The sequence below is a fragment of the Excalfactoria chinensis genome, chromosome 4 (assembly GCF_039878825.1).
Source record: "Excalfactoria chinensis isolate bCotChi1 chromosome 4, bCotChi1.hap2, whole genome shotgun sequence".
Taxonomy (NCBI): Eukaryota; Metazoa; Chordata; class Aves; order Galliformes; family Phasianidae; genus Excalfactoria; species Excalfactoria chinensis.
Genome location: NC_092828.1, coordinates 44,442,219 through 44,568,808, shown reverse-complemented (window position 1 = coordinate 44,568,808; position 126,590 = coordinate 44,442,219). Strand labels below are relative to the sequence as shown.

The 126,590-nt window shown below is 42.1% G+C and overlaps 2 protein-coding genes across 4 annotated transcripts; one reads left to right on the top strand and one right to left on the bottom strand.

Moving 5' to 3' along the window:
- The first annotated feature begins 34,573 nt into the window (after nt 1-34,573).
- Nucleotides 34,574-93,879, top strand: BMP2K (BMP2 inducible kinase). 3 transcript variants are annotated; one of them, XM_072334827.1, is made up of 17 exons: nt 34,574-35,000; nt 54,999-55,117; nt 56,473-56,578; nt 57,637-57,779; nt 58,068-58,189; nt 59,286-59,367; nt 60,011-60,143; nt 60,647-60,750; nt 63,360-63,439; nt 64,655-64,815; nt 65,599-65,777; nt 66,230-66,325; nt 67,427-67,614; nt 69,311-69,468; nt 74,050-74,163; nt 88,488-89,926; nt 90,598-93,879. In XM_072334827.1, exons 1-16 carry the CDS (start codon nt 34,847-34,849, stop codon nt 89,915-89,917), a joined length of 3,369 nt encoding a protein of 1,122 aa, XP_072190928.1. In that variant the 5' UTR covers nt 34,574-34,846; the 3' UTR covers nt 89,918-89,926; nt 90,598-93,879. The 3 variants fall into 3 exon arrangements, with proteins under 3 accessions (XP_072190928.1, XP_072190926.1, XP_072190929.1); XM_072334825.1 differs by having other exon boundaries at nt 88,488-93,879; XM_072334828.1 differs by lacking the exon at nt 74,050-74,163 and having other exon boundaries at nt 88,488-93,879.
- A 607-nt stretch (nt 93,880-94,486) lies between these two features.
- PAQR3 (progestin and adipoQ receptor family member 3) lies at nt 94,487-102,633 on the bottom strand. Its single transcript, XM_072334945.1, has 7 exons — nt 102,335-102,633; nt 102,104-102,266; nt 99,528-99,683; nt 98,702-98,899; nt 97,325-97,415; nt 96,836-96,984; nt 94,487-96,376 (listed from the first exon to the last, which is right to left on the bottom strand). The coding sequence occupies exons 1-6, from the start codon at nt 102,517-102,519 to the stop codon at nt 96,842-96,844; spliced, it is 936 nt and encodes a 311-aa protein (XP_072191046.1). The 5' UTR covers nt 102,520-102,633; the 3' UTR covers nt 94,487-96,376; nt 96,836-96,841.
- Nucleotides 102,634-126,590: the final 23,957 nt, after the last annotated feature.

Sequence of the window (126,590 nt, the reverse complement as noted above, 5' to 3'; positions counted from 1 at the left end):
CCTTGAAGGGGAGATTAATCAGGATGCTTTGGGGATGTTGCCAAGTTGGCAATATTACGGGAGAAAGCAGAGCCCGGGATGCTTTGTCTGGCATTTTCTGCTGGAATTTTAGTGGCAGACGGCCGTAGCGATGGGAAGAGAAGCAGCAGCTCTACAGGCTGGCAGCAGGTGGTGTCACCTCCCTAGGAAATGCAGCGTGAGGAAACCAGCGGGCTGCCACGAGCAGCTGTCTGGCAGAGCAATCGCTCCTAGTTCCAAATTCTAGTTGTCTTCTAAGAGAGCTGCTCCCAAGGACATGTGCCTGTCCTTCAGTTCAGGTAGGAAAACATATCAGCACTGTCATGATCTGCCAACTCAAAGAAAAAGCCAAAGCAATGACACTGGAGCCAGGGAGTGGATGCCCCACATCACAGTTTAAGAACATACTCTCAGCTGAAGGCTCGCTGACACAGGTTTCTGCTTTGAAATACTTCCATTGTGCTAGAAAACTGCATTAGAGAGAAGACATCTTTATGCCTATATATAAGGTATTAAGCCTACAGCACACCTTCCAGTTGTGCACCTTCCTTGCTTAGCCTGCTGTCCTCTAAATTCAGCTGAGGAAACACAAGAGATGATCCTAATGAAAGCTACATTAGCCATGCAGCAGCTCTGTAAGCCTGCGTGGAGGGCTGTTGGCAGTTCTCCCTCTGGGGCAGCATTTGTGGCTATCAGCACAGGCGGCCTCCAGCCTCAGAGCCAGAGAGGAGACTGTTAAGCTCAGCAAGGAGACAGGAAGGGGGGAGCTGTGCACTCGGCTGCAGGGAAAACAAGGGGTCAATTTAAAAATAGCTTCATAGCAAGTTTCAGACTACTACAGAAATCTCCCACTCCTGCAGAGATCCCAGCGCTCCTGCTGGCCTCTGGCACGTGACCGCTAGCAAATTTATGGCCTCTCATGGAGAATCACCCCAAGCTGCATCCTGCTGAGTGCATGCATGAGAATGCAGGAAAATTTCCTAGTGCAGAGTGAGTCCAAACTGCCCCTTTCCCACACCATGAATACTTGGCACAAGCAAAGCCTGATGTCACTGCTGGGTGGGTGTCAGCAGCTCTAAGGGAGCTGTTTGATAAGATATGGAACTTCCTGCAGAATCGCTACTGTTTGGGGTACTATGTTCCTTCCTTGCAAAATGGATCTGGGGAATTTAGCATCCAGAAGACCAGAGGGTTGTTCTGCCTAGTGAGAGCTTCTGCTCCTTGTAGGTCAGCATCTGGATGGACTTATCATGTAAACCAGACAGCTTTGCAGAGTCTGTCTAAGGAAACAGCAAGGAATGACCAGACAGATGTATTTTACAATCCCAGGCTACTGAGTGAACCTCAAAGCTGTGCAAATCATTCCTTGAACTGTTGAAGAATATCCTAGAGATCTTCAAAATAGGCAGCATCATACTTTTTATACACTGTTAAGGAAAATAGTGGCTATCAGTGAACAGAACAAGCCAGGACCACTCACTGACAGCACCAAGGGGTAAAGTCTGACAGTTCTGAAGTACTGCAGATATAGCAGGTCCAATGGCAGCAACCACACTCAGTCACAATCCAACCTTTGCCAGATGGCCCTACAACAGTGACATGATTATGACATCCACCTCAAAGCACCAGGATAGCTGGAGAACCAAGCACCATTCAAACCAATGGCATACCTTCCCTCATCCCTTCCCAGTGGGTAACAGTGATATGTTTAACACCTGCCAAGTTTCTACCATCTAACATACTTAGTATCTTGAGGTTTTCCAGAAAAAAAATAGGAAAAAAAAAACCCACAGGAAAATATAATGAGACCACTCAGAGAGTTGTCAGGCACTGGAAAGGCTGCCCAGGGAGGTTGTGGAGTCACCATCCCTGGCATCTGGATAGGGAGCTAGGAGATATGGTTTAGTGGTTTGCTGAAGGTATGGTAAAGGGAGGACAGCTGGACTAGATGATCTTGTAGGTCCTTTCCAACTTGTGATTCTATGATTCTATGATTCTAATAATGTGCCTTTGTACTTCACTAAGCTGCTGCATTTAGAGAGGAATTTCTCCTAAACACCTCAGAGGGCTGGGATGTTCCATTTCTGTTTGTTTAATTGAACAGTCAAATCCCAAGCGGCCTCTGGAAATTGTACCTTTGTTTCAGGCACGGGTGACTTTCAGCTCCAAAAAAGACAACGCTTTCTCAGTTTGTAAGTGTAAAACACAGTGCAAAACTTGCAGGCAGTCTGCTGGGGTGGAAGAGGAAGCACAGACGTGAATAAGAGAAGTGGAAATATCAAGGTAAAGACCAGCAGAAACCACAGATGTCATAGCACAGCGACAATAGATTTATATTTGAGATCTACAAGTGTAATGTGTTTCTGTGGCACTCAGGTCTCCTTCATGAGCACCCTGTTCTGGTGCACAGATTCTGTCACATAAATGGAGCAAAACCAGTTCCTGGGCTTCTCTGTTATCTTCTTGCTTTAAACATGCAGAGGGTTTTTATGAGAAAACCTTCAAAGTAGCTCAAGAGACTACCAAAGAAGTGTTGGGTGTTGTGCACCGGGGCACCTCTTTAGGGCTGAGCAGTTGCATGTTCCCAGGCAGCAGCCATAACGCTGCTGTGGAAAGTCACCTCCTTCAAACACAACCTGAGTGCCCCCAGGTAATCATGTTCCCTTGTGAAAATTGGTACTTACAGACCTCCTCAGGCCGTTTTTGAGATAGAGTCCCTCTAGAGAAGGGGATCACTACCCAAAGGCTGAATGCCCCGTACAGGAGCCAGGGGGCGGATGGACCACTATGCCAATTCTGTGCTGTCTGCTCTCACTGCCTCCCAGAAATTCCCCTTCAGCTCTGATTTTGCATAGGGGAACTTTTCTGTGACTCACGCAATGTTCTTTCACTTCCTTTCTTAAAAGAAAAACACTCGCTGTCAATATTTAAGCAGTCTGACAGGGCCTCAGCTCGAGCTGGCCGACTACTTTGCAGCACATCACATTTGTTGACTCCACACAGCCTGCCTAGGCCTCTCTCACTTATATTTCATGGCTAATTTCTCCTAGATGAGGTTCCTTCCAACACCAAATCATTGCCATCAAGCTTTGCAAAGCTCTGCATTCCAGGGAACATGAATTCTCTGGCCCTGGCAGATATTGGAACTTCTCCGCAGGCACCAGAGGTGCCAGCAATGTGGGACATGGGAAGATTTTTTGCTGCAGTGGATCCTGTTCTGCCTGTGCAGAGTCACTTGTCAAGGACAATGGCTGTTGGCAGAGCACTAATATGACAGAATTGGGCGCGCTGCCAAGGAAAGCAAACTCTTTTGTGGTTCATGCAATGTTTTGCTGGCCCGTCAGATTGAGATCACCACTGATGGCCATCTGAAAACTGCCTTTCACCAGCAGTGGAACAACCGTCCACTCAGCAAAAATGGATAATAGACTTCCCTGAAGCCCCACAGCAAACAAAAGCAGGTTGGCTGGATTGTGCATGTGTGTATGTGAGCTGTTTGTGTCCTACAACAACCACGCTCTGTGCTGGAGGAGCCCCACACGTTGGACAACGAAGGCTCACGCTCAGCAGTATAGAGGCTGCTGCAAGGTCTTCTCTGCATTGGCTGTAAGGAAACTCAGAGATGATGCTGATTGCATGAAACAAAGAGTCTTTCAGCTTCAGAGCTTTTGACTACAGGGCCATCTTTGTGCTTGGAAATATGGTCTCTTTGTTGTTGCAGGGATCATGGGATTATCCAAATTAGCTTTAGGGAGGCCATTTGCTTTTGCACTACAGATCCCCTGGCACTGAACAAACAAAATGGACACTTGCCACTGAGGCCCATGAAGCTACAGTTACTTCAGTTGTCTGAGTTAGAAAGTGCTTATTGATCCTCCCCTTGTCATTCATTCATAGTCAGTAGCCATGAATGCTCGAAGAAAGGCTGCAGTTAAATGTCTGTAAAGATTTTAATTCACAGAAGGAAGGAGTTATGTGCCTTTGATTACTCCAGGTTATCAATGCCTTGGGCATGAGGTGGAAGGAGGTGTGAGTGGAACATGTTTTCAGGAGTGCTTCAGTCCCTGCAGTGGCACAGAGCTGCTGCACACAGTGGCTGCTCACTGGGGAAAGATGCAAGAGCTCACGTGCTGCAGAACATGGGCTTATGTTGCTGACTCAGCAGAAAACTGCCTTTGTTTCACCTTTTTGAACTGACCAAACTTTCACAGAAAAAATAATTGTAAGATGGCGTTCCAGTATTTCCTCTTTGGTGGAGCTTCCTGTTCTGCCTACGTGGTCTGTCTCCGTGCTTTGCACTTCCCCCCTCCTTCCTTTCTCCAAGTGAAGCAGCTCTTGCTTTTTGCACCTCTTGTATCAATGTGCTCAGTGCAAGAAGGGAACTGCACCTTCCTCTCCATTACCCAAGAAATAAACCTCTCAACCACTGCATTCTCTTCCTGGCTGAATATGGAGGTTATTTCAAAGGATGATTTTGCTGTTTGTTTTCTAACCTGTAGCTTCTAGTCTCTGCCAAACCACTGGCAATGGGAGGTCATTGAGTCTCCTGGGTAGAGCTGTGTGGGGTGACTTGGAGCTCAGGAAGCACAAAACATCCTTCACCTTTGCTTCAGGCTGGCTTCTTACATGGGTGACTTGGCTTTTAGAATAATAAAGCTTGCACAACATGGGATGATACATACCATTCAACCTGCATGACCAGGAGATGCCACCAGCTCTGCCACCTGAAAGTTGGACAGATCACCTTATTTAATTAGCCATGGCCTGTTTAGAAAGCATATCAAGGCCAGAGAAGGGAAGAGTTGCTAATAGCTGCCAAATGACTCTGCTACTCAGGTTGAACCTCTGGCACAAAAAAATGGGGCTCAGTGATGTGATTCAGTCCAGATCTATTTTACATTATTAAAAAATGCCATTTGGTATAGATTGAGTCTGTGTGGCACAGACTATGAGAACGGAGATAGCACCATTTGGTTTGAGCTTTCAAAAGGGAATTGTGTGGGATTCCACTCTTTTTCACCTGGCGTGCCAGGGTAGATGTGGCACTGAGGGACATGGTTAGTGGTGTGGTGGGGAGGGTTGGCCTTGGTGATCTTAGTGGTCTTTTCAACCTTGATGATTCTATGATTCTATGAAGCCAGCAACCAGCGTTACAGAAACTGCAGTATAATGGTGTGAGCATCTCTCTAATGCCCATCTTCCTCTAGGGCAATGACCTATCACGATAGATGGGTTCTCACAGCAGGTGCATCCCATCTGACTGCAAACAGCATAAAAGGGCAAAGGACAGATAGGTGTACTTGGCCTCCAGTGATAGGAGACGGTGTGTTTTTGTGACCTCAGTTGTGCTGTTCTCCTTCAAGGTAATTGCATTATCTAATGTATTCTTTTATGTCGATGTGTACTTGTGTGCTGTTCCCAGGCTGTGTGTTATGCTTGCTGCTTTGTCCTTTGAATATGCTTGTAAAAAAAAAAAAAGATTACTTCTTTTGATCTTGAAGTAGCATAAGTGCTGGCAGCTCTGTGCCACAGTCCTCAAGTCCTGTATTTTCTTCAGGAGCAAATCCAGGTAGGAGATGTTTCTGTGACTGAAGGCAGCTGGTGCTCATTGTCCTTCCTGCTGAACTGATGTCTGAGTGCACTTTTGAGCAATGCGAGGTAAAGGAATAGGGAGGTTTGGCTTGCCCTACTTGCACTCAGCCCTTGAGAAATGCTGCCCTTCATCCTGCAACAGCTGATGTTTGTGTGCAGCATTTTGTTTTTATGAAGGGATGAGAAGTGTAGCCTTCAGCAGAGGTAATAAAATGCATGAATAAACAGAAAGCTCTGGGGCATGTGACCTATGGCAGATGTTTGCTTATGCTGTCACTGTGTTTGTTAGGGCACTGTACCTGTCTCATGGGGTGACTTGAACCTCAGAGAGGTGTAGCTGTTGGTGCTGCTAAGTCACTGTGGCATGTTCAAGCCCATGCTGGGGCTGTACCTTATCTCTGGCACAGGCACAGATAAAGGAATGTAACACAAGATGGAGATTTCCCTGAAGGACTCCTGTAAGTACCTATACTTAAAAGCAGCAGTGTTCCAGGGACAAGGCCGAAGGAGCATGGAGAGGCTGTCGGCAGTGAGTCACACCTTTGATGTACCCTTATCTTATCAGAATGTTTAACTGTGAAGTGCCTCATCAGGTAACAAGTGGCTGGTTGTGTGAAGTTGGTCAGTGAGTTCCTTAAGGTGGAGAGTCCCAGAGAACTTCAACCCTGTAGCACTGAGAAAGTAAAGTAAAACAATACTAACAAAAAATAAAGAGGCCAATCACAAGCTACAGCTCCCACCAAGCAAACAGCAGATGTAAGTGGATAAGGCAAAGGCCTGCTCTGGGACACACAAAGAGTATTGCCCTGTCCTTTGCTTTCTTTTTTTTTTCTTTTTTTTTTTCCTGCTCCCCTACCCCCATCTTTTGCTTAATGACTGAACCAAGGCTGTTCTGCCTGTCTTGACCCCTCAACACTTTGTAGGTGATATCTGTGCTGTGTCCACCAGTGTGCAGAGCTGAAGTCCCCTGTCTAGAGCCTAAAGTGTGCTTGTGAAGCCTGGGAACACAGAGCACAGGGCAGAGGAAAGTGATGAGGATCACTGGCTCCTGCCTTCTTTTGTGCTGGGATCACTTTGGGGGAGCAATATTTTGTCAGTTTCTGTTCTTCTTGCTTTAGGTTCTAGATATGCAGAAACTTTAGCACTGAAGTTCAGTGAGGACACTGTTTCCTACTGGAAACGATACTACTGTTCTCTTCAGGTAAGGTCTTCATATGTTTACTTAGCCTTATTGAGCCTAAGTCTTCTCCCAGAAGGAAATACTGCATCAGTTTGAAGCCAGCTCTGAGCAGGTAACTGAGCTTAGGGATAGCCTTTTGATGGCCTGATCAGACCAGTAGCTATTGGTTCTGCTAGGTGCTGTGTCCTTGACTGACTGCTGTGCCCAAACACAGTGCACAACTAAGGTTATGTTGGAAACCAAGGGCAGAGGGAAGGGCTCAATACCTGCCACACTGAGGTATAAAATGCCTTCTTCAGATTTTGGGGGCTTTTCTTTGCTGTCAGCTCAGGCCATCAGAGAGCTTTCATTGTTTTCTCCATTGAAAGGGAAGGCCTTTTTCCTTATCATTAAAATGACTGAGGTGGAGAACTTAGCACAGACAGCACTCAGAGGGTTAACAGCCTTGTTTTCTCATCTTCATGGGAAGAGAACTGTTCCACTAGAGCTGTTTCTCTGTGCAATAGGCTGCTGTCCTTCCTGACTCTGCATCCGGCAGTAACTTCCTCCCTTCAGATCAACTGAAGCTTATCTGCAGTGTTCTTGCTAAAGGGAGGAACAAGCAGGGAGGGCAGGCAGTGCCCTGCTGGTGTAAGCTAGCCTCACACATCTCCTGGTTGTGCTTGCCATCCCTGTTCAGCACTCACAGGGAAAAGGGGGGAGAAATGGATTTCTGGGTCACAAAACTTCTGCACACAAAATGCAAGGCGTTTTAAGCCTGTTTTCTCTGACTTGATTTGCAATGATGCAGGAGTGAAGACAGTAAATAAGAAACTCTAGGGCTTGTGTTGTGCTTGTTGGTTTGGATTCGATGATCTGCTTTGTAGTCCTGGAAATGTGCTTCCTTAGCAACATCTGTAAGCTCAATCTGTATGTATGTGAACTGTGCACTCAGCTTCCAGTCCTATTGTGTGACCAGGAACCAAAAGTCAAGGTTCAGGGTGACAGCATGAACTGAGTTTTAATCCACACTCTGCAAAGCTTGTGTGTTTCTCTGGCTCTCTGGAGACATTTTGGTAGGGGAGAAACCAACTTACAGACAAGGGATGAATGAAAAAAGTTGCAAAATGCTGTATGACAAAATGAAGATGATCTGGAAAATGCATTTCAGAGTGTGGTTCTGGTGGGGTGGGCTGCCTATGCTCTCAGGATTCTGGGTCTTCCTTTGGGGACAGATCCGACTGCTGGTTCTGTATGCATGGGTCTTTTTCCCCAGTGAAGCTCTCTGCACTTGCATATTATTATTTTTTTCCTCCAGTCCTTTTCATTTCACTACACTGAGAGGGCCTGAACCCCTGAAAGGCAATGGGAAGGTTTAGTTACTAATGAACTTTGGATCACAAGTGGCACTGACCTAGATGAATTCCGTTCTAGCTGTGGTCACCTTAACTAAGGCTACCAATAGGAACTGATGGTTGAGTTCGGCCCTTGAAGAAGGTGATGACAGCACTGTGGTTAGTGGGAGAGATTCTGAAGCTGCCACATTATCAGAACAGTGCAGCTAATGGGAAATTGTTGAGATGGAAGTTCTCTCCCAGTCATCTTCTGAGACAGGCATTGAGCGGTGAGTAGCTGAGCACTACTTGTTCCTCAGATGCTGTTAAAGGCAAAACAGGTGTTAGTTGGTAGCTCTGAGATTTGTGTAGCTGTGCTCCAGCAGTATCAAACTGCTGCATGAGCAGTGCAGCCTGAGAGCAGTTCGGGTGGGATTTTGAAAGGGCATTGCACTTTCCACTGCTCCTAATGTTACCGAGCAGAAGGCCCTTAATGGCTTTGAGTCAATCAATTCTGAGTTGACCTTTCAAGTTACACTTTATAAAGCATATCGGCTCTACTTGAAATAGAGGTTCAGACTTGTTAGCTCAGCATCAATGTGAAGTGGGGAAAGAAGTCAATGGGCAGCTTGTCATTGCTTTGTTTTTCCTGGATCCATAGGTTATTGAGGAGGGAGGGGGAAGAGGTAAGGAATGAAAACAGCTCTGACCAGCTGGAACTAGATCTTCCCTGGCTGGACAGTTACAGTTTGTCCAACAGAAACAATGCTGAAGTGTTTGCCCTGCAAGTAAACACAAGCAGAACAAAGCCTCGGCTGTGTGTCTCTGTGCTTGCGGACCTCCTTACGCTTCACTTTACTGCTGTCCATGTGCTGATTTCTCTGTAGCTTGGATCTTTCCTTAAAGGCAGAGGGAGAGGAACAGGTAAACATCCCCATCCATACACCAGGAGACCAGTTTATCTGTGCTGGACCCGTGCTGTGCTGCTTGTGTGTCTGGAAGATTTCTGTAGGTAGTTCTGCATCTTTCAGTTTCTGCTCTGACCATGAAAGGCTGTGCTGAATGGCAGTATAGACTGATCGCTGGTTCACAGTACTTGGTAAAGCAGCCCTGCAACTGATTAGCTTCTCTTACCTGCATAACAGCCCGGCTCTGAACTAAGACACTGGCACCAGTGCCTGCAGACTTGGGAAGGTCACACTGTATTGGCTGACACTGAGTCCATATCCAAGTTTCCCATACAGAAGTATAAAGAAAACACTTAAATACATTAGATTTCGGAGATGCAGGCACTGTGCTTATAGAGCAAGGAGGAGCTGTCACTCCATCTGATATGGTACTTCTGTTTATCTCCCCAACTTCCCCTTGGGTCACCTCTATCTTTAAAGCACTCCGAACTGTGCATGCAAGTTTGCACTGGTGTGGGTTTGGGGTTTTGCTCAGCAGCTTGATGTGGAAAAAGCAAAAGTCTTTTGAGAACTCTCAAATCAAAAGAAGTTATTGTGTCAGGAAGGAGAAGTGGGGCATTGCCAGGCTTCTGTCATTGAGGGAGCAGGAGGGAGACAGGGGAAGCACAATGGCAGTTAATGGCAAGCCCTAGTGTGGAGCACTGCTGTCTCCTGGCAACCTCCTGCAATTGGTGGATGGAGCAAAAGGAGACTGGATGAGGCACCAGGGTCCATTTGGAGTATTCCAGAGAAGTTTGGCTATGCACTCACTGCAGACCTGCCCAGGTTATTAATAATGCTTCTTTATGATGTCATTCTCACTCACAGAAAAGCACTGACAGAATTGTATGTAGGGCACGGGTCTGCCCGCAGAAAATTGGGCGATGCTTTTATCTGGCCCAGTTCTGGGTGCCTGTTCCTTGGCCATGGTAGTTGGTTGCCAAGCATTTGGTTGCCATACCAACTTTTCAGCATTAAATCATAATTTAAGCACAGTAGGAGGCCAAAAGCCTTACCAGATCCCTGCTGGTCCCATCACTGGTTATGTGCAAGGAAGTGGCTGAGTGCTTGATGCCTTGTCTGCAGCAGCCCAGATGAGCACTTACCAGCAGGGTAATGACAGTTCACTTTGGAAATACTCAGAAGTTAATTAGAGTCATTCCTGGAAGATTTGGGGTTTCTCGGCTCTGCCACCTGTCTGAAATTATGTGTTGTATCATGCAGCTTGTAGTGCTCCACTGATGAGCTGCTCTAGAGTGCCAAAGGAGCACTTTTGTTGACAGCCTGCTCTGATTCTGGGGTATGCATGCCCAGCATTTAGCTGCTGCCGAGATCCTCTTATGGTAAGCTTGCTTCTGCTCTGCTAGAAACATGCTTCAGATCCTCAAGATCCAGGTCTTAAAGCAGGCAATATGCAGAAGATAATGATACGAGTTAACATACTTCTACTTTTTAATGGATCTGATTCTATAGCTTATGTGTGTTTTCCTTCCACAATGAGTGAACGAAGAAAACTGATCTTTTCTGTAATGCTGAAATTGCTAAAAGTGAAGAATCTGCTCTGGAACAAAATAATTGAAAAGATGCTTTCTGGGAAGAAATGCTGTGTACTCTTAGCCAGGCAGGATTTCATGGGCCTGTTGTATGAGGACAACTGAGCATATGCCTTGCTGTTACTCTGCTCTTAAGAACAGACTGCTTAACAAATAACGTATAAATTTTTTAGGAGGGTTGAAAGGTGCACCAGAAAGGGTTGAAAGTGACCCAGAAAACTATTGATCAGCCTCACCTGAGTGCTGGGAAGATCATGAAACAGATCTTCCTGGAAGCTACGCTAAGGCACATGGAAGAGATGGAAGTGATATAAGACAACTAACATGGGTTTACCAAGGGCAAATGACAAACCCCTTGGCTTGTTATGATAGCATAACTGCATCAGTGGACAAGAGAAGAGCCACTGACATCAGTCATCTGCCTGGACTTCAGTAAGGCCTTTGTCACGGTCCCCGCACAACATCCTTCTCTCCAAATTGGAAAGATATGATTTTTTTTTTAGTTCAAAAAGTGAACAGAAGGCTTCCCTTTATCTCCTTCTGGTATCACAGCATTGGTGTGAAGAGCATCTCAACATGAAAACCATATTAGACATCTAATTTCCCTGTGGAAATTCCTGTTACTCAAATATGAGGTGGACTGTTCTTTACCTGCAGTATTGGGGGGAGGGAAGGGATAGAAAAAGCTCTTCTGGTTCCTCTGCTGCTTGCTATCAGGTAGTTAAATAATGAACAACACTTGATCTCCATGTCAATCTGCTCAGTGTTTGTCCTCATTCATAGGGCAGACGTGCACATTGCAGTGCAGTTGATGGCATTTCTATCCAGCTGTAGACTGTGCTGTATGCCAGAGCTTCCACTGTACCTCATGCTGTTACTTCAACCAAGACTACAATGCTGCGGGGCTGCTTTATGTTCCCCTTAGCTATATAATGAACAAAAACAGTAAAAAATAAGTACAGATAGCAATGTGAGCCTGGTGGTTAAGGTTACATGCAAAGCAATAACTTCTAGGCTTGGGCCAATTAATTTGTGATGTGTTTACAATGAATTCTGTAAGCACTTCCTCTCACTTGATTTCTGTTAAAGAATATGCAGCCAACTTCCACCCTGAAATACAAAACTGGCCCTGGGTGCAAGGAGCCTAATGCTGTGTCTTCTCTAAATGCCATCTTTTAAATACTGCTAGGCAAAGAGGCTTCATTTGTCCCTAAGAAAGGAATACTCACACGAAATATGCTATCAACTAAGGGATGCATTCCCAAACAAGTCATTAACAACAAAAGAGCTTGGTTTGTTTGAGGACAAATCCTGTGGCAGTTACAGGAGGGAGCTCTGGTTGTGTCCCAGAACCCCTTGAGCTGGCTGCTATACCAAAACAGAACAAAGGCATCTCTTTGTGTGGCCAAACTGTTTTTGAAGCTAAAAATACCTATTCAGAAGTTCCAAAGATGCTCCCACTTAAAAACATATGTCTTTAAAGAAAGGGCTAATTATGTGGTGGATGTTAACTGTAAGGTCTCATGTTGGGAAGCTTTGATTTCATGTTCTCCAGATAAGTATAGCTCAGTAGTTTGGACATGGCTTTTCCTTTTAAAACCTGTTAAGAGAAGCATAAAGAACAAGAGGATTTCTTATTTTTTTCAGCTGTTGTGCAACGTTATTTAGTGCTGAAAATACAGCGAGAAGTAAAAGGAAATGTCTGTGATGGGGCATGGAGCAACCAGTGTCTGCTCTGATGCGTGTACATTAGAAATGCAATGTTGCTCTTTACCTGCACTCTTTGCTTTCATGTAGTCCAGGAGATATGCAGAGGTAGTGATTGCAGCAGGAGTTTCATTAAATGCCACCAAGCAAAAATAATAATAATTAAAAAAAACAAAACAGTGCAGTCAGAAAGGAAGTGAGAAAGAGATTGCCCTTATGCAGCAGCTCTGCTCTGTTTTGCAGAGATGTTGGCATCCTTACAGAGGCTAAGGAGGATCAAAGAGGTAGTCTTGCAGATGACAAAGCTGTTGCCAAATCCCGGTTCTTTATAGCCATTGCTGTAGGGAGCTCTGACAGCAGTGGTGAAGCTCTCCACTTATCAGGCAGTGGGTTAAAGGAAAACCTGTCTTGCAGGCTTCATGCTTGCAGATCCACGTGCTTTATTTTTGTTCTTGTCTGGAGAGTGCATTGTCTGCCTTAAAGGTAATATATGCTTATGCACCTATTAGCTGGGCCAATTCATTTTTTTCCTGGAGGATTAGGATTCCCAGATCTGAAATTTCAAGGAGAAACAAGACCAGAAGCAACAGAATGATTTGGTGGGACTGGCAGATATGTATGTTTGGTCACCCGTAATCCATCAACAAAGCTAGCTTCAAACTTGTGGGGACAGAAAGTCTACAGCTGGGTAGAGGGTATTTCCTATACATTCTACTCCAGAAAGCAGCTGTTGAGAAAACGCACCCATTTTGTTCATGTGCTTCCTCCAGCTCCTGTAGCAGCTGTCTGTGAGGCTGTTATCAGCCACCAGACACAGCCCAACCACAGAGTGCTGAGGAAGGGCAACTTCCAGAGCAGGAACAGAAATACTTCATACCACCAACTGATCATAATGCAACTTGCTTAGCAAAGAGGAAGCTGCCTTTGGGCAAAGCTCTGCACTCCAGCTCTTGTCTCCCATGCAAAGAAACATCTGCTTCCCAATCCCTTTTATTTTTTTATTAAGAGAAAAAGCTGTGTGGCATTTGACCTGATTGTGGTGGGAGCGTCAGTGTGAGGACAGCAGGTAGCCCTGATGGTGTCAATGGGCTGATATCTGGCTGAGCAGCATGGTGCAGGATAGGTTGCATATTTATGTCAGCTAATTTCAGTGGACGGATATTTCATCAGCCACGTGCACAAGGTTTTCCTCCAATCTGAAATGGAAGCAATAAATGGCAAAGCCAAGCAAGCTGCCACTAGTTGAATGGGCTGTGTAACCTGCTGGCGTCTCATAAGTGAGTTGATGCACCTTAGCTGTTGGAGTAGCTGTGTTCCAAGGTAAGGAGAAACTGAGCAGTGGGAACAGTGACTATGTGCAGAATGTGGAAGGGCCTAAAACTGATGTCTGTGCTCTGGAGGTAGTGGAAAGGCAGAGGATGGATTAGACACGCAACAGCAGATATAGGGCTGGTGGAAAGAGCTATGTTCTAAAAACATAGTTGGACCCTTTTCTGTTGTAGAAGAAAGGCGGGATTGAAGCTGCTCACCTTCCTCAGTGCTACCTCCAGACTGCATGATAAGTCTCAGAGAGATCTTACAAGCTCAATCCTGTTTTTTCTCCTACCCCAGAGCAGAATTAGCTCCACCTGTAAGCCTAACCTGTTCTGAAAGCACAGACATCTCTCCGGGCAGTTCATTTGATACTTCATTATTCTTGCAGCTACAAAATCTGTCTGATGTTCAACCTAAATTTCACTTGCTGTGATTAAGGTGCACCTTTATCTGCCCTGATTAAAGAGAACATGAGTGCAGAGGCTGTCCCTGCCCTCTTGCTCTATGTAACTACAAAGCTAAGTCCTGCCTGTCTTCTCTGGGCTGAACTTACCTCTCCATTCCATCCATGCTCACATGCAGTGTGGTTTTGAGACTGACGTTATCGTGGACTTCCTCTGGAGTAGATCCTGTCTGTCCACAGCATGTTTTGAAGTGTGGTATGCCAACTAGACACAGCACTCCTGTGGATATGGAACGCAAGGGAAGGGTTACTTCACACCTCTGTGTCCTTCTCTCTTGCTAAATATATTCCTAATCAGTTCCCACTTGTCCCTGCCCTCCCTGTGGGGTTCCTAGGGCATGAATTAAATCAGCTACTACTCTCCAGGTGGCAATGAACTGATTGACCTTCAGGTGCCCATGGACTTTGGCCCCTCGAGGTTTTCCTGAGGTGCAAAAGGAGGAAGAGAGTTGTTTGAATTCTTTCTGGGCTGTGATGTAAGCATTACTCTTTGTCTAAGGCTCAGAACAAAAAAACACTGTGTGGCTGGCCCAATTAAATGACAACATCATTTTGCTTACAGCATTATTTCAGCAGCGGGATCTAAGACTGAGTTCTTTTCATGGCTGCTGAGTAGTAGGCTTAGCATCTTACAGAACCCAGGGCGTGTTTCTTCACCAGTGTCTCAAACTCCTCTGGAAGGGAATTCTTTTTTCTAGCAGTCTGTCAGTGAGAGAGAAGACCTTATGAGCACATCTAAAGCAAGAAGATAACAGAAGCCCAAAAACTGGTTTTGATCAATTTATGTGATAGAATCTGTTCACCTGGAGAGGTGGATCCCTGTGCCATTCCCCTTTGTCACTGCAGTGACTCTGGTTTCTTCATCGTGACGCCCACTGTCTTCTACTAATTGTGTCCAGAAAAGTTAGAAAGTGGATAATAGACAACTTCTCTATAAGTCTGTTTGTTTTTCTTTAGAAGAAAATTATCCCCAGCCTTTCAGTTTTACTAAGGGAAAATTTGTATGTGTTTTGTATCCAATTATTGCTCTGTTTCCTTTTGCTCATTTCTGATCCCAGTAAATATGGCTGCAGTTGTCCTTAGACCTCTTCAGAACTGGGGTTCTAGGTTGGAAACAACTTTATGCTCTTCTGAAGCACTGAACTCAGAACCCAAATGAAATATGTATTTCGACAGAAATGTCTCTTTCCATTCTGTAAGAAAAAGATTTGTTACACCTCTGTTCTGCATCTTTTTTGTGATGCTTCTGGATTTTATACCTGTAAGGTTTATCATAGTCTTGCTAGTTTTCTGCACGCACCAATGAGATGCTATTGACTTAGGAACTAGCATAGCCCTGGCTAAACAGCTACTTAAATATGTGGTCTGGATATTTATAAAAGAATGCTCACTTCACTGAAGTGAGGATGTGAGCATTCCAGAATGAGAGGAGGAGGGAAATGCGGTACTAAATGAAGACCTCTGATATGGATTGCTGTTTGCCCACGGATCAGTCCATCAGTGTGCAGTCTAGTTGAGAAACCACTCATTTCAGTTGATATTAAAAGTCTGTGCATGTCAGAGCTGTCAGACTTTGATGTTTTGCTGACAGTCACTGCTAGTGGGTACCACTGAGTATGTAGAACAGAGCATTTTTAAACAGAGAAGCCACACTAGTTCTTCAGTGGTTGGTGGCATCAAGGTTTTCATGTAGGGTAAACAATTTATTGCTATTGAAAGAAAAGAGGCATCTGTTGAGGTGCTCTCATAACCATGGCTGAAGAAGTCACTCAAATACAGTGAACTGATCCATCTGTCGGTTGTAATGTTTCTCCTTCTACCATAGAAAATGCTGCCCATCCATTAAGATCATTTGAAAATCCTAATTCATGCAGCTGTGGCTGGGCTCTGGGCTGTTACTGCTCTGTGGCAGTGCTCCCCTCTCCCACAGCTGCTTCCAGCTGTCCCTCAAGTAGAGTCATTCTCATGCCATCTCCAGTGGCAGCTGAGTGGCCAAGGAATGTCTCTGCCACAACAGTCCTAGGGCTCCCAACATGCTGGTGTTCTCATTCGCAGTAGGACTCTGGCACTCATGCTTTATGGAGCAGTTTCTCAAAAAGCCTATTTTTAGTCAGGCACTTGTTCCAAGTATTTTAAAATGCAGTTCTGGTCCTAAAAGACAGCTTAGAAAAAAAACAAGAAAAGTGAAATCAAAGCAATTCCCTTTGTGTCTCCCTGAAGCAAACCCCAGCAGCTGACAGGCAGGAAGTTTGCTTTTGTTTTTTCTGACTGCCAGTGTTGAGAAGTGGAGGCTGCCACCTGAGCCAAGTTTGTGTGCATCCCAAAGATGAAGCATCCTTCTGAAAATTAATGAGCATTTCTCCCAGGTGAGCTGACAGCAGAATGAAGCTCTGCATGCTGCAATTACCTACACTGCACACCTTGCCTCGATGGCATGAGATGAAGTCTCACTCCTCCTGTTAATGTATTTTCTCTCCCACTCCAAGAGGAGAAGAGAATCTGCTTTTGATCAGCCAGTGATTCCGTATGCTCACAAAAAAGAAAAAGAAATGTGGAAGGGAAAAAGTTTAGTTGCACAGACTTGCTTCTCAAGAGGAAGCTTTCACTTAGAACTGCTTAGGCAAAGTATGGAGTGATGCTGTGAATCTGCTTTTTCACATGGAAGCAGGCTTTAGGCTGAAGCTCAGGTCTGGGGCCAAAATCATCTTCTCAAGTTACACGCTTCCCAACATGACATGAACAGCTGATGTGTTTCTGGCTAGGACTGAATGCTTTTTGCCTCCCACGCTTTATAGTTTGAGAAAGTATTTCTGGTATATTCATTCTTCCAAACTAACTTTCTTTCAAGACTTTATTTCATGTCTATACTCTTTTAAGAAGTGAATTGTACTGCCCACGCTGGTATCAATGGAAAATAACATTTCCCCATGGAGATGTGTATTTGATTTGTGATGTTTTGACCAATATGTATGAAATGTTTATGGAGATGCTTCTCTGATGAATGAGTAGAAAAAGGCCCGAATGACTTTCTTGGGAGTAGTCATAAAACTGTGAATCCTTATGGAGGTTCAAACACTGCAACTGGACTGTTCTTTACAAGAGTTCCATTGCATGCCAACAGTGTCTTTGCAGCTCTTCTATAGCTGACTGCCACCAGATCTCCTGTGTAAATGTGATATGTTGATGTGTCTTGCTCGGCTGCCTACTGAAGTTTACACATTCTACAGCAATTAGCTGTGTCTTCTTTCTCCCTCCCTTACCCCCTCCTTTCCTTTCATTGCTTCAGTTTCTCAAGTCATCTCCTTCCTGTTTAAAAGCTGCAGAGTAAAATGTTGCAAAGCGTTAATAGAAAGAGGCATCCCAATGTGCTTTGGGGCTGCTACCTTCCCAATTGCTTACAGTTCTGAGCACAAAAAACCTTTTAAGTTAGCTGATTAGTTGCAGCGTTGCTATTTATCAAGTGTTTTTGCTGTGTGTCAGGTCTTGGTGCTGAGCCAGCCTGAACTGGCAGCAGATCTCTGCAGTAAGCCATGGGGAAAGCAGCAAACTGTGGCTATTTATCTCAGCAACAAAAGCAGTAAGGATGGAATTCCCGATTCTCGTCGCGTTCTGACTGATGTAAAACAGGCACAACTCCTCTGAAAGCAAGCCTAGAACAGTAGGGGAAAAGCTGTGCTCTTGCACTGCATCATGCTTCAGCCCAAGTGTAATGAATTACCTTTTTTGATAAAGGTCTACTTCCCCTCCACTGGGTGAGTGAGGGGAATGATGAGAAGCCAGCTTCCAGCTTTGGGAAAGTTTTGATTTATTTTGCTAAGGTGTACACTCCTTATACCGCTCATTCCAACGTCAGTGAGCTCAACATGTCTGATGGTGAAGCTGATGGCTAGTTGAAGGTTCTTCATTACCTTGGTAGAAAGATTTCTTGTCTAAAAATGTGGTGGATTAATCCTTTGTGGAACAGGTGACTTGGTGTTGGTATCTCATCCCTCCTATCCTATGGGAATCTACATTAACTGTTGTCTTCGTCTTTGGCTTGATGCTGATGAGAGGTCAGCATTGGTGCCTCAAACTTTGCTCTTTGCAGAAGGTTTCTACTTAGGAACCACCTGCTCAGGGCTGCCAAATGTTTGGTGCAAAAGAGAAAATGCTGAGGAAGTGAAATGAGCTGCTTTATGATACAGATCTCATGTAATCTTAAAGGGATGCTACAGGGTTTCTAAAGAGATGTTTTGAGCAACGGGTGAATCAAGGATACCTATGTATAAGATCACTTGTATATCGTATGACATATGGAAATGGATCCTTCACTCATTCAAGTTGTTATTGAGCAAAATCCCTACTGAAGTAAGCAGGACTCTAGGAATGTACATCTTTTTGATCCTACAAAGAGGGAAATGTCCCTTTCTTGCACAAAGAACTCCAGTGTCACCTAATGACCTGGCAGCAGAGACCAGCTCATCCTACAGCTGTGTCTGATGCAAGCACCATGTGTGCTGCACACAGGTGTGTTGCTGGAGTTTCAGCACACAGTATGTGGAACTGAGTATTTGTTTCAGATTCTCTGGTAAACTTATGTTACAAATCTAGCTTTTCTTCCAAGTGTATGTATGTAAACAGATTAGAGGGAAGGAAAAATGTTAAAGGCAATTAAAGGCAATTTTTTACTACAAAAATGCTATGTGTGTTGGAAGAAAAATCAAATTAATGAATAGTCTTCAAGCAACTCTTAAATGTTTTGGTCTTGAATGTAGTTTTTCTGTATATGGTGATGAGTTATGTGAGAACTAAACTCAGGACAGGAGCACAAAAGCCAACTACATGTTATGCTGTTTTTGCTTTTGCAATTCTTGTACTGCTCAACTTGAGGCTTAGCTCAGAAGCTCCGAGCACAGACAATACTGGGAAATGGGATCTTGGTACTGTGTTTGTACTCTGTGACTAGCAGGATGGAGATCTGACCATACAAATGGTGGGAATTAAAGCTGTAAGAAAGATCAAATTAAGCAGATATACCTATATATGAGACTAAACTTCAGTGGCTCTTGGCTATGGGGAAGGAAGAGATGGAGAATGCTCTTGTCTGTGGCTTTTTGCATTTTTAGTCTTGAGCAAACTTCTATTTACAATATAAAAACAACAGTCCCACACTTATCATTTTGACATGTGAAGGCAAAAATAATTGTACTTGGCAACAGCAGCCCAAGATGGTGACATGCTTCTGTTGTCTGGGTTCATTTTTAGTTCAGGCTGAAGCAATTCTTTTGCCCTGGGTCGGATGGATTGAAGAGCTGTATTACAGACTCACTGTTCCCATAACAGTGTCAGAAAAGGCCGAGATTAATTTTGGCTGTGTCTAGACAGTGGTGTAAGACCAAGTTGGCATGTGCCATGACAACCTGCTGTTGGAAACAAGGTCAGTGCATGCTTCTGACATCTGCAGATAGATAATTATCTTTAGCAGCTGACGGAGTAACAACAGACAAACATGGGAAGCGAGTGTTTGATGTGAAGATGTGATTTAACCAGATGTTTGTCTAACTTTGCATTCTATTCAGGAAAAAGCAGAAACTGTAATCTTCCTCTGCAGCAGACTAGAACATAATACAAGAACATAGAACATAAAGTACAAATACAAGAACTAGAACATAGTACAAGAATCAGATGAGAGAAAATGGAGTATGTGTTCTTTAAGGAATATTTGGCACACAGAACAAAAACCTCTGTCTGATATCTGGCAGCTCACCGTAAAACATGCAAGTGAGCACATCAGCAGCTTCCTGTAGCTGGCAGGGCTGCTGAAGTGTATGCTAACAGCATGGAGGCATAATGCACAGCCCATCTGGAAAGCATGCCACAGCCTCTTCAGAAAGCACTCTGCCCTGAAATGCATTACATCCTATTGCTCTCAAAAGCAGAGGGCTATGAAAGTGAAGTGTCCTCTGAAATGCTGCTCCTGTGGCAGGAGATGGGAGATCAGCTCCTACTAAAATACATGATTCCTCACTTTGCTGGCTGATTTTGTAATGCTTAGAAACAGTGCAAGCTAAAACACTCTCTTTCTTAAGAGTATGCAGAAGGATCACAGGTTCCATACTAGCACATCTCTGTGGGTTGCCTAAGGACAGGCACCTGGGTTTGCTCACGGGGAGCCACACGCACAGCTCAATACCTCTCATGTGCATCTCTACCTTACATTTCCTGCATTCTGCTAGGTGTATATAAGATGTCTGCAATCGAGTGATCTTAGGCATGGAAAAAACAGTCTGAAAAAGCACACATAACTTTTTAATGCAGTCCTGTCAGAGAACTTGTGATCAAGGGAAGAACAGAAAGAAACATTCCCTGAAGGGGCAGAGTAGCTGTGACATCTGAAAGTTAATTTCAGGAGAAGTTAATTGCCGATGTGCAGAGTAGCATTTCCTGGATGTGACAGCTGCTGTGCATCTACAGTCTCACCAAAAACTTGCTGTGTTTTCCCATAGGTTCATTATCAGAATAGAATCATAGAATGATGTGGGTTGAAAAGGAACATAATGATCATCTAGTTGCAGTCCCCCTGCTATGTGCAGGATCACCAACCACCAGACCAGGCTGCCCAGAGCCACATCCAGCCTGGCCTTGAATGCCTCCAAGGATGGGGCATCCACAACCTCCTTGGGCAACCTGTTCCAGTGCATCACCACCCTTTGGGTGAAAAACTTCCTACTAATATCTAACCTAAGCCTCCCCATCTCAGTTTACAACCATTCTCCCTTGTCCTACCACTATCAACCCATGTAAACAGTCATACCCCTCCTGTATATATTCTGCTTTCAAATATTGGAAGGCTGCAATGAGGTCTTCCTGGAGCCTTCTCCTTTCCAGGCTAAACAATCCCAGTTCCCTCAACATTTCTTCATAGAGAAGTGCTCAAGCCCTCTGATCTTCTTAGTGGCCCTCCAGGACCCGCTCTAATTGCTCCCTGTCCTTCCTGTACTGGGGGCCCCAGACCCGGGCGCAGTACTTCAGATGAGGCCTCACAAGAGCTGAGTAGAGGGGAACAGTCACCTCCCTCTCCCTGCTGGCCACCTCTTTTTTAATGCAGACCAGAACACAGTTGGCCTTCTGGCAGCAAATCTTGGCTCTGCATGTGACAGCTGACAAGCCTTGTCAGCTTGGTCCATCTGAACACCAAATTCAGATTTTTTATTTTTTTTTTAGGGGGGGGAAAAAGAAAAGCAGTGTACATTATAAAAGTGCTGAAAGGATGAAATTGATAAGGGCTGGAGTGGTGTGATATCACTCAAGGAGGTACAACTGGGGACAGTGGAGGATGAGGAAGAAGATATGTGATGCTTTTTTCCTCTCAGATTCCTTCTGTGATGAATTATTTGAACTCTTAAGGGAGACAGGAAGGGAAGAGCACTAAGTGTTTTACTTATGACAAAAGCTCACTTTGCTCTTGCCTCCATGCACTTCTGACTTCCCATTTTCTCCCCACTTCCTATTAGGAGAAGCATTTTAATTATTTTCTCAGATCAAACTGATTTTCATGCCCATCAAGATATTCCCCTCACCCCTTTCCTAGCGTTAAAAGGCATTTTATCCTTCTAGGCAAAACCATTCTGCCTGTGCTTGTAATGGTCTGGTACAGACAAGGGTCATTTTATTCTAAACCTCTGTGTGCTATTTTGGCCAAGCATGCTGAATGAATGCATTTATTGCATTCACTCTAATTCAGTTTCCTTCTACAGGGCACTCAATTTTTAAAAAGCTGAAATTAAATAGCCAAGGAAGTCTTGGACCAAAACATCATGGAAGAATGCTTATCATAGCACTAATATCCCACAACAGTATCCCATAGAGGATTTTGATACCTTGTGCCAGCATTGAGGTCGGTGTGGCTGAAGAGATGCACCTTCAAACATTCCACTTTAAAAATAAAGTAAATGAGTTTAAATGAGAGGGTGGCATGGAAAATATCCAGTTCTGGAAGGGACATGAGGGTGCAGAGAATGGTTTGGCTCGTCTTTTTCAGAACAACTTCTATGGATGCATTTCTTTTAGAGCCTTTGAAATGTGGTTATTTTGGGAACTATCTATTTAGAGGGAAAACTTTGCAGGCTAAGTAAACCCAGTCCTCATTAATACTATAATAGCTTCTCTGGGATTCCATCTTGTGATGCAAAGTATGTGTATCCCTCATGGTTCCATTTTAAAGAAACAAAGGCTGTGGAAATTAGTGGGGTAAGATAATTCAATGGAAGCTGCAGATCAGATTTAGAGAGCTGGTTTTCTATCGCCTCTTGATTCGCATTTCATGCAGCTTACAGGGGAAGAGATGCTCCTCAGCTCTGTCTTTTGATGTGTTATGCTGAATGCTAACTTAATTTCAGTACTACAGGGGCCTTGTGGAGCAATGCACCAGTATGGTGAGCTGTGCATCCAGTATGGTGGACATGGGCTCAAGGTGAGTTTGAAGCCTGCTAATTCTCTACTATCACCTTCTCCTGAGAAAAAGTTGCATGAAGATCAACATATTCCAAACATTCATCTGTGGGTGTGTTCTGTAACTTGGTTGCTCCCTCTCCACCCAACCCAGGGAATCATGTTTAGGCTTGTGTCAGTGTGCAGAGCATCTCAGGAGTGCAACCACAACCACAGCGCTGCTTTCCCAGCTGGGGTTCACTGACAAGTCAGGCAGAAGGGATGTGCCTTAGGAGGCAGAAGTGCAAGTAGAATACTTGTATGTTAATATCAGATTTGGAAATAACCAAAGTGGTGTGAAGCCCAATGGGAGCCTTAGCCTCTCTTTCAGGCAATGAACTGTGTGCACTCCTTCCCAACATTGTTTCTTTTTTTCTTTCATCCCACATTTTTAGTGCCAGCTGCTTGGACTGAACTCTTACAACAGGGATCAAGTTTTGGAAATATTAGTTCTGATAACCCCATGGTCTTTTTGACTTTCAGCTGTGTAAGTGCTGTTGTCATACATCCGTTTACAGAATGACTCAATGTGCTAAGTGCTTTCCCCATAGGAGGGCTTGTGTTCCTTATATAAAGGAGTTTATCAAACAAGGGTAAAGACTGTGAAATGGAAGTTAGGGGTGAGAGAAGAATAAACAGAAGGTGCTGGACAAGTTTCAGCAAGCTAGACTCAGTCTCTAAGGCAGATCTGAGTGTGGCCAGGGTAGAGTTCTTGCATGCACATCTACTGTATTTCATTCATCTTCAGTTGAAGGAACTCCTATTTGAATGTCATGTGCTTGGTGCTTGATAGAATTAATTCCTGCAAATTAGAAGCGTTAGCTTCTTAGCCGCCATGTTTACTTTTTATAAGGCAAATAAACACAAATCCTTTCCATTAAATTTTAAATGGGAAATAAGTGAAGAAATATTTGTCCTCTTTATCCAGGCCTGCCTGATGACTAGGCAGTAACAAAGGTTTAATTTTCTCTTTGGAATCTGGTGAGATGGTTGCTGAGGAATGAAAGTGAGAAAGTGAGTGAGCCATTTTAATTGCTTGCTGTAGTATTAGGCTGTTCTTTGTACTTTTGTTTTATTGTTTGGGCATTTTTTTTTCAGTAGCTGCCTGACATTGAGTGGTGTGTAAGGTTACAAAACAAATAGCTGGAATTACATCTGTGAACGTGGCTTAATTCTTCAACATGCAGTGGGGGAAGAGAGGAACTCAGTGATGTGCTGCCTGGTTAAATCATTGTGAGCAAGGCTGGGCAAAGACTGCTTGGCTTGTTACTAGGATAGCAATTACAGAAACAGAAAATAATAAGACAGAAGCTAGCTTGTGTGATGGTACTTGCTAGCAGAGACACCAGAACAATCAATCTGCATTCTTCCAAGTATGAATGGTTCACAGGAGTTCAAATAGTAATTTCTGTCTTAAAATCATGCTGCACATTTGCCTGCCTTATGCAGATCTGAAACTTTCTCCTAACTTTCCATAAATTAAACCAGCTATTGTTGAGGTAAATGAACAAAGGGCATGGAGCTACTGGGTAGGGATGGTTCAAGGTCATTATTTTCTAATAATAATGGTGTATTACTAATATTTACCCAATAAATCATGAAGTCAACATCAAAATTCCCATGGTGTTCTGCAGCAATAATACAGTTCTATTTGCCACTTTATGGTGGGGGGAAAATTGAATAAATGATAATGCTAAATTGCCTGTCCCTTTAAAAATCCCTTGTTGGGATTTTTTTGTGTGTGTGTGCATTAGTGTGTTAAGTTAATGACACTGTTTCTCATCTCCAATATATTGAGCAATTTATTCTATGCTCCTAGATATGCTGTGTGTTCTGTACTTCAAAGAACATCAAGCTATTCTTTATCCACTTCATCAATGACAGCAAACTTGCATCCTGCTCTCACGATGCCTCAAGTTTTTACAGCAGAGACAAAGCACATTCAGAAAGAACTGAAGAGCATAGTTAAGCAGAAGACTCATGCTCCTATCGGATTAGGGTGCTGACATGCTTAATTCTCTCTCTTCCCTTCCCTGGGACACAGGGAGGTGAGATGGCAGTGAGCTCAGGGATGGATGGGTATGTGTGTAGAATGTGCTCTGCCCTTAGTGTGGGGAAGGCTGACACGGTCGACTTAGTTTCTCAGTTACCATTGCAGTTCTGTCTCTTGGTGTCTTTCAGAGTGCTCAGGCTTAGCATTTTTGTATGGAAATATTTCAGTATTTGTAAATGTATACAATCAGCAGAGCTGATACGACCCTTCATAGGGTAAGCTGCAGCCTGGAAAGGGCATAGATTGCCTGTGTACACTTGCTCTTGTCTCTGTGCCTAAATGATGCCAATGCATACAAACACCAGTTTTGCTCTGTGACAAAAACCTTCAACGTGACTTGTGGGCAAACACTGTTCCTGTGCTTTTTCAAGGTGGGAGTGGAAGGGAAAGCAAACCGTAGTTGCTTTCTATTATAGTGATTAGCATTTGATTCTGAACAGCAAAACCATGTCATGGGTCTCCAAGTTAAGCAAGGTGACTCCCATCTCAGATGAGCAATGTTTGTATTTGATAATAGATTGTAACTCTGAGCCTCAGACATGGTTGTAGGGAAAAAAGAAACTTGAGCTGCAGCTGCTCTCACTGGCTCCCTGTCATGCAGGCTTTTAGTACATGCCAGTACTGACTTCTAACTGTCCTGAACATGTGCATATGTTCTCCATGGATGTGGGAATGCTCAGGTTGATGAACTGCTGTGCTGTGTCCACCCTTTTATTGAAAAGCTGAGTTCACATCATTGCACAAACTTTAAGTTAGCATCTCAGGTGGGGTTTACTATCATACATGTGCAAAGTAACACAAAAAGGAAGAAAAATAATCCCTAGAAAGAGGCAACAGTAACTGAAGTGTACAACGCACCACACTTTATTCACTTAAACACCAAAAATGAGGAGGCTTGAAAATGATTTTGGAAACTGCACTTAAAGAACCAACTTTGGTACAAATGCTTTTTCTCATTTCTCAAACATGCGTTATAACAAAGCTAGTAAAAAGATGTCACATTCCTCACTAGAAGACAAATCCCCTTTCCTCCCCCAACACATTTTACTTTAAAATAGGTCATTTTCTGAAAAAAAAATGTTTACATCTCATTACTTCCAGCACAGAGATGTGTTCTGAAGACACATGAGCTGTTTAGGTTAAGTATTCTAATATTGTTTATGAAAGAAAATGGGATAAGTGACAGCAATTTATCTAGACTTGCACAGTTAACCATACCAGATTTTAAGATGGGGGTAAAGATCAAAATATACATAAAGGTAACAAAGACACTTTTCCAATTATCTGGAATGGAGCATGAAAACTAGTAGTACTCATTAAGGATGGATTTATATGTCAAGCTGCTTGAGATAATTGTGATCTTTTTTCATGATCAGAATAGATACCTCCTTTAAATTCACTTCTTAATATCCATACCCTTGATGGCAGAGTTCTACAGGTTAGTCCAGTAGCATGTGCATACATAATATAATTTATATACATATATATAATATATATATATATATACATAGATACACACACACACACATATTTGCCTACAGGTTTTTCCATAATTTTAAGCTGTTTGCTTTTTGGTTTCATTGATTCTACCCTCATAATTTCAGAATTACTACAGAGCACTAGATCCAATATTCTCATGTTACTCACTGTTTTGCATAATACTAGCATCAGAGTCTTGCCAACATTGCCAAATCCAACCTTTATAACCTTAATTTGCATAGTGAGATTTCTGTGGTGTTTCTTACCATAATGCTGATACAGCAGCAAACGCAATTGATATGATTGTTTTAGACATGGGTGGAGCACTTCACCGTCCTGTTTTCCAGTTACCTGAATGTGATGCAGGGTGGCAGGATAGCTACAAATAAGCATGAATGCTCAGGTAGCCTGGGTATAACACTATGCACAGGGAACCCGGAGTATTCTCTTCAATCACAGATGAACTGCTTAAGCAAGAGTTTGAATAATGATTTCAGTTGCTTTTAATTAAATCAGTATAGGAACTGCTTAAGCAGCATGAATGCTGCAGTGATTTAATTAGGTTAAAGTCTAAGCCAGTGCTGCTACATGAGAGTGACTGAGCCCCTAGAATTCAGTCACTACAGGCAATGGCAAACGTTTCAACCATCAGCTGATTCAGAAAACCTGTATTAATTAAAAAATTATGGTCACACCTGGACTTTGCAAAATGCAGAGCTGAGCTATCCTGAAAAGCAAACTACAGACCAAACATGAGTAAAGAGCTTTCCGCTTGTTCCCATGGAATGAATCACCGTGCCAGACCTTGCTCCCTTTTCCCTTAACCACTTCATGCTTCTGATGCTTCAAAGATGGTACATGCATTCAGGAGCACAGTCAACACTGAATCTCTTCTGTTTTATCTGCTTTCCAGCATGCCTTTCCTGTTAATGATGAGGAGAGTTGCTGTCCAATGGTGCAGAGAATAGACAATTCCCTTTTCCTTGCTGAAGCATGCTGTTACAGATGACTGTGATGAATGTTCTCAGGTAGCTGGCATCTTTTTGTCTGATTCCATGTTTTCCTAAATGGTCAGAAGTGAACAGCTTTATAACTGTGGGTAAAATGAGCTGGAGATAACCTTGCGATGCAGGAAGTCTGAAGCAGTGGTGACACATACTGTCATCATGCTAAAGTAACTCTTGACAAATCTGCCCGTAAGGAGACAAACAAAACGAAACATAAAGGTAGAATTAAAGAGTTAAATGTGTGCTTGGCCTGTTTGAAGACCTAGAAATGAATAGGAATCAGCTCCAAATGATGAACCACACACTGCTGTAGGCTTCAGTAGCTGGTATCTAGAGTGCTTGTGTCTTTCCACTTTTGTCAGCAGTATCTAAGCTTACATGGGCAGTGCCCGGGTTTTGTTCATGGCTTGTCAGATTGCTTTTACTCATCTCTCCTCAAGGACACTGCAAGTCTTAATTCACTGCCCTTTGTGAAGATTAAAAGCATTGCTATTAGTCACTGACACTCCAACTAAACAATAATGACTAGGTAGGCATTTTCTAAAGAGTAGTAGAAGGCTGGAAGTAAGTGATGGGCCAAGGTCCTGCAGAAAAATTACTGCAATTTCAGGAAGGGTAAGAAATGGAGAAAAACATAGAATGGATTCTTTTTTCATGGATTACACACTTTTATTGGAATTGGAAAGCCAATGCTTGCCCTGAAAGGGATGTGTGTCCTGAAAGTGAGTCAGATTGTTTCAATCGTCTTTCAATTTGCTAGCCAGCTTAAAAACAAACAAATGAAAAAACCCCTTGGAGTATATTTTATACTTCTGCTCAGTTCAGCTCAGAGCATCCCCCTGAAGCACATTTGGATGTAAGTCTGTATTTATTGTTGGCCTGTAGTAGTTTGTGCCATACAATACTGCTAAAGCTGTTTTAGCTGCTTTTCATGGCTTTTGAAAGCCAGTCTGTACTGCTGAAGGCCAATAAAAATTTGGATACCTACCTTAGCTGATAAAGAAAAATCAAAATTATAGCTATCTTAAGCTCACTGTGAACAAGAATAAATAAAAGGAGTCAGTGCATTGCTGGCTGGAACCATATTCAGTTCTGTCATGTCTTTGATAGATACTACAGATCTGAGAAGAATCTACTTTGGTCTTCCACCGCCATACATTAAGGAGCATCTTGAGTTTAAACTGCTCTGAACTGATAGTTGTCTGTTTATACTGAAGAAATAGAACTTAAAGAAGCTTAAAGAACTTCAACTTTTGATTTTTCATCAAAAGGAAACCTTTTCCATTATCTATTTCATGTTTTATATGCTGTAAATGAGGAAAAAATCTACTTGTCTTCCTAGTACCTAGTAGTAGATACAGGGAAACATTGATCATCTTCAACATTTCCATCCTGGAAAATTCACTTTCTTCTCAAGAATGTCTTATTTAACTTCTCTACAGAGGACATCTTTTCCAAACTTCTCTTTTCTGCTGCGTGTCTTCAAAGTCTAATGTAAAATATGTCTTAATGTGTAGTGCCAAAATGGGATGTGATACCTCAAATGAAGCCTTAACAGGTGACTCACCTTGTCTTACAGATGTGATTTTTTTATATGCTGTACTGAATGTTGTCTTTGTTCCTCTGTTGCTGCTGCGTGTTCAGTCTGAGCTCCTGTAGCCCTCAGACCCTTTTTGCTGCAGTTAGATACTTCTGATTTTCTACTTAGAATTTCTTTTTTCTTCTGCGCGTAGTTAATGCCTTCAAATTTATTGAATTTAATCTGGGTACATTCAGACCATTTCTTTATTTCTGAAGCGCTCTCCAATTCAAAATTCTCCCTTCCAAACTACTTTCAGCTCATTTCAGGTATTGTGCAATCCAGACAGTCTGGAAGTGTACACTATTCTACTGTGCAGGCAATTAACAGTAATCTCAAATAAAATCCGCTCCAGGGAAGGCTGCTGCAGTGCCCCAGTTCAGTCAAAATGGCAGTGGTAGCCTTAACATGCATTTGTTTTGTACTTACATAAGCTCAAAAATGTTTCCATCTTAGACTTTTAAATAATTTCCTTATTAAGCTGCCCATTATCCCTCTACATCAGTACCTTGCTACTTAGCCTCTGGAATGATGATTCTCACACCTTGCAGAAGTCACCGGGACTCCTGTTCTCCTTTATTAATTAGGTTAATGCTCCAAGTTCCCTGTAAATATGAGCAAGGTTTTAAGAAGTCATTCTCCCCTCCTTTGCTGTTCTTATTCCTTTTTTCATGTACTGAACTTCACTGCTTTTTTACCTCTCATTCAAAGCACTTTTGGTTCTAGATTTACTACTTTCAGCATATAATTCAAATTCAGATCTAAGATAGTTCTTCCTCTAGTAATTCTTTTTCAGAACAGAAATATAGCCAGTTCTGTTGCCAAAGACTATTCCATTTAATATGGAGTATTAAGTAAGTAATTAAGATATGAGATAACACTGATTCCCTCTTTGTATGTAGTGGTAAAACTGACGACCAATTATGTTTTGAGAAATACTACTGAAAAATTAAGAGAAATAATGCAGTTTTTCTGTGCCTATCTAAATCTGACCTAAACAACCAGTTCTTTTCCTATTTTCCTCTCTCCTTTTCACTGTTTATACTGTGGTATGGGACTTCTACTACATAAGCAGTAAATCAAATTACTTCCTTTCTTAAGCTTGGATGCACATGATATTGGATAAACAACATGCCAGAAGCCTTGATTTATCTAACCAGAAATGGAATTAGAGTTCATAATCAATCCTACTTAATATGAACTTTCAGATAACTGTTTGCAGAAGGAAGTGATCTGTTGCAAAATCTTTCCAAATTATGAGCAACAATTCTGAATTTACTTGAGCTTTTACAGGTACAAGTCCATCAGATGTGATACAGTTCTTGTGCTTATTACATAATTTCCATGTTTGTGTGCATCAGCACAGACTGTTCACTTGCAACCAAAAAGATGATCTTCCTTTCTGGGCTATCAGTTCCATGGATTTCTCCTTCAAACTTATAAGCGAACATACAGAAATAATTGTAGCAAAAGAACTGACCAATGATAGATTTGCAGTTTTCTACTTTTTGAAACATACATCTGGAATAAAAGTACATTAAACTCATCACAAAACAAATATAAAATCAAAACTTAAGTTTGCATGTTGAGTAAAAACAGTAGGCAAAAAGAAGAACTTTTTGTACCTTAAGGGCCAGGGCTTTTCCATGATTTCTTACTGCTGCAGTGTTGTGCAGAATACACTTCCAAACTCAACTATACTCAACTATACTACAGGTGGCCAAATCTCACACTGCAATAAGGAACTGCTGACTTCAGTATCAATAGGAGTTGCACCAGATGTCACCAAAGCTGAACTTTCTTCTCTTCCCCCTGTATGTCTTCACCAGATCACTTGCGGGTTTGTTTCTGTTCTAATGTCAGGAATCAGTGGTTTCTTTCCCATGATTCCCATGATTTTGTTTACTTTCTGATTGGAACAAACTATAAAAACCCCAAAAACCTAATTACTGCAATAAATGCTGAACAGCTGAGCACCCATGTTACAAAGGCACAGATCTATGTTTTCAATGAAAGTGAAAGAATAAGTAAATGATATTTACGAGTTTTAATAAGAACAGATTTCTAGAAAACTAGATTTTTGCTTTACTTTCTAATACTAAGCATGAATAATCAGCATGTAAAGAGTTTGTTCTGAAACAGCAAGAGATCTGCAACTAATATTTACACCAAGAAAGCTTTCCACTCATCTTTCTCCTTAACTACTGTCAGGGACACCTAACATTTTTACAGGAAACTGTTTGATTATTAGGGGATTGATTTAAAACCAAATTATATACTGCATGGAGGAAAGAGTTAAAAGTGGGGAGAGATGTAAGAAGAGAAATGCACAAGAAATAGTAATCATAATAAAAGGCATTTGAACTGTTCAGCAGTTTGAAGAGGATTAAATTGTCACTCCTCAAGCACCAAGCTTGAGACGAGTGTGTATAGAGTATCTGATGTTTCTTTTTCAAGTTGTTCTCACTTAGTGCCTTTATCTATAAATCTTTAGTGTTTTACAGTGGAGTAAATAATTAATTTAATTATGTTCTGTAATGGGTCTACCATTTGCTATTTGCTATATCCTGTACTCAGCAATGGTGAGGCTGCACCTCGAGTACTGTGTCCAGTTTTGGGCCCCTCACTGCAAGAAAGACATTGAGGCCCTGGAACGTGTTCAGAGGAGGGCAACAAAGCTGGTGAGGGGTCTGGAGCACAGGCCTTATGAGGAGCAGATGAAGGAGCTGGGAATGTTCAGCCTGGAGAAGAGGAGGCTCAGGGGAGACCTCACTGCTCTCTATAACTTCCTGAAGGGAGGTTGTAGTGAGCTGGGGGTCAGCCTCTTCTCTCGTGTCATTAGTGACAGGACCAGAGGGAATGGTTTCAGGCTATGGCAGGGGAGATTCAGGCTGGACATTAAGAAGTATTACTTCTCAGAAAGGGTGGGAAGGCACTGGAATGGACTGCACAGGGAGGTGGTGGAGTCACTGACCCTGGGGGTATTTGAGGAACTACTGGATATTGTGTTGAGGGACATGGTTTAGTGGGAGCTATTGGCAATAGGTGAACTGTTGGACTGGATGATCTTTTAGGTCTTTTCCAACCTTGGTGATTCTATGATTCTGTGATTTAAAAGAGAAAGAAAAGGGAGAAAATACTGGGGGCATAACAGACCCCAAGCAAGACAAAGAAAAAAGAAAATCCAGCAAAATAGAGATGGAAACAAATGTACACAGCACACCACTGGGACTTTTCTGTTTTCATGTACTGAACGTTTATCATTGATTTCATAGTCATAAAAAGCAGAAAATGACCTTTATTCACTGTTGGTTGTTCTTTTTTCTTTTTCAGTAATGAAAACTGACTCTATGCTCTGATCATAGAGTTGACTGTTTAAAACATAACCATTATTTAGTATGGAAAAAAAAAAAGAGAGAGAGAAAAAAAGCAACAAACCCAAACCTTACAAACAAACTATGATAATTGATTTCACAGCTTTGACACAGCCTCTTTACTATCATCCTTCCCCTATTTCTCTCCCTCTGAAAGTCTCCTGACTTTCTGATCTTCTGTTAGTTGCCCCTTCAGACCATCCATTATTTCACATCTACCCAGAACTTAACTCTACTTGTGCACGTTTTCAATGACTTAAACATTTTCAGTTTCTCTACTTGTGGCAATTAGTGCAAAGTCCTTGTTGTACTGTCCCTGTGTTGAGCAGATGTTGCAGTATGTAGATTGGTTTTGCTGCATTACTTGCAGCTGTGGAAGACTGAACCATCTCTACTCTGCCTGAAACAAAATAGAGGTTTCATTTCACTAAGGGAGAATAGACTTTATTTTGTACTTCATGCTCTGAGTGAAAGAATCATTAAGGTTACAAAAGACCTCTAAGGTCACCAAGTCCAACCCCACCATGTCCACTAATCATGGTTCTTGATCACCTTCAGGGACAGTGACTCCACCACCTCCCTGTGTCATTGTGTTTCTTCACCCAGCTCTCCCTTTCTTGAAATCAAAATAGTTTGTAGAAATAACAAAATGCAGTTCTGCTCAGACAAAGAATTAAATCAAAGTCAATGGCCTAGTTCTGTGTTCAGATGATCACTTATTTAGTCATTTGGAGGATTGGGAGCTTTTTTTTTGTTTTGTTTATACACCCAGTCAAAGCAACTATATTTCTTGGCATAAAATCTCATCATAACAAGCTGGTTTCTCATAGAAATAGATCGTTTGGATGCCAAGTTTCCAATTAAACAGCTGTGGAGCTTTGCAACTCAGTTGTGATGCAGCTCTTTGGAGTTACTGGCAAGAGACTTGCCATGTCCATCACTGCAGCTCCGCAAGCAATGATGATGCACGTATCGGCTGGCTATGCTGACCTCTGTATCTTCTCATGTGCAAAGACAGGGATTAGCAATGTTAATCCCTGTATAACAAGAGAGCTCATTTGTCCAGCCTTTAAATAACTCTGGCAATAACTGAATCTCCTACCTTAAAAAGCACAGAAGTGTATGGGGGTGGGAGCCTCCAACATCAATAAAGTAATGAGCCAAACAAAAACTCAATCCAAGCCACTCAGAGCAATGGTTAGAAAACATTTCACTTTTGGTTGAGGATAAACAAAGTTGTACTCATCACTGTCACTAAACATACGTACTTTTAAGTCAGCTTTGCTTCTTATTTCAAAGACAATTAAAAGTTTATTTCTAAGGAGCACAGGCACACATCACTGTGAGGATGTGCCATTCTCCTCAGTACTCTGCTCCTTTCATCTGCAGTCAAAGTACCTTTATCTTCTAAGGAAACTGTGGATTAAATTCTCTGTGTGCTGCTGAAAAACTGATCTCCAATTACAAAGAGGGATGGGAACAAGTGAAGAAAGGAATTACAGTGGGAATAGTTGTGTCTGTGCTTTCAAGGCATGACGCTGTCACTTCAACAGAGAAATACTGTCATTTGGTATTAAATGGAGTACATCCGTGTGATTAAGCCAAAACTAATTTGATTCTTGAGATGGGAAGGCTTTAGGGCTACAAAGGAGATTGTGGTAAGGTGGGGGGGGTCGGACTCTTCTCCCAGGTAACAGTGATAGGATGAGAGGTGATGGCCTCAGGTTGTGGGGAAGTTAAGGTTGAATATTAGGAACAATTTCGTTCCTTTAGAAAGAGAGGTGCTGCAGTGGCACAGGCTGCCCGGGGAGGTGGTGGAATCACCATCCCTGGAGGTGTTCAGGAAGCGGGGAGATGTGGCACTGAGGGATGTGGTCAGTGGGCATGGTGGGGACGGGTTCCTGGTTGGTCTTTTGCAATCTATGACAAATGTTTCTTGTAACGACTCTTGTGTGACTATTTCGGGAGGAGCAGAGGCAGCGTTTCAGAACGAAAACCATGTCAGATTGACATCTGGTTTCAGGCTGAACTTGACATTTGAGACAAGCTATTGGGAAATAGGGCACTTCCCCAATGCTGTTTATAGGGAACTGTGACAAACCCTGCTGACGGTGCCCATGCTTCCTATGGGCCACAAGCCGTTTCTCTATAAAAACCTTCCTCAAAACTCCACTTGTGCCGGTGAAATCCCGCTTTTGGCTCCCTCAGTGTCTATGGAGATGTCCAGCAACACTATGTTTCACATTAAGAAACCCACAGCTGATTGTTTTCTTCTCCACGTCCGTATTTTTGCCACACCTTTTTATCCTGTTAACTACTACTTGCTGCTTCGGACACTCGTGGAGACCCATTGCTGGGAATTGACGCTCATCGCCCCTTTTTTTTACAGTTATTCCTCCTACATGAAGCGCTGGGAGGACAGACAGGCACTGAAGCCGCCACGCTCAACCCCTCCCACCCGCGCTCCACGTGCCTCCCGAGGCTGAAAACGTCACTTCCGGCGCCGTGCCCGCCTGCGAGAGGCGGGTGGGAGGTGGGCTCGAGCTTGCGCGCTGCGCTGTAGCGCCCTTCGCTCCCTCCCCTGAGGAGCTCCCTCCCCTTGCGGCGCGGTGCGGGGCAGTGCCGGGCAGCGCCTCCACGGCTCCCCCGGCTGGGGCGCGCCGCCCCCTTCCTCCCTTCCCGCCTCCTTCTCCTCCCCCTCCCCGAGTCGGGCAGAGGCAGCGGGGAGCGGTCGAGGAGCGGCGGCATGTGAAGCGGGCAGCTCCCCGTCTCTGGCCGTCTACGGGCCCCCGCTCGCCATGAAGAAGTTCTCCCGTATGCCCAAGGCCGAGGGGAGCGGCGGCGGCGGCGGAGCGGGCGGCGGAGCCGGAGGAGCGGGAGGCGCGGCTGCCCTGGGCCGGGTGTTCGCGGTCGGGCGGCACCAGGTCACCGCCGAGGAGCTGCTGGCCGAGGGTAACGCTGGGACCGAGGACGGGCCGGGCTGGGGGGCACCTGGGAACCCAGAAAGCTGCGGTGGGCCCCGCTGTAGGCCCTGCCGCCGCACGGTCCTGCTGCAGGGCGGTGGAAATGCCCTCTCGCTTTGCACAGGAGTCCAGCAGGCGCGGCTGAAGGGTTACACGCAGCTTTGTTAGGTTCAGCGTCTTATTGAAAGTTTTCTCGGTGCAGATCTTTCTGTAGCTTGCAGCGAAGGCACGTTGAAACAGTTGAGAGTTGTGCAAATGTGCTTCCTTCTTTTTGGGGCAGAAGTAGCGAGAGTTGAAAAGCTTTCGTGTCGCCCCTTAAAGGCGGGTTAAAAGAGCTGCTAAGAGTCAGGGCAGCGGCAATCTGTTGCACCTCGGGGAAGGTCTTCAAAGCCAGAGCTGTTCAGCCCGAAAGGGCTTCAGAACAGGAGAAGAGCGCAGGTGGCTGCTGTAACAGCGCTGGAAGGTCGTGGTGAAAAAGGCATAGAAGAGCTGTGCTCCTGTTGGCGAGCGGCTGGGACAGAAGCACACTTCTGTCTAATGGGACGCTCAGTGTGAGCTTTCTGTTCAGTCCGGCTCTTCCTGGCACATTGCAGCAGTTCATGAATGAAAAGTTTCCTTTTACCTGGGAGTTACTTCCTGACAGTCGTGTTTTCCTGCGGTGAGGTTACAATTAATAGTAATTGTTGGCAGGTGATGTATTGGTGATATTAAAGTCCAGTGTTAGTACTTAATATAAATCCTGCTTAATAATCCCCTCTTCTTTGGGGCAAGAACAACAGCATTTTTTTCTCTAATCCCTCTGCATGTTACTGGCTTTATTCTGTGGAAACCCAGTTGAACTGAGCTGCTTGGGCTTGTCAGGTAGGTCCAGTTATTCAGTGCTGGTGAAATACAATTTATGGGTGAATTGAAGAGGTTTATAGTAGAGCTTTAGATCGTGTGACAAGAAGCATTGTTAGTACATTAATGACTGTAACCAACTTAACAAGCCTGTTTCAATACAGATGCATAGCAACATTCTGTGGTATGGACAGGCTCTTTTACTAGCTGTTAGGATTAATGGCATGATATGTCTGTTGGATTCCAAGTGTTTACCCACACACCTTCCTTATTTTGCTTCTGAATTGACTTGGAAAGCTGAGACCTGACTTTCTAAGTGATAAAGGCTTCCTGTAACTAGAGCAAGTAGCAGAAGTGATGCCAGAGGGCTCAGGTGGTAACTGCATTCATTGTTTAACCTTTGGTATGTTTCCTTTGTTGGTACAGGTGTTGCTCACAAAGCACTTCTGTAGTCTTTGACAGCATTGTTTTATGGCATTGTTTTAAAGGCAAAGCCACGTTGCATTATAAGGTAGTTCTCTTGCATAAGTAATTTATATAGCGCTATCTAAAGCACTGCAAGCTTACATAGTGAAGTAGGTACAAAGGTTCAAGAGCTGTGTTTAGTAGCATCTTGTTTCTTGTGTTAAATTTGTCTCTTTTCTGAGTCCTTCAGTAACCCTGGGCTCAGTATGTCGTGAGATGGAGTTGTTTGTTTTCGAAGTATGTTATTCAGAGATAGGGAAGAACAGTCAATTTGGATTAAGCCTCGATGGAGGAAGTGAGTTGCTCATTGTTGCAAAGTATGAGGCAGAAGCAGAGAGGGATAGTGGGACTATGCAGAATGAGTGATGCAGGCAGAGTGAAGGCCTGCTGCTTGGATCTTTTTGTTGCACGAGAGTGCGTGCAATGAAGCAAAACTTTGGGAAATTAAATCTGATGCAAATATGAAGAAGTCTGTCTTTTCGAAGGCTTGGGTGATGTGCTGGCAACACTAAAGTTAGTTACGGGGTAGCTCCAGTACTGAAAAAGGCTTTCTAGCACAGCAGCTGCAGCAAACTGAATGTGGAAACTATGAAACGTCGTTTCAAATCAATCTCAAATGTCAAATGCAAAACAGTAAATATTGTGAGCAGTGAAAAGGAAAGTAAAACCCAGCAACTTGCCAAAATGCTTCTGATTTATATAAGAAGGAGGTAGAAGGTTGTGCCTTTACATTAGTGTGTGATCCTGCTTCAGTTTTTGCCTCGACTTACATTTCAGAAATAGATTTAAGGAAGACATTGAAGCTTGTCTTCCTGGGAACTGTAAGGATGGGCATTGAAAGGTGTTTTGAAATGAGAATTCAGTTCTGTTCTTTGCCCTGGTTATTTAGGAGGTCTTGGAATTGTGTGTTAAAGAGAGGAAATAAAGCTTTTTCCAGGTTTGAGCCTGCCTTTTTGCCTTTAGATTTAGCAGGCAGCGATAGGCAGAGTAAGCACTGTGTGCAAAGTAAGTTTGTTGGTGTGTTTTCACTGAGTGCAGATAAAGCAGGGAGAGGCACTTCAGGATGTTTAAGAAAAACTAAATAGAAATGAGTAGGAAGGAGGGAGGGAGGATGTGCAGCAGTCTCAAACAGGCTTAGTTTGAAAGTGCAGAAGGATGCTCACTATACTGCTTCCATTGTATTTCCTATTTAGAATTGATCAGTGCTGTCATGGGGCATATGTAATTATCTTTAAAAATTAAAACTGCTGCGTAGATATTCTTTTTCTCTTTTTGGCTTGGTTTTGGGTTTGCATCTTTGGTTTTTCTTCTTCTGTGGTACAGCTAATAATCTCTCATTCAGTATCTTGCATGCCTTGAACTGGTATTTCAAGTACCACTGTTTCAATGACTCCTGCGGGCTGGTTGTTCTGTTGCCAGGGACAGTAAGTGTTCTATCTGGCCACTTTGTGGTTTCTTAATTAATCTGTATTTGTGTAGTCCCAACAGCAAGATGGGTTAACTTCACGTCAGCTGGTAGCCATTTCTTCTAGGTTACGAAGTGTTTGTTCTTTTGGAGTTACCACACAAATGAGGCAGGAATCCTTGCCTGTCCTTTTTCTTTAAGCAGAAGCCCTTCAAGCCAGTGAGCTGAGACTTAGTCCCCTGCTGAAAGAAGGGAAAGGATTTGTCCAGCTTGTACCATCTGGACTTCATACTTTTTCAAAGCAGTTAAAGGGCTGGAACTTGCATCTGGAAAATACTCTTATTTTGTGAAAAAAGAATAGCACTGCTGCTAAGTGGTTGTAAGCTTCTATAGTGGGCTGGTACTGGAGGGCCTGGAGCAATCTTCAGCGAAGAACCTTACACTGTATGAAGTGGTGCTCTAGAAACAACAGTAAATTATTATGGTCATGAACTGGGAATGCTAATCTGGCTGTGGGTAAGCTGCTGTGAAGTGGATTTCTCAGGATCATCCAGTAGGTACTGTTTGCTTGTGACCCTGGTTAGGGATGAGGAATGTGCTTGTGTACTTTGAATAGGGCACAGGAAGGGGGTGACTGTTGATAAGAACTTTGGTTCTGGTGAAGGAGTCTGCTGATGGTTTTTGAGCTCTTTTTTCCCCTCTGACCAGCCCACCAGAAAGCTTACAGAGGTGGAAGATTTGTGACTTGCTTCAGAGAAACTGGTTAATATCTTGTTCTCTGAGTGCTGCTTTTCTGTGAATGACTTTAAATCTAGGACCAAAGAACCTGGGGGGAAAAAGCATCTGAAATCGTTATTGCTTTTCAGTAGGTGTTTGTGTTACACAGAATGTTGGCTTCGTTTTTTTAATACGATGGTTAAATCATTAGTTTCTATGAGCACAGAGGACAAATGAAAAATGCAGGCTTCCCTCTATAAACCTGGAAACTCGTCCTTTCTTGTACAATCCTTCTTATGCTCCAACTTCCTGGAGTCGGTGGTACTGGCAAACTGTTGAAGCAGTGAGAATGCAAGCTGGATTGTTCTGCTTAAACTGGGCATGCACGTACTCGATGACATGCATTTAATTGGTCTTTCATTTTTATACTGTTCAAACAGAGTCCTGAAGCTGCTTTAGTGAGGAGTACGCATCCTGCTCTTTGAGGCCGAGTGCTCGGCATTTGTTGGTCGTCATAACGTTGGTCTTGTTTCATTTTCCTTTTATTGAATGTCAGATGTATTGGAAGTGTTTTTATTTCCCCAACTATCTGTCTAAAAAGGAGGGGGAATCTTAAGATGTAGCTGTCATCACAACTGTGGTCAAGTCAGCATTGTGTCACGTCCAGGAAGGAGATGCACTAAGTTCATTACACTTCTTCTCAAAATTACAATCATCTCGAAAGTTTCTCTGTCTCAGGCATATTAGCAATAACACTTAAACTACTGGTTCAAATAGACCGACTTCCTGACATGCAGAAGTTCCTATTGCCCTTCTGTTTTCTCAAGTCCCATTTCACTGAAGCTTTCTTACCCCGATTTTTAGTTCTTTGTGTTTAAATATGTAGGGAATTTGCAATTGAGGAAGCTATTCCAGAGTCTTAAGTGTGCCGATGTACAGCATTCACCGCTTTCTCTCATGTAAACGTTTGACTTTGTTTGCTCTCCAGGGAGAAGTGCCCTTGTAATGGATCTGTTAACTTGAGTACTTGAAAGTGATTAAATGCGGTATGGGGTACCGACCAACTGAACTTAGAGATCCTGTTTCTGCAGTGTGTAAGATGCAGCTTGATCTTCAATGTGATGAATGTAGCTGGTGCAGTGTCACTTCTGTCGTGACTCTGTGGCATGGCGATCTTTTATGCAGCAAGCTGAAACTTTTAATTACTGGGTTTCTTCATTGGTTTAGCATTTATGTGGCATTGCTGCTTTTTGTAGTAACTACTATTTAGTTTTCAGCAGGAATCCAGGTCAGTTGCTGGGATAGATCAGAAGCTGGAAGGTTGATTGGAAATATTACTTGTGGACTTTGAGTTGGGATTGGTCCTGTCGAGTTTTCAGGGTATAACATTACTGAATCTGTGCTTACGCGTGATCTTAAAAGTTGTGCCTGCTTCTTTATTCTGTCTCAAACACAGCTTTGCTTTGCTAATATTTGGGTAGCAGATATTGCTCGTTTAACTTCAGAGGGTACGGGGAGAGAATAAAGCAGCATGAGGACTTTCTGACTTTGATTTTGACTGAATGTGTAGAAAAGCCATGTGCAGCTCTAACACAGATCACAAATCCTGTTCCCCAGGGGTCAGTACTGGGGCCTGTCCTGTTCAATATCTTTATTGATGAACTGGATGAAGGCATTGAGTGCGCCCTCCATAAGTTTGCAGATGACACCAAGTTGGCTGGAAGTGTTGATCTCCATGAGGGTAGGAAGGCCCTACAGAGGGATCTGGACAGGCTGGAGAGCTGGGCTGCGGACAGTGGGAAAAGGTTCAACAAGACCAAATGCCGGGTCCTGCACTTTGGCCCTAGGCAGTGCTGCAGGCTTGGGGCAAAGTAGTTGGAAGTTTGTGTAGAGGAAATGGACCTGAGAGTATTGGTTGATGCTCAGCTGAACGTGAGCCAGAAGTGTGCACAGGTGTAGATGTTGTACTGTGAGGCACGTGGTTTAGTGGGAAATATTGGTGGTAGGCAGATGGTTGGATTGGATTGTCTTAGAGGTCTCTTCCAACCTTGGTGATTCTATGACAGCCCCAGAAGTAAGCATGTCTGCCTTATTTCAAATGTGATTTCAGAATGGCAGAAGGTGAGAATGAAGTTTTGATCCCTAAGTAATGAAAATAGGGAGGCTATGCTGTAATGCTTGGGATTTATCTTCAGTGTTTTCAAGCCTAATGCAGTCGGATAAACCACAAGTAGAGTGTTGTTTTGCCTTTTACATGGCATAGCTGTGTTCTCTGCAATAAGGGAGCCCTAAACCAGGAGTGAGTTTGGATATTAGCACATGATCCTTGTCTTACATGAGTCTGCAAGTGAAAATACTGTTTGGTGTAATGTAGTGTGTGAAGTGCTGTTAACCTGATTTGTAGTGCTGTATACACAGGAAGTTTGCATGCTAAGTGCGCTACCTTGGTGTACTCAAGAAGTGCCATTCTCACAGTACCAAATAGCTGATGTACACCATTAGGACTTTGCTGTTGCTCACCTGCTCTCCACAGCTGTTTTATGTAGGTGGAGAAATTGGCACTACAGTTTAAGGATCATCTAATTTGACAGTGGCATCTATTGTACAGCCAGGAGCTGGTTTAGCTCTTAGGCACTTAGTTTAACACTCTTCTGATTGTCACATTGGTCTTTGTGTCCCCTAAGAACACTCATTCCTGCATTTTACTGTACATGGATACTTAGTGCTGTGCCTCTTTGTACTGCAAATAGTCGTTCCTTTTTCAAGGAAATTAGTGGTTTAACTTCTGGGGGCCCAGAAGTAGTTAAACACTGAGCAAATACTTTGGAATCTGATAGTTCTAAGTTGTTGGGAGAGTGGCCAAGAGTGCAATTGTCATACAGCAAAGCAATTTGATTGGAGCAGTATCGTGTTAGTACAGCTCAGTCCGAAGCCATCTTTGCCAGATGTTAGCAGGCAGATCAAACAAATGAGTGTGTCATCTACTTGGTTTTTTTTCCTAGTGTATGTGTTTTGGTAAAGCATTAATTATCATGTTACCCCTATGGAAGTACTTGTACAGCTTTCCTATGCATGGAGGAGAGAAGCAAATACCAGAGATTGTGTCCCTATCCAGATGCTTAATCAGTCTCCCTGACTTGTGTCTGAGAGCAACATGAGCGTGCTTTAACAAAGGCAAATGTTCATTGTGTGGACTTGGGTATGTTCCTAGCTGTAGGTGTGTGTTTATTTTAGCTGTAGATGTGTGCACCCAGTGTCAGGTAAGCATCTCACTTTTAGCTAAATAAATTGCAGTGTGGGTTGAGAGGGGAAATATTTTGTGTAATGGTCTGGGATGTATTTCTTGTCTGTGGTTTTACAGCATTGTTTTTAAGTCATCATTTTTGAAACTGTTAGTTTCTTAACCTTGGGCCATATTGATTTTACAGTAGCTATTTTCTGCCTCCGTAATACTTGAGATAAGTAGGTTACCGTAAGTCGAAGGAGTCGCAGCTGTCAGCAGTGCTGTGTTAACTGACACTATGAATGCTCTGTGCCTGCCAAAGTGTGCAGTTGTAAGTGTGTCAGATTACAAGTGGTTCTAGTAAACATTTTATTTTGCATTTGGGGCTAATTAGAGAGACAGACGCAGTTAGTCACCTCATTGATTGCTTAGGATGTTGTCTTTTTCCCAAGGAATTGCTGGGTTTGCTGACATCTGTTTTGGAAAGTTTCTCCTCGAGTGTTTTTATAGGTTTAGTTTAGAAGCTGTTAATATCCCAGATGAACAGCTGCTTCCTGAAATGTTTGAAGTACGCTTGCCTACTTCTAATACCTTAAGCTGAAAGAGTCTGAGTCTGGTTTCCAGATTGCGGTGATACCAAGCAGCAACACTTCACTGCCACAGCTGATGTCATCCCCGGTTGTCTTTCTGCTGCAGAAGAGATGTCTTTGTCCTTCATTTTCCTCTCCAGTATGGTGCAGGTTCTGTTTTTCTCCTTCTTGTTGTCTGGATACTTAAAAGAAGGGAAGATGAATTCCTCTTTTCTCTTTTTCCTGGTAGTCCTGAGAATGGATTTTTGGTTTCTTGAGTGTTTTTCTGTTAGTTATGAAGATGAGAACCTTTCTTCTCCCCTCATCTGATACGATTTTTACGCTTGTGGTTGTCCAAGTTGGTTAGTTTACACTAGTAGCAGTGGGACATCTTAGATGTGCTTGACAACCTAGCTCTCAAACTAGAAGCAAGTAGAAGGAGAATACACAGAAAAGTACAAGTTGCGAACAGGAATGAAAGCAAATAGACAGGATCCTAGGGATTTGATTTAATGGTGTGGGAAATATTTCTACTGTTTTGAATAGCAAATGACATTTTGCATTTACTGCTGCTTTGTTCCTGAGCAACATCAACACAGATGTTACAAAACACTGAGGCTATGTTGAGGAACTGAAAGCTGGTTAACTTTGTGTTCTCTATGTAAAGCCTTTTTTGGCCTTAATTCTTGTCATATTTGCCTTCCCGCTCCTGATGCAATTGGTAAAAATACTGAATAAATGCTCCTGTAGGATCACATGAGAGCAAGCAGTTCTGTCTGTCTTGTTCTTCATGAGGTGTCAGTGTTGGTACTGATCAGAACATTACGTCCCCTTAGGGAAAATCATTATCCTGGAGGTGGAGGAACAAAGAAAGGTGAGGGGATTTGCCCACAGTCACACAAGTCTGAACAAGAGATAAGGGTTGAGTTGGGAACTTCCTGTCTCTAAGATGATTTCTATATACTTATATACTAGTAATACACCTTTAGTACCACAAACAAAACCACGAGGGGAATTTTTATATGCTAGGACTTCAGGAGGTTTTATTCTAAATTATAGCCATGTTCATCTTCCTTATAAACTTGCACATTTCTTTAATAGATTTGTTCCTGTACTGTCTGGAAGCTTTCACGTACAAGTGTTGAAGAGATGTATGTTTATACAGGAATGAATTTGATGCTTGGATTAATTATTGTACCGACTTCTGCTCTCAGTTTTTTACTTGTTTAGGCTGTGGTTTCTATCTGTATATTTTGTCTAACGAATTGTTATTCTTGCAGCGTTTTGCTGCTTTTTTGTATAAAAGAATAGTTCTAAAAATCAGTGATTAATATGACACGTTCTTATATTTTTTCAGTTCCTGTAGGATGAAAAACTTCATGCGCTGTTACTTAAGTCTGTTGCTAAACCATGTTTTTAGGTTTTGGTTAATTGCTAAAGGACTTGAGTAATTAAAGCAGTGCTTCTTTGGAAAGACAAGCTGCGGACAAACAACTTGGGAGCTGATAGAGCTGCTAAATTCACGTAGGCTTGGCCTGAGCTGTTTAAGAAGTCGGAGCCAAGTACTTGTTTGGATTGGAGTGATGTAAACAGAGAAGATGATTTCTTTTAGTGTTTTGGATTTGAATTTGATTTCTAGGATAAAATAGATCCTTAAATATAAGGCACTTAGTTACCTTACGAAACTTGAAGGGTCTGACTTGAGTGTGGTGTGTGTTCTGTGTCATAAAAATAGGAAGTGTAAATGGAATTTGTCATGAGATTTGTGCTAGTGATTGGGTCAGTTCTGTGCGTTAAGTGTAGGGAAACAAACATTCTTTTTAAAGGAAGAGAATAATTCAAGTAGTTATCGCATCCCTCACAGTCCTGTAGTCTGCATCCAGCTCAGTAGGCTGGTTAGTAATGAAACCTTCATCTTTAGCTTAGGTCAGTTATTGCTTACATAGAGTTTCCTGGCTTCATGTAGTTCATGAAACATCAGGGAGATCATTTATTCTCTGAGTAAGAGGTCCCTTAAGACTCTGAAGACAGAATTTTTTTAGTATTATTAAGGCAGATGTAAAAACAATGTAACCATGCAAACACTCATCAAAACAAAACACTGTGTGCTGCTTTGCGTTTGATCAAGTTCTTCAAATCTTCATTTGAATTCAAAGTATTACCTTGCCAGCTTTGTGCTTTCTTGAGATATGCTGTTTAATTATCTTCATCAGGCAGACTGTTTTACTTCATTGTTTTGGCTTGCTGCGTTACTAAACTGACGCTGGATTACATAGCTGCATCTTTAAGATGAGGTTTGTGTTGAAAGGTATTTTTGGGTGTAGGCAGTAGATTGGTCACAGCATTCTCATTTGTAGGGACTAACCCAGAATCTTCACGCTTCCAGATTGCTCCATGAATAACCGCCTTGTTTGGAGTGAGGGCTGTTGACTGCCTTTCTCTTGAAACACAGTAGATAGATGAGGGACGTTAAATGCTTTTGATAGTTCTGATTCTGATAATTAGACTTCTGTTGCCATTGCTGCTTGATAGCTTGAAGCAGCTCCCAGCTGCTCGCAGTACTTGGAAGTTTCAGCCTTTCTTTCTAAATTATCATGTGTCACAGCTGGAGCTCTGAAAGTGTTGTTGGATAATGAATCCCAAGCATAAATTAAGAGCATTGAGGTAACAGTCTTAATAATAAAGATGTTTGGTGTTCCTGTGAGGGTGTTCTCAAGAATGCAGCATGTACCAGATAGAGCTCTAAGGTGCAAAGGAAGCCCGTTACTCTAAATACTTTAGAGTACCAATTACTGGTGTAAGCAGGGAGCAACTCAAATGTGTTGCTGTTTATTGGTCCCCTCTCCTCCGTGGTTCAGATATATTTGTATCTGCTGCTGAGGACTGAAATGCACACTGGTATTTATAGACACCTGTAGAAGAGAGAATGAGGAATCCTTATGCTGATAGCTTTAAATATTCATCTAAACATTAAACGGAATTTCATCAAGTTAGTGTAGTCTGATCATGCCTGTGTATGAAAAATGATCAATGCCCCACTGGTTCTGTTACAGTGAGATGTAAAAATGGTGCAAGACTCAATGTAGACTCATCCAGCAATGATGAGGTCTGAATTTCATTGTGCTGACTTGTTGTGCTTACGATGCCATTTAAAAAAGCACTGTAAACCAGAGAATCTTCATGTGATACCTGCCCTGGTCTGAAGTGCTTTTAGTGCTGTGAGTTGCTTACTTTCTGCATGGCCTGGTGACTCTTTGGTTTCTGATGCAGCAAAAGGTGGTGCTTCTACAAAATGCCATAAAATGACATTTTCCTGAAGCTGGGAACCTTATGCTGTGCCTTACTTCTGTATCATGGTAAATTTGTGGTATTCAGTGTGTGAATTATTCACCTGTATGGTAACGGATCCATTTGCTTATTTAGTCTGCTTTGGATTCTTCTGCTTACATGTTTAAATCATAGTTAAAATAGCGATTTCAAGGAAAATGGAAGATAAACTGCAGAACAAATGGGAGTTGTTGGAGAGGGGCTTTTCGTATGTTAACCATTCAGTATGAAAGTGGGATTTGGTTCCAGAGCAGTTGTGGTGGCTGTGCACTGTATGTTCAATGCATCTGTATCCACTGATTGAACCATTCATTATCAGTACTTTATTCATCTGCCTGTTTACTATTTTGGAATTCAGAACAAATTGAAAATAAAATCACTGAAGAAATTCACTGGTCAGGTGAGGAAAAAGCCTTTCCATCAGTGGGAGAGATGAGTGCTGTTCCAAGTCATGTTTCTCGTGCTACCAGATGTTGGCTATAGGTTTTCTTTTCTAATCAGTGTCTTGGAGATTTTCAGCAGCTTTGTTGTGAGAAGTTGAACAGGAAGCACATCCTGCCTGAAAGCATCACCTCACTTGCATCTTGAGTAACAGGATACATCTAGCCTAGTAAGCTTTGAGAGTCAGGAGGTTTAATGGTGCTGTGAAAGGGAACTGAATTAATTCTTCTGTCTTTGCTTATACAGTTGGCATAATCACATATAGAATTGTTTAATCAACCTTGAACAAATGAAACACAGCTCAGGCTGTTTAATAGGGTTCTGTTCTGTGAGTTTATATTTGTGCTTTAAGCTTACTGTTTGGAAAGGGAAGTACTGATGTGAGCTTTTCTGTTGCTTGGAAAGAAATCTTTTGCTCTTGCAAACAGTTGTCACTGGTGACAAGTATTTCTTGGCTTCAGAAGCGGTGGTGATGTTGCTTGAACTTGTGTAGTATTTACTCCAGAGCTGTTGTACATCAGTTAGGGAGGTTCTAAAAGTGAGCAGCTACTAAAGGAAGCAATTGTGAGTAATGCAATGCACTGTGGATGAGAAATTCAGCAACAGTGCTTGACAAAACATGCTAGTTTTGTGTATACTCGCTTTGAAAATGCTAACCTGCAATAAAAAGGGAAAACATGTTTATTTGATATCCTGGCATATACAAAAAGTCCATACATGAAGCAGGAAAGAGAAGACAGAGTGATTGGATTACTATACATCTTAGAAGTCAAAAAATGACCTGAAGATCTGTTCATCAATTGAAAATGGCATTGTTCCCTGGCTGGAAGGCAGTTCTGTGAACACTGAACCAACTGTTGCATGGTCTTTATGCACAAAACCACCTGAACTTCCTGTGTTGAAGATTTTCCCATTCCCCAGCAGTGCTGGAAGCAGGCTGGATCAGTCTCTTGAAGCATTAAAAACACGGATTGTTTCTGTGAAAGAAAAGCTCTTGATCTTTTGCAAAGAGACAGAGGGATGAGGAAGAACAAACCCCTACAGTACTCTGACCTTTGTTATATCTAGCTGGTGTTAGCTTTCGATTAAAAAATGATGTTTCAAGTGTCTGCATGATGGTGTAGCTCTAGAGCTTTAAGAGCTGATTTTTGCAATGAATGAAGCTCGATGGATTGTGACTTGATGCCAGTTCTTACCCTTTTATTTCCTGCTTTCGGTTTCTGTTACTATAGATAATGGACCCATTGAGCACTGTCTGTGTGATTTCAGAATCTGTAGCTGAAAATACGTTCAAAGTGTTCTGATCTTCACAATCAATTAACTGCACTGCCGGTGGTCTACTAGTCATGTTCTCATCCTTACTAAGAGAATAAGTGCTAGTTGACTTAAACACAAGGATCTGTTAAATGCAGTCTAAATGTATTAGATTTTCCTTTCAGTGAATAGGAAGAGGAGGTGATAAGATAGTATTACAATGCAACAAAGTGGCTATGACTAATTCTCAGACAGTATTGAGATGTGGAGAGGCTTTCCTTTTATCTTCTAGTGAAAGAGGTAGACAGGACAAGGTGTTTACCCTAAGACTGTTTTGTCTTGGGTGAACAAGGTGGTGTGTGAAATACCAAATGCTTACCTTATTTTAATGTTTTTTAATGCTTTTTATTGAGCATAAGTTTAGTGAGCTATTTCACGTAGTTTCATCTTCCTCAAGCTTGACAGCATATCACAGAAAACGTGAGTGCTTCTCTTCTGGGAGCTGTGTTCAATTCAAATAATTTACTAAATCATCTGCATGAGGAAATTGCTTTTTCTTCTTTTCTTTGTTTCTATGGAAAAGTAGCGGAGGCAGTCAGAAGTCAGCACAAAATCCTTGCCCTCATTAAAGGAAGCGGTGGTGGCTGGCAAGTCACCTGGATGCTCTGAGAAGCGTTGCGGTGGAGCAGCATGATCATCTTTAATGCAGAATGCTGAGCTTTGTTCCTTTGCTGTAGGCTAGATCAAAGCTGGGAGTATCTCAGTCAGCTGTCAGACGAAATGTGTTAAAATCTAGAACTTCGGCGTCACACTGAAATTTGGAAGTTGTCTGTAGCAGATGCAGGTTGACGAGCCAGCAGATTGCTGAGGGACTGCAACTAACTAGAGCAGGTTTGCTCCATGCAGAAAAAGAATGTTCTGAAGTCTGTATTGCCTCATTACACTGGAAGAGTTTTAATGCTGGGTTGGCAGAGTAAATATCTGGAGAAAGTCTTTTTGTGTATGGGAAGCTCTTGCAGAGCAGTCACGCTGCCAACTGTAGCAAGAAAAATGACATCCACTGAGCTCTGTGGAGGCTGCCTATTAGCAGGCCAATTAATAGCTGCTTGCTCACACACAAACACATGCTTGCCTCTGACTCATTTTGCTTAAAGGATTTTTCCTTGAGAGAAGGATGTTGCCTGATGGAAGAGGGAGAGGAGGTTTTGCAGAGGAGAGGGTTTTCAGAGTTTGACAAACAGCTGCAGTAGTCCATCTTGAGACTAACTCGGTCTTCCAAACCAGGAGTGAAGGCAGCATTAGCAGAGGTGGTGGCTGAACGCTCCTATCAGGGCTTTTTTGATGAAGCTGTAATTTTTCTCGTGGGAAGAAATTGTTCAGGCCCATTGTCCAGCTTTAGGAATACTTCTTTGGATTTAAAAGAAGAAAGATTCCAGTTTGGGACTGCTGTTTTTGATGTTCCTCTGCATTCCACCCCTCTACCTTCTTACCTGCTCCCTGTTGTGCTGCAGGGGGTTGGATCTGTTATTTCTGAGCTGTTTGCTTTTGTTGTGTAGCACTTAGGTTTGTTCAGAATCACTTTTATTTGCATGGTGGCAAGCCTTTGATACTTGCTCTAAAGAGAAAGTGGAAATGGCGCAGTGAAATTTGAGCGTGAGAACTTCACTGAGAATAAGGATTTGTTGTTGCTTGATGACTGGGGGGGAAAAGCACCTCTTCGAGTCACTGGATGTGTGGGCTTCGTGTTATGACTGCACGCTATCAGTTCAGCTCTTCGTTTTTGATGGGTAAAAAGTGAAGTTGTTTGCGCATGTAACGTATTGTTTTTGTTACATATCTGTTTCTCTTCTTCCAGGAAGAACACCAGATTCTTTTATTTTGGTTTAGCACCTGTATGTGTCTGGTGTGTTATTCTACTGCCGGACCGCAGCTGGTGCTGGGAGAAATGACATCCCACCTGCTCATAGGTAGAGATATCACCTGCCATTACTGGTTTGGGGTATGCTTGGCAGATCTGCTGTGAGTGGGGTATGGCAGTGGCCTGTGCGGTTCCCCCGTGTAGCTTTGTTTGTAATACATGCCTACAGTTTCTGTGCTGCTGCTTTAAGAACAGATGGTGGTTTGGAGAAAGGAGTGCTTCTGGTCGGAGCTACCCATGGCATTCAGAGGGTGTTACACAGTGGGAATTCGTGTGGGCAGGGCAGAAAGCAACTATAGTGGGTCCCTTTGAATGCGCTGTCTTCATGCACTGGAGAAATGCTGAACTCAAGATGTATGTGTAGAAGGAGACTGTTTTAATGGTGTGGAGCTACTTTTGCTCTTGGTTCTGGGAATGCTGAGCTCTTGGGCTTGCAGACAACCGCTGTCAGCTTCTCTTTCAGTGGGAGCTGTGTCTCAGAGCCTTGTGCTGAGACTTGTGGAATGTGTTTTACCAGGAATATATATATATATATATATATATTCCTGGTAAAACACACATATATATATATATATATATGCATACTTGTGTATGTATCTACATATTTAGACATTTAAATTTATACATAAAAATGTTGTCATCTAATGCTTCCTTATTTACCAGGAAGGGTACTTTACAGTGCTCCCCAGGAAATGAGCATGCATGGGTGCCATAGCTCCAGTTAGTGGACTTGCAGCCCCTGAGGTCAGTGCATGGCACCTTCCCAGCATCTGGGCAGCTGCTGCTGGGCTCAGGGTAAAGGTGGCTCAGCAGTGGAGTTAGTAAGATGGAGCAGGACAATGAAAGGTGGGTTATCTTTTGTCCACAAGTATCATGCTCAATGTGAGGTATATCCCAGCTGTTGCAGGATTGCTTCTGTTAGTGGAAAACAGAAAGCTTGTGTGATGTCTCATTATTCCCTCATGCAGAGGTAGCTGAGGAATTACAGTCAGTGGCTTCCTGGTCCTGTGGAGGTTGTAATAACAAGTGTGCTGTAGCAAAAATTCTTCATAAGGCCTGAAATCTTTGTGGTAGATTTCTGTTAGCGTGCAGGTTCTCAACAGCACACAGTGTTCGGAATCTGAAAGAAAAAAATCCAAAGTTTGAGTTCTGCACCCTTTTAAGGGTTTCAGCTGCAAGCAGGTGTTAATTTTATAATCTTGAAGAACTAAATAGTCTTCTCTACGTCAACATAAGTACTGTTTTGTTGGCTTTTAGTCTACTCCCCCAAGAGTGCCTGCACAACTACACCCGTACTGACTATCCAGTGGGAGTACTCCTGCAGAGAAAGGATTATCCTCACTGTAGGAACAAGGCAGTTCCTAATACTGACAGGATATTGATACTGTAGTTATCCTTAGGATACCAGTGATTGCACATTGCCACAGAGCACAGGGAAAGGTGAAATTCAGCAAGATGGAGAAGAGGCCTGTGTGTATCAGGATCACAGAAGTACTCTGAACTCCAAGAGTGCACTGTGCTCGTCAATAACACTGTGAGATGTGATCAAAAGTTAACAAGGAAAGACTCCTGATGTTAGTTCATTTGTGCAAGATAGGGTTTCTTCAGTTTCTGGTAAGAATAACATGTCTAGATGCTGCTTAATGCTTATGAAAATGGACCTTTTCCACTGCTCCTCATGGATGTGCGTGTAGGCAGTGAGAGCTGGCTTCTCATGATGTCATGGTTATTTTGTGGAGAAGCAATTATATTTTGTTCATGTTTCGTGTCCTGTTTTATTGGAGGCTGACTTTGATGTCTCTGTTGCAGCTCAGAAGGTTATAGAGGTCAGGGTTGATGTTGGTTTTAGTTGTAGTTTTCCCAGCAAAGTATGGTTTTCGCTAACACAGCATGCACTTGGTGCATTTAGTGAGCCCTTACTGCTGCTGTTTGTTATGGGCTTGCCAGAAGTTTCTTGTTTAGAGCCTACCTGCAGGGCATTCGTATTGCCCCCTGGGAGGAGCACTGCACTTATCCCATATTTTGTGTAGTTTCATAGCTCCTGAAACGATTCCTGTTTGTACATGTGACTTCCAAATTACAGTGCTCAGAAGGCTATGCAGTACTAGAAGGTGCATGACTTTAGGAAGAGGGCATCTCTGTCTGCTGGTCAGCCTGGTTTTGGTAGGTACTGGGGACATCTAGGTGCACAGGGACTCCAGAATCAGAGAGTGCATGTGTAGACAAAGTGATTGTGTGTCAGATGATTGAGTGAGAAGGTGAAAGTAGTGCTAAGACAGAAATTGTTAAGTTCACAACACAAATGAATACACCTAAAAAAAAATTATTTAATAACTTTTGTGTTGTATTTTAGATTATCTGAAATGCAGAAAAAAACCTGTGTGGGTATTTTTGAAGTGTATTGACCTGTGACTGGTTTGTTATTTTGCTACAGAGGGAGAAAAGAACTTACATGTGTTTGGGGATGGGTCATGGGGTAATCATTTGCACTTCAGTTTGTTAATCCAGCCTTGTAGATAGAAGGGCATGTGGCCATCTTGAAGGCCAGTGTCATGCAAGGCTGAGAGTAGAACTTGCTTTAAAATAGAAATGAACTATTCCTTAGGTCTTTCAGCTTCATTAGGAACAACTTTATATCCTAACTAGGAGGCTGTGTCTGGTTCTACTGTTCCTGGTTCAACGTTTGCAGGTGTGGGGCATGATTATTGCCTATTACAATGTATGTACTCTCCTTCTGCTGGTCACCTTTTGTTCTGATTGTCCGAGATTGAAGTATGTAGTCAGATAGTGAACCAGTTACAGGTACAGCACTTGGTGGTTGGGTATGTTTTAACTGAATAGTAAGAAAAAAAAATGCATCTTTTTTTCAGTCTTGTCTGTATATCTAAAATGAACAAAGACTTGTTTGGAATATTTTTCTTGGTATTCTTTTCGTTTGTCTTCTTGGAACTGTTAGCAATCTGAAAGGTTATAGTAAATGTGGAAGATTCTTCAACCTTAGTCTTTATCAAAGCAGGCAAAGAAGATGCTTTGAATTCTGACAGCTGCGGTTTCCTGGTTGGAGTATCAAGAATGTGATGTGGTGAAACATAAGCAGAAAATTGAGACCGATGAGACTTTAAATATGCATGGAAAAAAAAAAAAGCAATTCTCAACCAGAAAATGTAGCTGTTATTGAATTATTTTATTTTTTTTTTTAGTTGGTTTCAAACTTTGTTGGTAAGATTCTTAGTAAGATCCCCAGAAGTAGGTAATGTTATCTGAAATGATTTACTGACAAGTAAACCAAATGGCTCACCACAGTAAAATACTGTGAAGGCTAAGGGTGGTGATGTGTGTATAATTGTATTACCAAACCTGGAGACATGACTGTGTCCTACATTGGGTAAACAACTGAAATTAGAGAAAGGATCCAGAATGACAATGATGTTTTGTGATTTATTTTTTTATATGTTGTGTTACAAGAACCTGAGTTCATTTTCTGTCTTCAATGACATTATCTAATAACTTCCTTTTCCAGCTTCTGAAAATGCTGGTGTAATGCCAGCTGCTGTGCTGACCTACACATGGAAGCTCTGCTCAGCCTCCATTTGTAGGCCTTGGGGCAAAGCAGCTGCTCATCATTTCTGGTTGTTTCCATACAACTTTTTGACAGTGGTGGCTACCTGGCTTCCTCTCTCCCCTCCAAATAACGTGGTTTAATGAGTGTTTATTTGAGGTTTTTATAGAGCTGTTGTTTGCTTGTTTTGGTGCTTTCAGTGGCAAGTTTAACAAGAAACTATTGAAAAGATTGAAAGCTGAGTGCTTCAGGGTTGTGCTTGGTAAAGGTTGCTAGAATGGTGATGGCAAATATCCTATGAATATTTATCGATCTATTCAAGTTTTGTTCAGAGTTGATTTTGTTTATCAAAGAGCCCAGTGGCATTTTATAGTGGAGATAGCATTTACTAATGGAAAACCTTTCAAGGTCACGCATTAATCCTTTGCAGAATGGGCAATAGTTCTGCTTTCATGGCTGTTTCAGAATTTAAGTATTAGTTAATATTGCCACCTAATGGCAAGAAGAACCCTTGTATGAGACCTTTTCACTGCTCTTTTTACCCAGTTTTGACTGATCTGGTTGTGTGAAAACAGGTGCCAAAGAAATCTGAAATTCACTGTTTTGGACTTGTCCTGCTGCTAGACACAGAACATTAAGACTACAGAACTGATTTTAAAAGGCCATGAGGCTGGTTAAAAAGACAAGAAGTGTTTGTCTCCCAATAGTTAGAATGTTGTGCTTTACCTGGGTATTTTCTTTTTACGTTGTTGCTCAAGTATTTGTGCTTTATATAGGAGTCTTTGAGAGGATGCTGCTAAAATCTTCCAGTATCCATAGTATGCATGCTGCAGTATTTAATCCTCAAAGCTGATGGCATTCCCTGTGGGATTGCTTCAGCCCCATCAGGGTCTGGCCTTAGAACTGGAGTAACTGGAGCACACCTGTCAGTGTTCTGGGAGTAACCTGTATAAATCAGCTGTAGCTGAAGTGTAGCAAGCCTGTAGAATTTAGGTTGCTGTATCAAAATTGACACCAACTCTCTTTTGACAGCATAATCTCCCTGCTAGCTAAATGAGTGATTCGTTTTCAAGTATTTTTCCTAAAGAAAACATCCTGGCACAACTTCCTTCCTTCAACTAAATTCTAATGTGTGCATCAGTTCAAGCACATGAGACCTGTATCAGGTGTGGCACATTATGCTTGATGAATGCTGGTTGCAGATTATATCATGAAACTTGAAGTGCTTCGTGCATTCCAGTGGGCTGTCTGATTATCAGAGTAGTTAATCCCTTTTCTTCACAGATTTCTGTCCTGATTGTATAGCTTAGTTTTTGCACCAGTTAAGTTCTTATGGCAGTAGTTGGTTTACCATCAGACAGCAGCTAAATAAAGAAAGTATGGACTGCCCTGGGGCAGAGTTCTTTAAGCTTGGGAAAGCTGTTTGTGAATCTCTGAGCCAGGTGAATGCCGTCTTCTGGAGGCCTTGAGCAGTAGTTCAGATGAGCTGAAAACAGGTAAAGGAGGAGACTATGGGTTTTCTTGTTTGTTTGTTTTTTCCCCTTGGCTTGCTGCCGGAATGTTTAGAAGTGTTTTCTGTGTAAACTGCATCACTTGGCTTCAGTGAATAATTACTGTTTGAGTGTTTCCTCTTCTATCAGTAAAGAGGGAGAATGAAAATGAGAAGCTTGGAGGTGGGCTTAAGTGTATGCCTTGTGGTTTATGTGGTTGAACTGAGAAGATGGCTCCTGATTGTACTGGTTGGGGGAACGCACCTAATTCTTATCTGCACATTTAACAAGTATTTAGATTAAAAACAACAAAAAGAAAACCAACAAAAACCCACCCTTACTCCACTGTTTTATTCTTTGTACTTTAAAATGTAGATACAAGGAATGAATACTAAACTTCAGGTACTGGTAGGTACTGGAGGATTTACAAACTGAAGATAGGGGGGATATCTTTGCTTTATTCAGGTTTTTGGGTGACTGAAAATACCATGGGTTTGATACCTGAATACATAGAGTTCATACGAAGCTTTTACATTTGTTTGAATATGGAAGTGCTTTTCAAATAGTTTTATTTAATGCCACAGCATAATTCTAAGATCCTTATGCTTTTGTCAAGAATGTTTAATGTGGGAGAAATTGACTCAGATGTCAAATCTTAGTAATTTTGCCAGTGTTTTTAACTCCTCACTCCATGAGTAGCACACGCTTCCATTTTTGTTGTTTTAGGAAAAAAGAACTCAGCTTCATTGGTTCGTAATTGTTTGTTTGTTTTTTTCCAGGTGGCTTCTCAACTGTGTTCCTGGTACGTACCCATGGTGGGATACGCTGTGCGCTCAAACGAATGTATGTTAATAATGCCCAAGATCTCAACGTATGCAAGAGAGAAATTACTATTATGGTAAGAAGTGAATTGTAACTAGAGAATGTTGTCAAAGACATTTGATATATGCGTGCTATAAGGGCAATCCCTTCTAGACCATCTTCTCATTTTTTTTGTGCATTAGTGCTTTACATAAGCTAATACTGAGCATGGAGTTGGTGTGTGATTAATTTCTAAAGCAATTATAAGGAAAACATGATTCTGCAGTCAGTTTCATCAGTAATTTTGCTTCCCAATAAAAAAAGAAGTGGTCTTTCCCATTTCTGTAGTGATAACAAATTCTAGAGCCCTCTGCTGGCCACAGTTCTGGTAACTGAGTTACACTCCCTGTTCCTACTCAAGCAGCGTTACCTCTGCTAGACAGAAGCATGTTCTTGCAGTTGCTATCCAATGGGGATGTAACAGATATGGCTGTAGTTCAAAACTGCGAACTCATTGACATAATCACGGGTTCTATTGTTTCTGAGCTGCTGACTAGAAAATTGAGAAAGCAGAAGGCTTTATCAGATGTGCTTGGGTTTATGATGACAGGGCACGAGAATAGCAGTTATCTTGCCTTCTAGAGGATACTGTGAAGGTAATTTATCTCCGTTTCCATATGCTTCTAGTTTTAAACACCCTGTAATCATAGAAGCACCTATTTAATCATCTAACATAAGGAGTTCTTTTATGTTAACCATAAATAAGCAGAAGCAGAACTGCAGAAAACACCACCAGTATTGTCAGACATGAAATATATTCATATTTCATATAATTATTTCATATTGCTTAATTGCAACTTGCAAAATGGCTCTTAAGAGTTGGTGTGGTTTTTATGGTCTCTTTTTTTTCTTAGGGGCGTCTTTGGTTGCTTGTGTGTTTGATAGTAGCTGATAGTACTTGGTAGTAGTTCAGGTTATAGATGTTGTGACTTGCTTCCAGCTGTGTATGGTTGTGGGTTTTTTTTTTTGTTATTAATGAATCAGTATTCTTCAGTATAGGTATTTCTTCATTTTTAGTATTGTGATACGGAGTTTCACTTAAAATGGACATAAATAGCATGATTCTTCCCTCTTTCTCTCCCCTATGTGTCAAGTCTGTAGTTATTACTATATAATGTTTCTGAATGCAGCAGTGAGGATATTTGCACTGTTGAACAAATACTGTAAATAAATGTTCCTGATTGAACTGTAGATGCATCAAATTTGGTATATGGCAGTCTCTGACTTTGCTATTAGTAGAAAACTTACGTTCAGCTTTGAGTATTTTGTACAGTTTAGTGCATGTGGGACCAGGGCTTGCTTTGAAGTCATAAGTGGTTCTAATGAAAACCTCTTGTACTTACTTGTTAGAATCTTTCTATGTTAAAATATAATGTATATTTACTTTTTCAGAAAGAATTATCTGGGCACAAGAATATTGTGAGCTATTTGGATTGTGCTGTTAACTGTATAAGTGATAACGTCTGGGAGGTCCTCATTCTCATGGAGTATTGTCGAGGTAAGAGATGGCTCTTCTGGCTTAAGATTCAAACAATCTGTGAAACCATATTGGTACTGACTTTCCTTACTCCCCACCACACACACTTATTAGAAGGAACTTGTCTGTGTGTTGTCAGAGTGAGTTTTTCTGCCATTTGTGTGGGAGCTCTTGAGACTGTATTAGCAATACTCTTTTCTTATGTAAAATAGTAAATATTGGGGAAGTACCTCTACTCCTTTAATTCATGGGAGCCAATTCCTCAGCTTACACGACTAACTGGGTTGGATTTTTCTGAGCTTGGTATTATGGATGGCTTATTGGCATGTGGAGCTTTTGTTCAAACTCACTTCTACACTTTGCTTCTAGATTTGAGGTCTGCCAGTATTATTTTGAAGCCACAAGAATGTAATCTATCAGATGACTGGATGGTGTTTTCTTGTTGAAAACTTCCATATTTAGGAGAAGCACCCTCCATGACCCCATAGATCTGCTGGTGTTAAATGAACATTATGATAAGAAGTTACAACTATGACCATGTGAAATTACCTCAAGGAACAGGGAAATATTTCCTGATCTTAAAAAGGAAACTATGAAAGGGTTATGTAAGGTCTTTAAGAGTGGATTATGTCCTTTTTTTTTTTTTCCTTGGTCTCTCAGGAAGGAAAAGAAAGACTGCCTAGATTTTGAGTTACTTTGAACTCTGCTGGTTGACAGCATTTTGGCTGTGGATCTAAATGCAACATTTTGGCTGTGGATCTAAATGCAAGAGGCACTTCTGGGGGAGCATCTTTGTGTGATAAACGAGTCTGTCTGCAACAGTTTGATAGAAGAGTTTCAGTTGGTGATGTTTTTGTTTGAGATGGTAACCTTTCTGCCTAGGATCATAGCAGTGGGTTTGGAAACAGCTTGATTGGGTTGTTCTTGTGTGTTGTTGTGTTGTTGGTTTTTTTTTAAGTTGGTGACATGAGAAAGCTGAATTGCATGTTGTGGGCTAATTGTGTGTGAGAAAAAATTATACTTCTTTTCATAATGGGATTTATTAAAAGGTAAAATAAAATTATTTGCTGCTTCTTCAGCTGGACAAGTTGTGAATCAGATGAATCAGCGCCTGCAGACGGGCTTTACAGAGTCAGAAGTAATGAGAATATTTTGTGATACCTGTGAAGCTGTTGCTCGGCTGCATCAGTGCAAAACTCCAATAGTTCACCGGGATTTAAAGGTATGAACCTGATACCTAGAAGTGCCTGGGTAAAAGTCAATGCTGCACTCAAAAATGATGAGAAGTGCAGGAACTACTTCACTAAGGCTGACTTATAGTTAGGAAAGCACTTGTAAACAGTGAAGCTGAAAGATAAGATCACATAGTGCTAATGCTGTGTTTGATTGATCTTTTTTTCTGGTAACTTCCTAGTTTGCATGTGAGGGCAAGAATGCATAGTAACAGTTAACAGAAATCAGTGCAGTTATTTTAATCTAATGTTGCTGTTTGTGTTAACTTCCTTTCAAGGTGGAGAATATACTGCTAAATGACAGTGGAAATTATGTTCTCTGTGATTTTGGCAGTGCTACAAACAAATTCCTTAATCCTCAAAAAGATGGTGTTAATGTGGTTGAAGAAGAAATTAAAAAGTAAGTTCACATTTAAGTGGCCTTAATAAGCAATGGTTGTGCTGTGAGACAGCTCAGTGTCATGATGTATTAGGTGAAGACCTCTGAGTAGTGTATTCTTACCTCACTGATAAGAATTTTAATATAACTGTTCAAGATGAAGAAATCCAAGTTGATATGAATATAGTTCCATTGCTTTACTACCCACTAATATTGCTTTTTCTATTTATTTACATGCTATTTTTGCAAAACAGACTCACATAGAATAAAACTTGAAGAAAGCATGCGACTTTGAAATGAAATGGGTGATAAATGTATGCCTGGCTGCTGGCCATTTTAGGAGTTAAAATTTTAACTTCTTTGTTAATATGACGAACTGTACGAGTCTGAGGGAGAAAAGAATTGCTATAAATCAGCATTCATATGAACTTATGTACAGTCTTAGTTATAGAATGCTCTCTGTGTCCCTCCTCCTAAGACTGGTCAGAAAATTGTTTTCACTATATTGCAAGCACACTCCTGAGAATATGTATTAGTTTAGTTTGGTCCCTTCAGGCCATCTGCTGCACAGAAATAAACACAGATCACTTGTTCTCAAATGATGAAGTGATACCTGTGTGTTGTTTTGTCTCTACAGAGTGCTTCTCTGGTTTTGTAATGATTTTGCCAAGCTAGTTTTTTTTAAAGCATAGAACTGTATAATATCCCAAGTTGGATGGTACCCACAGTGATCATATTCCATACTGAATGTTTCAATGTAAGATGAGGATGACCCTTTTAGGGCTTAGAATCTTTGCAATGACTGCTTACTGCAGTATTACAGCAGAGTAACTGTTTGTTACTGAAGCACATGTACAGGGGAGCTAATGTAAAGAGCACATTGTATCTGACTTTAAATTATCTGACTTTAAATTGTCATCCATAATGGTAGATATAATGTTACTATTCCAAACCTTTTGTGATGTTGTAAGCAAGTAAATTACTTGCGTAAGACAATTTCTGGTGTGTATTAGACACCTGTGTCTGTGAATGGTATGTGTATGGCGGATGCAGGGAAAGGCCCTTTTGATTCTGAGGCATGCTTCTCATCTGTTCTCTTGCAATTATGTGCATTTAGGTATACAACGCTATCGTACAGAGCTCCTGAAATGATCAATCTTTATGGAGGGAAATCAATTACTACCAAGGCAGATATCTGGGTAAGCAAAAAATCAGGTACTGTGAAATACAGAACTAATTAAGAGAGGGAGAAACTAGCTAAAAGTAATGTAGACAAACTGGAAAACTAATTATTTAAAGTGGAAATATACAATGCAAGTGTATAATGCAGAGTGTAGTAATGGTATCTGTGGTAGTTAAGTCTCATGTAAATAAATTGAATACAATCTGTGATGTTATGGGAGAGATAAAGTAGACTCTTTTCATTTTGTTGGCTCAGAGTCAGCAATGGTTTCTCATAGAAGTTTGCTTACAGCTCAACAAGGAAATGTGTTTTTGTTAGACAGTGTGCTTAAGAGCCATTACAGTGAAGTAAATAAAGACTAAATTCAGCAAAAACACTAGTGGTATCCCTGAGTGATGCCAGAATGTGAATGTAGCCCTTGGGTAAGGCTCTGGTTTTGGTAGTTTGTTGTCTAGCACACAAGTCAGTGGGAAAGAAGGTCCTTTTAGAGCTGCATTGTATATCAGCTTGTCACATCAACCCTGGTTCATAATGCAGCTGCTACATAACACTGTAAGCATCAGCTGTAGCTAGGTTGCAATTAGTTTCTTGTTGGTGCTTCTTTATTGTGTAAATGGCTTGCTCTCATCCTTTTATGGGGCCTGTATTTGTTTTTACAGGCACTTGGCTGCTTGCTGTATAAGCTTTGTTTCTTTTCACTTCCCTTTGGAGAAAGTCAAGTTGCTATTTGCGATGGAAGTTTTACTATTCCGGACAATTCCCGATACACTCACAGTATACACTGTTTGATAAGTAAGTATTTGGGCAGCACAGCAATGCTTTGGTGTTGTAAATAAAATGAAACACAAACAGTGCTATTGATGTAGATGAGTGACTTGGGTAGATGGTGCATTCTTGCTTGGATCTCAAGTTAGCAATGGGAGTTGCTCATGGCTACCATCTGCCTTTCAGCTCCTGTACTTTCCCTTGAAAGGAGACTTGCTTACTCCCTAGAGTCATTAAATCATTAAGGTTTGAAAAGATCCTAAGATCATCTGGTCATCTATCCTTTCTGCAGCTGATATTCAAAATATCAAACAGCATGCATCCTCGTCAGTCGTATTTGACCCTGAGAACAATTTGACTTGACAAAAAGCATTAAAGAAAGAAAAAATAAATAAATAAAAAAATCATTCTTTTTGGAGTAAGCTTGGTTGGTAAAGTGAGCTGAATGAATGTGTTCTGGTTGCTAGCACACTGCATCAGTAGGCTTCTGCTGTCAAACAATGACAATTTGATCTTATCCATTTTTGCAGGATATATGCTTGAACCAGATCAAGAACAGAGACCTGATATTTTTCAGGTATCTTACTTTGCCTTTAAACTTGCCAAAAAGGATTGTCCAGTGTCCAATATTAATGTAAGTAGTCTTTCATTGTTTTTTTCCTTTGCATTCAGGGATTTTCATAGATAGCATTGAGAAAAATCAGTCAAATCAGCTGAGAAATTGTCAATTTCTTAAGCCTTTTTCCAAAATTTAGAATGTGGAGCAGAATACATTTCCCACTGATACTGTTTGCTGTCTAAATTATACACTTGCATTCTGAGGGCATAGCTTCATAAACTGAAATACAGTAATATGTCACCAGTCCATACCTGACTTGTGCTTCTAATCCATACGTGTCTCTTACATCTAATACAATTAACACCAAGTATGCTGTAGAACTTAACACGTTGATGGTAGAAAACTTTGTCTTAATAGTATGAAGTGTCAAGAGTGTTTTCCAGATAAGCTCTTTTTTTCTTTTTAATCATCTTTGTCAGTTATAGCAGTATGCTGGAAAGGACTGCAACGAGCTGAAAGTAAATTGAAATAGTGAGTTAGTTAGCTGACTTTTGTGCCTTTGCTTTGCATGAGAGGCTAAACTCTCTTTGAAGTTTTCAACCTTCCCTCAAAGATGACCTAATTCATTGACCAAACTGCTGTGTCAAAGAATTCCAGGATACATCAATAATGTTCAGTGTTCTAGAGGGATTCCCAAGATAAGCATTAAGGCATTAGAAAAAGTCAGTGGCAAAATTAATTTTGAAGCAGGTGTCATTTAAAGTAAGCTGCGCTTTCAGAGGTAGATGAGTGATTTTGCTGAGATCCCTTTGAAATGTGTTACTGTTGATCCTTGGTCCCATAGAAGATGGTGCTCATTAAAGAGTAAATGTTGTTTTTGGGGAACTTGACATAAGTTTGCCTGCTAAGGAAAAGAAGAAAAAAACTGGAGCCCTCTTCATAGGCGAAGGCTAAATTTCGAGTGTTTTGAAGGGTTTTGTATTTTTGCTATTTCAGTGTGGTTAAGTGGTACAACACTTATAACTTCTCTCTTTTATACTAAATACGTGCAAGATAAGTATCTTGCCATACCACTGAGAATTTACTAGGTTGCAGGCTGTAAGAGTATTACCAACTTGGTCAAGTGACTTGACTATGTCTGCTTGTTGGTTTCCTTTTCCTAAGGAAAAAGGAAGAAAAAATCAATGACCTTGAGTTATAAATGTTTATGACCAGGATTAGATTTGCTTTCTTTAGTGTGTGTGTAAAGATTATGCCTACATGAGATCTTTTTCCTTCTCTCCCTTCGCCATAATTGCTGTTTTCCTTGGTTAAATGCAGCTTAGGCGAAAAGCAATTAATTCAGAAATTAATTTGAGAGATCCTTGAAGCTTTGAAGAGGCAGATGAGAACTGCAAAAGGATAATCTGAAGAGTAGTTACTTTTGCAAAGGGCAAGAAGTATGTTGAAAGTGGCTCAGATATAGCATGAATTAGAGAGTGACTGTTCTGAGGAAAGCAGAGCCTGATCATACCTATTTCATCCCGTTAGCCAGTGGAACTCCTGGTGCTTGGTAAACTAATAGAGAACATGATGAGCATGTGGGTTTAGAAAATGAAAGTATTCGAGGCTTGCTGAGGCTAGGATTAGTGTTAGTAATTAATTTGGAACTAAGAGGAAGGTGATACTCTCCATATCTAATTTATGTGTTTGCTGTATTCAAAGCCTAGTGCTTAGAGAGGTGCACTTGTTGCTGGTTGTGAAGGTTTTATAAAAAGGAAATCGTCTGATCTTCCCCCTGCTCAGTGCTGCCAGTAGATCAGGATAAGGTTTGGCTTTACTAGAACGGAATGGATGAAAACTTGAAGCCTTGTAATGCAATGGTGGCAGCTGGTGCAAGCAAGGAAGGAGCTTCTGAATGTTTTATCTGCTGGTATTTTCATTAAGCACTGAGGGTGGAAAAGGCAAAGCTTGACCTTGCATGTGTTGGAAAGACTAGAGGAGAAGGTGAAACATTAAAGACAAGCTTACTGTTGTTGAGCCCTGCATCTTAGTGGGGTTATGTTTCCAGTTACACTGGAAGTCATCCATCCACAACAGTAATGCAAACACAGTGTGAGAGCTGAGACAGGTAAACTGGTTTCTAATGACTTCTAGTGACAGTGCCTCTGGCTAGAGAAATAAGGGCTAGTATGAGAAGATGAGTGTGCATTTTGACAGTGATACATGATTAGGTTGTGATTTGTGGTTAGAGATTAGTTAAAGGAGCATAAAAACTTAGATGCTGTGTTGTTTTGTGAATTTTGCATTGGATTAGAAGAGCTGAATAGACTAAAAAAACTACCACTATTTCATTCTGGTTTTCAGCTTTAATTCTTAAAGATAAAATGAATCTTTATTCTCTACAGTTAACAAAAAGTGTATGAAGAAAGTGTGTTACCTCATTGTTGGTAGTTCATGAATGAACTGAAGTAGCTGACATGGTAGTGAGTCAGGCCAGCAGTGCTTTCATTTTGTACTTCTTAATAAGTAACAGAAAATAGAAATAGTGTTCAGTAAAAACACTTTCAATCTACAGCCACGTGACCGGGTTCTGCGTGAAACCTTGTAGCATCAAGGATTTGAACTCAGTTATTTCTTTTTGGTTTGTAATGATTTCTTCAGGAGTTTGTGCTTTTAATTTCTTCACATCTGTTTTTCCCAAGAATTCTCCTATCCCTTCAACTCTTCCTGAGCCTATGACAGCTAGTGAGGCAGCTGCTAGAAAAAGCCAAATAAAAGCAAGGTGAGTAGATGATGTGACTTCACATTATTTTAATATTATTAAACTGCACTTTTGTCTGAAACTTCGTCATTAAAAAAATCACCCAAATAGTTCATTAGAATGGATAAATGACATTTCTAAGTGCTTCAAGTCCGAGTTGAATTTTTTTCAATTGTTTTGAGTCTCCACTGAGGAAAAACTGAGATTCTAATATTCCTCGGTACTGACAATTGTTCTAGTTCTGAATCTACCAATATGTGGCTTAATTACTGAAATTTTTAGCCCTAACGTTATTAGCTCAGCTGCAACTTTTGTAGCCTACTGCAAACGAGAAACATACCTCTGGGGCTCATCTCAGCCATGCTTGAACTGTATAGATATAGATATGCTGTTCTAAGGCAGTGATTGGTTTTGTTGGCTCTGCTGTCAGTTGGTGATGTACAATGAAGGGAAGGCGTAGAGTATTAATGGAATAATGTTTTCAGCTCCACCTGCTAGGCACTACTGGGAAAGAACTGAATTTTCCTACTTAAGTTTTTCTGACTAAATAAGATATATAGGCTAAGGCAGAAAACATTTATATATAATTTGCTAAGAACTAGTATGAGGTGTTAGGTACTGGAGCTTAGCTGGTGAATTTGTGTTTTTAAGCAGTTAGCCAATTTTTAAAGAAGCCAGTACTGTGACTGGGCAAAGTGGGATTAAAGCTCCAAAGGCCATTTTTTAATATCTTCCTTATCTGGGAAAACATGATGCAGTGCTAATGTACTACAGAAAGACACAAATATTAAGGGAGGTTTATGAGCGATAGAACTGCTAGATGTTAAATCTCTCGTGAAACCAGAGATTAATTAACAGATAAGATTAAGAAAAAAATCTTACTTTGTATGTGTGTACAAGAAGTAACTATCTCTAGTTGCAGGGTTGCTGCCTCAAGTTTTCCAGGTAATTTTTATTCGCTACTGTGAGCTAATGAAAGCTTGCACAGAAATCAAATCTAGTGCTTTATTCTCATGGAGAACAAGGCTGTTGCACTGCTCCTTCTGAAATCTTCAGCAGCAGTCGTATCTCTTATGACTGTGGTGAGAAGAATTGTAGGAACAAATATTAAGGTATTTAAATTGAGCTCAGAAGTAAACAGTGTACGTGTGAGGTGAGCTGTAAAGAGATGACTGTTAATTTGAATACACAACAGTTACTTTTAATGAAGTCTCGTCTATGGAAATATTGTTTCAGAATAACAGATCCTACTGGACCAACAGAAACCTCAATTGCACCACGACAAAGACCAAAGGCCAATTCAAGCACTGCTGCTTCAAGTGTTCTGACGATCCAGAGTTCAGCAACACCAGTCAAAGTACAAGTTCCTGGTGTATTTGGTAACCGTGGGCAAAAAGGTAATGTACCAATGTCTAAGGATTGAATGAAGCAAATGAAACAATCATTCCAAATTTCTTTTCCTCCTTAATCTTTGAAGGATAACCTTTGAAACTCAAAACTAAGTAGGTACTACTTTGTCGAAAAAGCCCCAGATCTTCATCCTTTCTGGATGTGCAAGAAGTATGAGTTCAAGTCACACTGATTTATGCTAGTAAGTGCTTAATTAAGAGGCTGCAAAAACAACCGAATGCAAAACTCAGCAATCTAAATGATTACATCCAGTACTTCTTATGAAGAATGCTTTCAGAGGCACTAATCAGTATTTAAACGTACTGCAAGAGACTTGTGTTTGGATATTTTATTTACTTGGCTTCCAAGTATGCAAAATCCAAAAGCACTTAACTGCATTCTTTCACTCAAGGATGAATTTGTCAGATTATTTTAATAAAGATGTAGACAAAAATGTAATGTCCCAGTTTTGAGTCAGAATAGATGAGTGTTGTTTGAGACACTGAAGATAAAAGTGAATTGCTAGTAAAGCAGAACTCCCGAAACCAGCTTCCTCAGTAATGAGAGCAAAGGAGACTTCTCATGTCTTTGAAGTAGGCACTGGAGATTGATAAGCCTGAAGTTGTCTTCACAGAAGGTGAAATACACAGTAAGCTTAGCACGCAAGATGTCACACTTGGAAGAGGACTATAAACTGTTTTGCCTTGAAGCGCTTAGTGCCAACTGCCAGGGCAAATGGACAGTTGAAGTTTAGAAATTTGCATGTGAGTAGTATTGTCTTAATATTACAGGAACCCCAAGACCTGGAAATGGTCAAGAAATGTTGCTGTCTCAAGGGACCAATCAGCACCATCCACAGCAGAACAGAGTTCTTCAGCAGCTGCAGCAGGGGGACTGGAGACTACAGCAACTACACCACTTACATCACCAGCAAAAACAACCTACAATTCAGGAGGCTTACATGCAGCAGGTACATTTAAATACATTTCTTAAAGAGCAGCATGTTGTATCTGTTAGCATTTTGAGTCATTTGCTAGTTTAACAATATGACCTAGTTTCTTAATGCTAGGAGAGAGGGAGAAGGATTGTAGCTCTTGCCCTTTCTTTTTAGCTTTGCACATTTGTCTCTTGCCTAGGCATTGCAGTACTTAACATGGGGAAGTTGTTTTCTTTGTGCTGTCCTGCCTTTGTTTCTTGACCCAGAATTTCTGCTTGCTTTGAATCAGCGCTTGCTGGCCCAAATAAAGGTTTTGTCTGTGTAAGCATGCTCCAGAGAAACATTTGGGATGATCTAGCTGACAATAGTATGCTTGTAGGAGCTGGTGTGGGGTAGACCCTTTGAGTCTAAATATTTGTGTATGCTAAATGGGGGAATCATGATTTCAAGACTTCATTTATTTTCTTTTTTCTTTTTGAATATAGTATCAACAAGCAGTGCACCAGCAGGTGATCCAGCAGCAACTGTTGATGCAAGCTGTGTACCAGCAGCAACCTTCCCAATCTCAGTATCCTGCTATGGTATGTCAACAATGGAATGTCGCTGACAGTCTTCAGATATGTCCTATGATTGTAAGATGCTGTGAAGTTGCAGAAGCACAAGTCTGTGAATAGTTATGAGCTGTGGACTTGATAAATATCTAAAGTGATACTGAGAGGAAAAAAAAAAAAGGCTCATCCAATCTTGGTTGAGAAAGCTTACCTGGCACTTCAGCATTAAATGTGATGTAGTCTAAGCTTTGATCAGTAAAGTACTAATTGGAAACATACTTAATGTTTAAAGTTTCCAATAATGACCACTGCAGCAAACGTGAGTTATTCTACGAAGTGATAAAACCACAGTGGCATCAAATTTGTACTTCAAGCCCAGGATGTCTAATTAGTTAAACCATCTATGTACAGGTAGCTAGTAGCTACTTTCACAGGCACTGTTGTGTATGTACAGAGCCATATTGTGCAGCATTTGCTGAGGAAAACACGCAGAATTTCTGAGTCTTCAAATAGAATTAAGCCAACAAAATACAGTTGGTATCCTTAGACCACTTCAGTACCTCAGAGAGAAAGAAAAAGTGAGAATCCAGGTTGATTGTCACAAAGGAAATCACGTTCTGGAATGATGAAATTCAACCAAGGTTATACATTATGTTTGCAATCCTAACTAGCCCAGGGAAATCCTTGCTATGTATAGTTGCACACTGGAATGTGCTATAGAAAATGAATTTTGTCAGCTGCCATTAAGCTCTGTTGTGCTAGTTAGTTTATTTTTGAGGTTTTAAAACTGCATTGAAGAGCATTTTGTCTGTTGTTGCTTAAAATGGAGAAGTCTTTCAGTGTTTACTTATGAGTGGAATATAAATGTTCTTGCATCCCCTTTGTGATGCTGCTGCTACAGCATAATAGAAATATACGCATATGTGATATTTACAGATAAAGCAGGAAGGCTGTGTGGCAAAAGGTGTTCAGAAGTTGGGAGAAAGTTCATGACTTTGGTTAAGCTGCCAATCTTTTCTGGTGTATGGTTGTTTTTAATGAATCTGTCTGTGAGGCCGGTGTTGTTACTTAGCATGAGAGCTTCACGTTGACCTGTCTGAATGATAATATTGTGCTGACTGTCTTATTTAGGTGCAGCAATATCAGCAGGCTCTTATACAGCAGCAGATGCTTGCTCAGCAACAGCAGCGGTCACAACAGGTGCAGTCTCCTGAATATGCTCCTTCTCTACAAGACTTCTCGCCAGCCTTAATTTCCTACTCTGCATCACTTCCAGTACATGCTGGAACAGTGGCAGATTCTCCCTATGCTCCAAGCAGGCAAGTATTCTGACACAAACATACCAAGGGTTGCTGTCTGCTTTCTGTTGTTAGCTGTAACAGGTGCCACCAAATCCTTTTGTTGGAAGTTAATTGCTTCAATCATCCAGTACTGCTAAAACTAATAAGTAGAAGCTAGTTAGTGGTAACGGATATTTTAAGTGGCATGAGGGTGGAGAGCAGGATGCAACTCATATGTAGATGAGCTGAATCAAACTTTAAAAATAACTTGTTTTTTTTCTTGTTCATGGACTTCTTCCAAGAAACAAACTGCTAACCACCTTGCTTTGGGTGGTCAGCAGCACATACTTAATGAAGCAGTTAATATGACACTCAATAGACACTAATTTTTACCACTTTTTGTTCTTTAGTCCAATTTGTAGGATATAGTTTCAAACTGGGCTTTATATTTCTGGTTAATTTGGTACGAGTTCTGACTCTTCCATCCACTTATTGGGGGGGTTGGAGCTACATGATCCTTGAGGTCCCTTCCAACCTGGGTGATTCTGTGATTCTGTCTGACTTGTATTCTGTAACAGAATGTATCTTAATTTCAATGATAAGGACCCTTTGCAGAGGCCCATGCATTTACCCCTTCTTAATAAAGTGTGGTGAAAAATGACTTTTTTGTGAATACTCACTGTGGAATGAGAGCGAAGCAACATTCAAAAAAAAAAAAGACAGGCAAAAAATTGCACACTTGCCTTGTTTCACTGATGTTCTGACCTAAGTCAGTGTTAGCTGCATAAGCACATAAATACTACTATTGCTACAGTTGAAAGAGAAGCCCTTTGTACTTCTTCAAACCCTGCAGTCTGTGGTGCAGCTTTTGTGGACAGGTGGTTTTTCAGACTTGTGCATTTCATGTGCTGCTGTCATTCATAGTCACTTTACAGTATGGTGAAAGAGTGAAAGGTAAAATATTTTCCCCCCACTGGCTTTATTGATACGGTATATCGTTGTGACAGTTTTAGCTTCATGGCATCAATTAGGTGGTGTAATGCATAGCACAGTGTTTTCCTGCATGTTTGTGTCCATATCTGAGATTTTACACCCGTTCTCTGATCTAGCCTATTACCAGAGTACTTCTGTTACAAATAATTCTTTAAAGAAATAATTACAGTCTGGAAGTAAATGATCATCTTGTGTATGTGTGGCTAAAGATCTGTACCCTGCTGCTTAGCTTTAAGTCAGTGACCAAAGAGTTAGCAACAATTGGCAGTGCTTAAGGATGATCACGTAAGGAGGAAAAAAATGGTAGAGCTAATTTGCCAAAACTTGCTTAAAAGGGAAAATTCACCCAATGAGGTTTCTAGCATCTTAGCAAAGAGGAGATTAAACTTGAATATACTTATTAGATTTTATTTTTCCTTAAAAAGAGACTGCTGTGTGAGTATAGAAATGAACTCTGAAATAATTTTTCATCTTGCATCTTGACAAAGTTTTCAGTGCTTTGGCTTTAATTAATAAATTGGCAACTATATTGTACAAGGGTTACATATGGAAATAATGTGATCAAACCATATGTTCTTAGTGATTCATTTTTATCTTTAGTTTTCAGATACATTCAGGCTGTTAATACATATGTTACCTGTATGCAACATTTTGACATAATAAAGTATGCCATCAGTTTTTATCCTGGTAGACAATCCTGTAACGTTCCTTTGTATTTTCTTTCTGTGGTCTGACTTTGCAGGTCAGGCATTGTTGATGCTGAGTCAATTACCAGTTACCCAAAGCAGAGCATCAATAACCCACCTGATATGTCAGGCTGGAACCCATTTGGAGAGGACAATTTTTCCAAATTGACAGAAGAGGAGCTGCTGGACAGAGAATTTGACCTGCTAAGATCAAGTAAGGGACACTTGAAGGCTTATTTTGCTTCACAGTAAATAAGGTCTCAGCAGTACCATCACCTATTTTACTGAAGGGCCGTACAGTCTGTGTACAGAATTCTTTCTGAGCATTTGAGGGCAGAGTTGGGCCGGTCTCCTTTTCTTTCCCTTTCTGGAAATGTGTGCAATAAGAGATGACTGTCTAAAACTGGTAGCTACTGGCTGAAGTGCTGCAGAAATGGCTCTATCTTGGCTTCTAAATCCTGCTTATGTCACCCTGATTGTTAAAAAGCTCTGACTAGCAGAGGTATTTGGCTGCTTGCTTCATTCCTCTTCAGCTTTTTTCTTGCACACCAGAACAGAAGATTTTGTGGGTCTGATACGTCCTTTGAAAATGCCTGAAAGAAAAATGATCTATTACATTATGTTAATGTTTTGTAATGTCCTTTTTGATGAGTGGCTACATGTAAGGGCTGCTTTATTGTTCTGATATGGCATTAGTTGAATAAACTTTTTTTCCTCTTGAAGTCAGTTATCTCAATGGTTTTTACTTGGAATTACCTTTTTTAATTGCTTAACACATGTTTGTGTTAGATGCTTTTTCTGAAAGCTAATTCTGTCATTTACAAGACTTAACAAGCTGTGGTGGTGTCAAAATATATATATTGTGTATACTCGACTCACTCTCAGTAAGTTTACTGCAATTAAAAACATGGTAAAGCTAAATTTCAAGTAACTGGGGGGAAAGAAATGATGCTTTCATATGTCTTTTTCTTCATGGGTTTCTGGGTGGTTAATTGTAGCTGATCAAGAACTGCATGTGACCTGTTCATCCTTGCGGGATGTCATTTGGTATTATTGTTGTCAGTGTCTGATGGTAGCTGATGGTTTTCACTTCTATCCTACGCTGATCTCACAAGACTTCTATTTTGTAGATGCAAATGTAGCCTTTACTCATTCCACAATAAAATGACTCTTCTTGCTAGCATCTGGGGAGATGGGTATTGTACTGGCTGAAAAGTGAACGTTCTTTGCAAATCTAAGTTTCAAAATGGGAATTTTTCCTGGTAGTAGAATTGAGTATCTTAGACTTGCTCTTTCCGGTGGAAGCCTTTCAAAACTTTAGAAATGACACAGTCTCTTCAATCTGGAGCAGATGAATCAAAAAGCATGATGTTACTCATTTCTAGAATCCTCATTTGACTGCTGTATTGCAGACTGTAGTTGTGTTGAATTTGGTTTTGCAAAGCCATGCATTATAAAGATTAGAGTAGAGAATAGTGTATTAACCAGGGATATATTTGAAGTGGCTTTATAAATAAGCTGGAAGATACCTCGCATAAAATGCTTTTGCTTGGGGTAGCTGAAAAGGCTAAGACTTCTGACATTGTGTTAAGATTGGACTAAGAAAACTTGACACAGAAGCAAGCAAACACCACTGAGATGGTAATGGTGTTGTATGGAAGCACTGGCTGCTGGGCTTGCCAAGCAGCCACAACTGGTCACTGCAGCGAGTGCATAACAACATGGCTCAATTTCTATGTGCCAAAACACTGAATTAGATACTGACCAGAATACAGTGAATATTATCAACCAGAGCAGTATTTCACTAGGTGGCAGGCTTGTTTATGCATCAGATGAGATGTGATTACAGCTTTTCTTAGGCTTGATTTCAGTTAAGAGATCCTGTCAATCTGTGTGTTTGTGTACACGTAGATACGTACACCAAAGGTTTCAAGGACCTTTCACTTTGATTGCTACTACAGGAAGATCTTACTAGTTGTGTTGCAATGTGACTGCCTCTTCTGCATCTAGAACAAATATATTTAATTTTGCTTACTTGTACTTGCTCAGATTTACATGGAGTAACGAGAAGCTGGGAGGTTTGATTACAATTAAAGATAATGGCTGTCTTTCCCTCTGTAATGCTTTCTGCAGTTTTCTCTGATATATTTCAAGGATCAATGCTTGGTTCTCTTTATATGTAGGCTCTCTCTTAAGAGAGAAAGTCGCTGCTTTACTGCCAAGTACTTTTACTTCAGTTCTTGAGTTTACCATGAATCATTTTGCCCTCTGGAAGAAGGAGAATTGAAGATTCGGGTTTGTTAAAGAAACTGTATTGTGACTGAACCCAGTGGCTGTCCTGTGCTGTAGAACTCATGTACAGTGTTACACAAGTCTGCCTCTTTGCTGTTTTACATAGTGCTGAGTATGGCATCCAACATGATCATCCTTTCCTTCCGCTTCCAAAAGCTTCTTTGTGTTGTTGAGCTGACACGTTACCTCTGAATTGAAAGTATTTTAAAACCTGTTGCTCGTGACACTATTGCATGAATAATTAAATGTGCATGGCCCTTGTTAGAGTATCAAGATGTGATGACTTTTTGTCAGGCTAACTTTGCTATATGATTTCATGTATGTAGTAATATAAGGTCTTAGTGTGCTTAGTGATGGGTATTGCGGTGTTGATTACCCTTTTCCATGGAAAAGAGAGCTAGCTCTTAGGACAGTATGCCTTTCTTAGACTTGAGGAAGATTTCCGAAGTAAAAAAGTGATCATTGTTGTAAAACGTTATGCACAGCTGTACCTCTTGTTCGTGGGCTTAAATGACTGACTTGGTATGAAAGGTAATCTGTGCCATTTAGTACCTGATAGGTCTCTGTTGTATCTGCAGTCACATCTGCATTTGAATTCACTGACAAATGAGTCTTGAGTCACTGCTTTGAGGATGCTGCATGTGAAGCACAGTAATGCCAAAATGGGCTGACCCCTTGTCTGCTTCTGCTTGGTTAAAATTGGAGAAAGCATGGCTGGCCGTTGTCTCCAAAATGCTGTTTGATAAAAGGAAGTGAATCTTAATACAAAATGGACAAAGCACACTTGTGCTTCAGGTGGACAAAATTACTTCTTTTCCAATAGCTGTAGCTTTGAATTGACACTTTTTTGAACTTTATTTCCCATAGAAACTTATTCAACAGTGTATAAGTCTAAGTTCTGTGGAGGTGATTAAACCCTATGCTATATTTTCCTATTTCTTCTTGCATGCTTAGCATTTCAATCCATTTTGTTTTCCCCTGTGTTGCTCAAGTGGGAAGATACTGTCATCTTCCAAGGGTTGAGATTTCGGTAGTCCTATGCACCAGTGTTAGGAGGGATGGTAGTTCAAGTTATTGCATGCTTAGAAGTCCTCAGTTTTCATTGCCTGCAGATTGGTGCAGCACTCAGCTCATTCTCCTCTAGAGGAGGAGAAACTAGGAATAATAGAAGCCTGCTTTTCTAAAGGTGCAAGCTGAAGACTGGGTACGTTCAGAAGCTATTCAAGCTACTCTTCTATGCGTCTTAACACATTTTTATTCTACGTGACTGCATCACTACTTTATCTCCCCACCAGAAGTTCCTCAGTTGGGTTTAAATTTAAAGTAGAGATTGCTTGTGTTGCAACAGTTCCTACTTCTTATTTCTTTGAGCGTGTAAGTGTAGATAAGAATAAAACAATTGAGACTATGGGTGCTTTTATGCAGAGAGAACACTTGTCTGTGGAAACTGGCATGTAATTTCAGAACTGATGTACTTTGTACACAGAGCTAATATGCATCTGCATGAGGTAGATAAGCTTGCTGTCCTAGCCCTGGTGATTATCTCAAGAAAGCCTCTTGTTTCCTGTATGGAAGGGCTAAAAAGTACATGTGCAGGGAACTTAGTGTGCTGCTTAAGCACAGTTCAGCTGCATCTCAGAAGCTGCAAGTTGTCACGAAGGCCCTGCTACAAATTGTTTGGAAGAACAGCTGTATGCTGTGAAAGGGGGTGACCAAGATATTGCATCTTGTGCTGAGACTACGGGATGGTAGCTGAGGATGGCCAACCTTGTCCCCGTGGTGTTGGGAGGTGATAATGAGTCTTCCTGGACCCTCCTGAGCTGCAGCGTGGTAGCTGGACTGGACAGTCTGGAGCTCAGTGTGACCTTGCTGTAAGACAAGAGCTTAGAGAGAAAAACCATTTCCATTCTCAGTGCTTCTAATTTTTGCATTGTTAAAAACCCTGGGCTGAAGCCTTTAGTAAAATGAAAGTGAGTACCCTGGAGTTGAAAACCGTATAACACAAATACTGCATTTCTCTGTACAGTGACACTCAATTTGTTTAAAATTATTACAATTGATATCTTTAATAGAAAGAAATCCCAGCAATTCTGCTGTGACTGTTATCCCTTTCTTTGTGTCAAAGACTACTCAAAACTTGGATTAAATGAATGATCTTGCTTTTTAGATCAGCTCAGTGGGTCTGGTTTAAAAACCTCAAGTACAGATGATTAGTTGCAATTTCTGTTACAGAGCACACAGGCTGCTTTTAAGACCTTCCTATAAAGCATTCCATCAGGAAATACATGTTGTTTTTGCTTAGACAGAGGTATTAAAAAGGGATCTGTGCAGATGAGTTTTCCAGAATGCTCACAAAGTACGAACTGAGGGTATCTTTAAAACTTAGAGAAAAACAATCAACACTGTAGCTGACTCACCCCAAAGAGTAGATATTAAATTGGAGTAAGACCTGCCATTTTTATTTTATTTTATTTTTTGTTCTGTTTCATTTTATTTTTTACAGACAGGCTGGTGGACAGGAGAACAACTTCAGATAAGAATGTGGAGCTACATTCTGCTCCACAGAAAAGTCCTCCCGAAGATCCCTTTGGTTCTGTTCCTTTCATTTCTCACCCAGGCAAGTGACATCTATAACATCGTTACTGTGTGTGTGTACATACATATATACATATATATTTGTGTATGTATATATGTTGAGTATGTGTGTCCAGCTAAATGACCAAAGATAAGTCCCGGCTGCCTCATAATGTCTATTTTTATGTCTTATTACCTCTAAATAAAAATATCTCTCCATCCAATTCCTGGCACTTGGACAGTGCGCAGACTGTAGTCTTGACAGCGCAAATATATTGGACCAGTGCAGTGTTGAATCACTTACATACAACCAGAAATGCTTTTGCTGAAAGCACAGATAAGTGACTAAGGACAGATTTCACATCCACCCTTCAGTCTACTTCTAACTTATGCAGTTTCTTTAGTTCAGTTTTTCAGCCAAGTTAAAACTGTGTATTCCTGGTGCATTGAATTGTATTGTTTTTTGGAGTAAATTGATTCAAAACAAATATCTTGTCATATCTAAATTTGGAGAGAGAAGAATTTGTTTTAGCATTGACTATTTTTTTTATTTTACCTTAGAAAGAAGTAAAAATAACATCTGTGACCACTGACTATGAATGTGAATCTGTTATTTTGCCACTTAATGTTTTAATATTTTCCTGATCAGCACTTTGTTTATAGCTTTGAGAAGATCAGGCAATGTAAAAACCTGTGGGAATCGATAGCAAAGATGTATCAGTTGCTTATGGATCTTACATGCATCCCTACAAGTGCTTGTTTGGGGAAAACGGTGCTATAATATGTCTTCTGTTAACTGTTCTTATCTCAGTTCAAAAGCGTGAAGTGCCTTAAAATAAATCGCTTTGGAGTCAACCGAAGTTAACATCTATGTTTACTTTTGCTTTCACCTTGAATTCTTAAAGATGGTTTGCTAGGTATTAATGCTCACAAGTGCTCTGGTGCTATACACAGTGAAGAGACAACAGGGGTAGCACTTTTTATATTCTAGAAGATAGTTAATGGTAAAACCATGTTTCTATATCTATCTCCTATGTTCTTGTCAGAAAGATTGGATTAATTCCCTAAGACCGGTCACTCTATTCTTTATCTTTTGATTCTGCTCACTTAGTTAAAGATAAGACTGTTTTCTGTCCTGTTCTTGTAATTTAGTAGTTCAATACAATGTGGAGGCAATTCCTAAGTGAATAAGTATTCACTATCCCAACAGTTGTCAGTTTGGAAGCATTCACCCTCTAGTTTTTGTGGAGAAGGTCTTACAGGGGAATTTAAGTTCCCATGCCAAATAAACAATAGTTACCTTTAATCTGCATTGTTCTGCATTTTGATGACTGTGTCTGTAAGGATCACTTTTATTTAGTTCCATACCTTGGCCTTTGAAATCTGTTTATTCATTTCTGTTTTTAAGATCATTATACTATAGGTTAGACTTCTGGATGGCCTTGTTATGTTATGTAAGTTTGCCATGGTTAATTTTTAATTCTTGACATAATAGGAAGCTGTACAAGGGTTTGGTCATGGATTGAAACGGACATTTCATTGCATTTATTATTAAAAAAAAAAAAAAAGACAAAGAAGCCCCCCAAAACTTGTTCAGCAGATTTTTTTTCTACCTACTTGCATTTGGAATTGAAACTAACGGGTGTATTTGCTTGATTTCAAGGAAGGCATTTGAATTCAGTGTTCACAGTGAATTACGCTTAACTAATGGATCTGATCTGATAAATGCTTACACCTGAAAATAACTTCAAGAATCTGAATTGGTTTTCCCCATGGAATTGTTCTTGAGAATGTCTTTAAAAGCACGTTTAAGCCAGCCAAGAAAGGGAGAATAAAGGCTTTTAGACATGTGCACCTTATTCGAGGAATAAGTGTGAAGGTGACTGAATAGAAAGCAGAACATGTTTAACGTTTCCAACAATTCTGGTATTTGGGTATATTGTGGCAGCAGCCAAGCTCTGCACAATTATTTGCTTTCCCCATTTCTGTGGGATGAGGGAGAGAAGTGGGGTGGGGGATGGAACAGAACCAAAAGAGAATCCCAACGAAGTAGAATGTTCGAGGTGAAAACTATTGACTAAGATATAATTGTTATCATCCTTTTCTTTATTTTCTGTTAAGAATATAACATGTATTTACAAAACAAGTGATGCACATTCAATTGCTCACCACCTGCTGACTGATGTCCAGCCAGTCTGAAGCAGAGGCAGGCCACCTTCATCCCCTCCAGCCAACTCTCCTCTGTTTTATAGTTTTTTTGTTACGGCATGCAGTATCCCTTTGGCCTATTTAGCTCAGAGCTGTCCTGGTTCTGTCCCCTCCCAGCTGCTTGCGTCCCCCCCAGCCCCTTGCTGACAGAACAGTATGAGAAGATGAGAAATTGAAATGTCCTTGGCTCTGTACCGCAATGTTCAGCAGCAACTAGAAACACTGGTGTGTCATCAATGTTTTTCTCCCAAAGTCAAAACATAGTGTCCTACAAGACACTGAAGAAAAAAAAATATCAACTCTGCTTGAGCTGAAACCAGGACAGGTGGTGTTTTCCTCCATCCCTTCAGTAGCAGAGGTAAGTACTGGGAGGAACCAGAAAACCCACCTGATCATCAACACATGGCATAAGAGACTGGTGCCATCAGAAGAATTTTGTTTTCTTTGATCCTGGAGTGGCTTATCCAGCACCATGCCTGCTGGTGACAGTTTTGGTACATCTGTCTCAACAAGGGAAAAGGATCCTAGCCCATATGTTGGCAGAGCTTGTTGAGAGGGCTTTAAACTTGAAGGGGAAAAGGGATAAAATTGGGCTTGTTAGAGATGAACCTCCAGACAGAATGCCAGGATTGCTGTAAGGGAATTCCAAAATGTCAGAAGTCAAGCAAGTGGGGTAGAAGGCTGGCTTGGCTGAAGAGCTTAGGTAAAAAAGAAAGCATATGGCCGCTAGAAGCAAGGTCCAGTGACATGGGAAGACTACAGGGTTGCTGCTCGCTTTTGTAGAGAGAATATTCATGGAGCCAGAGCTCAGTTAGAGTTGAAGCTGACCAATACTGTCAGGGACAATAAAAAGTTTTCTGAAGTGTGTTAATGACGAAAGGAGGACCAGAGAGAACGTGGTTTATGCGTTCTGTATGCGTCCTGCCCCTGTACTCGGCATTGGTGAGGCCTCACCTCGAGTACTGTGTCCAGTTTTGGGCACCTCAGCACAAGAAAGATATGGAGGTACTGGAGCAGGTCCAGAGAAGGGCAACGAGGCTCGTGAAGGGCTTGGAGAATCAGCCCTATGAGGTGAGGCTAAGGAAGCTGGGGCTGTTTAGCCTGAGGAAGAGGAGACTGAGGGGAGACCTTATTGCCGTCTTCCAGTACCTGAAAGGTTCTTACAGTGAGAGTGGGGCAGGTCTCTTCTCACTAGTGACAAGTGACAGGACGAGGGGAAATGGCCTCAAGTTGCGCCAGGGCAAGTTTAGGTTGGATATTAGGAAGAACTTCTTTACAGAAAGGGTGGTTAGGTACTGGAATGGGCTCCCCAGGGAGGTGGTTGAATCGCCATCCCTGGATGTGTTTAAGAGCCGTTTGGATGTGGTACTCAGGGATATGATTTAGCAGAGGTTGGTTTTTTTTTTTTTTTTTTTTTTTTTTTTTTTTTTTTTTTTCTTAGAGATGGGGTACTGGTTAGGCTGCGGTTGGACTTGATGATCTTCAAGGTCTTTTCCAACCTGGATAATTCTATGATTCTATGATTATAACTTGTTGAGAATGATTATTTTACAAATGTGGCCTCAAGTTGCGCCAGAGTAAGTTTAGGTTGGATATTTGGAAACACTTCTGTACAGAAAGGGTTGTTAAGCACTGGAATAAGCTCTCCAGGGAGGTGGTGAGTAATCATCCCTGGATGTGTTTAATAACCCCTTTGGATGTCTTTTCCAAGCCGAGTGATTCTTTGATTCTATGAAATATGGGCATAGATAAAGCAGAAACATTTAGTGCATTCTTTGCCTCTGTCTTCAACATAGATGATGAACTTTGGGGCTTCAGGTGCCTTGAGTTAGAGGACTGTAACTGCAGTAATGGTTAACTCCCAGACTAAGCCCTTAACTTGTGCAAGATCTGCTGCTCCACCTGAGTGCACAGAAGTCCGTGGGACCTGATAGGATTCACCTCAGGGTATTCAGAGAGTTGGTTGATGCCATTATGAGACTTTTCACCACTCTTGGGAATCTGAAGAGATCTCAGTTGACTGGGGGCTAACAAATGTTGTTCTGGTTTTCAGGAAGCGTAAGAAAGAAGATCCTGATAATTAGACCTGTCTGTCTTGGTTCAGTGCCTGGTAAACTTACGGAGAAAATTAGCTAGGAGTTACTGAAAAAGACCTGAAAGGCAACGTTGCCATTGGCCACAGCCAGTACGTGTTAATGAGCTGAAGGTTCTGTTTAGCTGATTTAATCTTCCTTTTTGACAAGGTCACCCATCTAGTTGATCAAGGGAAGCCAGTTGATGTTATCTTTACTGGAATCCAAAAAGCTTTGATACTGTTTCTCACTGTTTTCTTCTGGACAAAGTGTCTAGCATATGACTAGACAAAAACATAATTGATTGGTGAGCAATTGGCTGATTGCAGGCTCAAAGAGTTACAGTAAATAGGGTTACATCAAGCTTCCCGGGGCTCTGTTTTAGGGCCGGTTCTCTGTAATGTTTTCATAAATCATTTGGATGTAAACTAGAATTTTCGAGCAAGTTTGCTGATAATACTCACTGTGGCCTGTGGCTTCCTGGCAAGGAGGAAGCGGAGGGGCAGGTGCTGAGCTCTGCTCTCTGACAGCAACAGGACCTGTAGGAATGGCATGGGACTATATCAGGGGAGGGTTGGGTTGGATGTTAGGAAAAGGATCTTCACCAGAAGGTGGTGGGTGTGGAACAGGCTTTCCAGGACTGTGGTCATGACACAGAGCTTATCAGAGTTCAGGAAGCATCTGAACGATGCTCTTACCCATATGATCTGATTCTGTTTGATCCTGTGTGGAGGCAGAAGTTGAACACAGTGATCCTTATGGGTCCCTTCCAACTCAGGATATTCTGATTCTTTAATTCCTTATTCAACCAGCTGAAACTGGGGTGGAGTGTGAGACTGACTTTGTCTTAATTTCCATACAGTATGTGCCTACATTGCAAATAAGGTGTATATTATCACTGCTCAGCCAGGTCTGACTAATGATTTCACTTCTTGAACCATAATGAAATGAAATGTTGATGTTATCAATACAGATAACTTAAAATTAAGAGCAGAATGGAAATTTGATGTTATTAAATAGAGTTCCTCTTGAAGTGTTCTACTACATTAACAAGCTTTGGGCTGGAATTGTGGTCTGTTTCTGCTTATACTGCTGTTGTGTAACGTGAGTCTCGGGTTCATAACTGTTGATATGTGTGGGCTGCAGCTGGGTAGTCACCCAGAGAATTTTTTCTTGTTCTGGAGGTTTATATGTTATTTGAAAGCAAGACATGACTCAGTAATTCTATTATCTGATAGAAGATACCCACAAAGAAACTGACGATCCTGTATATTATCTTTTTTGACTTAACAGCTTAACATAAAATGCTAAAAAGCCCAGCAAAATAAGTGCACTCAGGTATGTATACACATGTTTGGGAAGGTGATGCAAGGTTGAGGGATATGCAGAGGCTGAAACTGGAAATTTGAAAACATTTAGCATCTGGAGGGAATCATGGGGTGCTGTGAGTGGGTGAATTCATGGAGGTTTTCATGGGGAGTTTAGAATTAATTTCAGGCTGCTGCTGCAGCAGAGGTTACAAGAATGGATAGCCTGGAACTGGATGGTGTAAGACTGCTTGTTTGTCGGCTCTGCTGCTTGCTCCTCTCGGGTGGGAACGAACATCAGCAAAACATGCATCACTTTGCACAAGCTAAAACACTATTGGGTTCCTTCTGCTATGGTTGATGCAAAGCGCTTAGTGTTATCCACACTTGGTTTGTATCCTATATGTGGTACTTCCAAGTACACTTTAAACTGCCAATTTTATTTCTCCATATTTGTGGAAAATAGAAATGACTTAGAATTTGAGGTGGATGGAGAAGAAAATCATGTTGAAAAGGAACTCTGCTATTCAATCTGATAGAGACAAAATAAGTATTGTTAAGTTTTTTAGTAAACAGGGGAGGGCAAGGAAAAAAAGAAAGCACAGTCAAATGTCTTAACTGCCCCATTACCAGTTAATTATTTAGCATGGGGAAAAGATATTTCAGTTCCTGTACACCTGAACATCAGGGTGTTTGTGGTGGGAAAATTGTCTCCTGTAGTCAGCATTTGGGAATAGAAACTTTTGGGTCATGTACGTATTAAACAGCTTTTGTTCACGTGTTCTTTGTCAGCTTATTGAGTGTTTCAGAGACTCAGAAGAGATGCAACTTGTCTGCTGTTTTCAAATTCTGAGAAGCAAATATATTCAGTATAGTGTAGTTTGCTGTGATAATTCTGGATTTAGACTATGCTAGATTGCCTTGTCTGTTGTTTGTGTTTGTTTTTTTTACCTTAAGTTTAATAATGAAATTCACAGAAGTAAGAAAATATTTGAGGCAACTCTCAAAATGATGCATTTAAATTGTATATGGAGTGGATATCTTGGAAAATTGGCTGAGATTTCATTACAAGTGCTGATATAAAGCTGTCTGCCAGGCAGTTTGCTCCCATGGAGGATCTTAGTGAGGTGACTTCTCTTACTGGAATAAAGCTCCAGTTCTGTTCATCTGTTTCTGTTCTACTGAATATTCACCGAGCTCATCTTTTGTCATCTTTTTTTGTAAACATGGGAGTTCTTGATCAACTGTGGGTTTTTTTGAACATAGAGAGGGCAACCATTTTCCAATCGTCTTGTCTTCTCTGTTTAGAGACCAGGAATAAAAGGAACCTCAGTTCTGTAGTGTCTGTTTTGACTTGCAGATTTCCTTCATTTTAGTGTCTAAGTGGTCATTCTATTTGTTTGCTTTGGAATAAGAGCAGGGTGGTGTGATATCTAGCTTGCTACTTAACAGATATATGGATTCTGCAGTAAAGCAGCTGGCTGCATGCCTGATAGCAATCAGGGTGTTGGAAACTGTTTAGAGTTTTGGAGCTGTTGGGCCATGGTGCAGTCTGGAGCTTTAAATGAAGTAAATGGAGGATGACACCACTTACTATTGCGTAGTCAGAAAGTCCAAACGTGAGAGCACAAGTAACAAATAACAGCTTCCTGTACACACTAAAGAGCTAATGACAGCAGCTTGTGTTTATTAGGCAATAGATACTCCTGAATTGTGTTTTGAAAGAAACCCAAACCTGAGCATTCAGTAGGGTTGTATCTGGTTAATCTGACAGTTAAAATCAGTTCATATCAGTTTTTGTCTTTAATGAAAATACTGATTTTACTGCATATACTTTCCTTGGCTGTGGCTTTCAGACACTGGTACTATTTGCTGACTGCAGGTTCAGGATGTTTCCATGTATCATCTTTAGACTTTTCTCAACAGGACTTGCAAAGTAACTTGAAATTATTAATGCTTCTCAAGTACAAATGCTGTGTGCAGCTGTGCCAGTGGTGTGCTTTAATGCTTTATAGCTTTATTTTTTTTTATCAGATCTTAGAGTAATCACGGTTGCCCTTTTTTCTTTCCATGCTTCAACATGCAGACTGCAAATACTGGAAGGAATTTCTAAGCAATAGATGCTAGGCAGAAGTGATTTGGGTTTTGTTGTTTGTTTTTCTTTTTTTTCTTCTTGAAAATAAAGGTGCTAAGCAGTGCAAATCCATGACAATATTCAGCAGCTGCTGCTCTGGCTGTTGTCAAAGAAATAGTGCAGATTTAGTTGCAGTGTGCTGGTAATCCTTGGGCCTGACATGTGGCAAATTGCTCTGAAATGATGGCGGCAGTATGTTACCAATTCCAAGAAAGCTGAAAGCCCTTATGCCCTACGTTTTGGTCACCCCCGCAGTACCCTCCAATGATGAGCTAGCAGAAGGCATGTAATTACTGACGTTGTTAGAGGGAATTCATCCTCTTATAATCGGATGTCTAGAAAAAGAACATCAGAACAGAAAATTTCCTTGAAGATTGGGATCTTCTTATATGATTAAAGATGTTCCACCTGGCTTGCATTTGAGTGAAGAACAATCGTCTCCTACAAGATGCAAACCTGATTAGAAGTGTGCTAATCTGAACAGTACATTACAAACAGATGTTACTCCACATTTTTCAGCTTTTTAATAAATGTTTATCTGAACAGTCTATGCAGCAGTTTAGTTTGAGAAGATTGCATGAAATCAACATGATGGAATGCTTCAATTTTGAAATCTATTTGATCAGAGCATTAAATTTGTCATTAACTGAGGAATTTCTCCTTTTTTGGGGCATTAAGTTTCTATTTGTAGTGCTTTTGGTGTTCAGTGTATTAACTTCTTTAGGAGTGAAAGATGTGAATTGTAGCTTGAAACACAAAACCTAAGATAGGAATGTCTTTTAAAGCCGACAGCTGCATGGAGATTTGCATTCCTTCTCTTTGGTTTTGACGCAGGTCTGCTGCAGTTTTCTCCATTACTCCATCATTGGGAGTAAACCAGAGATACTGCAGGTGAGGAAGTACACGCAGAACCAGTTTCTTCCATGAATTCCAGGCTATGTCAGCCTGCAATCTATTAGTAATATTAAACTCAAGTCTGCTTGGAGCAGATGGCTCTCTTTGTTTACAACACCTTGACACAGACCAAAGAATAAAGAAAGAAGTTTGCTGTTTCTGGAAAAACAAAAAATGAAGGGGAAAGAGGACAGTCAGGTCACCACTCTTGAAATACTTAATAGCATTTGCTCAAGAAGTACATAGGAGAAGGTGCAGCCAGGAGTGTCATTTGATGTGTGTTGCTTGCTTTCTTGTTGGGGTTCTGCATGTAGAAATTGTAATAATGTTGCTCTAGAGATTGCAGTTAGATTCCAGAAGGAAGTTCAGGATGCTGATCTGGATTCCGTAACAACTATATTGCTTGTAGACTTCAGGTGATAGGTATCCAAAGTCACTTGCGACATGTTTTCAACAAGAGTAACAGTTGGAGTTGTGCCTGTGACATATTAGAGTGGATTGTATGCTGATATCAGTGCATGGAAATATGGCTTGGGAGGCTGATGTCTGACTGTGTGTTGTCAGGTCCTGTTTGGTGTATGTCCTGTCTGAAGAGGTCTGCTGAGAGCTGAACACTGTGCGGCTTCATTTACTTGTGCAGTGTATGTGAGCTGTTGATAAGGTCCCCTTTTTCTTGCTGGTGTCCTTTGCGCTGTGTTTTCCACTGAGTATAACCGTGGTAGCAATTAACAAATCATATTTAAATCCTTTTGTTAAGATATATTCTAGTTTGCTTCTTGTTCAAAAAACCTTTCACGTCTTCAGAACATGGAGATTGTGTAAAAGTATAAACGCTGTCAATATCCATGTGAGTTTACACTCACACTAAAAAGGTTGTGGGTTATTTTGTTGTGTGTGTTGCCACAATCTAACCTAGAAATTTATTTATTTATTTTTTCTCTCTCCTCCTTTTAAATCTAATTACATTTATGTTAACATTAGTGTTTCAGTAAATACTGCGAACAGCAGGATTTGGAAGATATGGGGGTTTATAACGCAATGTGAAGACCGTACCTTAGGGAAATCTAAAGCAAGCAGCCAAATCCAGTTTCTAATTTAGTGGTAAAGCAAATATGTAGTATTTAAAATTACAGTGGATAAGAAGCAATCTGACACCAGAAGCAAACAAGAAACAGCTCAAAGCCCTAATCACCTGATGTTTTCAGTCATTTTGGTCATCTTGCTTTTAAATCCATGCATAAAATACATTACTACAGAACTCCTGTTGGAAGTTTGGGTATAAATACAAACTAGCAAAATGGCTGATGAATATAGAAGCCAGAGAGTAAAAAATGGAGAGGAAAGGAAAAAAAAAAAAAGGAAAGAAATTTGTCTAAAACTTAACATTCCAGTTGAAATCTAAGCATAGAAAGAGAAAATGGCTTGGCTGTCTGTTGGAAGTTGTATGCTTACTTCTTTGTGGAAGAAGATGCAACCTGAAATGAAATAGGAGATCCAGAAGAACTTGTTTGTTTGAGGAAGGAGGAATGCATGCATTCATCCCCCGCCTTTTTCAGTCCTTAGACCACATTGAGTTGAATATAACTTTGTTAAAAATAATTGCTGCAATTTAAATGGAAAGTGCAACTAGTGCAGTATTGTAAACAGAGCTTGTTAATAATTGCTTTAATGAGAAATATCCCCTGTTCCTAGGGCAGTCAGCTGCTAGAGAACTTACAAATTTTATACTGAGTATTTGTGGTGTCCTGTGTTCATGGTGCATGTATCTTACTAGTTTAGGGTGCTTAGTGGGGTATGCTAATGTTTACAATCATGTAGAAGTGAGGTGTATATGGCTGTTCAGCTGTCAACAAAGTTGTTATTGGCCCAACTGTGTAGTTTATGGTGAGTTCACTTCTTTTGATGTTGGAATTTGCTGCTGCAAGTACAGTAGTATGTATTTAGATCATCAGCCAAATAGTAATTCAAAAAAAGCTAAATGTGTTGATGGAGCAGAAGACTTCCCTGTCTTAGAGTGTTAAAAAGCTAAAAGTAACTCAGAGTCTATTTAAGATATAATTGGTATTTTGGACCAAACCTGGAAGTGCTGAGGAAACAGGGATCTAATGCATTATGGCAGCGAATTGGATGGACAAGAGATCCTTAACTTTATACCTGGCCTTTTTCTACCCTTAAAACATAAGAGATTTTCCCAAGTAAATATTATACTTATTCATTTCTGTTGCTTTTTTCTATAAATGAATTTACTTTAGTAATCTTTTGGATGCTTTTTGACAGCTGAGAAAGTATTTTTTGTAAGAGCTCAGAATCTTAATTTGGCTTTTCTCTCTACAAGCACTTCTTGAAAGGAGCAATGAGATTGTACTTAAGAGTTCCTACTGCTCTTCTTGTGGGAGCAAGACATAAAGGATCATCTCTTCTACTGGAGGATGTTAACTGCTGCTTGTGGCACAACTGTCAAGACTGAAAATATTCCAAAATAGAAATTTCTGGAGCTCCTTAGTATGGTTGCTCTGCTTTGATAACAACATATATAAAGAGGGGTTTGGGGTCTTTTTTGAGAAGTGTATATTGTTAAGATATGTAGTTCTTTACAATAGACAGTGACAGATGAGGTGGAGAGCTCTTAAGCAGAGGTGTGTAATCATAGCCCAGCTGAACATGGTGTTCCTTGTGTGCTGTTTCTGCCAACCCACACTCATTTGTCTGCTCGCTTTTCTTCCATCTATCTGCATTATGAAGCAGTTTAATCCATTCATAAGAATGTAGTAAGTGGTACACCTTATCCTTAGTTGATCTGGCAAGAGCAACCTCTCAAACGAGCATGCTGCCTCAAAGTTTAAAATGCTGTCAACATATGGGCACCATTTCTACACTTGACTAAGAGCTGAGGTCTTAAAGAATATAAGATCCTGCTGGAGCGTTCATAGGGCATTAATATTGAAAGCCCTGTTTTTAATCGTAGAATCATAAAGGCTGAAAAGAGTTACCAAGATCACCATCAAATCATCACCACCATGCCCACTAAATGATGTCTGGCAGAATAAAATAATGAAACTCTGAAAGTGATAATCTGAAAACTCCACATTTTTCCCGCTGTATGATAACAGAGTACAGCAAAAACATGCCTTAGAGTAAGATAAATTATTTTTCTTGTAATTAAAATGGAAGGTTCTAAATTTCTGTAAAGCACTCTAGGGGGAACACTGTGGGTAGTATTTTCCATCCACACCTTGGTTGCATGATTGTCAGATATATTTTGAAGTACTGATGTGTTTATATAAGCAGTTCTGTCTGTGTAGTAGTTTTCCTGTGTTTAGCACATAGTTGCTGTTCTGGGTTGTGTCTTGACTTCCCACTGCAGTAGGACATGCACCTTGCAGCTTGCAGCATACCTGCTCTTTAGCAGTTAGGAATTCAGCCTTCTTCAGAGAACTGATCTCAGTAAATAAGAGCTGTTCTTCCCTATCTTACTTTGGTGACCTCAGAAACATTGTGATGGCCTTGTGAAAATGAAGGAACAAGAATAGTGTTCTTGCTGTTCTGCAAACTTAGAAGTGGAATTGCATGCACTGTCTGCTCTCAGATGCCAAACCAATATCCTGCACTGTGTGGGTTTTGTCCCATGACACTCAGGGATTTGTACAGTGAAAAGTAAACCCCCCTACAAATTCTGAAGCCTCAAGGTAGGTACAGTATAAGCATGAAGGCAAGTGAAATGAGGGAGAGAGAGAGAAGTTGTAATGCAAGCAGTATTTTCACTGTGCTCATCTTTCCTTAATGGAAAGCAGATATAAAAGCTGCATAGTTGTAGCAACTTGCTGAGTGGAAATTTAGTATTACCATTATTCTGATCCCACTCTAAGGATTGGTACCCATGTAATACTCAGTCTGGAACTGCTGTAAGAAAGCCCTGTTGCTCTTAAGTTTTGTTACTGTGTGTGCAGAGAGCTGAATTGTCATTGCTTTCTTTGGTGTTACGTATTCAGCTATATATACATATATAGCCCAGGGAGGTTGTTGATGTCCAATCCTTGGAGGTGTTTGAGGCCAGGTTGGATGGGACCCTGGGCAGTCTGGTCTACTGTTAAATTTGGAGGTTGGTGGTCCTGCCTGTGGTGGGGGTAGTTGGAGATTCATGATCCTTGAGGTGCCTTCCAACCCAGGCTATTCTGTGACATTATATGACTGCTGTGTGATCTGGGTCATAGAGAAAAGGACATCTCAAGAGCAAATATGCTTTCTCCAGCTGAAGTTGCTTTGCTTTTCTTTCTGATTCTCTTCAAATAGGCTTCTGAAAGTCAATTTTGCTCATAAAAACCTCTCTGTGCAGCAGCATAGCTTCAACATAGTGAAACATGTTTTGCTTGTGTGATTGTTATTGCACCAGTGGCATTATACAAGTGCATGTACTGTCTACTATTGCCGTCTGCTTGTGCTAAGTTTTTGCAGCTCCCGGTATTCCCAAGCCAACCACTCCACAAGAGTCTTCTTAGCTCGAGTTGCTAGTAAATATCAGAGATAAAGATGTCAGAACAGAATGAATGAGCTTTCGTTCCCCTGGAGAAAATAAGCTGATGGATCTTAATTGCAAACAAACAAGAAAAAAACATTTATTTGAAATTTATGTCAACTTGATTTTTTCTTCTTTGTTTAAATTGCTATACTAGAAGTTAGAAGGGATTGGATGTGGAGCTTCAGTAACACTACAGAAAGATGTGCTCATAGCATATACTTGAAACACCAAGCAACTTAAAAAACAAACAAACAAACAAAAAGCACAACACTATAAAAGCCTCCCACGTTGCTTTCACAACATGAGCTCTGTTGGGAGAGGCTGACGCAGAGAGCAGGCACTTGGGAGGAGTACCTCTTCAGTTGCACCTCTGGCCATCTAGCTCAATTCTCAGCGAAAAGTCCAAGTTATGCTTTTTATTAGTGGAGAAGTATTTAAAATCCAAACATGTTGAAAACATCTGTCCCTTTTTCTCTGTTTCCATACTGTTATTTTCACTGATTGCCTTGCTGTTTTCCCAGAGGGTACCATTGTCTTGTCCATTTCCGTTTGGATGCCTCAAAACGTAACACTGAGTGAGAAGAAACAAACAAAACCCATACTTCCCTTGTGGATGTTGGTAGGCTCCAGGTCCTGCTTGTTAAGCTTGTGGAGGGAATGTGTACCCTGAGGGCAGGACAGAGATGGTGACCTCATGCAATCTTCCCTACAGCTAAGATGTACACAAGGGTATTCTCACCCAGCTGCTGTTATTCGTAGGCCTTACAGAGAGAGCACTTATCTTTAGTGGGGTGTTGAGTAGGATTGTCTAGAGCCATGAAAGCTCAACAAAGGAAAAGCTGAAAATTGACAGTTTCATGCACTTGTTCCCCATGTGAAGCTGTACTGAGTGTGGCAGTGTTGTCCCAAGTATCTGACTCTGCGTGGTACCAGGTGTTGGCCTTGGAGAGCCAATTTGGAAGGCAGCTTATCTTTCCCTGGAGAGGAGTGGATGGCTGATGCATGTATTGGTATTGGATTTGGAAAGGTTCTGTGCTTGTGGAGTTAAGCTAGAAGTTCTGACTACTAGTCCCTTTTGTTAACATTTGAAAACTTAGATCTGGTTTTTAATTCTTTTCCCTCTGTATTTATGGCATATATATTTGTTTTGATTCCTTTTATGTGTGGCTGTTGTAAGTGTTGATTTTAGGAGTGTATTAAAATTGTTTTTCTTTTCTTTTTTCTTTGGACTTGCAGATTCCCCTGGAAAACAAGTGGAGAACTCAGCTAGCAGTCAAGTAAACAACTTAGGGACCCCAACCAAAGCTGGAAGACTGAGTCATGCTTTTAAAGATCCCCGGCCAGGAAGGAAGACTGCAGAGGGACAAGTGACAAAGGGTGGTGATGAGTCTGAGAGTGATTTTGAATCAGATCCTCCCTCTCCTAAGAGTAGTGAGGAGGAAGAAGAGCAAGAGGATGAGGAGGTCTTGCAAGGTGAGAATGGAGACTTCAATGATGACAATGATACAGAACCAGAGAATTTAGGCCACCGCCCTCTGCTCATGGACTCTGAGGAAGAGTTGGAAGAAGAGGAGGAAGAGAAGCAAAGTTCTGACTCTGAATCTGACCGTACCAAACAAAAATTTGTGGAAGGGCTCCCAAGCAGTAGATTCAGAAATGTTATGGGCAGCAGTCAAGTTAAAGAACCCGGCTTAATGCAAACACCTGAAGTGCCAACTACTGTTGTCAAAGTGAGCCATGGCCAAGAATTTGATGTGTTTGGGGCAGTGCCCTTTTTTTCTCTTCAGCCCCAGGCAAGAGAGAAGGGTGACCAACATGGCTCTTCTCAGACTGCATTTCCCAGTCTGATCCAAGAGCAGGATGACTTTGATGTTTTCACCAAAGCTCCATTCAGCAAAAAGGTGTCTCAGCAAGATGACCAGGTGGTGGGAACCAAGATACAGCTTTCACCCACCTCGCCACGGAGTGTTGATATTTTTGGCTGCACCCCATTTCAGCCTTCGCTTCTTCCCAAGGTGAGTGGGAGTAAAGAGGACCTGTTTGGGCTGGTTCCTTTTGAAGAGATCACAGGGGGTCAGCAGCAGCAGAAGGTGAAGCAGCAGCGCAACCTGCAGAAGCTTTCATCCCGCCAGAGGCGCATGAAGCAGGAGGTCCCGAAGAATAATGGGAAGCGTCACCATGGCACCCCAACAACCACAAAGAAGACTTTGAAACCCAACTACCGCACTCCCGAGAGAGCCCGCAGGCACAAGAAAGCAGGCCGCAGGGATTCGCAGAGCAGCAACGAGTTCCTGACCATCTCTGACTCCAAAGAGAACATCAGTGTTTCACTGACAGATAGCAAAGACCGAACCAACCCTTTGCAGACAGAGGAGAGTCTGCTGGATCCCTTTGGAGCCAAACCCTTCCACCCGCCAGAACTGATGCGGCATCCTCAGCATCAGGGGTTTGGTGACAGCCGTGGGGATCACAGTGCAGTGGTAGTGGCTAGCAGACCTCGGCAGAGCTCCTTGCATGGACCGGTGCATGCAGGTGATGGGCTGAAAACAGATGATTTTGGTGCAGTCCCGTTCACCGAACTGGTTGTGCAGAGTGCACAGAGCCAGCAGCAACAGGCACTAGAGTTGGATCCCTTTGGAGCAGCTCCGTTTCCTTCCAAACAGTAAATGCTTCCGGTGGGTTCCTCCTTCCACCTCTCTGTGTTGCTTAGTAGTGAGTTCAGTTAGCAGAGTAATTTATCTGGTTGATGGGGAGCTGGGCTGTTCAGTTTATTCAAGTTAAAGAAGGCGTGGCCAGCTTGCACAGTGGAATGCAGGAAGACAGGAATTTTTAATTTTCTTTTGAGAAAAATTGGAAAATTTTGTTATGAAAGATGGCTCCCAGAACATGAAGAGAAATGGGACATGAATTGGTGTCTGTCACTGACATTTGGACCTGGAACACGTTGTCATCCTGCACTTTTGCATCACTTTTTCAGTACTTGGCAATGTGCTGAAATGGAGGGAAGGGGAACAGGCAGAGATCACATGAAAAAGTTTTCCGAACTTACAAGTAGGCTGAAGGAACTGTGGTTCTTCTTTGTCTCAGTTGCACTAGACCTAAGAACCTAAACATACTAATACCCAGACTTATATGCTGGGAATAGTCAAGTCTTCACTTCCTAGATGAAAACTACCTTTGTTAATCATAAAATAACGAAGCCAGGTCATCAAGGAGCTGTGGCCCAGAATTTCAAAGCACGGCTGTAGCTTTACACCTGGTAGACATCTATGCAGCTGCAGAGCTGAAAGGCAGATTATTTTTGTGTGTGTGTGCCTAAACGTTCAATTTTCTTTATTTTTTACAGTAAGTGCCATTAATGTAAAATAGCAAACTGGAAGTCGAGAGTTAAAACTAAAGAATGCAGAGGATATAACCGTTTGTGAAATGGAATCTGAATGTAGAGGAGTAAACCAGCAGGGATGCAGCCAGTGTTTGCAGCACTTTGAAGACTACTCAGCACATTGGAGGAGAGGCTGGTTTACGTGAGAGGGATATCTGGTGTGGGTGGAGCATTTCAGATGACTTGTACAGTTGTCTGAAATGCACCATCGGTTTTATCTGATTACAAATTGGGGTTCGTGTCTGAAAATGCATTTTCTTTTCCTCTTGGATTTCTATCACAAAGAAAATGCGCGCGTTGTGTCAAAAACTCATGTTGTTTTATAAAACAGTAATTTTGTGAAATGACTGTAACCCAACGTTTTCAACTTCCGATGAACCTGTTATTGTTACGTACGTGTGTTTTATAAGAAAGTTTTGCTAAATGCACTGAGCTTTGAAGAAACTTCTCTGGACCCGGCTTTGTTTCAGAAGCAGTAGCAGCAAGTAGCCTGCACAACGCTGTTTGCTGCTGTAGCCGTAAGCTGCATCTCACACCGCAATGCCTTACCAGCAGGATTGCTTTCCTGCCACACAGTACCTCTTGAGACATCAGGTGCACAAGACATGGCTAAAAGCTTGAAGCTTGCAGTGCCAGTAGTGTGGGAAGGCAACGCGAACCGTCTCGTTGGACAGATGCGGTTACCACGTGTCAATGGTGACACCATGTTCTTTGTAACTCGACTGCCTCACGACTCTTGCCAAGCCGTGTACACTGGCTGCAGAGTGAGTGTACATCAGAATGGTCCACTTTGCCTTGTTTCTATGGCAACCCTAAGGAAGTGGAAGGAGGCAGCTCCTCTGCTTGTCTTAGCTTTATGCCCTGCTCCACTGAATGTTGAAGAGCATTCCACGTTTATAAAAGGAGACTATAATAATTCATGGCTGGTTCCTCCTGCCTTCATCTTCTCCCCTCACAGGATATGAAGTGAAATATTGAGGGTTGTGCTTTTTTGTTTCTTTTTTTCTAAATTCTACTGCTGTTTATGGAGTTGTTTTGAGATTGGTGAGGGTAGGAGGGTGGATCCCATGAAGTATTTGTTGAAAACGGCATGTTTAAAGACAAATTCCTTTTCTCCTTTGAGAGCTGGCTTTGTTAAAATGCTGCCTGACATATACAGTAAGTTTGTTTCCACCGGTCCTGGATTTGGAATCTCACTCATACGTATCTGTACACTTTGATTATCTTTCCCTTTTTTGTTTTTTTCTTCTCTGACAAGGTGAAAGAGAAATTACAGCTCTGCTTGTTTAAGAATGACTTTTTCAGGCTTAGAAGTTGAGCTTTTAGGAGTATGTGAGTAGAAGCATTTCAACTCTATTTTGCACAGGAGTTTCTTAGGCTTTATTACTACTGTTCTCGACATTTTTTTTGTGTGCCAAAGGCTGTAAGAAGCGCACGCCGAGTCTGTAGCATTTTCTGATACTCAGGTTAACCACAATTTTGTTCCTATGCGCGTGCTTATTTGCTGCCTTCCTGCAGTTTCCTTCTGAACCGTCACTTTCCCTGCCTAAAGACAGCTGTTGGAGCAGAATATTGTGAAAAATGGGGCAGATGGGTGGAAACAAAACAAGAATAAAGCAACAAGCAACTGACCCGCAGTCTTAAATATGGCCAGTCCTCAATAATGCCATGCAGTTACTGCTTTCCTTGCTGGAAGAACAGCTTGAGGGTTGGCATGGGCCATTAGATGCTTAGTGTGGGCTTCAATTAAGGTAAATCACAAGAAGAAAGAATCACATTTGATTTATCTGATGATGTTAAGGCTTCAGGTTGAAGAGTGCAGCAGAATTTCTTTGTGTGGTGGATTTCTTTTGCTACTTTATTTTTTTTGACAGAGGGCTCACACATGGTTTTATTACGGCACAGAAAAGCTGAAGTTAAATTACATACAGTAACTGATAAGGGATATAAAAACAAACCATAAACCCCATTTACTCTGAAACTGGCATTGTGCCTCTGGCTGCCTCTGAGTTACAGCCAACGATACTTGCTTTCTTGTGGCCTTAATAAGCCTTGATCTTTGTTCCGTATTTATGGAACAGCTTTTTGTATACATGCAGTTTCTATGTTTCTTGAGTTAAAATGATTTTTTTTTCTTGTGACTGAGATGAGTATCCCTCACTGCATTGACTTTATGTAGTCTATTTAGTGTGCAGCCTGGGTTTAAGCTTCAGCTATGGTTCAACGGAGGCAAAGCACGGTACTGCTGGGGAACATACTATCCTTTTGCCTTTATTCAGCATGTATACATTTCTACCTGTGTGCTTTGCCAGTCATGGAGTGTGACCTTACCTGAAATACTGGTAAGACCACGTGCATTTAGACTTGTACCTATGTCTGTGAAGACGATGATCTCAAGGTAAGGAATTCACACTTCCCTTCCACCAGGAAAATAGCAGCTGATTTTTAACAGTTCTTTCAGTGTGCTGAATGAGTGAACCATAGACCTGTCCGAATCAGCCACTTTGGACAGTTTCTGTCAGAGGTACAAGGAAGCCCCTTGTGGTTACAGTCACTGAAAGAAAGATAAGATGGTGAGTTTATCTGCCGACTCTGAATAGCCATGAGACGTGCGGAATTGCTTTTGCTGACTTGTGTCACGTGGGACCTGCAAAAACCAACTTACAAGGAAATCATTTTTAATCGTTCCGGTTTGTCCCAGTTAATAAAACTAAGTACTGTGAAAATAAGTTGGTATATTTGCTACTGTGAGAATAAAGAGTTTATCTGGAGGTTGTTTTTTTTTATATACTATATAGTGTATTTTTATATATGAGAAATATATATAAAATATACACATGCTCGCACACATCGCACTGTGTTCTTTAGTAACATTGCAGCCACAATCATTCTGATAGAACTAGGAAGAAACCTGCAAGAGAAAAAAGCGCAAGGGGTGGCCGCTGAGTTACTTTTCTACAGCGCTTCTTTTCAAAGGCAAATTGAGGAGGTGGTGCGTATGGCTGAGTTTGTGACCTAAGGCGTCACCTAATATTAAAGAGCGTAAAATCTATTTTAAAATTGCTGGCATTCAGCTTTTAAGTGCACTTTCCTGAACTACACTTCCATTTCTTGTTAGATTTCAAGTTTCTAAAGCTTTTTTTTTTTGGTGTACCACTAAACAGAGATCTTTAACTTTTTTGTGTGTGTGTGAAACTGATGTATGTCATAAATACTGCAGTTGTTATTAAATAAACAAATGTGATAACAGTGACTTTGCAGATCTCCTTAACCATGGCATTATTAAGTCCTCTCACTTAGGCTGTAAGTTGCTCTACAAGCAGTGCTGGTTGCTTTTTGTGGCTGTAGGTCCTTGTTGGTGTTTTTTAATGATGGTGGTATTAGCGGCCCACTACTGCCATCTTGGTTCAAATTGTTGATAATATATAAGCATGGCCTTACGTTCAGTATTACTCCTTTAAAGCCTTCCTGCTTTCAAAACCGAGAGTGGATGCGCTTCAGGATGCACTCAGCTTCATCTGTGCTAACTGAAGCTTCATCCCTTTTCAGGGGCCAGAATTTTAACTGTCACTGCCTACTTCAGACTTGGTCCTGCACTTAGACATACTTTTCCACTTGATTTGACCCGTTCTGCCAGCTGTGAGCCAGAGCAGTTTTTCAGTGACTGCTTCTACTGGTTTTACTCTTACCTAAGCTGAAGAAAACACTGTAGAAAGCTTAGGAGCTGCAGAACACGGGTACTAAACTGCAGCTCATTCCTGGTTGTACCGTCTTCTGCCTGTGAGCCATTTCAGACTTTGTGTGCAGCAATTCACGTGTCACCTAAGAGTGCTCTTAAAAAATGTGACAAACATCCAATGAACCAAAATTTATTTACAGGTTTGGTATTTACAGAAAAGGCCATCATGCAGTTCAATAAATTCAGGGTAATAAAAATGTACAACTTCACCATCTTTTCTCATCAGTGCAAACTGCTACACTAGTTGGTTTGGAAAACAAATATTAGCAAACTACTAAATGAGTTTGTTTTCTGTACACAGTCACAGATTCTTCCGATGTTATTGTTTACCTAACACTGAAAACAGGCTTTAACCATTGCAGGGTCCTTGTCAGGCTTCAACAGTAGTCAGTAGTGCACTTTAAACTTACTTTGCTGTCAAGTTTAAAAAGGAAAAAAAAAAAAAATCAGTATTCATAATGGAAGGCTCAGAAGACAGAGATTTGAACTTCAAGTGCATTTACTTGTTTCTAGTAACTGTTTCTGGGTCTGGGACGAAAAAAAACACCAAATCCTCACTGAGCTTCACTGACAGCATTGCTCTCCGGCGTACCAGTAGAAGAGGAAGGGTCCTGCCTCCTCCATCCCTGCTCTGAGGTAAATACTTGTCAGTAAATGTCCATTGCTATTCCCTTGGCCACACCTCCTTGGCACGTTCCTTGTGTAGAAGGCTGAGGGAGCTGGGAATGTTTTGCCCGGGACAGAGGCAGCTCTGGTGGGACTGAACAGCACCCTGCCAGCCTCCAGGCTGGCACCCACTGAGCTTCGTGCTGAGCACCAGGTATCTAACAACCTGCATTGCTCGTGTCTCCTTAGTGTTGACATTACAAGACGTGGTTTAACTGCAGACTGTAAAAACCCAAGGCTGTCCTTTTACTGCAGAAAGTACATGGCAATAAATCACTTTGACTAATGAACTGTTGGAAGTACAGCATAAGTCATATTAAAAGGCCAAAGTTTCAGTGACTTGAATTCACAGCTTTCTTACTACTCTGAGCTTGTTATTTAACACCTGCTAAAAGAACATGTAACTTAGGAAAAAAAATAATCCTTTGCATCTCTACTAATTGCAGGGTAACGGCAAGTGTAAGACTACTCAGAAGCACCAAAGTGCTGCAGAGAGATTTGCTGAAGTAATGGCACCACCTATACTTGAGGAAACCAGATTTGAAATCAAAGATAGGTATAGTAAATAACATCCATCTCCCAGAAAAAAAGAGAAACAAGTAGAAAAGTACAATGATCCACCGAATTTGATGTTACGCATTATAGTCCTGATGTTGAAGTGTATGCACATCACTTAGATGACGATTCTGGAGGATGCAGCACACTGTACCAATGCAGTTTAGATCCAAGACCAGCCACTCAGTTAATTCACGGTTCTAAAAGCACGCTATTGGGAGCGTGGTTTTTTTGTTCTGTGCTAAAACAAAACCTGGAGGCATGGCATACAGGCCTGCTAGCTTAGCAATGGTATCCAATTATGCTGTTGATATTTACCAAGCAGGAAAATAAATAATGCAGTGCTCCAAGTGCTTAGTTTTACAGCTCACCTTTTTGCTGTCCCACCGTAAGGGAGCCCTGCTTTGTACTTGATTGCAGAACAGGAAATGATGAGAAGGAAATGAATCTGAAATCTCAGAGAAAATGGTCTCAAGCTGTGCCAGGGGAGGTTCAAGCTGGACGTTAGGAAATACTTCTCTGAGAGAGTGGTCAGGTTGTAGAATGGGCTGCCCAGGGAAGTGGTGGAGTCACCAACCCTGGAGGTGCTCAAGAAAGGTTCAGATATTGTACTGAGATCCAGGCAATGCTGCTTTTTCCTCCAGTGTTCCTATTAATGTACCATCCCAGTGAGTAGGGTAACAGTCCAGAAGTTGAAAAGGAACTGCTTCAGTGCTTACTTTTGTAGTTCTGCATATTCGTAAGGTTCAGACTCCCATAGTCAGAAGTTTCATTGCAGTGCCTCTGAAAGACAGTTGAAGAAAAAAAAAAAACTGTCATTTATTATACATTGGAAATAATCAACTCTTACATAAATGCCCAAAATCCAATGCATAGTAGGCTAAAAAAATACTTAACAACAAAAACCTTAGGAAAAGGCTTCATATAAACAAAAGTTGATAAGTGCTTGTAACTGTTGTCAGACAAAGCTGTTAGGGACCTGGCAGAGATCTCTTCAGCCTGCTCTACATCCGTGCTTGGGCAATGCAGCCTCACACAGCCTCCCACAATGCAGAAGCAGCTTGCCTGCTATCAAAGTAGCTGCTTGCTTATTCACAAGGAAACATTACACTAGTAAGCATTTTCTCCACAGGAGCTAATTACATTAAAGCAACTAATGGAACCTTGTGACATGTTAGAAACAAGATTACTTAACTCTCTACTTGTTAAAAGCTCGTGTTCCCACAAGCACAAAGGCTATACCTTCACTCACAAGTCCACGCTATGCTCAGGACAGGGCTTGCTGTGTCGGTACTGCATGATGTACACTGCAGACTGGTGCCACCAGTACAGCATCACTACTGCGAGGATGTGCCATATTTGGTGACTAGAGCCGAGGTAGTTGAGCTGTCCTGTGGGGAATAAAAGGGGAAACAGTTGTTACATTTGTATTAACTCACGCACTGCAAGTAGCAAGCATTCTCTTCCCAAGCTCAGTCACACATTCAGCTGGCTTGGGACAGTGAAGTTCTTTAATGAAGAGCAATAAAACTCATCTGACTTCTTTTGACCAAAGTGCATGCAAAGTTTTAACTTCTTTTGGTGCCGATGCACATAGTTCCACTCTATTTAAGCACACGTTAAGTAGAACATAATCAACTGTACTCTCATCATAAACTCAGGGCTCACAGCAAAGTCTGACACTGCAAGAAACTCAACTGCAGAAAAAACCCCCACAACAGAATTTCATACCTGGAAAGTATCTTTCTGGAACTTTGGAAATATAGAAGAGAAATGCTACAGCAGCAATGAAATACATGACAACCACACGTGGAGCAAACTCCTGCAAAAGAAAGGGAAGCTTTCTTACTCTGCTATAAGGTAAAAAATACTTTAAAATACTAATTTCAAAATACATTTTAAAAATAACCCAAAAGGTGGGACAAAATGGAATACTATTTTGCTGCTCACATTATCTATTGAATAGAACAGAGTCCCATGGAGAAACAAATGCCAAAACTTGGAAGAAATCTGAATGGAAGGCCACAGGAATACTATAGACCAGACTGTAAATAACCAAAGTAGCTGCTAGAAAGCAACCCGCTCAACATGACTGGTTTTGTTTTGTGTTTTCAGTAACGGAGTGTTTTATTGCTGGAAGCAGAGCATTTTCTCTTTAGTATGGAAGCAAAATGAGTACTACACCTGCTATTCTATCTACCATACCCTAGGACAAACTAATTGGAAAGGGCAGGGTTAGCAATGTTTGCTTGCCTATTTGACTTTTACAAAGTGAGCATTTCAGTACCTTGTCTGAAGACTGCATTTATTATCAATGCTGCTCTTCCAAATTCAGCAGTAGCTCTGGACCAGGCTAAATCAGCATCCTAGAAGACAGTCCTCCTGAAGTGCCAATCTTAAGAACTTTCACAGGCAGTGCTTGCTATGAAAGCAAAGGTTTTCTCAGCACCATTACAGCCCTGGCTAATGGCTGGAATTCCTGGGGGAACATTTTAAACCTTGGGGCACATTTGTCTTCTTTAACAGTGCTGTACTTTCTGTTTTTCAGAGCTGAGAAACCTTTACCATAGTGGTAAAGCAAGAAAGGGAAATGAGTTTGGTAACTCAAAAAGTGATATTAAACAAGTTATGCATGAGAGACAGAAGGCTGTGTAGGCAAATGCCGATTTTGCCACCAACCCAGGGCACAGAGGAGGAAGAGCTTCCCACCCATGTCTCCTGGTTCACCTCACCTCTGCAACCTGTGCATCCTGACTGACTGCTTCCCACTCTCCTGCTGACTCAGCTCTCTGCTCCTGGCCCTGGGGGGTGTGTGAGGGTGTATCCAACCTGCACAGACTGCTCTGCCCCTCAGGCAAGCACGCTGTTGTGGTTGTGCTTGCATCCAGATGGGTCTTCTCACAGTGCAGCTTTAAATCACTGAAACAGATTTCATCTATCAACCTGTTGATTGGCTTTCCACATATGTGAGCATTTGGGCTATAAGGGAATTCTGTGCTTTAAGAAATCTTCACTAGCTCTACTTCTCCCTCGTTTCCAAAATAAACCGAGGGAAGATGGTAAGTACAAGGCAAAAGTAAATCTTCTTTCCGTATTATTTTCTTTTACCTGTACAATAGCTGCACTGATGCCGCCGTTGAGTGAAACCCAGTGGATAGTAGGAATAATGCCGTACCCAGACACTGAGCAAAAGATGATGGAGCGCAGCCTGCGCCACTGCTGCGTGAGGTAATTGGGATGAATCTGAACAAAAAACACTGCCAAGATCATCGCCAGCACAGTGATTAAGTACACCTGACGCCAGTACTGAGAAAAAAAGAAACAAAATCAAGTTTGTATGTTTGCTCATCTGAGGTAAAGTGGGTAGAAAGTCTATGTTACTAAATGCAATGATTTATCAGTGTTCTCCTCACTTCTGTGACCACAAATGACAGCACTTGAATCGCTGTGTTCTTACTAACCCAGGGAGGGGGAAGATGCTCTCATTTCACACACTTCACCATAACGTAAGTCTGCCTAAGAGGACTACTTTAACTACCAGGTCACTACTTTCTTGTGTGGGGAGCAGGGGAGTTACAAAAGTAGAGGTAGTTCAGAACTTCAAAGCAATAAGCTTGTTTCTGCCTCATATAAATGTCGTGATGGAGGAACATCCCATCATGGGCCTCATGCATTTGACAAAGGCAGGACCTATAAAGTTTACACGGACTTCATAATCATTTAAATATTGTCTTGAGACTTGTGCAATTGACAGCTTAAAAGGAATCTCTTAAATTAATCTGTTACTTCTGCAAGCAAAGTTTTGCACGTGTCAGAACCTGTTCCTATCACTGTCCCTGATGAATGTGCCACCTGGACACCACATGACAGAGCCCCTTCCCAACATGTGGAAACCATGGTGATGGGACCACAGGAACAAGTGACTCAGACTTACTTTACTACAATAAAATGCATAAAACACGCCTGATACGTAGCAGCCTAGGATACCAATGGAGATCCCCGCGTAATCTAATGCCATCCATCGTCGGCTGGTCTTCTCTGAGCGATGACAACAGAAGAGATGATATCCTACTGAGCAAAGCATACAGACCTACACAAATATCAAAACAAGGACACATTAATTTCTTGGCAACAGATGGGGATTAATGGGGATTAAGCTTCAACTCTGAAGCTTAAGAGTCCAAAAGTAACCTGTTACATGTTTTACACAACTACTTGGTGTAGACAATTATGATTTCTGCACTAGCATAACCTCTTTTGCAGATGAAACAGAAAACTTTGTAAGACCTGATAACCACAGGCTGCAGCTGAGGAAATGATGGTACTGAGGCCTAGAGCATGAGGCCAAAAGCAGTGTCAGTGCACACAGGAGCAGAGCCAGCCCAAGTATGACCAAGATGAATTCAGTACGGTCCAGCTATAACAACCAGAATCCAAAGACCAAATCTACCTTGAGTACCAGCACTCTGTAGCTTTGCAGAGGGAACACAGAAGTGATTGACCTCTGCCATGCAGTACACTGATTTGGCTTCTTGGCTGGCATCATTTTTTTTTCCTCCTGAGAAACAGAATCATAGAATATCTGGAGTTGAAGAGGATCCATAAGGACCATCGAGTCCAACTCCAGGGCCCACACAGAACCACCCAAAGTCCAAACCCCGTGTCTGAGAGCATTGTTCAGATGCTTCTCAAACTCTGACCGTTTAAGGACACGGCTACTGCCCTGAGGAGCATGTTCCAGTGCTCGACTACCCCCTGCAACCTTTTGCATTTGCCTTCAGCCTTCAACAGGCATAATAAAGGGCCCAACAGCAGTGTTGTACCAGCCAGCAAGGGAGTTCTCTCTACTTTTGGCTACACAATGGTCTTCTACACTCAGGGAATAGGAACAGTATTCTTTAGTCATCAGAACCACAATGACTTTTTAGGGATAGCATAATCTAAAAGAGCTTCAGCTGACAACGGCACACATGAATTACTGTTACTGCTGCTGAGGGGAGGTTCAATTTGAAACATGCAGACTTGTTCATCTCAGGCAAAATGCACAAGAACCCCAAGTCCAGCTGCATAACAACATCAAAGAATCATTAAGGTTGGAAAAGACCTCCAGGATCACCTAGTTCAGCCACTGGCTCCACCCCACCATACCACAAACACACATCCCTCAGTATCACTGTTCCATGTATCATGAACACCTCCAGGGACAGTGAGCCCTCCGCCTCCCTGGGAAGCCCGTGCCAATGCCTCACCACTCTTTCCGAGAAGAAATGTTTCCCAATATCCAACCTGAACCTCCCTGGCTGCAACTCGAGGCCATTACCTCCTGTGCTATTGCTGTTATGTAGAAGAGGCTGAACCCCCACCTCATTACAACCTCCTTCCAGGCAGTTATAGACAGCAGTGAAGTCTCTCCTGTGCCTCCTGTTGTCACATAATCACAGAATTGCACAGGTTGGAAATGATCTCAAAGATCATCAAGTCCAACCACAACCTACACATATTACCCTAACTAAAAACCCTCCATCAAATCATGTCCCTGAGCACCATATCCAAACAGTTTTTAAACACATCCAGGGACGGTGACTCAACCACCTCCCTGGGGAGCCTATTCCAGTGCTTCACAACCCTTTCTGTAAAGAAGTTTTTCCTGATATTCAACCTAAACTTACCCTGGCGCAACTTGAGGCCATTTCTCCTCCTGTCACCTGTCACCAGTGAGATCGGCCCCGCTATCGCTGTAAGCACCTTTCAGATATTGGAAGAGAGCAATAAAGTCTTACCTCAGCCTTCCTCTCCCCAGACTTAAACAGCCCCAGTTCCTTCAGTCTCTCCTCGTAGGGCTGATTCTCCAAGCCCTTCACAAGCCTCGTTGCCCTTCTCTGGACCCGCTCCAGTACCTCCATGTCTTTTTTGTATTGAGGTGCCCAAAACTGAACACAGTACTCGAGGTGAGGCCTCACCAATGCGGAGTACAGGGGCAGGATGACTTCCCTAGTCCTGCTCACCACACCGTTCCTGAGACAAGCCAGGATGCCGTTGGCTTTCTTGGCCACCTGGGCACACTGCTGGCTCATATTCAGCCAACTGGATTTAGCTCCATTGACCACAACTCTTTGGGCCCAGCCACCCAGCCAGTGCTTCACCCAGCGGAAGTGTACACCCATCCAATCCGTGGGCAGCCAGAAACCATGGGCAGCCAGGCAAACCGTGGGCAGCTGGGACTCAGTTCTCAGATGGAACCATCCCAGCACCTCATCTTGTTAAAGCTCATGCAGTTGGCCTCACTCCATGGCTGGTTTTTGTGCTCGAGTTGTTGATCAAACCAACGCCATCTTTGGGCACAGCGCTAAACACAATGCCCAGCAGAAACCAGAACACAGCCTCGGCCTGCCCAGCTGGCATTCTGCAGCCTCTCCTAGGCCAGCCACGCTTTGTTCTTACAAGAAACGGGTTACAACCAGCTCGGCCTCCGAGCCCATTCGCCGCACAACGCGCGGCACGGCGCCCCACCTGGAAGCAGAAGAGGCAGACGGCGCAGATGACGAAGTCCTCGCGGGCGGCGCGGGCGGCGGGCAGCACGACGGTCAGATCGCGGATGCCCAGCGTGAAGAAGAGCAGGAAGCCCAGCAGGTGGCTCCAGATGTTGACGCTCTCGTTGGAGAGGATGAAGAGGCTGCGGGGAGACACGGCGGGGCTGAGCGGGGCTCCGAGGCCCCGGCCCGGCCCCGGGGACGGCCGTACCTGCGAAGGCAGAGGCGGGAGGGCAGGTAGGCCCGGTAGCCGTCGGTGATGTAAGGGTTGTCCCTCAGGAAGACGGGGATCTGCTCGTAGGTGTACAGGCGGATGCCGCGCGGCAGCAGCACGGGCCAGTACTGGTAGCTGCCCAGTTCGATGTAGTGCGAGCTGCGCAGCAGCTTCTGCTGCATCCTGCCCGCCCCGCATCGGCCCGCGGCCCTCCGACCGTCACCTCCGGGACACGAGCAAAGCCCGGCCGGGCCGGCTCGGCTGGCGCGCCCCGCACGTTGCGGCGCTTTGCGACGGGGCGGCTGGCGCGGGGAGATGACGTCAGCGCCGGGCGGAGAGCACTGCCGTGCGCCGTGCTGCCGCCTGCTGGACCGCGCCGGTCTGCAGGCCGCGCTTCACAGGGAGGATATCTTCATTCTAAGGTCAACCGTTGTGTTCAGGCAGGCCGGAACGTGGCAGAGCTGTATGCAAAAACGGGCCAGAAACAGGCAGTGCGAAGTTTTAAAGTACCGAGTGCTCGTGGAGTGCTGCCATTGTGCCGGGTCCGTGCAACAGAGAAGTGCGGTTAGCTGGTCACGCAGCATCAGCTGGATCTCTCTCTGCACACCTGGCTCTGTTTCTGAGGTTGAAGACAAGAGTCCTCAATGGCGATCCTTGCTCATCGCCTCCCCTCTGTGGGCTACAAATGTCTCCCATCTCGTTTAAACAAAACATGGAAGCGCCTCGGCAGGATTCTATGGTGGGAATGGGATGTTTCCCACGGCAGAGATCCCTGCGGTAAGTAGAAGATGTAGGATGATGGGCATTTGAGAGCTGAGAGTGATGATAAGGACCAGGTGTTCCATCCTAGAAGTAGCAATACAACTGCTGGGATACATAACCCCTCAGCCTCCACGTCACACTGTTTGGTCACACAAATGAATAAGCTCATTCCTCTTTAGCTTGTCTTCCTTTCTACGTGGCTCCTCTCTTTTGGGTTTTTCTCTAGCTTGCTATTAGTTAAGCTAATAATCATACTTTATATATAAACAGCCAGAGAAAATACATGCTGAAAGAAGATCCCTAGGCATAGTTTTGGCTGGAGGAGAGCAACCAAGATAGTACAGATAGCTATGTGCAGGATGGAGCACAGGATATCCCTTCAGAGTCACACCGGGTACCAGGGAAGTCGGGTGTAATACAACACCTTGCAGGGCACAGTGCTAGGAGCTGGGCTGGCCAGCACTTGGGATGTAGCTCGGTGAGTCTGGCATGTGATGGGGTCACAGAGGGACAGAGAATCCAAACACAGTTTCCTGGAAACAAAATCTTAGGAAACCACAAAGGAGTTATTTTCAGCTTGGTTGGAAGGGAAGTAACTCATCCAGCACTAGATGTTTCTGTTCTGTGCTGGAAGAACTGTTCTGTTTCCATCTGACCTATATCAGCTATGCTAAAAATAGGAAAGCGTCCTATTTTGGTCAACGTATGCACTTGGAAGCTGAAATGTCTAAACTAGACCAGTGGGACCCTGCTAATGAGAACTACCTCTAGATACTGGTAATCCTCTTACTAAACAGTATCCCCCTCCGTCCTCTCTTTCAAATGCCTAGAGAATAAGGGAGATATTTATACACACTTGTGCATTTAAAGGAATAAGGATGTAGCTGCCACATGACTTTGGGTGAGAGAACCCTGACCATGCTGAGAAGCGGCTGCTGATGTGGGACTGAGCAGGGAAAGCGGGCAGCATCCTCCCCAGCTCCTGCTGATAAAGGAGATTCATTGTTCACTCGAGTGGTGAACTTAGTGAACTCGCTTTTGTCAGGCCAAATGCAGTTTAGAAACTTGCTACCAGGTTAAAAGCATGATTTAGTTTTAATTGTCCATCGGATCATTAGCTCATGGAGAACATTATACCTGGAAAAAACAAAAGACTTTGTTTCCAAGCCCTGTGCAATTTAAGTTAGATCTCGAGTGCTTCAAAGAGTTCAGTCAGAAGGAATTGGAGCTGACAGCACTTTATTTTTCTTCCTTTTTTTTTTCTTTTAAAGTAGCTTTAATTGGCTGTTAAGTTTAAGCTTTGAAGCATTGATAGAAGAAATGTTACAGGTTCAATTAATAGGGAAAATGGAGAAACAATTAGGGCAGCTTTAAATTAATTACTTAGACTATTTATTTTGAGCTTATTGAACAATTGTGTTATATGCGTAAGAGATTGAAATTAGCCATCTGGGCAAGATAGCTTTGACCTAAATTGACCTTCTTGGGTAAATACCAAGCTTGCCCTAATTCCTATGCTGTAGCCCTATTTCTACTGGCAGATAAGCTTAATTGGGAGTAACAATAAACACGCGTGAGAAGTTCCGTGCTTCTCTGCTGATACTCAGATCACCCATGTGCACTTCTAAAGAGAAGACTGAGGAAGTCACAAATGACCTAAGCTGTTTCTCGTTAACCCAAACAGCTCCCTGCTGAGTTCGATTCATTTATGATCTGCTGTATAACCAGATAATGTCCAATTAAGGTGGATAAAATAAACCTGAGTTTAGCTTCTAGTTTCAGGAAAATACAGGCAAAGCAAGTGAGTTTGTTTGAATTAATTAACTAGCATTAGCTCTGTAGCACCAGCAGCATCTTTGTATGCTTTGCTCCTTTTTGCACCTCCTCCACCTGGAAAAGAGACAGCTCTGGGGAGACCTGTGAGTGGCCTGTCAGTATCTAAAGGGGGGCACCAGGAAAGGAGAGGACAGACTCGTTAAGAAGGGTCTGTTGTGACAGGACAAGGGGAAAGGTTTCAAACTGAAAGAGGAGCTTTAGATTGGATGGAAGGAAGAAATTCTTTACGATGAGGGTGATGAAGCACTGGCAAAGGTTGCTCAGAGAGGTGATAGAAGTCCTGTCCCTGGAGGTATTCAGGGGCAGGCTGGAGGGGCTCTGAGTACTTCAGCTAGCTGAGAGTATCCCTGTCCATTGCAAGGGAGTTGAGCTAGGTGGAAAACTCGGGACCGCCCTGAGAGGTGATTTGCGACTCGTCCTGCAGGTGTCACTCTGGCACTGTGCTATCAGACGACCGTCATTCTATCCTGGTGGGACGCCGTGTGCTGTACTCGCCAGCTCAATTAGCCGCCTCTTCATTGGCTTCCTAATTAACAAATAACCGGTACTGTGACTTGGGTTCTCATCTCGGCCACGCTGTTTCCTACAGACCCCTATTAGTGTAAGATCAGTACTAGAACAGGATAGAAAGTGTGTGCGATTTGCAGTTGGATCCCATTCTTAAATACTCAGCACGATATCCCCCGAGTGTGAGTCGTGGGGACCTGACTCTTCCTAACTTGTTGTGAGCAAACAAGTGGGAGGTGCCCCGGGGCTGCTGTTCCCACTGTTGGAATCTGCTCCCGCGGGAGAGCCCGTCTTGCTCTGAGCTCTCCGGAGCTGACAGTTCAGTGCCTGCGAATGAGATCTGTCATTAGTCTGACCTTAGCTGAGAAAATGCTGGCGGAAGGTATCGTGTATCTTCTTTTGCATAACACTTGCAGCCTGGAGACTTTGTCACTGCTGTGTCAGTGCATAGCCGCCTTCTTATTTGCCTATATATAAATACATTCATGTTTTCCCTGGGGAGGAGGTAAGTCTCATCCCAAAGCCTGTGTATGAGCCTGCATTTCAGTGCAAAGCCTGTGAATAAAATATAGGCGCTGGTTTATGACCATAGCGATCATATATTTATCCACGTGCATAAAGCACTTCCAGTTCTGAATGTACGTGCAAAGAAAGCTTGCAAATGGCCATGGGTAGAATGCATTTACCGACTGCTACATTGGGAGATAAAGTTATTTAAAGCCCCTTGTTATCTAAACCAGATATATTCTCCCATATCTTTTCTTGGAAGTAGCCAAAGCATCTGTCAAATTAACTATTTCCTGTTGGTATGTGGTGTAGCTACACATGGGAAAATAAGGTTTGCAGCTTTGTGAAGTCTTTAAAAGAGGGAGGGGAAAAATAAATACTCAGGTAACCCTAATCCACACACTGCCTTCATGAGAGAGCATTAGGAATGCAAGTACCTTTGTACACACGACAACTACAGCGACCTTCCTACTGAGAAAGCTTGCTTTCCAGGCCTTCCTCCATGGAGGTGCATCTTTCTCTCTTGCACTTTATCTGCATGGTTCGAGCAGTGAAGTTCTCTGTGGTTTCCTGTACCGCGCTCCTCGGCACAGAACTGGAGCAGCTTCCAGCGCTGCCCGAAACAGAACGCCTGACATCTGTCGTGGGGGCTCGGGCTCTCTTTTCCTCTCCCCGTGGAGAGATGCATGTGCAATGTGTGCAGTGAAGTGACTTGTTTTGGTAGGACTCTACCTTTCCCCTCCCCCCCCCCCCCCCTTTTTTTTTTTTGGCATTTCTGTTTTCTGATTCAATCCCTTTGGCTTTCAGTTCCAGCTTCTGAATCTCAGCATCTGTCAGTGGTGCGATAAATTCTCTTTGGTGATAAGAGAACAGCTGCCAATAGCAAGAGCAAGAATGGCATTTGGGCTTTTTCCTGCCGTGTGAGAGCTTGCAGTCAGCAAAAATGCACTGTGCACACAATGGAAGAAGGCACCTCTTCTGCCCAGCCTGCCACTTTTTCTCCTCCAATGTAGCAGCGTCTTTTCCACCCATGTTGAGCAGGCACATATGAACAATTGTGCAGCATAATAGAGTCCCAGGTCTAAAGGACTGGAATTAATTGACAAATGACTTCTTTCTCTTTATTTATTTATGTATTTATTTATTTTCCTGTGTAGAAAGCTTATGAATTATGTGGATTGTTTGTTACCTAATGGAATAATTTGTTCTGGATGAAGCTGGTAGATTGGTAGTGAGGAAATAACTCCTTTCTGTGGGGTCCTGAATTTTAGAGGCATAGGTTTTGTTTTGTATTGGTTTTGGTGGGTTGGTTTTTTTTTTTTCAGGTTTAAAGGTCATACTAACTCCAACTTGCCTATAAAGCTTTGTCGCAGCTGGAATTTATGCCATGACAGAAGGCATTTACAGATGAAATATTTTGACTACAGAGGTTTTGTTTCAATCTGTCATGAATTTAGCTGAGTTATTTATGGCGAGGATGAAACTCCAGAACTTGAGAACTTTGGTCAATCTGGTAATTTCACTCCTGGCCGACTGTGGGTTTCTGACTCAAGTAAAGTAACTACTGAGTTAATGCCATGAAAGCTTCAGTCTCACCTCATATGCCCAAAGCCTTGATATAAGTTTTTTCTAGAGGGGAACCATGTTACTAAGACACTGTTACAAGGCAGATTGGCTTTTCTGTCAGGTAGTCCTCCAACTGTTTTTGATGCAGTTGTACTTTATAGAATTGTTTGAGCTGGAAGGGACCTTTGAAGGTCAACTATTCCAACTCTTGTAAGACCATGAAGGAGGAGACAGACTTGGTATTTTATGATGTTTAAGCATCTTTTGAGCTGCACAGATGTTCCAAATGCTTTCTTGGTGTCAGTGGGGGTTAGGTGCTTGTTCCAGCACTTGTAAATCTGTACAGTTGCCTAATGACTTCTGGAAGCAGTAGAGGGTTGTAGATGTGACAGGAGGCTTGTTCTCATTCAGTTCTGTCAAGGATTTGTATGTGTAAAGCTATTTGACCTTTATCAAAATCCGCTCCAAACTTTTCGTGTGCTCTTAGATTGATCTGTGAAGCGCCATTTTAATCCTCAGTAAGGCCTGGATACTTCACACTGGGGATCATCTCATGCCACTTGCTTTAGATGGAGCAATTTTTAGTTCCCAGCCATGAATAGAAGTGGCTTTGGTCCGTCTGCAAGGGCTTGTTCATTGTGTTCCGTTTCTGTGGTATAGAATATATGAGAAGGCAGCTTCTCCAACTTAGACTGGGAGGGAGTTTTGAATCTGTAACACTGTCTACCTAGGCAGATAGAGTGGTTGTCCTGGTCAGTTTGTGTAATTGATCAGAGGAAACATCTACAACAGCTTTTGGTCTTGAGCAGTTGTGACTATTGAGGCATCAGTATTTGCAAGTTTTGCTGCTCTTTGTAGCAATGGGTGGTAGGTTTGTTTTTACAGCAGTTTTATGGCTGAATGTTGAGGGCAGTGCAGGTCAACCTTTGTCAGGAATTCAAGGTGAAATGAAATGCTGTCCTGCAGAAGGAAGCGTGTCACTCCAGGGCCACAAAAGTTAAGTTGTTCTGTCTTGTTTTTTTTCCTCAGCTACCGTTATGAGAGTATGCAAATCATGATTTTCCCCTGCTTGTGCTGCTGAATGCCAAGATCTCTGCTAAGTGGTGGCTGTATAGTCTGAGAATTTGAGAAGGTAAAAAAAAACAAAACATTTTGCCCTGCCACCAAAAGTGTTTTGGGACAGAATAATTTAGGGAATGGGAAGGAAATAAATGTCCTATTTTGTTGACTGTGTTGTGTGCATCGTTGCCTGCCTGCCAGGGAAGTGTTTTCCTATTGTTGATTAGCTGGTCTTAGGAGATTCTAGTTTTTCTTCAGTTATCTTGATGGTTAAAATTGGAATCTCATGAAAGTGATAGTTCAAAAGATATGCAATTAATATTCCCCTTCTCACGCTCATTTTCTGCCTAGCTAATTTACCTTAAGACCTTTCAGTGCAAATAGATATAGGGGAGACAACTTATCAGGAGACTTGGGATGTCAATGGAGAAGGAAGGACAGTATAAAGTAGCCAAATATATAAATTGTTATTTATTTCTGAGTGTATTTTGTTTATCTACTTGTTAGGCAAGTAGATGCCCATCTACATCTCTATGTGATGCTGGGAGCTCTTGAGTGCATCTTTTCAGCAATTACTTGGACTGAAAGCTCTCTGCAGAGACAGAGATTGGTTCCCTGCTTTCCTGTGTTTTGTCTGTTACACAACCTATTCCCAAAGTGGTTGCAGAGCACTTGAATTTGACCAGTGTTTAGAATTCTGTTACACCTCTGCCATAAGGAGTTTAAATTCTGCTACTCTCACCCGAAGTTCGTCTTTATTCCCTTTCATCCCTACAGTCTGCAGAACTGATTAATACCTTCTGACGGTCTTCCCTGCCTTTCTCTGGGTGACTGGGAGGTGGAAAGCTTTCTGCTGCACAACAGACCTATCACTAAAACCACTGTTTTGTTAGCTTCACTAGGAAGGGATCCTGCAAACATTTGAAGTGTGCCTCTTCCCTTTTCAACATCTTTTGATTCTCATAGACATGCTGAATGATAGGAGTGAGTTATGAAAGTTTACAGTTCACCCACTGCTCTGTGCTGATGGGGGGGGGGAGGGAGGAAAAAGGGGGGAATGGGGATTTTGAGTGGTAACTGGAGTGAAGCATAAATATAACAGAGTGATAGAAAGTGAGTAGAGCTCCACAGCTTGTTCGCTTGTCCTACAGCCATGAATCACAGAGAACATTGGGTTGGAAGCTATGGGCATTTCTGGCAAGTGAGGATCTTTTTCACCTCCCCCCCATCTCCAATCAGCCTCACAAGGAGCCGAACAGCCACAGATGCTTTCTCCTGACTGGAGCTGGAAGTTTGAAGGGCAGCTGAATTTGCTAATGTTCATGCTTTGATACAGAGTGTGAGAAATGTTGATGAGGCATGAGGCTGAACAGCTTGCTCTATTGCTGCTGTATCGGCTCTGCAGCACTGACAGTAGTTAAAAAAATGGCTTTGGTACACAAGCTTAGTTAATATATAGAACTTGGAAGGCAACTAGGAACAGCTATGGGCATTGGGCACGGTCTCTCTCTGTCTCTCTCTTTTTAAAATAGAGTCACTTTCCTGCCCAGAACTGCACTTTAATTTTCAATCATTTCAGTGGCATTAGGGAAGGCTGACGGTTTGGGAATGTGCATACAGTATGAATATGAATAACAGCATCCATGCAAGAGGATGTGCAGTGGGGTCAGGGTTATTTTCCTGGATATTGGCAATAGTGACATTTTTGTTTGAAGCATAAAACATTCTGTTCTTCTTTTGCTGAAGTTTTATTCTAAAGCATAGGCTCAGGTGGTATCCTTTAAAACCAAAGGCCTATTGAGTGGGTTGTGCTTTCTTGGGTCCTTAGGACATATCTGCATGAACTTTCCTCAGGATACCACTGCTATAAGAAAGCCACTGAATAACTCTTGAGTTTGTTCTGTCTTGGTCATCTCTACAGTGTGCTGAGAAGGAAGATCAGTATCACTCACAGTTAGAAATGTGTCTGCAAGTGGCATGATAAAGACCCAACACAACACTGTTGCATCTTCTGGTCTGAGGATATGCTGCCCTCCTTGGATTCACACAGTCTAACCTGTTCTGTTCTGACCCTCACTCCTGAGCTACACTTCCATATCCAGAAGCTCTGTTGATGGTTCAGAGTGCAAGTCCTCTTAGTTGCTTCCCAGATAGATGAGTGTGCTGCTCCAACAAGGAATGTCCAAACTAAACAGCTGTGGTGTTTGTCAGCACATGGAGATGTGCTGTTTCCAGCTGGCACAACAGGCAGTTGGAGGATTAGCAACAAATGCACTGAGAGAAAGGGTCCCTGTTCATTGCAAGGGAGTTGGACTAGATGATCTTTAAAGATCCCGCCCAACTCTAAGAATTCTATGACTTCTACTACACATTCATCTCTCTGTATCAGGGTCTTCTTGATTTTTATGTCAGAGTTTGCAGGATAATTTTCTCTAATAAATAGACACCTTAACTATTGACCAGGTGGTAAGCTCTGTCCCTGAAGTCAGTGATGGATCCTCCCCTAGTGGTCCCACTGATTTCAGCGCTTCAGTAGGAGTGCTGCTTTTGGGGACAGAGTTCACTAGTGAATGCTGGGATCTTTCCTATGGAGTTCTGAAATCTGCTTTTGCACAGTGCAGAGGACTAAATAGCAGAATAATGGTTTTCAGCTTTGTTTAGCCACATGGTATTATTATCCTTGTGTTCTTTAAGCTAAGGCAGTGCATCCGTTCTTGGTAGCAGATGCCAAATACCTGCAGTATTGCTGAGAGAATATTTATCAGTATTTCTCCCTCCATTACATTCACTGCCTGTCCCCCCCCACGAGAGCTTCATTATCTCAGTGTAACTTCTGACATGAACAGATCAAACTTGATTCCCTTTTTGAATGTCAGTCTCTGGCTGTCAGTGGGAAGAGACCAACTGTGATGATATGAGTGCAAGTTTCTGGGCATGCCACGTGAGAGGGATTGGTGAGCTTCTCTCAGGCTGCTGGAGTGCTTTTCTTGTGTTTTTGGGCTGGGTTTTTCTGGTGAGGTTTTTCTTTATAGACTAGTAAATTATTAGGATGTGGACTTTTCAGGCAGGCTTGCCAGGTTTTCAGCAGTCTTCCCAGGCGGGCTGCCTCAAAAGGGTTTGGCACTGCATCACATGGAATGACCGATGATGTGTCATCTATTTTTAATGGGCAAAATGTTTTAATAAACAATCTCCCTCCTAAAACACTGGATTTTAACATAGGTTTTAGCCTTGAGCCATGTAGCTACCCAGCTGTGAATTTTATAAGGCAACAATCTCCACATCATTAGATGTTATGACTGATACTCCAGCTATTGTAACTATTTCTGTGCACTAAAAAAGTTTCAGATAACAGTTATAGAAAGTATGGCTCTGCTTGGAAGATTTCCTCACCTTGTATATCAAACTATTTTCTCAAGTTATGAACATGGCCTTTTACCGTCTTCTAGAGAGCCACATAGAATCATACAATCACAGAATGGCCCGGGTTGGAAGGGACCTCAAGGACCATCGAGCTCCAACACCCCACCAAAGGCTTGGCCACCAAACCCAACATTTAATACTAGACCAGGGTGCCCAGGGCTCCATCCAACCTGGCCTTGAACATCTCCAGGGACAGGGTATCCACAGCCTCTCTGGGCAGCCTGTGCCAGCACCTCACCACTCTCATAGTAAAGAACTTCCCCCTTATATCCAATCTAAATACACAGCCACAGGTGTCTGCTCCCTCAACTTCTGCTGACTTTTGTGCTGGACAGCTTTAATCACATAAAAAATTAACAGATGAAAATTATTTTCCTTCCACGTAATTCCTGAATCATCGGCCAATCCAAATTCAGGTGAAACACTGCACAGTGGGACAAAGTAGACCTCAGCTTGGTTTTCCATAGTTATATCACGGAAGAAGCCTGTAGTTTTGTTTTGGTTTTCATTCTGGGTAACAGCAGGTGCCTTGATTTACTTGGAAATGTATGGAGCCAAATCTAGGGGTGAATGATGATCTGGTGACCCTGGTTTGGGCAGCCCAAGAACCTGTTCTATAATGACTCCCATGTGACGGTCAGTAACTCATGTATCCTTTCTGAGATCTGTTCTCCTGAGTTCAGAGCTGCCACCAAGTTCAGTATTTTGTCCCTCTCAAATACAACCTACCTCTTATAAAGGCTTACTGGTCACTAAATCACAGAGTCCTTATATGTGAAAGCAAGTTGGCAGAGGTGAGGTTCTGATTCGACTTTTACTTTCTTGCATACTCTCTGAACTGTAACTAATTAATGAAGTGGATCTATACATGAACTGTGTGGTTTTATAAACATCAGGTTATTCTTTTGACATCAGTAAAGTGTACATGCACTTTTAACATGCACACCCTCTCCTCTTTTTTTTATCTCTGTGCTTGGCCATTAGTGACAGAAAACCCACAGTCCTCAAGCGCTGTGGTCTCTGAAGCTCTCATAGGGATCTGTGTAGCCTCACACTTACCTTAATTGTAAGCATGCTCTGTGGGGCTGGGTTCAGTGCTGCCCGGCACAGAGAATTCTGCAAGCTCTCTCTCGTGAGACGATCCCATTTCTTGCTTTCAGTCAGGCTTCCCTCATCCCCATGTAACCACCGTCTCCACTCCGCACGTGATGTTTGCAAGGAACAGGTAGTTAAATGGCAAATAAATCTCATTTCTTTCAGATGAAAACACAAGTCAAGTATGTCACTGCTTGTTTTTGCTTTGACGACCGCATCTATTAGGCAGTGATTTCTGGCACTTCCTCTTTGCTGCTGTCACCCCTCACAAACCCAATCGCTGGGGGCCCAATGGAGTTGTGTGTCCCTGCAGCAGGAGCCATTCCTGCCCCTTGCTGCAAACCACAGCACAGCACTGCACAGCCTGTGCGTGGATCCAGTTAAGTCTTGAAAGACTTTGTGGGTTATGACATTCCCCTAAATGTGCTGAGCTTTCTTTAACCTTTCATAAAACATTGTGATCTTTATGGACTGTATCATATTGTGCAGTAATGTGCTTTATTGTCCACAGAATAAGCTTTTCTTAAAGATAATTGGAAAGCTGGAAATGGCTGCTATCGGATGATTTTTTTTTAATACATTATTTCTGAAATGGGCCTGGTGTAATAATGACCCTATCTGTTCAAGATTTAAGATTTGTCTTGGCAGAGAAAATTGATCCATTTCACCTTTGTCTAATGGAAATTTTTATCTGGGATTATCTGTTTATGTAAATGAATGTTCCTCTGAAAAGAGAACTTGAGGGGGCTGTAAATCTCGGTGACACTTTTGTTTCATGGGGGGAAAATTGGAAAGGATTCTAGTATTTATCTGCCTGAAATTGGTTATAAAAACAAAATTATCTTCATGTACCTCCTGCATCTGATGTTTCCTGGAATTTCATTACCTTTTTGAGTAATACGATGTTACACTATATGCAGCATTCTCTGTGATTAGTCCCAGAATTGTTGGGGGGTTGCATCCTAGCATTATAATTATCTGGAAAAGGTGGCCTGTTTGGGGCAGTGCGATTCTGCTTCCCTGTCCTAATGGGTACCAATTAGCACAGCCACATTATTCACAGAGCTCAGTGCGGAGCATTGGAAGTACACCACATGACGATTTTCCTTAAGTGTGTGCGGTAGTTTGTTTCGGTGGGAGATTGTTCTTTCTTTTTTTCTTTTGATAAACTGAGGAATGAATCTAATTACAGGGAAAAACATCTTTGGCTAATCAGCCTGTTTGCTGTTTGCAGAGTAGGACTGTGAATGTAGCATTTACACGGATGTTTTGTACATCATCTTCAAGAGAAGTTTTACTGTTAAAGACACAAACAAGGTTTTCTGCCAAGTTTTCACTTGAAACCCAGATGACACAGAACCAAATGGGCTGGATCCTCTGTAGCAGCCATGCTGAAGTGCACAATTTTGGGTTGTGCTTGCTAGCAGTCAGCATGGCTCTCTAACACAGCTGTTGTGAATGCTCCGTCTTTTCTAGCACTCAGTGGGACTGACAAAGAGCTAGGAGTGAATGAAATTTAAATGGTGCTACACAAGAAGATGCAACTTTTCCAACCAAGTTTTGAAGCTGAACAAGATGAAAACCAAAAACTGTTTCAATGGTGTAATGACATGATAGTGTCAATTGCATGCACCTGGAGGGAGCAGGAGATCACACACCGGATATAAATGCACTTAGCTCAGGAAACTCATATACATGAAGGTATAAAGTAGTATTTTGCCATGTATTTTGAAATCTGATAAAGAGGCCTAATTTTCAGATCTCATCGAGAGCTGCTGGCTTCACAGAACCCTCCTCTATCAAATCAACCCTTTTGCCTCGCTTCCCACGTAAAGGTGGGAGCTGACTTTGACACTCATCATCTGAGTTTTTCCAGGTTGATTTCAATGGGAATTTGGCTGAAGGCTTTGAAGAAGAAAAGGTTTCTTTCACTCTTTGCTGCCCAGCAGATCTCTCTTGAACCTTGAGCGTCTTTGTGTTGGTTTATTTCATTTCCACATAAGTTCAGGCAGGAATTTTCCCTCCCTAAGTTCTTTAGTTTTGTGACTTTCTGCTCTGCGTTTCAGGCAGTCTGCTAGAAATATACATTATTACCAGCTCATTAAATCCAAAATAAATGAAGTGGAAAATTACAGAACTCCATGGATTACAGTGCACCCAACTCAAAATAGAAATGTGTGATTAAAAACAAAATGGTTTGCATTTTAAAAATGCAGTAATAGTTTTGGGCCCAGCTGGCAAAATATCACGAGATGTTTTTCAGGATTGAATTAGATCTCACTGAGGATACTCAAGGTGGACCTCTTCAAGTGTAGGATTCTTCTGAGAGTGTACACTGAGAAATGGTGAAGGAAAAGATACATTTGTACTGGTATGATGTAAGAAAGCGTTGGTCAGATTGATGATTAGACATGGTGATCTTGAAGGTCTTTTCCAACCTAAATAATTCCGTGATTCTACGAATGACAACATCATCTGGCAATGAGACATTCCTAGGCAGACACCCGCAGTCTTGAGGACAGTTTGGCTGGCAGCACAACTACTCTACATTAAATACTACCATAGAGGTAAATTAACTCCTTGGTTCAGAAGAAGCTGTGCATGTGTGAGTGTACCCATATGGAGAAAAGGCATCTTCATCTCCTCTCTTTGATTTATCTCCAATGTTTCTGATAGAGTTTCACTACAGCTGAAGGAGATCAGAACTTTTTCTGTATCTTCTGCATCTCAGAATTGACAGTGAAAAAGAAAATAAACAGTTAGGATTGGGGAAATGTGAAAAGACAGGTAGATATTTTGCAGCATAGATGAAACTGGAGCTCAATTTCCCCATGGCATTTCATCAGATTTGATGATCTTTGATTTGGTATCTGTAAAGCATTCCCAGATTTGCACAGATCATATCATTCCTCATAAGGCACAGAGAAAGAGAACGTTTTACAAAGCATGGAATAAAGTACGTTGAATGTTAAAATAAAAATGAAGGTTATTTAATGAAAAATTCAGAAGGATTTTTTTGTTCATTTTGTTCCACAACAAACATATGTCAGACTTCAGCTGCTGTTGTGTTTCGTGTGTGAGCCAGAGCTGGAGAAATACTTTTTTTTCCAGCATGGAATAAGCGTTATTGCAGATTTGGAACTGGGGCTTCCTTTAGTTCAGCTGAATTTAATGTCTACCTGGCTGCTGTAGCAGGGCACAGTAAAACCGCATCTCTGCCTCTTTTCTGCAACCTCGAAGAGCTGTTACACACAATGAAGAAAGGAAGGGGAAAAAAAAAAGTGGACCATCTGTAGATGCAGATGGGAATCTGTGGACGGTGTACAAGTTGCAGTCACAGAGTGAGCAGAGATGCCCAAAATATGTCATCCAAATTGACCAATCAGGCTGGTAAAGGGAACATTAGCCTGTTTGGATGCGCAGCCATGCAGGCCCACCCCAGCAACTGTGCGGCTCACGTGGGCGCTTATGGACTTATTTTCCCCACTGCTGCTCAGCCACCGGAAATCAGAGCCACTTCTGCCCATCAGTTCCAACATCCAAAGATTAGCAAGCCTTGTTTTTGTTTTGTGGACTGTGTTGTAAGAAATCTCTTATTTTCCCCTTTTTATTTCTTTATTTCCCTTTCATGGTACAGTGCAAGATCTCTTACAGCGTTTGTATGCTCTGAGATGCGGCTTGATTATGATGTGCTACGATTAGTGAATAAATAGTTTGGTCTACCTATGAAAGGATGGTTTTGTTTGGTCAAGTGACAACTGGGTCTTCTTCAGGGCCTTTTAAAACCTGAGCCATAGCATGGGAACTACCCACAAGACACAGACCTAGGCTGGCAAGAAGATGCACATCCATACCTCAGTACATCTTTGGTGCTGATGCAGGGTGTGAGACTTAGACACCCATGGCTGCTGTGGAAACTCCATTTGGATTTTCAGGTCTCAAGTAACAGAATCACAGCTCAGCTGCTCACACAGTGAGCCGTGACTGTACTTAGGCACACTGCATTTGTTTGCCCAAGTGTCCAAAGCCAGTTTGCAATTCCGAGAGCGCAGTTTGTGGCCATGGCAGATCAGCCTCGCCAGCGTTTTCTCCATTTGTATTTCATGCCACTCTTTCTTTTCAATGTGCCTGGTGTTTTGTGAGCTGTAACGTGTCTCCGAGCCTGCTTATGCACGGCTGCAGAGCAACAAGCCTCCTTGTAATGCCTTTCAGCATGGCTCCATTTATATTAATTGTGTCACTAAAAATATTCCCTTTTACTTAGCACAGTATGCCTCACAAATCATCCAGATAAGAACCATATCCACGGTAGACAGCATTTTTAAGGCATGGATTTTTCCTCCAGTAGCTTTAAAATAATACCTACTCTTCTCTCTCTTTCAGGAACGGATACAGAAATCCGGTGCATGCTACTGGCTGGCTGCTGTGATTCAGAGCAGAAGTGGCTGCATTCGTCTAGAAACAAAATGGTGAGTGCAGCCCAGAGTTGTTCAAAACTTTATCCTTAGGTACTGCAATAGCAGTGAAAGGAGAAACCTTGGTCCTGTTGTGCTCGACCAAATATGCCATGGTGACAAGAGCGTTTTGTTATGCATATGGATTGTTTATTGTCCACTAACTGGAAACCCTGAAAATGCAAGGGCAAAGTGCAGCAGAGTGGTCAGGCAGCTTTAGCCTCAGCTGGATGAAGGTTTATGCCGCAGACTGGTGCCTTCTAGGTTGTTGTCAGTGCTGACTGCCCAACCTCCAGGTAAGGAAACGGAGGCAGAGAAGTCACAGTGGGAACCAGTTACAGTGACCCTTGAAGCTCTTAGTCCAGAGCAACAGCTTTTTTGCTTTCCTGGAGCACTCAGCAAAAGCTTGTGGAGCGCTGCCAGTGCCGACTCGCTGCAACAGGGTCTCAGCAGAGCTCTCCCCTCCCACCCTTCCTGCTCCTCAACTACTTATTCCACCTTCCCTGACTCCGTGCTTTCCCCTTGCTTCCTCCCAATCTCCCCTCCCCTTCCCCCCCCACCCTCACCCAACAAAGTCTTAGGTTCTTCCTCCTTGTAATTTGTCGCTAATCAGCTGTCAGCGTCGGAGCAATGATGAGAGGTTCATCTCTTGCTGAGGGTAATGGCCTTAAAAGTCACAGAGTCAATGTCAATGGGATCGCTCCAATTCAATCAGAGACCTGAATGAGAAATGGCCCCCGCTGACATTAGCACTCATTTTGAGCCCAAGCATCTGGGCCCTAGTAAATAACCATCAGTGGGTGGGTCCGGGGGACAGGTCATTAGCCCCACGAAAAATAAATATCGTTTCCCTTGATGGCTGCGAGTAATTTAGCTCAGACGAGGAAATTTCACCCTAGATTAAGTATGATGAGCCAATATCAGTCAGAGGAGGCCAAACAGTGAGAGCTTGATGAGATAGAGGGAAATTTATATGCAGCTGGCTGAATGCAAGATGAGCTTAAAGAAATGATGTACTCTTCCACTTTGCACTGTGTGCAGTGCTGAGCACTATGTCTCTTGCCACAAACACCCCCTACTGGCACTGCTGAGCCCCCAGGCTGTGGGCACACGCTTGTGCACAGCATGGCCCATCCGCCACCATCTCACCCCCACTGGCCCAGCTCTGCCACCCTAAAGCTGTGGCTGGAGGCTGGGGCCTGTCCTCCATCTATGCCCTGAGCATAGATCAGCATGATGCAGTGTCTAGTTTGGTGGCAGATCCCCCAGGGGGACCCCAAGTGTGGCTGACACACAACAGGATGGACACAGGGAGCTGCAATACCAGGGAAAAGCTGAAGCAGACAGAAATGTAATGGTGTGGAGAAGTAGATTATTTTAAAAGATGAAGGAACGAAGGAAATGCAAAAAGAAGGAAGCAGGAGGCCTTGCTGCATCAGGATGTGCTTTGGCTGCCTCTCAGGGAGGCACTGTTTTGGTGTTGGAGCCAATGAGCAGTGCTAAGAACAGAGATCAGACTACTTGTGTGGCAGACCTGTCTTTGACTTGGATCTCTTTCTGCCTGGTGCATTTCCTCATGCCTGGATAATTGTCTCATTCTGCTCACATTCTCTCTTTTGCCCCAGTAAAAGCTGTCAGCCACAGAAGACCAAGAAACGTGCAGAAATCTGTTCAAAGCATGGTCGTTTCTTGTACAGAATGCTTCCATTAGAAGCTAGAGATTTCTCTCAGCTAACCCATTGGCACACTGTACTCCAGCTAATGACAAAGCATTTTCATCCCAGCTTCCTGTGAATCTCTTCTGTCATTGTGCTACACTCCACCACCAGCAGCTTCCAGCGCAGCAGCAGATACATTTTTAAGGAAGCAGTGCTAACTGTTCATATGTCAGCACTTTTTATGCCTACCTGAGCAGACACAGAAGTATCTTTGTCAATATTCTACCCTTCATCATAAAACTTCTGCTAAATGCTGGGTCTTGCTGTTCTGCTGAGGGGTTACCAAAAGGGTGCAGAGCAACTAACTGAAATAACAGGGAAAGTACATTAAACACTTCACATTGCACCTAGCCTAAAGACATCTGGCTGCCATTGCAGAGATTTCCTTCTGTATTGTAAATCCAGAGCATGTCTGATCATTAGAACTATGACAATTTGCCCCCAAAAGAATATTTGGCCAGGATGGGATGTCTGAGATAAAGACATTGTAGGGAGAGAAAGCTTGTACACAGATGCACCCTACTTCCAGTCACCCTGTTTTTGAGGCCTTTATAGCCTCAGTATCCAGGGTCTGCAGCAAGGATGATGAATGTATGAGATTGCCATATCCCCAGGACCAGGCTGTCCTGCAGTATAGTGGTGCTGGGCAGAGGCTGACACCATCTCCCTCTTTGGAGTCCCTTCCCTTTCCTAAGCTCACCTTTCCCTTTGGCCACTGCAGCCACAGATTTTCTCCTCACCTGAAGGCCCTCCCATGCTTTGCAGGAGGGTGGGATATTGGTTCCCACCCTCTGGGGCAATGGTGAGGAGGCAACACAGCCCCATTTGATAAAAACTTAATCCAGTATTTCATTCTACACAAACTTCTGAGATATCAGTGTTTTATCCCAAATCAAGGTAAAATCTGTCCCTCTTATGATCTATCTATTTATATGTGTTATTGTTTTGCTTTATGTTTTAATACTGGATATTCATGAGGCATGGAAGTTTTTGATTTTCAGCTTTGTTTCTTATCTCCTAATGGTATGATATTGTTATGATATCTCCTAATGGTATGATATCGTTAGCTGAAGAAGGGCTGCATATAGTGCAGGGAGGAGAGCTGCTTTGTGTCTCAAGGCGAAGCAGTATCCAAGAGAAACAAATGTAATGACTGTACTGTTTGTGGAGATGAGGAAATCCTTGTGTTGGCCAAAGCACAATGGAGCTGACAGGTCAACCTGTAACATTTACTGAGGGGGGATGTTTCATGAGTGGAGATTCTTGAGGGTAAAATGTATGTGAGCTTCTCTACTCTCCAGTATTTCTTTTACATAGTCTTTTCTCCTGCCTTTTGAACTCATCCTCATCTTGATGTAGCAGATCTACATGTTCTGATGATTATTTATTTTAATTGCAATAACAATGACAAAAAATAAAATAAAATAAAATAAAATAAAATAAAATAAAATAAAATAAAATATGAAAAATCTGCACTATGATGATGGGAAAAAATGCATGCAAAAGGAAGAGTATGACAGGAAAGGATTGCTTTCAGGAAGTAGGTGTTTTTCTATAATGTGGTTTTCTTTGATTTTTTTAAGTCAGCTCTCCTCCCCATGGGAAAGAGACTGCAGAAGCATGTCTGTCTACTGCAGCACTGCCTGGATGCCTCACATAGGACTTGCTCACACTGGGGACACGATCCCATTTGTGGTGGTATTAAGTAGATGAACTTCTCAGAGTGGTGCAAGAGCTTTTATATGCAACAGCTTTTCCCCTCTCCCCTATTTAGAAAAAATCCTTTGTCGGGACTCCTTTGAGCCTGAGCACAGTTCCCTTTGGAGGATGATGGTTTGCATTTGAAACTACTGCCAACAGCTTTATTTATCTCTAAGGATTGGTGTGTGGGGAGGGTCATAGCTATGGAGCCTTTCTGGTAATAAGGAGCATCTGTGTAGCATTATGGAAATCACTGGAAATACAATGGAGGCAGAGAGATATGTCTGTCAGCTTTTAGCTGGGACAGAATTGTATTTCCTATGCAATAAGATACAGATAGCTGAATGTGGAGTTTTTTTATTGTATGTTCTTACCACAGACTTCTCCTTATAACAGCCTCCTACTAGGATGCTTCAGCCCTAAATATCTTCTTTCTTGTATACTTAAGCTACAGTGTGCCCTGGTTTCTAGCATGGGCTGCATTCTGACCTAGCACAGGCAGGTGTAAAGTTAGATTACAGCCCTTAGGCTGGACCTGGCTTTGGCCCCATGCCTGCCCTGCTCCCTTGCCAAAGCAGAATTTACCATTTCTGGTATTTATTTATTTTTCTCTCTTGGCCTCTGATAAACATCATTCTCCATGATGCAGTATTTGTCTCATGTTCTTTTGCATTGGTACACAAACAAATTTGTGAACAACCCATTGACAAAGTGCTGATGGTAGAAGGGGTGATGATGAATTGGGAGCAATTACAGCAGGTATTGTATGCGTCCTACAGCTGACGCCAAACTTCCCTTCCAATGCCAGTTGCCTTCTATCATCTGGTAAATGGATTGGATGTGGGCTTCTCCCAATTAAAGCCAGTGAGGTCATATACTTCCTAATTACAAGCTAGCCCATTGTGTCTAAATGTGACAGACATGTGCTTGGAAAATTGCTTTTAATGCCTAAATAAACATGATGAACTAAATGGCAGATTTCAATCATAATTGGAAGTGCTCAGCCTCTTGAATTTTGCTCTGACTTTCTGATAGCCACTTGTACTGCTGACCACCCTCATCTGGGGACATTGTGTTCTTGGCATCTCAATGCTATTATGGACCCTCGCCCTTTCCCCTTCTCAGGGGCGTTTGTGTTTGACAAGCATATGCAGCATGGTCACACAATGGGGAGCAGTACCGCCCTCCTACAAGAGGAAGAGAGGGCTGTGGAAGGACAGACAGATTGAGTTTACACCAGCAGTGGGTGAGTGACCAGGGCTGGTACAATACACATACAGCAGCAATACTATGCGAGATGCTTAAATAGAGAAGCTCTGCATATTGCTCAGAAATCATAAAGGGACTGCTGGCATCCTTGGGGCTGGGAGATGCTTCTATGTGGACAAACTGCTCCCAGTTAATTAGGGAAAAATCTGGACTGTTTCCAGACAGACAAAAAGAATGGCTCTGAATTCAGACCACTAGCATGACATCAACCTCCTGTGCTACAAGTCTGAAGAACAGAAGATAGAACCTGAGTTGATACTCAGGAACAACTTTTCAGGAGTATATGTATACAAAATAGTACACTTATGCTAGGCCAAAGGCAATTTAAGTGTTATGTTTTATTTCACACTGAAGGCAAAGCGCTGTTTCCCAGGCAGCTTGCTCTTGCTTGCATATGTATTAGTTTCTATTGGTAGTATTTCCTGCAGAATTACCCAAACTGATTAAACCCTTACTTGTGATTTTCTAGTGTTTCATAATGGTTGACAGTAACACTAACAACCACAAATATTGATTGTGCTCTACTTCTACTCTATTCATTGAGTGGTGCTTTGTTTTTGAAAGCTTGAGTCTGAGTAAGGCAACTGTGTTTGTCTACAGAAACCAACTTGCTTCTTAGTGGCATCTAAAATAGATGATGTTATTGCAGAGTGAATATGGAGACCATAATCCCATCATGTTTTCCTTCACTTGAGAGCCTGCTGCTTAGATGTGTGCCAGGCTTTTACGCAGTGGCTTACGTGCTTGAGGATTGGCCTGTAACAACATGCTCTGCCAACATATGCCCTGAATTCTTGATATCAGCTGAGATTCACATCATGCTCAGCCCTGAAGCATTAACCTGATGAGATCATGCAGACTTTTTAGAATCAGCTGAATGCAGGCAGCTGGAAGTTCTTCCTGGTTCCCAGGCACAGACAAGTGCTCTACACAGATGTGTGTTGGAAGGAGGTTATGTATGTGTGTGTCTTTCCTGCCCTTGTTTCTCAGGAATGTTCTTTTCTCAGTGTCTAAGTACAACCAAAGACCTCGAGTGAATCACACTGGTATTGTGAGTTGCACCTGAGCAGAAGGATTTTATCACGGCAGGATGGAAGTGGGAACTTTTGGGGATTTTCAGAAGTAGCTTCCATAAGAAGAGGTTTAAGTCAGGCGGAAGACTTGACAGAAAGTTAGGATTTGTGTTAGGGACTGACTTATTTTTATCTTCCTCTCCAAGGAGCGCTAAGGGCATGAAAGGCTTGGACCTGGAGAATGGACATTAACTATGGTTTATTGCTCCTTTCCACAGACGCATTTTCATGTGAGTTTTTACTATTAGACCCTCTTTGAGGGGTGTGGATATTTGCTGGCTTTAAAATAACTCATGATCTACTCATACCTACTTGTATTCAGTAGGGCCATGGTGGATGGGGCCCTGGGCAATCTCATCTAGAACTTGATCTAGTGATTGATAATCCTGCCTGTGGCAGAGGAGTTGTAACTTGATGATCCAGAGGTCTTTTTCCACTCCAGCTGTTCTATGATGTTCAGCACCAAGTAAGCAGCCTTTCCATTGGGACTGGGGAGCTGATGTTTGTGACTCAGTAGAGGTGGTAAATAGATACAGTAAAGACTGGGCCCAAAGCTGGCTCAGGCAAGCAGTATCATTTAGTCTGCTTCAAATGGAGTGGTGAGATAGTGTCTGCTAGTCTTGTTTTAGCATGCCTTAGTATATACATACAGTGTAATTATGTGCATAACTTAAAGATTGCTAGCAGCTGTCTTCAAATCAGTGCTTGAAGTTATATGCCAGCATAAGCACCCAACTAGACTGGGACTTGACTCAACAGATATGTTCCTGTGGAGCATATCAGTATGCTTGCCTCATGCTTTGCTGCTTGAATCCTCTAGTGCTACCTGAACTGAGAATATTCTCTTCCTGCCCCTCTGTACATATGCAGTCTCCAATGCAGGGCTGAAACAATTCCCTTTGCGAGCTGTATTTTATCGTTTGAACTGATGGGTGTCAAACTTACACTGTTGTCAAGACAGATGTGTAGTGCTTGGGGCCTACAGTAATCTGTTGTGCCCTGTTGTTTTATGTCGATAGCACGCTGGTACAATTTACATCAGCTATTCTTTCTTACCTTGAACTGTAAAGTACAGCAGCTGTTGACTTCTTATTTACAGCACTGTAAGTGTTTAGGCTATGCTTCTGACAAGCACACACATATTTCATGGTGCTTTGCATCCTCCCGGACTCTGATAGACTGATCACGTGGACTGATTATGAGGCACTGTGCAAGGAATAGCTAGCATGAAGCAGAACAGGTCAGCTCTGAAGATCTGGTGTAAATTGCTGTTGGTGCTGGAGTGCTCTCTGCCAATTGCCACTTGTTCTCACACTACTTGCAGGAGCTTTGCTGTCTGAGATTAGCACTGCTCTTTTGAATTTGAGTACAGTGGATCAACATACATAAAAGTCACTGGAGAAGTGGAAATAAAAAGTCTGAATGACTTTGTTTCCTCTTTCCCATGGGAGATGTTTCTGAAAGTTAAAAATGCAAATAAAACGTGGATGCATTCATAGTGAAGTTAGGTGGGAGCTGTAGCTGAATCTGAGCTCTCGTTGAATACACTGTTGAATCCCAGCTTTAGATCAGGTGTGTTGAAGCATGAAATGAAGGCTTTATTACCCCAAGAAATGTGTAGTACATAATGGCATGGGAGAAGTGTTGCTTGCTGCATCTCTGCAGAGGATTTCTGTCCTTTGCAAATGATGTGAAATGAGCACTGTTTATTTGGCACGAGGTATAGAGACACATTAGAGACAAAACAGGTCTTGCCAGTAAGGGCTTCATTCCTAGGGTGTAAATTTAATAGCATCAACCAATTCATTCTAAATGACCTGGCTGTTGCAGGCACAACGTTTTCTGGGAGAAAAGAAATGTGAAGGCAGCCAAAACAACAGCTTTGATCTCTCCCCCTAACTTTTTGTAAGGTTAAGTGAATGCCATGCAAATGTGGGATGCCAGGAGAACATCTCTGCTGAAGGAGAGAGAATAGGGTTGTGCTCAAGCAAGTGTTCTTGCCTACAGGATATGTGCTTCATCCAGTAGATGTGAAATGAGTATTTCCTTCAGGACATGGCAAGTAAAGTACCCTGCTCTGCAGCAGACTCTTTCTGTGTATTTGGATTAGTCACTTAGGTAAGATCCTCAGAAGTGTTTGCTCAATGACTTCTTGGTAATTTCCTATGGGACATAAAGGATAGAGTGTCTGACAGCCCAGGTCTTGCTCTCTTTGGATTCACCAATACAATTTTCACTTTTGTACTCAAAATGCAACCAGGCAAATGCTGGAGTTGTTCTCCAGTGACTTTGCCTTCTGCTACGACTGTGGTTTCTGTGAGGATAAACACAGTGAAGACTGCAAAGTGCTTGCTGGATAATAGGAGCCATATAACTACCTGACATGGATAAGCTGCTCTTTTGTGCCCGTGTCTGGTAAGGAAAAGCTTTATTTATTCTGACAGCATCCTCTAAGTGCTGAGCATCCCCCTGGGCTTCACCTGATGCCTTCAGCTCAATTGCTGCCAGCCCTGCAGCTTTCCACTCTTTCCCACACACCATAACCCACCATTAGCCCTTTGCCTCAATAGAATTCATTTCCAGAGGCCTGAATCCACCACCACCTTTACTGCACTGTGCATAGGATCCTCATTTCTATCACTGCAGCCACTGAGGACCAGAGCACAAAAGCAAGTTTGTGACTGGAATTTGCTGTTCCTTTTCTGTCCAGATGGTCACTTGCAGCCCCACTTGACCTCTCAAGTACAGGCTCTGGACTCAAAAGCAGGAATTAGCAGGCTTCATCTTCTTCTTTGCAGCAAACTGTGAAGAGTTTCAGCAGGAGGTTGGCTTCAGGGAGAGGCAATGTATTGGAACACATTGCAAAAGACACTTGCAAGAAAGCATGGGTGGGTAAATGAAGTGGCACTTTCTGTCTGTAGCTTGAACTCCCTTTCCAGCATGCTTGGAGGGCCAATGACCCCTGCTGAAAAGAAGAACTCCCTCAGGTGTTGCACAGAAATGTTTTATTTGAGAATGGTCCCACCTCCTTGAGTGGGCAAGTTGGCTCTCCCCCAGTCTTGGCACTCTGCCTTGCCTAACCCTATTCCCTTTGTTTCTGAGCATTCCTTACCTGCAGTAGATGTAACACCGAATACTAATTGAAGAGAATTCCTTTCACACAAATGGTGAGTATTGGTAGTGAAATGGTGATGGAAGAGTGGTTTAGGATATGCCCACACTGTGGCAGATAATAATCCCTATCAATACCACCATCAGTTTGTTGGATGCTGAAATGTATCTC

What these genes read in the sequence shown, in the direction of transcription:
- BMP2K (XM_072334827.1), top strand. Translation starts at nt 34,847, where the DNA reads ATGAAGAAGTTCTCCCGTATGCCCAAGGCCGAGGGGAGCGGCGGCGGC. An exon ending in AAAAGCCAAATAAAAGCAAG is followed by an intron (nt 63,440 to 64,654) that starts GTGAGTAGATGA and finishes ATATTGTTTCAG; the next exon opens with AATAACAGATCCTACTGGAC. An exon ending in TCTCCCTATGCTCCAAGCAG is followed by an intron (nt 67,615 to 69,310) that starts GCAAGTATTCTG and finishes CTGACTTTGCAG; the next exon opens with GTCAGGCATTGTTGATGCTG.
- PAQR3 (XM_072334945.1), bottom strand. Translation starts at nt 102,519, where the DNA reads ATGCAGCAGAAGCTGCTGCGCAGCTCGCACTACATCGAACTGGGCAGC. An exon ending in TCTGCCTCTTCTGCTTCCAG is followed by an intron (nt 99,684 to 102,103) that starts GTGGGGCGCCGT and finishes ATATTTGTGTAG; the next exon opens with GTCTGTATGCTTTGCTCAGT. An exon ending in ATGCATTTTATTGTAGTAAA is followed by an intron (nt 98,900 to 99,527) that starts GTAAGTCTGAGT and finishes TTTTTTTCTCAG; the next exon opens with TACTGGCGTCAGGTGTACTT.